The sequence below is a fragment of the Mchenga conophoros genome, linkage group LG3, assembly GCF_057382185.1.
Source record: "Mchenga conophoros isolate Kocher_MC1m ecotype Shallow Benthic linkage group LG3, M_conophoros_male_GT1.1, whole genome shotgun sequence".
Classification (NCBI taxonomy): domain Eukaryota; kingdom Metazoa; phylum Chordata; class Actinopteri; order Cichliformes; family Cichlidae; genus Mchenga; species Mchenga conophoros.
Genome location: NC_140528.1, coordinates 79645196 through 79789374, shown reverse-complemented (window position 1 = coordinate 79789374; position 144179 = coordinate 79645196). Strand labels below are relative to the sequence as shown.

General features: G+C 40.9%; 4 protein-coding genes and 1 long non-coding RNA gene across 7 annotated transcripts; all 5 read right to left on the bottom strand.

The window, feature by feature from the left end:
• Positions 1-35983: 35983 nt before the first annotated feature.
• Positions 35984-37165, bottom strand: LOC146580673 (uncharacterized). The gene is made up of 3 exons (XR_014891297.1): positions 36987-37165; positions 36603-36714; positions 35984-36295 (listed from the first exon to the last, which is right to left on the bottom strand). It is a non-coding gene; the product is annotated as an uncharacterized LOC146580673 (long non-coding RNA).
• A 30407-nt stretch (positions 37166-67572) lies between these two features.
• LOC146580672 (eotaxin-like) lies at positions 67573-68916 on the bottom strand. The gene is made up of 3 exons (XM_085267440.1): positions 68758-68916; positions 68567-68678; positions 67573-67907 (listed from the first exon to the last, which is right to left on the bottom strand). The coding sequence occupies exons 1-3, from the start codon at positions 68825-68827 to the stop codon at positions 67814-67816; spliced, it is 276 nt and encodes a 91-aa protein (XP_085123566.1). The 5' UTR covers positions 68828-68916; the 3' UTR covers positions 67573-67813.
• Positions 68917-75199: 6283 nt separating this feature from the next.
• Positions 75200-76176, bottom strand: LOC146580671 (C-C motif chemokine 3-like). The gene is made up of 3 exons (XM_085269660.1): positions 76015-76176; positions 75820-75931; positions 75200-75511 (listed from the first exon to the last, which is right to left on the bottom strand). The coding sequence occupies exons 1-3, from the start codon at positions 76082-76084 to the stop codon at positions 75418-75420; spliced, it is 276 nt and encodes a 91-aa protein (XP_085125786.1). The 5' UTR covers positions 76085-76176; the 3' UTR covers positions 75200-75417.
• Positions 76177-77769: 1593 nt separating this feature from the next.
• Positions 77770-128905, bottom strand: tbc1d14 (TBC1 domain family, member 14). Of its 3 annotated transcripts, none has more exons than XM_085267439.1 (14): positions 128826-128905; positions 121262-122024; positions 110359-110482; positions 95960-96084; positions 94199-94281; positions 93911-94028; positions 92767-92873; positions 91289-91369; positions 91111-91199; positions 90803-90874; positions 85951-86079; positions 85377-85486; positions 81750-82008; positions 77770-81646 (listed from the first exon to the last, which is right to left on the bottom strand). In XM_085267439.1, the coding sequence occupies exons 2-14, from the start codon at positions 122020-122022 to the stop codon at positions 81578-81580; spliced, it is 2127 nt and encodes a 708-aa protein (XP_085123565.1). In that variant the 5' UTR covers positions 122023-122024; positions 128826-128905; the 3' UTR covers positions 77770-81577. The 3 variants fall into 3 exon arrangements, with proteins under 3 accessions (XP_085123565.1, XP_085123564.1, XP_085123563.1); XM_085267438.1 differs by lacking the exon at positions 128826-128905 and adding an exon at positions 126964-127063; XM_085267437.1 differs by lacking the exon at positions 128826-128905 and adding an exon at positions 126484-127020.
• Positions 128906-131181: 2276 nt separating this feature from the next.
• kiaa0232 (KIAA0232 ortholog) lies at positions 131182-143174 on the bottom strand. The gene is made up of 8 exons (XM_085267436.1): positions 142816-143174; positions 140459-141025; positions 140073-140213; positions 136655-136724; positions 136473-136557; positions 132993-136344; positions 132750-132858; positions 131182-132322 (listed from the first exon to the last, which is right to left on the bottom strand). The coding sequence occupies exons 2-8, from the start codon at positions 140693-140695 to the stop codon at positions 132306-132308; spliced, it is 4011 nt and encodes a 1336-aa protein (XP_085123562.1). The 5' UTR covers positions 140696-141025; positions 142816-143174; the 3' UTR covers positions 131182-132305.
• Between the last annotated feature and the right edge of the window lie 1005 nt (positions 143175-144179).

The following is a 144179-nucleotide window of genomic DNA, read 5'->3' as shown; positions in this document are numbered from 1 at the left end:
CGTAGGTTTACGGTACACATCAACTTTTAAATGTCCCAGATTACTGATGAAAATCTCACAATCTGAGAAGACTAACCTGTCATGTGTTGGTCCACTGAATTAATGTGATCATTGAATTGTGATATGTGGAATCGTTTCTCCCACTGAAAATGCTACACCCAGATGAACAGAATCAACCTTTTAGGAGTGTGGATAAAAGTTTGTTAGGTTGCCAGCTGTGCCACGTTTTGATCTAGTTGCCAAACCTGGAAACCTACAATCCATCAGCCCAAGTGTTTCCTGTATAATCTGTTTATACAGAATACATATTACAGAAAGACAGTATTTTAGAATAGAATAGAATAGAATTCAACTTTATTGTCATTGCACATGCACAGGTACAGGGCAACAAAATGCAGTTTGCATCCATCCAGAAGTGCTTTAGTGATATAGATATATTACAATATATATTAGCAATAATATAGATATGTGAGTATATTACAGAAATGGGTCTATTATGGTATGTTATAATGTACACGGTATGAAGTATGTTGTGAATATTCTATAACTATAAGTATGTACAGGCTGTAGTGAGTACAAGCTATGTACAGGCTATGAACAGGATATGAACAGGATATGAACAGGATATAAATATGAAAAACTATACAGAATATGAAATAAATAACTTTACAGAATCTGAGATATACAGCTATACAGAAATGGGAACTATGCAAGTTGTAGGATTAAAGATTATCGAATGTACAGAATGATTATTTACACAGAGCTATACAGTAGTGCAGTTAAGATAAGTGAGGGTGTAGATAGTTTCTACAGAGGCTATATAAAGTGCTAGTGGTTGTGAGTGGTGGTTCAGTCCATGTTATTATTGTGTGTTTGAGGGTACAGTTGTCCGTTGTGGGTGTGTGTATGTTCAGTCCATGAGTTTAACGCGGGTCAGATGTCAGGAGGCAGAGTTCAGGAGTCTGACAGCTGTGGGGAAGAAGCTGTTCCGGTACCTGGTGGTCTTAGTCCGGAGGCTCCTGTGGCGCCTCCCAGAGGGCAGGAGGGTGAAGAGTCCATGTGATGGGTGACTGGGGTCTTTGATGATTTTCCCAGCCCTTTTCAGACACCGCTTCCTGTAGATGTCTTTTATGGCAGGAAGTGGTGCTCCGGCGATGCGCTGGGCAGTTTTCACGACCCTCTGCAACCCCTTCCGGTCCGAGGCAGAGCAGTTCCCGTACCAGACTGTTATACAGTTGGTCAGGATGCTCTCGATGGTGCAACGATAGAAGTTCACCAGGATGTCTGAGGACAGGTGGTTCTTCCTCAGAGTCCTCAAGAAGAAGAGGCGCTGGTGAGCCTTCTTGACCAGCTTGGAGCAGTTGGTCGTCCAGGTGAGATCCTCGGAGATGTGGACTCCCAGGAACTTGAAGCTGCTCACACGCTCCACAGCCGTCCCCTTAATGTGGATGGGTGGATGTGGGTCAGCATTCCTCCTGTAGTCCACGATGAGCTCCTTGGTCTTCTCAATGTTAAGCAGCAGGTTGTTTCTGTCGCACCACTCAGCCAGACGATCCACCTCCTCCCTGTAGGCGGCCTCATCGTTGTCACTGATGAGGCCAATCACCGTGGTGTCATCTGCAAACTTAATGATGGTGTTGGAACCATCAGCAGGTCTGCAGTCGTGGGTGAAGAGGGGGTAGAGGAAAGGGCTCATCACACAGCCTTGTGGTACACCGGTGTTCATCGTGATTGTAGATGAGCAGCGGTTATCCAGCCGGACATGTTGGGGGCGGTTGGTCAGGAAGTCCAGTAACCATTTGCAGATGAGGGAACTGATGCCCAGGTCTGTCAGTTTCCTGATGAGTTGTGAGGGGTGGATTGTATTGAATGCTGAACTGAAGTCTATAAACAGCATTCTGGCGTAGGTGTTGTTGTTGTCCAGGTGTGAGAGGACAGAGTGCAGTGCGATGGAGACTGCATCCTCTGTGCTCCTGTTCTGGCGGTATGCGAATTGGTGGGGGTCCAGGGTGGGGGGGAGACAGGATTTGAAGTGTGCTAGGACCAGCTGCTCTAAGCACTTAGTGATGATGGGGGTGAGTGCTACTGGGCGGTAATCATTGAGGCAAGATGGGTTGGAGTTTTTGGGTATCGGGACGATGGAGGTGGATTTGAAGCAGGCATTTTCTGTTCATCAGAACATTTTGTCTCATCAAAATATTATTTGTCAGAAAAATGAAATAAATCCAATGAGTGAAATGGTCTAAAAATTATTTTAGACCATTTTAAATTCATCCATTTGCTTCAGCTTATCCTTTTCAGGGTTGCGGGGGGCACTGGAGCCTATCCCAGCTATCTTAGGGCAAGAGGCAGGGTACACCCTGGACAGGTTGCCAGTCTGTCGCAGGGCTACCACACAGAGACAAACAACCATCCGTACTTACATTCACTCATTCACACTTATGGGCAATTTAGATTTTTCAATTGACCTATCCCCTCTAACTGCATGTCTTTGGACGGTGGGAGGAAGCCGGAGTACCCGGAGAGAACCCACACAAACATGGGGAGAACATGCAAACTCCACACAGAAAGATCCTGGCTTGATAGTAGAATTGAACTCAGGACCTTCTTGCAGTGAGGTAACCGTGCTACCCCATTTTAAATCACACTAAAATACTATTAGTGTATTTGAGTGCACTGCTGATGAGGGGTCGTTAATCATGTGTCATGTCATAACATGAGCCAAGGTGTGAAAAAAAGTGTGGGTCATTATCACCAGAGGTTGTGGGTGAAACCACTGTGGGATCTTGCCTAACCCTATCAAGTGACCAATTGATACCATCTGATGCAAGGTGTAAATGGGGGTTCAGGTGACTGGGAAAGGATCTCAAGACTGCATTGTAGGTGGGAGTGGCTTACGACACCAACTGTCTTTCACGTCTGAAACATCTGCAAGAAATTTAAAGAAGTCCAGCTGCTTTTATTTCCAAGCTCCTTTCCATGACCTGGATGACTGAGAAGCTACACGGACATCTAACAAATGGTGTCACTCCGATGTAAAGTTGATATTATCATAGCTAAGTGTCTTTCAAACAGACTACAGTTTTTCACACCAGCAACATTTTGTACCAAAAGTCAGAAGAGGCTCACAAATAATTTTAAATAATTTGTAGAGGAGCATTTTATTGTCCCATCACTGTTCAGTCTCAGCACCCAGACATGTCTGAACCATTCCTCCCTACTAATCATTTACACACTATATATATATATATATATATATATATATATATATATATATATATATATATATATATATATATATATATATATATGCATACATACATATATATGGACACACACATACATCTCAAATCTGAACAATGAATAACCTCTGGTACACACTTCTGATCATAAATTCACTGACTGAGCAGGAGCTTTATTTAAAATAATGCAGGATTTTTACATTTTATATTTCAGAACAAACTTTATAGATGAGCAGGAGAGTAATAGTTTAAGGATGGTTATGCTTCCTGGAGAGTAATGCTTCCTGAATTATAATATCATTGCGGACCAAGGGCGAAGAGGGATCAATACAGATTTCACGAGACTTTTTGATAACGAAACTGAAAGAAAGAAAAAGGATTATCATTACTAAAATGTATTGTTTTATTTATTTTACAAAATAAAAACAGCTGCAAAATAAAGATGTGCATGAGACAAAATTTAGATGACAGGTGAGAGCAAATACTAAGACCAGATAAAAGCTTATATGTTAAAACTCTCATTGTCCCTGAATTCTACTTTATTTCCTAAGCAATGGTCATCCTTAGAATGATTTATGACACTTGCATGTGTAATAAATATGTATTGAAATGTAAGTAAACTTGCTGTAAAGGAACTTACATGACTGCAGTCATTGGACACCGTTGATCCGTAATGTAATATGAGCTGATATCAACCTGCCTAATTCTTATATGAGAGAAGCTGCGGCAACATCCTGGACAATAAACAATAAGAAATGTATTAGACTGTTTTAAAAAGTACGACAGAAAAGAAATCTCTATAAACCAATAGTAACAGTAAGAATAAGGAACATTTTTGTATGTTACACAGGGCTCTAGAGTGCGACCAATTTGGTCCAATTTGGTCCTAATTTCTCAACGGTGCAACTAAAAAGAATTCTAGGTCGCACCGGTGCGGCTCTATGGAAGCCTGTTTCTGCCACACAAAAAAAAGTAGCCATCGAAATTTCGACTTATTAACCCGAAATTTTGAGTAAATTAACTCGAAAGTTTGACTTACTAACTCATAATTTTGAGAAAAGTAACTTAAAAATTTGAGTTGCATTGTCAGTCAGTAATCTACGTGAATGATGTCATTTCCTTGTTACCCGGAAACTGAAGTCCTTGGCTACAAATGCTACAGCTAAGCTACCAGTATTAGAGCCAGTCATGAATGTACAAATAGCTGAGTATTTTCTCCGTGGCTTCACAAAGGATGAAATCCTTGTGTTATTACCTGAATCACATGGCGTTACAATCAGCAAACGTACTCTAGAAAGCGCCAATTTGTTGCGCAAGAAAATGACCTCATTCACGTACATTACTAATTGGCAGAGCTAACTCGAAATTTTGAGAAAGATAACTAAAAATTTTGAGAAAAGTAACTCAAAATTTTGAGAAAAGTAACTCAAAAATTTGAGGAAGATAACTCGAAATTTCGAGTTTTTGATTTTTTTTTTAATGGTGGAAACAGGCTTCCATAGAGACCAGCTGTTCAGTGCAGAAAACCCCAAAACAAAACAAACAGAGATAGGTGGGAACTCTCTGACTGGCCGTAGTCCAGTCCAGATATTCCTGTAGTCCTTAGTCTAGAGCCCTGCTACAAATTTTTTAAAGTGTAAAATGTAATTGTATATAAAAAATATGTCCTAATTTGCACACCTTTCATTTCAGAAATCTGAACACTGAATAAAACCAGCTCCAAAATTCTATATCAATAAATATATATTCATTTGCTTAAAATGTCAACTAGGCTGTCATATGTGAACCTAAATGTGAAACAAAGAAGTTTGTTCATTTTGTTGATCACTTCCAGGCAAGGTGTAGTAGAGGTGATGTCGTCTCTGAATGTTTGTTAAATTTGTGACCAACGCTAAAGTAATGAAAATAGTACTGATGTGAGGATTCTGAGCAATTTACAATGAATCAATTTTGTGAAAGGATTCACAAAATTTTCATCCATGTTTTTGGATACAAAAAGGGAAAGCAGAAGCATACTAACTCACCATAACCAGAAACATATAATATTTGGTAGGTTAGGTTAAGTAGGTTAAAGATATCTTTGGCTAGCGTTGTAGTTCCCTTAATAAATTATGACTGCAAACTGCATTTTCATTTCTTCTTCTATGTAGGATAAAATACTTTTTAAAGCCATCTTAAAAATTCTACCTTAATAAGTGTGTACTTATGATTATAGAGGCTCAGTAGACAAGCCATTATAATACACTGAACAAAAATATAAACGCAACACCTTTGTTACTGCTCCCATTCCCCATGGGATGGACGTAGAGACCTAAAATTCATTCCAGATACACAATATAACCATCCCTCCCAAACAGTGGTCACAAATCAGTCCAAATGTGTGGTAGTGGGCACATCTGCTATATTGAGATAATCCATCCCACCTCACAGGTGTGCCACATCAGGATGCTGATCTGACATCATGAGTAGTGCACAGGTGTACCTCAGACTGCCCACAACAAAAGGCCACCCTGGAATGTGCAGTTTTGTCTCACAGCAAAATGCCACAGATGCCACAAGCAATGAGGGAGCGTGCAATTGGCATGCTGACAGCAGGAATGTCAACCAGATCTGTCGCCCGTGCATTGAATGTTCATTTCTCAACCATAAGCCGTCTCCACAGGCGTTTCAGAGAATATGGCAGCACATCCAACCGGCCTCACAACCGCAGACCTCGTGTAACCACACCAGCCCAGGACCTCCACATCCAGCAGGTTCACCTCCAAGATCGTCTGAGACCAGCCACCCAGACAGCTGCTGGAACAATTGGTTTGCACAACCAAACAATTTCTGCACAAACTGTCAGAAACCGTCTCAGGGACGCTCAACTGCATGCCCGTCGTCCTCATCGGGGTCTTGACCTGACTCCAGCTCGTCGCCGTAACAGACTTGTGTGGGCAAATGCTCACATTCGATGGCGTCTGGCACGTTGGAGAGGTGTGCGCTTCATGGATGAATCATGGTTCACATTGTTCAGGGCAGATGGCAGCTGAGAATGTCCCAGTTCTTGCATGGCCAGCATACTCACCGGACATGTCACCCATTGAGCATGTTTGGGATGTGCTTGACCGGCGTATATGACAGCGTGTACCAGTTCCCATGAATATCCAACAACCTCGCACAGCCATTGAAGTGGAGTGGACCAACATTCCACAGGCCACAACTGACAATCTGATAGACTCCATGCGACGATGTGTTGCACTGCATGAGGCAAATGGTGGTCACACCAGATACTGACCGGTTCTGGGACCCCAGACCCCCAATAGCGCAAAAACCTGCACATTCCAGGGTGGCCTTTTGTTGTGGGCAGTCTGAGGTACACCTGTGCACTACTCATGATGTCAGATCAGCATCCTGATGTGGCACACCTGTGAGCTGGGATGGATTATCTCAATATAGCAGATGTGCCCACTACCACACATTTGGACTGATTTGTGACCACTGTTTGGGAGGGATGGTTATATTGTGTATCTGGAATGAATTTTAGGTCTCTACGTCCATCCCATGGGGAATGGGAGCAAAAACAAAAGTGTTGCGTTTATATTTTTGTTCAGTGTATAAACATATAAATGAGTATTTTATATCATTTCCCTCCAGCAGAATGTGTGAAGGTTCAAAATAACTCAGGACTTCTGCTAAACTTTGCCTAAATATTTTGTGGTACAAGTTTGAACATATACAATGACTGATTAGTGCTGGTGCAAAAAATTTGGCAAGTTGTTCATCCACATTTTCAGAAACAAATAATGAAAGTAACATCACACTAACTCACGTAAACCGGAAGCATAATTTGCTTGGAAAGGAGAGTTCGGTTGTTGTTTCACTCTACGCTGAGGAGCTGCAGAGCTGCTGGGAGAAACTGTCTCTGAGGGTGTGGTGACTCCTGGGACCTTCAGCTCCACTACAGGAGAAGTAGTTGCTTTTGTCCCATCAAGGTCTCCTAAGGGTTGAAATACAGGACAAAACTATTTAGCTGTATACAAAGAAAATAATGCAAAAACAACTTTCTATACAGGAAAATCTGAAACTGTTGATTTAATGAGATAATTACGTAACTACATAATTTAAGAAGTGGGTATGCAAATTATTAATTCACAAAGATTCAGTGGCACCATTTTCTATAGAACTCAATAGTCAGTAGTTATTGGTTTGGTACATGTTAAACTCCTTGTTATGTAGAGTCTTGATTCTATTTTGAGCAGAGATGAAAGCAGAAAGGAAGCTTACTTTTTAAGCTTGTGTTGGTGGAGTTGGTTTTATTATCAGGGATGTAGACTGCTGGTACACTTGATATCCAGTTTATGTCAGGTGGAGGCTGAATACAAAACTCTCTCAGCAGGATTTCCTCATCAGAGATGCTCGTGCTTCTTCTCTGCACAAACACTGCAAATGACATCACATCAAAACAATGGATCTACACTGAGTGATTATATTTGAAACATGAGCTATTATTGGAGGCATAATTTTACACGAACATTTTCTATTTAAAACACCAAAAGCAAAGCTCTTACCTGGGACAAGATGTGGAGGTAAAAAGAAAGCAATCCACATGATGTTCATTAGAGCTACGATAACATGAGTCCACTGCATGTTTCTGTGTGCTGCACATGCACCTGGCACTGTGAGCACAGCAACAGATGGTGTGCAATAAAGACATGCTGAAGGATGCACAGCAGCCCTCAGATATTTTAAAATAACTTCATCTCTCTCTGCGGGTGTTTGTGGGTTTCTGATTGAGCAATTTCTCATTTAACCACAAAGAACCAACAGCACATGATGTTCAGAGTGTCTGGTCCCCAAAGCACAAAATGTACCATCAGTGCAATTAACCCGAGTGACATTTGGACATCTTGAACATCACAGTGAGTTCACTGTTCTTAAGCTGCCCGAACACTCATTTGATCTATTGATACTGTTTAATCCATGCTTCCCCCTCCACAATGCGATGCCCTTTATCACAGGTGATAATTTTTTTTTCACTCATTGTGTCTTATACAGTACGCGAAAAATGGCGAATGTGGTTCAAGAGTTGGGAGTTTGCCTTGTAATTGGAAGGTTGCCGGTTTGAGCCCCGGCTTGGACAGTCTCGTTGTGTCCTTGGGCAGCCTCGCCTCTCAGTGCGCCCCAGGGTGGCTGTGGCTGCAATGTAGCTTGCCATCACCAGTATGTGAATGTGTGTGTAGATGACTGGATGTGTAAAGCGCTTTGGGGTCTTTAGGGACTAGTAAAGCACTATACAAATACAGGCCATTTACCATTTATATGAAAAAAGTGTGATGATCCTCTGCTCTCCATTACATTATTTAAATACAGTTCTTACAATATCATGTAAGAACACGTGATGATCACTCTCATTGAATCTACACAATACTAGATTTAAATACATTAAATAGAAACAAAGAATAGTGCTGCGGAAACGACACACTCTTCACTAATCGGGATAATTTCAGAGTTTTCTTCAAAGTTTTCTTCTTTATCAATGAGTGATACACGTTTTTATTAAACATTTGAACATAATACAAGACAAACTCTCGTACAGGATATAACGTCGGAGAGCTACACGTTTTGAAATAAGGAGCAGGCGCATCTATACACGCAGACATACCAAGACATTTTTGACAGTTTCATGCTCCCAATTTTGTGGAAACAGTTTGGAGATGACCCCTTCCTGTTCCAACATGACTGTGCAGCAGCGCACAAAGAAGGGTCTAGAAAGACATGTATGAGCGAGTTTGGTATAGAAGAACTTGACCAGTCTAAAATTGGGGTTGATAAAAATCCAAATGAACTCCTTTTGTGTAGTACATTCATATGTAAATTTTTTAAGTACTAACCCCTGACAGTTTGCAAGCAGATCAAGCAGAATATTTTGAGGTTGTTTATGATTATTTATTTAATCTTTTCTAAATTTATTTAAAGGATTTAAAGTGATTAAGAAACATTCATAGAGTTCTTTATCTACACAAACACTGTAGAGTACAAGAGGTTCAAGGTGGTATTTATCTTACTTAATGTTACATTAGGAGTTGCTGTAGCTCAAGAGGGAGAGCAGGTCACTTTGGTCAACAGCTACAGAAATACATTTTACTTTGGCTTTGAATATGGGATGACTTGATCCACTTTCAAGGAAATAAACATTCCATACAATTTTTTCCTGTCATTACAGAACCTCAGTGACAATTTGCAGTATAAAATTTGTAGAGGGTAATTTTGAAATTTCAAGTTTGACCTGATGATGGCAGTGTTTTTTCACTTCTACCTGTGTAGATCAGCGTGCTTGTATTCAAAAGGTTTCCCCATGTAATGATCTGCTAGAGGATGTAGAGAGCCATAGCCCTGTCTCCCAGGGCATGAAGCAGGCATGTAGGAGATCCAGGCTCCAGACATCCAGAGGCCCCAGAGTGCGAGAGCCCAAGGAGGACCACCGGAGGGGCATCCGTGCCACCGTCCTGGGAAGAGCTGAGGAGAGCCCCAGATGAGGGGTCACCCAGCAGCCACGGAGCAGAAGCCAGAGGGGGTTGCAGTGGCGTGCCTGCCGGCTCTGCCGGCAGCCAGTTGTGCCAGAGTGAACCGAGCCGCAGGCCCAGAGGCCGGAGGCCCGAGGGCCCCCTTTGCCCCGGAAGAGGCCTGACCGGGCAACAGGCACCAGGCCCTGCCAAGTAGTCACCAGGAGTGAGCTGGTACATACCTGAGCGCCCAGCCCCGGACACCAAGAACCACGAACCCACCGACCCCTGAGGGCATCAGTTACCGGCAGGGAGTGTGGTGAGGGGAGATAGGCCTTTGTCTGCACTTGTATGGTTTCTCTCCTGTGTGGACTCGTTTGTGTGTTTTAAGGTCACCTGCAGTGGTGAAGGATGACCCACACTGATCACAGAGATGCTTTTTGACCCCACTGTGAAAGAGTTCATGTCATTTTAAGTCACCTGAAATGGGGAAGCTTCTCCCACATTCTTTGCCGTATTTCAGTTTGTCGCCAGTGTGTTTACGTTGATGTATTTTTAGCCCGGCTTGCTGACTGAAAGTCTAAAATACTTAGTCATTTGTTTAATTGTAATTTAGCATTATATAACTCACATATAAAACTATCAATTGTAATTTTAAATGGTTTAAAAGCATGTAGAAGAGCATATTTAGGCAAGTACATTTCTCCTTTTGTTATCAAGAAGCACAGACAAAAAGGAAAAAAAAACTGAATCATTGGTCATTGGTCCCCACCAATGCCAAAACGAAATCTACGCCCACTGTCTCTTCCATTGCCGTTTCACTCCAAACGTAACAAATGTCCAACTCAGACAGTGTTCTCAATTTGCATTCACACACAGTGAAGTTGCAGCTTGTTGGAAACGCATCTCCATCCATCCAGTCATGATGATGGTGTTTTCTCCTTGCTGATGCCTTTTGCACATACTGCTGTTGCTGCTGGACCCCTCGCTGCTCAGGATACTGCTGTTGTCTCTTGACCTGCCACGTTGTTGCTTTTGGATCTGCATTTCGCGACAGTCAAGTGGAGGGTGCGTCTGTCCTCTCAGTAAGTGAGTGAGACAGTAGACAGTGGTGAGGAGGGCTGTGCGAAAGCAAAAACACATAAATATGCCTGACACCCGTAAACGAAGCAGCATCTGGCTGCAGTTTAAAGACTTTTTTTTCTGTCTTGGTCTTGGTCTTGGTCTCGTCTCGACTTCGTCTCATCTTGGTCTTGGTCTCGGTCTCGGTCTTGGTCTCGTCTCGACTTCATCTCGACTTGGTCTTGGTCTCGATACCCTCTGGTCTTGGTCTTGGTTTAGGCGGTCTTGACTGCAAGTCTAGTTGCACCAGTGGTGCCATGAGCAGTATCTATCTGCTGCTCATCAGCTGCTATGCCGTGGTTATTGTCACAATGTGGTGTATTTGGAACACTCAATCCTAAGTGGATATGATCCAGGATTGGATGTTTTGTATAAAATGTGAAAGGAACAATTGTTCCTTTCCCCTTTGCTGTGTACTCTGCTGATGCTGTTTTCAAAACCTACCACACTCATGTACAGTATCAGTGTCACACTGAGATATTTCAAAGATAATAATAATACATTTTATTTGAAAGCGCCTTTCAAAACACTCAATGTCACTGGAATAAAACAAGGTCACAAGGTCATTAGAATAAAAAGCAAGATAAAAGCAAGCAGTTCACACAATGGTAAAAGCATAAGACATAAACTAATAAAAGAGCAGAGTGGGAGGTTATGCTATTTTGAACAAGTGAGTTTTGAGTTGGGACTTAAAGAGAGAGAAGGAAGAGATGTTTCTTAAATCAGGAGGTCGGGAATTCCAGAGTCGTGGAGCAGAGCAGCTGAAAGCCCTGCTCCCCATGGTGGCAAGACGGGGGGAGGGGACGGAGAGTGAAAGGGAAGAAGTAGATCTGAGACAACGAGATGGGGCGGTGATCTTAACCAGATCAGAGAGATAAGGAGGGGAGAGATGATGAATAGCCTTAAATGTATGCAAGAGTATTTTGAAATTGATGCGATATTTGAAGTGAAGCTGCTGCAGGACAGGAGTGATGTGGTGGATAGAAGGGGTCCTGGTGATGATACAAGCAGCAGAGTTCTGGACGCGTTGGAGCTTGTGGATGGATTTTTGAGTATAAAAATAACCTGAATAAATACAAATAAAGGGAAAGAGCTGTCCAAACCTCTGTCTCTGACCATCTGTGTTAACACTTGAAATCGGAATCATGTAAATGTAACAAACATGTTAAAACATAAGAAATCAGGAAGGGGCAAAAAAAGCATTTTGCTAAAAAAAGATTTAGAGCAGAAGTTTTTTGCACTGCATTTTGAAATGAAGATATATTGCATTTATTTACAATTAAAAACACACAGAGCAGAAAGTGTGTTACTGTTTTACATCCACAGACACACAAGAAAAGAAGCAGGCAACATGAGGTCAAGTTATGGCAATTTTATTTTTGTATGTCAGTACATGCATTCAGAATAGAGTTTTTAAAAAACAAACAAACGTCCCAAGTAAAGTTTGGGGGGATTTTTGTGAAAGAAAGGTTGAGAGAGGGGGAAGGAGGAAGATGCTGCTGGGTCAGTTCTTTCTCAGCAGTCTGCTCCAGAATCCCCTCCTGTCCTCGGCTTGCTTTTCTTTTGCCTTCAGCTCTTTTAAGGTTTTGTTGAGCTGCTCCTCGGCATCTTTAAATGTTTCTTTCAGCTGCTGTTTGGCCAGTTTCCCTTTGTGTTTGAGGAGCTCTTTAGCTTCCTTTTTGTGCTTTTGTATTTCTTTAAGTTCATCTTTGCAGCCTTTCTTGGTCACCGTCGTTTCTTTCTTGAATACCTTCAACTCAATTTTCCCTTCTGCAAGTTCCTCTTGCACTTTCATCAGTTCCTCCTTCATGTTTTGAGTGTAACTCTTTGTATCTTCCATTTCTTTCTTTGCTTCCTGTATTTTAATTTTCTCTTCCTCCAACACTTTTTGAGCTTCCAACAATTCTTTCTTCATATTTTCAATCTCATTTTCTGTCTCGTGTTTACATTTTTTCTCCTCTTCAAGTTGTTGCTTCACATGCAGTAATTCCTTCCTTAGTGTTTCAGCTTCAGCCATTACATTTGCAGCGTCTTGTGTTGCCAACTGCATTTTGCTTTTTTCCTCTTCAAAAGCTTCCTGCACCTCCTGTAATTCCTGCATCACATTTCCTGCCTCCTTCTTTGCAGTTTGATATTTATTTTTGGCTTCTTGTGCTGTGCTTTTCTCTTCCTCCAATGCTTTTTGAGCTTGCAACAGTTCTTTCTTCATGTTTTCATTCTCGTTTTCTGCCTGTTGTTTTCTCATCTTCTCTCCTTTAAGTTTGAGACCCACATCCAGTAATTCCTGCAATACTACTTCAGTTTCAAACTTTGAATTTTTAGCTTCTCCTCTTGATTTTTCTGCCTCTTCTTTTAATTTGACATTTTCAGCCTGTATCATTTGAAATTTAAAATGAATCAGCTGTACTGTATTGTGAGATGAAGCACTCGCCGATCCTCTTCTCGATCTCCCTTGATTCATTTTGGCCTTTTAAACAAAGGAACCAACGTTTTGTAGAGGAGTGAAGTGAAGTTTTCGATGTTTCTTCGTCAACTGTCGTTTGTCCTGCACAGAGATGCTGCTGTAGATGTGTCTCTAGCTGTGTCTGGATACAATGAAACATGCTGGAACTAAGTGCTTGTGTTGCACAGTTCTACTAAACATTCCATTTCATGCATGCTCCGCCCACATGGTCAGGAATGTCAGGTGCTGCATCTCCAAATGCTGCTCCCGTTGCCTAGCAATAACAGCTGTTTACTTTTTGGGGTCTGGTTCATTGTTTAATAAAGAAAACATGTCCAAGTATTGGGTGCCGAGGCTCAGCGCATATTCTAGCCTGCTGTGTGGGTGGGCAGCTAGAAATCACTGGTGGGCAACATGAGTGAGGAGAAAACTGGAGCAGCCAAGCAGGGAGCTGCAGGTTGCTGGTTTGAGTCTCTGTTCAGATGCTGGTGTCTCCTCTCTCTGAGATGTCTGCAAACAGTCCCAGATAAAACAATAAGGATAATAAACAAACACGTGACTAAAATAACAATTATGACTCTGATGTGTTTCATGTGTAGCAGGATGGCCTCTATACAGCAGTCGCTGCAAGCATCCACATCGCCACACTTACTATTCTTTAAGCAGGCGTGCTGGGCTCCTCCTAAGGAAAGTTTGAAACTTCATTTCCTTCATGCTGGTGAACTTTTTACCAAATATTTTCATCAAAGCTTCTCCATCACTGACAGGGATTGTTTGGATCTTCACACTCATCTCCACCAACCCTAAAAAATGAGTCTCACTTTGCTCATATAATGCCAGGAGTGTCTCCATATTCCACAAAAGTCTATGCAAACATGTAACAGTATCCCATATTCATAGAAATATTATTGATATTATAACAAAAGCTGTCACCAACACAATTGTCCCAAGTGCTTTTTTTTATTAGTTATTGCAAATGCTTGACTGCAGTTCTTGCTAGATGACAAAACCACTTATTAGGTTTAGAAGGAAATGACTTTTTCTACATGAGGTAAAGTTGGAGAGCTGTTTCCCCAAACTAAATGAAATCATCATTTGAAAAACTACAATCTGTATTTACTCTGAACATCTGTGTTAACATTTGAAATTGGAAACATGTAAGTGTAACAAACATGTTAAAACATAAGAAATCAGGAAGGGGCATGTATAGGAATTTCTTTTACTTATGCATTAATCACATTATTTTATTGTATGATACCTTGGTGCCACTGGATTTTAACATGTCTCACACTCATACAGTAAGACAAATGCTGGGGGTCTAGTAAGGAAGTTGGGGGAAGCAGACAACTCCACAGGAAGAGTCTTTTGTGTCTTTGAGGACTCTGGTAGGAAGCAAGGGAGTGTGAACCTTAAGGTGTGAAACAGCTGTGTACTGCCTTTTGTTCCTGGAGAAGGTATTTAACTGAGAGCCATGCTAGGCTCAGGGAGACTCTGCTGACCGTCTGTCCCGCGGTCATGCAGGGACTTCATCAAGCTTGCTTGTCTGTTCTTTGTGTGTTTGGATTAAAGAATGTTAGCTACCGCTCACCGCTCGTCTGCAGGCTTTATTTAAATGGAAAACTTCCACAACAGGCAAAAAAAAAAGCTTTTTGCTAAAAAAAAAAAAAAGATTTAAAGCAGAAGTTTTTTGCACTGCATTTTAAAATGAAAACATATTGCATTTATTTGCAATTAAAAACACACAGAGCAGAAAGTGTGTTACTGTTTTACATCCACAGACACACAAGAAAAGAAGCAGGCAACATGAGGTCAAGTTATGGCAATTTTATTTTTGTATGTCAGTACATGCATTCAGAATAGAGTTTTTAAAAAACAAACAAACGTCCCAAGTAAAGTTTGGGGGGATTTTTGTGAAAGAAAGGTTGAGAGAGGGGGAAGGAGGAAGATGCTGCTGGGTCAGTTCTTTCTCAGCAGTCTGCTCCAGAATCCCCTCCTGTCCTCGGCTTGCTTTTCTTTTGCCTTCAGCTCTTTTAAGGTTTTGTTGAGCTGCTCCTCGGCATCTTTAAATGTTTCTTTCAGCTGCTGTTTGGCCAGTTTCCCTTTGTGTTTGAGGAGCTCTTTAGCTTCCTTTTTGTGCTTTTGTATTTCTTTAAGTTCATCTTTGCAGCCTTTCTTGGTCACCGTCATTTCTTTCTTGAATACCTTCAACTCAATTTTCCCTTCTGCAAGTTCCTCTTGCACTTTCATCAGTTCCTCCTTCATGTTTTGAGTGTAACTCTTTGTATCTTCCATTTCTTTCTTTGCTTCCTGTATTTTAATTTTCTCTTCCTCCAACACTTTTTGAGCTTCCAACAATTCTTTCTTCATATTTTCAATCTCATTTTCTGTCTCGTGTTTACATTTTTTCTCCTCTTCAAGTTGTTGCTTCACATGCAGTAATTCCTTCCTTAGTGTTTCAGCTTCAGCCATTACATTTGCAGCGTCTTGTGTTGCCAACTGCATTTTGCTTTTTTCCTCTTCAAAAGCTTCCTGCACCTCCTGTAATTCCTGCATCACATTTCCTGCCTCCTTCTTTGCAGTTTGATATTTATTTTTGGCTTCTTGTGCTGTGCTTTTCTCTTCCTCCAATGCTTTTTGAGCTTGCAACAGTTCTTTCTTCATGTTTTCATTCTCGTTTTCTGCCTGTTGTTTTCTTATCTTCTCTCCTTTAAGTTTGAGACCCACATCCAGTAATTCCTGCAATACTACTTCAGTTTCAAACTTTGAATTTTTAGCTTCTCCTCTTGATTTTTCTGCCTCTTCTTTTAATTTGACATTTTCAGCCTGTATCATTTGAAATTTAAAATGAATCAGCTGTACTGTATTGTGAGGTGAAGCACTCGCCGATCCTCTTCTCGATCTCCCTTGATTCATTTTGGCCTTTTAAACAAAGGAACCAACGTTTTGTAGAGGAGTGAAGTGAAGTTTTCGATGTTTCTTCGTCAACTGTCGTTTGTCCTGCACAGAGATGCTGCTGTAGATGTGTCTCTAGCTGTGTCTGGATACAATGAAACATGTTGGAACTAAGTGCTTGTGTTGCACAGTTCTACTAAACATTCCATTTCATGCATGCTCCGCCCACATGGTCAGGAATGTCAGGTGCTGCATCTCCAAATGCTGCTCCCGTTGCCTAGCAATAACAGCTGTTTACTTTTTGGGGTCTGGTTCATTGTTTAATAAAGAAAACATGTCCAAGTATTGGGTGCTGAGGCTCAGCGCATATTCTAGCCTGCTGTGTGGGTGGGCAGCTAGAAATCACTGGTGGGCAACATGAGTGAGGAGAAAACTGGAGCAGCCAAGCAGGGAGCTGCAGGTTGCTGGTTTGAGTCTCTGTTCAGATGCTGGTGTCTCCTCTCTCTGAGATGTCTGCAAACAGTCCCAGATAAAACAATAAGGATAATAAACAAACACGTGACTAAAATAACAATTATGACTCTGATGTGTTTCATGTGTAGCAGGATGGCCTCTATACAGCAGTCGCTGCAAGCATCCACATCGCCACACTTACTATTCTTTAAGCAGGCGTGCTGGGCTCCTCCTAAGGAAAGTTTGAAACTTCATTTCCTTCATGCTGGTGAACTTTTTACCAAATATTTTCATCAAAGCTTCTCCATCACTGACAGGGATTGTTTGGATCTTCACACTCATCTCCACCAACCCTAAAAAATGAGTCTCACTTTGCTCATATAATGCCAGGAGTGTCTCCATATTCCACAAAAGTCTATGCAAACATGTAACAGTATCCCATATTCATAGAAATATTATTGATATTATAACAAAAGCTGTCACCAACACAATTGTCCCAAGTGCTTTTTTTTATTAGTTATTGCAAATGCTTGACTGCAGTTCTTGCTAGATGACAAAACCACTTATTAGGTTTAGAAGGAAATGACTTTTTCTACATGAGGTAAAGTTGGAGAGCTGTTTCCCCAAACTAAATGAAATCATCATTTGAAAAACTACAATCTGTATTTACTCTGAACATCTGTGTTAACATTTGAAATTGGAAACATGTAAGTGTAACAAACATGTTAAAACATAAGAAATCCGGAAGGGGCATGTATAGGAATTTCTTTTACTTGTGCATTAATCACATTATTTTATTGTATGATACCTTGGTGCCACTGGATTTTAACATGTCTCACACTCATACAGTAAGACAAATGCTGGGGGTCTAGTAAGGAAGTTGGGGGAAGCAGACAACTCCACAGGAAGAGTCTTTTGTGTCTTTGAGGACTCTGGTAGGAAGCAAGGGAGTGTGAACCTTAAGGTGTGAAACAGCTGTGTACTGCCTTTTGTTCCTGGAGAAGGTATTTAACTGAGAGCCATGCTAGGCTCAGGGAGACTCTGCTGACCGTCTGTCCCGCGGTCATGCAGGGACTTCATCAAGCTTGCTTGTCTGTTCTTTGTGTGTTTGGATTAAAGAATGTTAGCTACCGCTCACCGCTCGTCTGCAGGCTTTATTTAAATGGAAAACTTCCACAACAGGCAAAAAAAAAGCTTTTTGCTAAAAAAAAAAAAAAGATTTAGAGCAGAAGTTTTTTGCACTGCATTTTAAAATGAAAACATATTGCATTTATTTGCAATTAAAAACACACAGAGCAGAAAGTGTGTTACTGTTTTACATCCACAGACACACAAGAAAAGAAGCAGGCAACATGAGGTCAAGTTATGGCAATTTTATTTTTGTATGTCAGTACATGCATTCAGAATAGAGTTTTTAAAAAACAAACAAACGTCCCAAGTAAAGTTTGGGGGGATTTTTGTGAAAGAAAGGTTGAGAGAGGGGGAAGGAGGAAGATGCTGCTGGGTCAGTTCTTTCTCAGCAGTCTGCTCCAGAATCCCCTCCTGTCCTCGGCTTGCTTTTCTTTTGCCTTCAGCTCTTTTAAGGTTTTGTTGAGCTGCTCCTCGGCATCTTTAAATGTTTCTTTCAGCTGCTGTTTGGCCAGTTTCCCTTTGTGTTTGAGGAGCTCTTTAGCTTCCTTTTTGTGCTTTCGTATTTCTTTAAGTGCGTCTTTGCAGTCTTTCTTGGTCACCGCAGAGCCGGTCATCAACATGAACTATAGTTTGGTGTCTTAGACCACTTCTGACTTGCAGCATGTTGTACAGAACAAAGAGGAAGGTGAAATTAGAGCTAGAGAAAGATATTTGGTGGGTGAACATCTCGTCTGGCTACTATACTGAAGCTTACTACCATCTATATAGCAGCAGCTTCACATTTTTGATATATGCCTCCCATTAAAACTAGCCAAAGAAAAATATGTGCTCTTGAGGTGTGGTTTTAAATCCTACTCTCCCCAAAAATGTAATCAACAATTGTACCTATAACCAGCTCTTATATGGTGTAATTAAAATTTTACATTGCCTGTAGCTTGGCTAACCCAGGTGATAAGGATTAGTTCGAGTCTGAGCAACTTCGTATGATTTTCTCAAGTTTCACTACCAACCAGTTCTTGGAGACAAGTTGGCATCTTCCATGCAATTTCCATGAAATTCTTGTGAGGGGTCAGATTTGAAGCTACGCTGTTTTTATAGTCAGATGTCCTTTAGTTAGCAATGAATCTGCCCTTGAGTCTGGCACCTTTGTGTCACTTGGTAATGATTTTTATAACCTGCTTGCTTTTGACTTTTATGGTTTTAACTTTGGAAACCTGTTTTAGAATACAGGATTGCATATGGCACAAATGTTTATGAAAGACCTCACCTATAAAAGACTTAAGCACTTGAGTTGATGTCAACTGGATTGAATCTTGAACCCGGTATCATCCACAGATGAAAAATGGGTCTAAACTTGCCAACAGGCATTTGTAACATCTAAAAGGACTTTTGATGTTTTTTAGATGGGACTTTGTTATGGTTAGCTTTCTGGTAGGCAGATGTGCTCTAAGATACTAGACTATAAAATGTACCTCCACTTTCCAAGTGACTTTGGTTGTCTTTGGTAAATACCTGTCATCAGAATGCACCACTGTCACTTTTGTATTCTAAGTAAAGGTGTGGGTTCAAATCCCCCCCTTGACAAAGCTTTTGTCTTTAGATTTCATTCAGCACATCTTCCTGTGAAGAACCCTGAGGGTCTTAATCAGCAGTTAGAACTTGTCCGTCCTATTATCCACAGACCTCACATTATATATGCAAAGAGCATACAATTGAAAGTCTTGAAACTTGTGCTCTGAAGTGGGTAAAGACTAGTCTTCAGCAACTTCATCACATGTATATGAGGTTACTGTTCATTGAGCTCTGATGGTGAGGACTTCTTCAGTATAGTAGCCAGACGAGATGTTCACCCACCAAATATCTTTCTCTAGCTGTAATTTCACCTTCCTCTTTGCTCTGTACAACATGCTGCAAGTCAGAAGTGGTCTAAGACACCAAACTGCTTCAGTGCAAATAACTATAGTTCATGTTGATGAACTATCTCTCACTGAGACACTTATAGACTTGTTCTTCACATTTGGTTGCATGTACAGTGACATTGTCTTTTGTTTTCTGCTAATCAGAAGTGGTATTAGAACCTAGACTGAAGCTTGGCTACCCAAGTGGCTTTGGTTCACTTTGATGTGCTGTTTTTAACAAAGTGTTATCCTCATCCACTTTTTCGTTCAACATTTTATAAGTATAGGTTCAAATCCCACACCTGACAAATAGCTTTTCTTACATGTTGTACACTTGCATTCATGCATTCATTCATATGTCCAATAGACTGTTTAGCACAGGTTTAGCTGTGATGTCTCTTTAAATTAAAGTACAAAACACAAGTATATTCAGAAATAGATCACTTGCAAGCAGCTTTCTAAGCAAATTTAAGGTTCATATGGAGTTGTAGGAGCTTTGCTTTCTGTTTGTCTGGATAGCTAAGTGGTTTAAGGCATGAAAAATCTGTTTTTTCCTGACCAAAGTGACATCTAGCATCCAAATAGAGACACTGGTTCAACCCCAACCCCTGCCAAAGATTTTATCCAAGCTGTTTGATGAAACTTTACCTTCTGCTCAACACAAAACATAATCAGTTACTTTTGATTTCAATTACTTTTAAATTGATGGGCTCAAGAGTTCATTGCAACTTTAAATCTGGAGACAAAAGCTTGCCAGGCATGTTTTGATGTGTTCAACTCCCAGGCATGGGAGTTGAACACAGAATTTTATTAAAAGTCTGTAGGACCCTTTTAACAGGAAGGACTAAAGCCTTGGTTTGGGCTTCTTAGCATACTCACGCATACTGCCAATCTGAAAACGATGTTATCTATCTGGACCTTACAGTCACATAGAAAGCAATGACTCCTTGACGTTGCTAACTGTGGACGAGTTATATAAGCTCTTGCCGGTCTGCATTATATATTCCTTATCTTTTGCATATTTCAGACAAGGGTGTTTTCCGCCTATATCATTTAGTTAGTTATTGTTAAGTAAGTCCTTGATGTCAGGAGGTTAAGACTTCCACATGGTGGATGACTGAGAAACCTTACACCTATAAAGGTGTAAGATACTGGACTCAAGAACGGACCTTTGTTTTCCAAGTGACTTCGGTTGACTTTGATAAATGTCATCCATCAATTTTAGCTAGCGGCACTTACATGTTTGGGTGGAGGTTCAAATCCTCTGGACAACGTTTCTTTATTGAGATTTCATGTCTAGAGTTCCACACAAGAAAAAAAGAATCGCAACCAAATAATTTCATTTCAAGTGTTTATTGCCATGTGCATTTAGTAAGATTAGTAAGTATTTGCAGACAAGCTGGTCTCCATGCAATCTGCTTAGAATCAATTAAAAGATTTTCAGTGCAGCAGTCACTCATTCAAAGGCAGTCCACAGATGAAAAAAAGGTGTAAACTTTTTCATCTAAACATCTAAAGTGTATTTGTGGCTTCTGATCTGTTAGTCAAAGGTTGTCAAAGATACTGGACTGGAAAATGGACCTTTCCTTCCCAAGTGACTTTGGCGAACTTTGAAAAACGCTTTCCGTCAAATCTAGCCACTGGAACTTATGCTTTTCAAATACAGGTTTCAAATCTTACTCTGGACAAAGCTGTAGTCTTTAGATTTCATTCAAACTGCTTGATTAAAGTTTGTTTTAAACTCATGACATGAACTTTGCGCTGAAATCATACTTCTTATAAAGATTTACACACACTACATGTAAATCTTTAGACTGCCTAGAACATAGACTAGGCAGCCTACTGTCTAGAATTAGGGAAGTGAACTAATTCAACGCTTTACATTATTGTAGGAATATTTGTGCTTTGTCATTGTGTGTTGTGAGAAGAATGGCACCTGGCTTGTTCAGTTGGAAGACTATGGACCTCATGGATGTGTGTTCAAGCTCCTTGGTGAGTGAAGGTTTTGTCATTTAACAGAAAGATTTAGTGCAGGGGTCTCCAAGTTCAGTCCTCGACAGCTCCTGTCCTGCAGCAAACACAGAATGGTTGAATTACCTCTTCATTATGCCATCACATTTGGCAAAGGCCTGGTTACAATCAGATGTGCTGGAACAATGATGCATCTAAAAGCAGCAGGATATTGGCCCTCCAGGATTGGAGTGGAGACCCCTGATTTAGTGGAAAAGAAAACTGGCTTTCAATTGCGATAAGGACTCTTACACACTTAACACAAATAGTACTAGATCAGTGACATGAGTGGGTAATAAGAGCATCTTAGAGAAGCAGAGCTTCTGAGAAGATGACCATGCAGTATTTTAGAGGAATCCAGTGAAACTGCGGAAAGACTGGAATCATTTGTTCTATGGAAGAGATTCTGGCAATGACATGAGCCTCTGCATTGTAAACCAGATGAAGTAAATGGATATGTTGTTCATAAGTCAGAGGTGGACTACGGTACTTCATTACACAATGGACCCCAGCTTTCCAAGTGGCTTTGGTCAGCTTTGGTAAATGCACCAGAACTGCCAACGGTCACTTATGTGTTTTAAAGAAAGGTGTGGGTTCAAATCCCATTTTTGACAAAGATTTTGTCTTTAGATTTCATTAAAGTTTCCTGATGAAAGTTTGAAACTCATAACATGAAGTGCAGTTTGAAATCCTACATTTTATGATTTCATCTTGCATGTGCTACCGTCTTGCCTGATGACCAACATTTAAAGAACTTAATCAAAAACTTTTTTAAATGACAGTGAGAGACTTTTATGTGGAGGACTTTTAGACTGTCAGAATGGAAGGAGGCACTCCTTCCTGACCAAAGCAACTTCTGCTCTGCTAATGGTCTTCAAATTTTAGTCAAGTTCTGTAAATTTATTTTGTAAGACATATGAGGTCTATGTCCACATGAACAGAATCAACTTTTGGGGATTTAAAACATGCTTATTTCTTTACTTTGAATGTTTGACTTGGATTTTATCTTGACTTAGATATCGTCCACAAATTACAAATACAGCTAAACTTGTGAACAGGCATTACTTTGTGATTAATGTTCTACTAGTCAGAGGTGGTCTAAGATACTGGACTCAAGTATGGATTTGCACTTCCCAAGTGACTTTGGCTGGCTTTGGTAAATCACTCCGCAAACAACTGCTGACGTCACTTATGCTTTTTAAATAGAGTAGTGAGTTCAAATCCCATTCCTGACAACCATTTTTTATTTTGATTTAGTTCACGTTGCTTAATGAAAATTTGTTTGAAATTCATGACATGAAGTTTGGGTTTAATGATAAAGGTTTGAGCTTTTACACGCTGCTGTCTTACAGCTCTAGATTGGTCAGCAGTAAGGGAAGTAAAATAATTGGATGCTTAGAGTCTTGGAATCTTTCTGTTTTCTGGTTGTTTCCAGCGTCTACCCCGACTCTCATCCTATGGTAGCTAGAATATGCTCCAGTCCCCATGAATCAGAATTGGATAAATGAAAGAGGATGGTTGGATGAATGAATGGATGGATGGATGGATGGATGGATGGATGAATGGATGGATTCTGTATCTTCTGGACTAAAGATGAGACAGACCATCTCAACTGTTGTAAGCGTTCAGTTCAAAAGGTTGCATGTCTGATGGTATGGGAGTTCATCAGTGCTCATGGAATTGTCAGCTTGCGCATTTGGAAAGGGACCATCAATGCATTACGAACATTGCATCCTATACTCCAAACAGACGGGGTGCTGTGGGGTAGTAGTCAAAGCAGGGAAGCCTAGACCTCTTTACTTTACTGATAAACATAAAACAGTACAATCAAATATACAGCACAAGTCTAATTAAAAGGTAGTCTAAATTAAGGAGTCTTAAGATGACGTTTAAGAGAATAAATACAATCCAGGCAACGTAGAGATGGAGGGAGAGAATTCCACAACCTGGGGGCCACTGCTCTAAAAGATCTAATACCTCTCTCTCACCAGTCACCTCACCCATCTTTTTTGGAGAAACCTCAAGGAGTTCCCACATCGGTCGATAGATGTAACCTCTCCAGTATGTCCTGGGTCTACCCCAGGCCTTCTCCTGATTGGACATGCCCGGCCGAAACCCCTTAACATTATGCCTCAAGTGGCTCCTTTCAAAGTGTAAGAGGGAGGATAAGAAGGACAGACGCAACAACATTGTCATCCCCTGTGTAGCCGGTGTATCAGAAAAACTCAGGAGAGTTTTCTCCAAGCATGACATCCCGGTGCATTTCAGACCCAGCAACACGCTCAGACAATAACTGGTTCACCCGAAAGACAAAACGCCAAAACACAGACTTAACAATGTGGTGTATGCTGTATAGTGCAGCGAGGAATGCCCAGACCTCTACATTGGAGAGACCAAACAGCCACTTCACAAGCGCATGGCACAACACAGAAGAGCCACCTCCACAGGACAAGACTCAGCAGTCCATCTGCATCTTAAGGATAAAGGTCACTCTTTCGAGGATGCCAATGTTCACATTTTGGACAGAGAGGACAGATGGTTTGAAAGAGGAGTAAAAGAAGCAATATTTAGAAGCAAGGGCTTCTAAATATTAGGTGGTGTGCTGTTACATTTATCAAGATCAATACTTTTTTTTAAAGGTACATAGGGTGTCATTGGTGTGAAAGAGGGAGGGTGGATGTGGTTTCAAAAATTGCTGAAAATGCCTCTGACAGAACTTTCCATTCGGTTACATTGACAGGAAATGAAGCTGCGGTTTAGCCCAGAGATGCAGCTCAAAGCATGACACTGTTAACAAAACCAACTTCTACAACCCCCTCGCCCAAAAGTTTAAAAAAATATATGTCACAAAATATTATGACCACAAAAAAAACGCTAAAACAATCATTGAGCAGTCCATATGACTCCATGAGTTTTGCTTTAATTCTTCTTGGTACAACTTTCAGCAGCAGTTGTTGGGACTATTTCCATCTGAGTAAAGAGGATTAAGATCAAACTGTTTAGAAAGTATAACAATAAAAAAAATATTGATGACCACCAGAGCTAGTCCTACTTGTAGATAATCAAATGGTATAAATTTCTAAATTCACCACGCCTTGTTCTCAAATTATTGCATTCCCAAGACTTACAATTCAATTCAATTTTATTTATATAGCGCCAAATCACAACAAAAGTCGCCTCAAGCTGCTTTATATTGTACAGTAGATACAGAGAAAAACCCAACAATCATATGACCCCCTATGAGCAAGCACTTTGGCGACAGTGGGAAGGAAAAACTCCCTTATAACAGGAAGAAACCTCCCGCAGAACCAGGCTCAGGGAGGGGCGGGGCCATCTGCTGCGACCGGTTGGGGTGAGAGAAGGAAGACAGGATAAAGACATGCTGTGGAAGAGAGACAGAGATTAATAACAGATATGATTCAATGCAGAGAGGTCTATTGATCATATTTAAGACTGAAGCATTAATTAATGGCAGGACTTCTTTGAGCAGTTTTGTAGGAATGGGGTCTAAAAGACACGTTGATGGTTTGGAGGAAGTAATTATTGAAGTTAACTCAGAAAGATCAATTGGAGAAAAAGAGTCTAACGTAACATCAATGGTACTAAGAGTAGCTGTAGATAATATTACATCTGTGGGATGATTATTGGTAATGTTTTCTCTAATGATAAAATTGTTATTTGTGAAGAAGTTCATGAAGTCATTACTAGTTAACGTTAAAGGGATGGTTGGATCAACAGTACTCTGACTTTATGTCAGCCGGGCTACAGTGCTGAAGAGAAACCTGGGGTTGTTCTTATTTTACAGAAAACCTGACCTCTGACCTTGAGATCACCTTGACTTGAGAAGGTCACAGGACTCAGACTTATACACTATTTTAAGTAGCTGCACCTGTGGTATCAATTTCAGAATCCTACACAAGTTATCTGATTCACAAACTTGGGTGTTGATGCTGCCCGCCCGACTGGCAGCGTAGCCCCAAAATGATGAGGAAGATAAGGAACATTTCTTTGAATTAAAATTTTTCTAAAGTGTTATACTTTATAGGGAAATTGGTGAATTTAACATGGAAAAAGGTCTTTATTTGCATAGTTTTCAGTTTAGAAATCTGAACTTTGAGGCACCAGACAAAGAGCGATTCAGAAGACCCCTATGAGCAGAACACCAAGGGAACAGTTCACCCTGCCCGGGATAGGGTCACTGGGGCCCTGCCCTGGAGCCAGGCCTGGGGAGGGTGCCCGCGGGAGAGTGTCTGGTGGCCAGACCTTAGTCCATGGTGCCCGTCCGGTCACAGCCCAAAAAGTGACATGGGCCCATCATCCTGTAGACCAACCAACTCCACGGCTTGGGCTCTGGAACCAGTCCCCTGGAGAGGGCTTGTACTCTGTCTCAGTCTAGTTGTCCCTGGTGAGAGGCGGGCTGGAGTGGGTATCCTAGTTTCCCCTCAGCTTGCTGCCTGTACGTGGTGAAGAGAGAGCTGAGTGTAAAAGCAAAGCTTTTAATTTACCGGTCGATCTACGTCCCTACCCTCACCTATGGGTCTGAGATGTGGGTAGGGACTAAATCCTTGGCTCCTAGGTGAGGTGTACCGGGCACGTCCCACCAGGAGGAGGCCCCAGGAGAGACCAAGACCACTGGAGGGATTATATCTCTTGGCTGGCCTGGGAACGCCTTGGTGTTCCCCTGGGCAAGCTGGAGGAGATGGCAGTAAATGGTTCTTAACAGTGCTTTTCTACTCTTCTGAGCACTCAAAGCGCTTTACACAACTTGTGCATTCACCCATTCACACAAACACATTTCCTTAGTGCTTTCTAACTAACATTCACACAATTCAATTCATCCATCCATCCATCCATCTTCATCCGCTTTGTCCGGGGCCGGGTCGCGGGGGCAGCAGCCTAAGCAAAGAGGCCCAGACCTCCCTCTCCCCAGCCACCTCCTCCAGCTTATCCGGGGGAATACCAAGGCGTTCCCAGGCCAGCCGAGAGATATAATCTCTCCAGCGTGTCCTGGGTCTGCCCCGGGGCCTCCTGCCTGGAACACCTCACCCAGGAGGCGCCCAGGGGGCATCCTTGTCAGATGCCCGAACCACCTCAGCTGGCTCCTTTCGATGTGGAGCAGCAGCTGCTCTACTCTGAGCCCCTCCCGGATGGCCGAACTTCTCACCCTATCTCTAAGGGAGAGGCCAGCCACCCTTCGGAGGAAGCTCATTTCTGCCGCTTGTATCCGCGATCTCGTTCTTTCGGTCACTACCCACAGCTCGTGGCCATAGGTGAGGGTAGGGACGTAGATCGACCGGTAAATTGAGAGCTTCGCTTTTACACTCAGCTCCCTCTTCACCATGACGGACCGGTGCAGCGTCCGCATTACTGCAGCTGCAGCCCCAATCCGTCTGTCGATCTCCGGCTCCCTTCTCCCATCACTCGCGAACAAGACCCCGAGATACTTGAACTCCTCCACTTGTGGCAGGAACTCATCCCCGACCCGGAGTGGGCACTCCACCCTTTTCCGGCTGAGAACCATGGCCTCAGATTTGGAGGTGCTGATCCTCATTCCCGCTGCTTCACACTCGGCTGCGAACCGTTCCAGTGCGAGCTGGAGGCCTTCACCCGATGAAGCCAACAGAACCACATCATCTGCAAAAATCAGAGATGAGATTCTGAGGCCACCAAAGCGAAAGCCCTCCGCCACTTGGCTGCGCCTAGAAATCCTGTCCATAAAAATTATGAACAGAACCAGAGACAAAGGGCAGCCCTGGCGAAGCCCATCACCCACCGGGAACGAGTCCGACTTATTGCCGGCAATGCGAACCAAGCTCTTGCAACGGTTGTATAGGGATCGAATGGCCCGTAGCAATGGGCCAGACACCCCATATTCCCGCAACACCTCCCACAGGACACCCCGAGGGACACGGTCGAATGCCTTCTCCAAGTCCACAAAACACATGTAGACTGGTTGGGCAAACTCCCATGCGCTCAAGTATCCTGGAGAGGATAAAGAGCTGGTCCAGTGTTCCGCGACCAGGACGAAAACCGCATTGTTCCTCCTGTATCCGAGGTTCGACTAACGGACGAACTCTCCTTTCCAGCACCCTGGCATAGACTTTCCCAGGGAGGCTGAGGAGTGTGATCCCCCTGTAGTTGGAACACACCCTCCGGTCCCCTTTCTTAAAGATGGGGACCACCACCCCGGTCTGCCAGTCCACAGGTACTGCCCCTGATCTCCACGCAACATTGCAGAGGCGTGTCAACCAGGACAGCCCTACAACGTCCAGAGCCTTCAGGAACTCGGGGCGGACCTCATCAACACCAGGGGCTCTGCCACCAAGGAGTTGTTTAACTGCCTCAGTGACCTCGCCCCCGGAAATTGGCGGGTCATTCCCCTCATCCCCAGACTCTGCTTCCTCCTCGGAAGACGTGTCAGTGGGATTAAGGAGGTCCTCGAAGTATTCCTTCCACCGCCTGACAATTTTCTCAGTCGACGTCAGCAGCGCTCCGCCAGCACTATACACAGTGCAGGTAGAGCACCGCTTTCCCCTCCTGAGACGTCTGACGGTTTGCCAGAATCTCTTCAATTCAATTCAAATTTATTTATATAGCGCCAAATCACAACAAAAGTTACCTCAAGGTGCTTTATATTGTACAGTATATCCTATAATAATAGATACAGATAATAGATATCTATGTTTTTAGATATAAATAGTGAAACCAGCATTACCAGAAGGATATCTCATATGTTGATCTCCTCAGTAAGGAGTGTTTGGTTGTTGTGTCACTGTAACATCACGAGCTGCAGAGCTGCTGCGAGAAACTGAATGGCTTGAATGACCTTATGTCCATAAGTTTACAACCCAACTATATCTTCTGTGGGTATTTAAATATTAAGGGGGGAAAATAAGAATTAATTTCTTTCAGGTTCCAATGTAAAATAAGTAATCTATATAATATATCAGGCATTACCCCCTTTTGCTTCTGTTTTGGTTAAAAAAAAATGCTGAAATAGGAAAGAAATGATCAGACTATCAGAAAAGAAGGAGCATGTGCCTCTGTCTACTATCATCTGGCCAAACCATGGTCACACTGCCACCTGCTGGGACAAAGATGTTATGACAGCTACAGGATTGTTAAGAAAATAGATAGGCCTATTTAGTTGAAATTACAGTTTTTTCTGATTGCTTAAGCACATTTTTTGTAACTATTGGCTAATTTTGCAAAACTCTTCACACAAATAAGAAAACCTGTCACCCAATAATCAAAACATTGTAGTTCTCTTGCAAAAGCAAACACAGCTAGATTAACTCTTCACACCTTCGTAAAAATGGTGTTTCCGTATCGAACAGTACACACAAGCCATCATCTACTAAGCACACAATGCGCCAACTGCACACTGATGGTATGAATACAAAACACATCTGGCTTTTGCTTTCTCTGTGCACAAGGTAGGCTATGTCAGTTTGAACTCATACTTCTGTCATAGATCCATAAGCATAGAGGGATCCAAACTTCAAGTACTGGTGTTTATTCAAACACATCAAAACAAACACAAGTGTTTATTTCCAAGTATAGGATTATTTGCAATCGCCATAATGACTATATGGGTTACTTGGTCTGCAGTGAACATGCTTCCTCTGCCCCCAGCATCTGGTCATCTAGCAATTCTGTAAAGTAACAATTTCAGTATTTTTACATCAATGGTGTTGGTGTGTTTCTCATTGGCATATGGCAGTGCTACAAATCTTTGTGCGAAGTGACTGTACTAACCGATTCTCATTTCAAGATGTCCTTATGGTACTTGCTACAGTGTAGCGGCTCGAGTTAGGCTGGACCCGTTGGCCAGCTACCCTCAGGGTCATTCCACGGTTGATTACATGGTCCACTATTGTAGCTCTGATGTCATCAGCAATTCTGTTTCTTACTCTTCCTACCCTTCCTCTCCCCCCTCCTCATCTTCCTCTCCCCCCTCCTCGTCTTCCTCTTGCTCCTTGTCGTCCTCTTCATCCTACATCCTACTTCTTCACCTCCACGTCCTCTTCCTCGGCCTCCTCTACTTCTCACTCTTTCTGCTCCCACCATTGTACTCCGCACACACAGCTTACCTGTATTATAGTGCTTAGGCTGATTGCAAAGTGAACTAATTATCTAAAAAAGTTTTCACATGTGAAAGTGTGCCAGACAGTTGGCAAATTAGTGTTAATGATAGCCATACATGTGTATACTTTTGCTAGGAGTGTGTTGGAAATTTGGTAATTGAGTGTTGTGCAGTGAATTGTGCCTACAGTTTTGCAAAGTGTGTGTTACAAAATTGCAAACTGAGTGCAAAGCAGTTTTTGTGCTTTTAGTTTTGCAAACTCAGTGAGTGGTTTTGCTATAAGTCTGAATAGTTTTAGAGGTTGTGCTACAGGAATCACAGTTAGGGTTTAAGCATTCAGAAAAAACTGTAATTATTTTAGGGCATTTTCAAATGAAAGTATTTCAATATGTAGTAAAATGATGTATAAATTATTTTTTTAAAGTATAAATTATTTCACACAAACTTGATCACATATAAATATAAATGAAAGTCAAATCTCCAAAAAAAAGATAATGTTCTCGCAATGGTCAACACACAGTACTGTGAAAAAGCCTTAAGCCAGCCTAAACGTCTTTATTCCCTTATTTCCTAGGACTCAAAGTTTTAGTCTAGCCTTTGACCTTTGTGAGGAGTTGTGCTTTCTGAGTGCTCTTGTTATTTTTAAAGTGTTATTGACAGTTACGTGCCTGTGTTGGTGGGTTATCTGTTTCTTAATGTGTGTATGCAAATTCACCTGTGCAGGGGCTCGGCTGTGATTGGTGGATCTAAGGAACGGCCTGATGTAACTGGTTCCTGCTGTGGACATGCGGGAGGTGTGGCAGACTTCCTGTGTATTTACCTCAGGTCCAGACGGAGCAGCCGTAGCAATAGCTATTTGGTTAAAAGGTCGGGCATGTGTGTGAAGTGTGGGGCAAGTAGGGGTGAGCTGCCGATTATTTTGGGAAGCCTTCTTTTCTCCTGTGTTTTTAGACCAGGGAGGTCAGACTGTGTTATTTCTTTCTTTTCCGTAAACAGGTCAGAGGGGAACCGAAGCCTAGGTTGAGTTTTGTTTGTTGTGTTGGCCTTAGCTCACTCCGAAATTATACACTCCCACTACCGTGAGTGCCATTGTTGTCAATAAACTGTTGTTAAAAGGCTCTTCAACTGGTGGGGGAGATTGTCACATCTTGCAGGAGCTTTCCTCTCCTCAGGAGCTCCCTCTGCAGGAGGGGGAGATACAGGAGAGGTGGAGGAAGATCTCAGCCTGGGTGTTTATTGTCTTATGTAGTCTGGAAGATGAGTGGATGGTGGGGTGGGTGCAGTTTTCTCTGTGGTGGGGTTGGGTGGACTGTCCCGGGCTCCGTGGGGCCGGGCGGCGCTGCTGCACTGGGCCCGGTCTGGATGGGCCCCCTTTCCCTGGCGGGTCGCGGAGTATGGAGGTGCCTACTGGGGTCAGCGGGGGAGCTGGCCCCAGGGAGGGGTCACTTGCCCCTCCCTTCCTTCCCTCCCCATCTCCAGCTGCCTCCCTCTTCCCGCTCCACCACAACCACCCACACATGCTGGGCCTTGGAGTAGGGGTATGTCACCAGGGTGCAGAGGAGGCTACCCCCCGTCTGTCCCCTTCTGGCTGCCTCTGCCTCAATTTTATCCCACAACTTAGACATTCACATTACTCACACTCTCATTACACATACATATAGGATCTTGGGGGTGGGCACGATACACGGAGTCCAAAGTACCATCAGGGTGTACACCCCACCCCTGGCATCGTTGCCCACCTCTCAATTTTAAATACACGTAGACATTGAGGGCTAGCAGGAGGGACTATGCGCTTACCTGCTGCTCTCTGGCAGGTAGCTCCATGCCCTCCTGGGTTTTAAATGCACCTTAGAACACACATGCATCAACATTACAATGAGCGGGTGGAGGGAGGTTTGGAGTCTTCTCTCACCCCCATTCTCTGCGACCTGCTGGAGCAGGGGGGCTAGGACTAGGAGGAGGAGTTGGCCGTCCGACTGCGGTCTGGAGTGTGGAGCCTTCCTGCTGCTGCGGAGTCGGGGCGGTCTGCCTCCCCCCACCGCAGGGAAAAGGGAAACACCACCTGGGTCTGGGTGCAGTTCCCCCCTCCAGGGGCGAGGGCACCTAGACCCGGTTTGTAGAGTACGCTTGGGGAGTGTGATCGTGTGTACAGCGTCTCTTTATGTCTGTCTCCACGTTGGTTGAGTGTGGAGTAAGTGCATATGAGAGCATGAGGGTGGGAATGGATGTTTGTATCTGTGTGTGCCTGTATGTCTGTGTCTATATGTCAGGTTGGGTGTCAGGCGCCACCTCTCTGGGGACATCTCAGGCCCTCCAAGGTTTGGAGGCCTATCTCCACCCACCACCACTTCCCCTGCCAGTGGCGGACTCCCTCAGACATCGGTGCGTTGGTGGTTCTTTGTGTCCGGGGATGGGCGTCCAGGTACACACCGGCTCACTCCTTGGCGGCCGCTTATCGGGGCCTGGAGCCTGGGGCTCGCTCGGGCCACTTCGGAGGTGGGGTGCCCCCGGCCTCTCGGCCTGGGGCTCGGTCACTCAGGCGCAGCTGGCTGCCGGCGGAGCTCACGGGCGCGTCACTGCAACCCCCCCTGGCTTCTGCTCCGCGGCTGCTGAGTGACCCCTCATCTGGGACTCTCCTCAGCTCTTTCCGGGACAGTGGCGCAGCTGCCCCTCTGTTGGTCTTCCTTGGTCTCTTGTGTTCTGGGGGCCTCTGGATGTCTGGAGTTTTGATCTCCTCCACACCTGCTTCACGCCCTGGAGGACGGGGCTGTGGCCCCCCCACACCCTCTAGCAGATTATTACATGAAGGAACCTTTTAAAAAAACAAAAAACAAGCGCGTCCATGCTCACAGGTGTACACACGGGTGATCACACCCACAAACTACACCCTTTTTGGCTCCTACCTCAAAGCACACTGTGTTCTGTTGATCTTATGTGCTGCACAATAATGTTTAACATTTAGTATTTACTGTCATATTCCCATATATCATTGTGATGTTGTTTATTCTATTACTCTTGTTCTCTTCTGCTTGCTTTCTTTTTTCTTTCTCAGCAGGTGATCCAGGTGATTGATATATGCATTTTTTTTCTCTGCCCGTTCTGTTGGTTTTTGTCTTTTGCCCTTCTCCCCCGTCCCTCTTCTCAGCTGTTTCTCTTTCCCTCTTTCTTTCTCCCCTTCTTTCCCCTAGTCAAGTCTGTCCCGTATTCAGTAAGTGAAAATAAAATAAACAATAAAAGGTGAATCAAATGGACCATTACGGCAAGGCTGGGATGGTCAGTTTGGTAAAGTAAATCCGTTGGGCATCTTTCTTTGCCTTTAGACAACAATTCTGATGGCAAAAGAGCCAAACGGGACAGGCCAAAAAGAAAAAAAAAAAAAAAAAAAGTCCGATGCTGTGGCTGTGTCTGTTTGGGCGTGGGAAGTCACGGGACACCCCGCTCTTGTTACGGTCATTTCGAGCCGGGTCGTAACATTGACCTACAGATCTCCAGGCTTTCTGAAGGTCTTTCAGAATGTACCTTTGGCTGCTTTTTCACTTACTTCAGTCCAGTCCTTGTGCCTGAGCATTTTCTTGTTTGTTAAATCACCTAACACCTAACTCTGTATCATTTAAGCATTAGAAATGTGCTTAACTCAAAGGATGAAAATTCCAGATTACATAAGAAGTGGGTCAGATCATTTCGTATGTCAGTGTGGAGGATGTCAGGAGAGAGGTGCAGCGTCTACAGACATCCGTGAAACACAGTGGAGCCTCCATTATGGTCTGAGGCTTAATTTCAGCCAGTGCTGTTGGAATCTTGTCTTGTTGGAATACATTTACCTAACAAGCAAAATATTACTGGTTCAATTCCTTAAGGCAGGGGTAGGCAACCTTTCTGATGATGAGTGCCATCTAAAATTTCCTCAGAAGTCAGTGTGCCATATGATCACATTAGCAATACATTTATTTATGTTCTATATTAACAGTTACACACTATATAAAACTCCCTTATAGAATTATATTTGTTCGCAGATTTTGTCACCTAGCAGCGAATAGTTATCAGCTATTGTGAAACAAAAAAAGACACTTTAAACATAAAAACTCCATAACAGCAAATGAACTGTACAACAGAAAATGGAAATGCTGTTTATGGTCTCCTCACAACAATGATAAGAAAAATAAACTGGGCCAATATGGCATGTTTGTTAATACAGGGATACACATGTTAATCTGATCTCTGGTCTCCCACTCAGAGACACAGGTCTCCGAGTGTCCAGCATTCAGACGGCTACCTGAGGACATTCATGTGACAGTAAATCTGCTCACACAGATATGTAGAGCCAAATACTGTCAATTAGGCCTCTACAATGTTCTGACTTGTTGGTATATGTATGATTTCTGTACATTTTACGTCAGATAAAAACTTTGGTTGTGAGATTCAGATAATTATTTAATAAAAGCTAGATATTTTAAATGAGAATAAGAAAGAAAAGTATTTCTTTGTGCCCCCCTTTCCCTTTTAGCCCTACATGGCCCCTAAGACTGCATTCTTCCATTTGCGCAACATCTCTAAACTTAGAAATATCCTGTCTCAGAGTGACGCTGAAAAACTAGTTCATGCATTTATTACTTCCAGGCTGGACTACTGCAATTCATTATTATCAGGATGTCCAAAAAACTCACTGAAAAGCCTTCAGCTAATCCAAAATGCTGCAGCAAGAGTCCTGACAGGGACTAGAAAGAGAGAGCATATTTCTCCTGTTTTGGCTTCCCTTCATTGGCTTCCTGTTAAATCCAGAATTGAATTCAAAATCCTGCTCCTCACATACATGGTCTTAAATAATCAGGCCCCATCTTATCTTAATGACCTTGTAGTACCATATCACCCTATTAGAGTACTTCGCTCTCGCTCTGCAGGCCTACTTGTTGTTCCTAGAGTATTTAAAAGTAGAATGGGAGGGAGAGCCTTCAGTTTTCAGGCCCCTCTTCTGTGGAACCAGCTTCCAGTTTGGATTCAGGAGACAGACACTATCTCTACTTTGAAGATTAGGCTTAAAACTTTCCTTTTTGCCAAAGCATATAGTTAGGGCTGGACCAGGTGACCCTGAATCCTCCCTTAGTTATGCTGCAATAGACGTAGGCTGCTGGGGGATTCCCATGATGCATTGAGTTTTTCCTTTCCAGTCACCTTTCTCACTCACTATGTGTTAACAGACCTCTCTGCATTGAATCATACCTGTTATTAATCTCTGTCTCTCTTCCACAGCATGTCTTTATCTTGTCTTCCTTCTCTCACCCCAACCGGTCGCAGCAGATGGCCACCCCTCCCTGAGCCTGGTTCTGCCGGAGGTTTCTTCCTGTTAAAAGGGAGTTTTTCCTTCCCACTGTCGCCAAAGTGCTTGCTCATAGGGGGTCATATTATTGTTGGGTTTTTCTCTGTATCTATGAAGCACCTTGAGGCGACTTTTGTTGTGATTTGGCGCTATATAAATAAAATTGAATTGAATTGAACTGAATTAAAGGTCAGTAGCATCTTTTACCTTCCAAAAAACATCTATTGTACAAGAGTTATAGGTCTAACACTGAGTGCTGGGCCATTTCCTCTAATATAACTTCTCTAATATCTCTGACAAACTACATAAAGACTCAAAACAGAACTCACAGAAGGAAGTAGTTGTTCTTTGTTTGGGTGTTTTTGTTGTTGTTTTTTACTTAAAGTGAGAGTTACTTGATATGTTGTCAGTAGCAAGTTCATCAACAGGCAAGCATTCAATAAAGCTCAACAAGTTCAGAGACCAGCAGACAGAGTAGCATTAACTAAGGTGTCTTCTAGCCAGTAGCTCAGGAAGTCTGTCCCAGCTGACAGTGGGCAACAGTAGAGGTGAAGTTTGGACAGGAAACCAGTTAATCATTAGCAATTTGTAAAAGCAGTGGTAGTTAAGAAGAAAAAGACAGACAGATCTCGGCCAGAAAATTATTATTATTAAAGAGTCAATTATTTATTTTTAATTCCAAATGAAATTCCAATGATAGCTCAACCATAAGACTCTTAGTTGGTGCATCGAGGGAAAGCCAAACATTTACATACAGTTACAAATCAGTTGCATATATACTTTCAGAATCGACCAAATTATGTGTTATTTATTTTAAAAGTGTTATTTCACACAGTATGTAAGGAAGACTTGGCAACTCGTAAAGCTTAGAAGAAATGAAGAAGAGACAAGAAAAAGTTTCACACGCTTGTATTTTTGTGGTGTTTATTTTGGAGGATAACACATAACACAAAGCAAAGAGACATTACACAATCAAAGGACTTTTCAGTGGATTGCTTCAGGCTAATAACTAGCTTTGGATCAGTTGAGACAGAGTTGCACTAATTACAAAAGTCATAAAGGTACATTGGATATGATATTATCTGATAAAGCAGAACAAAATGAAATGATGAGCAGGCAGCTGGTTTAAAAAGTGCTCTCGTCCAGCGTTTTCATGATGCTATCGACCCAGGAGAGAGACGGATCCATACAGATTGAACGAGCCTTTTTGGTAACAAAGCTGAAACAAAGAGAAATGCTGCTGTTATTATCTGTTCTTTTTTCTTTTTTAATAAAAAAGTACAAATAACAAAATTTTCCAAAGTGTTCTATTTTCAAATGGAAAGTGGGAAGTTTAGCATGAAAAAATGTCCTTATTTACATAACTTTCAGTTCAGAAATGTAACTTTGCATCATGTGCATAATTTTAATTTTTAATTGTACAAATATGCTGTTACAATGGTCATACTGCGCATTTTTCTTTACAGTAATTTCAGCCATTGTGTTAAAAATTATGACAAGAAATAAACCCAGATTTCTTCACTTACATGGCACCAGGCTTTTGGCATCGGTGATCAGTCAGGTAATACGACTCCACAAGGTCTGCTCTAATTCTTCCTGGGTAAAACTTGAAGCAGCATCTGTCTCGGCCATTTCCAGCTGAGTAAAGAGCATTAAGATCAGACAGTAAAAAAACATACTGACGGTCACGAGTGCTACCCCTCATCTTCCTAGTAAATACACACATGGTTTACATTTCAAAATCCACCTCGCCTTGTTCTCAAGTTTTTGCATTCCCAACACTTTTAGGAAAACTTCTGACTTTGAGTTCAAGGTCACCGGGATTTAGACTTGCCTGATATTTTTAGTATCAGTTTGAAAATCCTTCACAAGTTATCACATTCACAAACTTGGCTGCTGTTGCTGCCTACCTGTCTGGCAGGGTAGCACCAAAATGATGAGGAAGATTAGGAACATTTCTTTGTATTAAAATTTTTCAAAAGTGTAAGGTTCTTTTTGTTTGGAAGGAAAAATAAGCACAGACAGAGGTGTCCAAAAAGTGATTTATTACACACACACAGCTTGTACAGTGTGGGAAGCCGGTCTTCGCCTTTCTGCTCTTTACAGAAAGCTTTATAGCCGTTATGACGTCAGAACAATTCCCAGAACTCCTCTGCTCAGAACAACAACCCTTTCCCAGGCTTGACACCAGATGTTTCCCATCATCGGTATTTGGAACATAAACAATTGTGTACACAAGTGTGCAGTTTTGTGAGATTGTAGGTCCAGGCCAACAAAGGTTCAAGTGTCCTTATCTGACTTACTGTGGACCGCCTGGAGCTACAGCCATGCTGGTGCTCTTGCATAATAGAATATTCTATCTGGAATGTGTTTTATTCTGCGTGCTCTGGAATAAATGATAAATGATACATGATAATTTTGATGATCAACTGATACTAAGTGATGCAGACTAATGAAATAATGATGAAATAATGACAGTGTATGTAAATGATAACACAGTGACAGTAAAATAACATTCCTGAACCTGACAAAAGTGCTATATTTTAAAGGGAAGTTGGGGAAATTAACATGGAAATATGTCTTTATTTACATAATTTTAAGTTCAGAAATCTGAACTTTGAATAAAGCCAGCTTCAAAATTCTATCTCAATAAATATGTACTTTATTTTTTCAAACAACTGCCTTCTAGTGTGTGCAACATATGATGAAAGCAAAGTATCCAAACACGTAAAAACTGATCAGAATATGAAAACAAACAAGTTTTTTCATTTATTGATCACTTCCAGATCAGACAGAGGTGCAGTGGTGATGCAACCTGACCTTTTATTTTGTTTAGAACCGGCACTAAAGTAATGAAAATATTAATGATGTGAGGATTCTGAGCAATGTGCAATAATTGATTAGTGCTGGTACAAAAGAATTCACAAACTATTCATCCATATCGTGAAATCAGCACCCTTACTAGATCTCTTATGTCGAAAACTTTGGTAAGGAAAGTTCAGTTGCCGTTTCACTCTATCACAAGGATGTGCAGAGCGTCTGTGAGAAACCTTCTCTGACGGTGTGTTGACTCTTGGGAGCTTCACTACAGGAGAAGTAGTTGCCGTTGTCTCATCCAGGTCTTCTAAGGGTTGAAATACAGGACAAAACTATTTAGCTGTATACAAAGAAAATAATGCAAAAAAAAAAAAAACCACCCCAAAAAACAACTTTCTTGTTTTTAACAATTCACAAAGATTCAGGTAGCTTTGGCTAGTGTTTTAATGATAATAAATCATTTTAAAAACTGCATTTTATATTCACATTCTTCGTTTATGATGGGGAAAATACTTGTTAAAGCCAACTTAAAAATTCTACCACAATAAATATGTACTTATTTATATAAAAACTCAGTAGACAAACCTTCATAATATAACACATAAATGGGTATTTTATATAATTTCCCTCCAGCAGAATGTGTGAAGGTGCCACTTCAACACAGGCCTTCTGCTGGACTAACTCACTGTTACCAGGAAGATATTCTGCTTGGTTAGGAGCATTCAGTTGTTGTGTACCTCTAACATCAGGAGCTGCAGAGCTGCTGTGAGAAACTGTCTCTGAGGGTGTGGTGATTCCTGGGACCTTCAGCTCCACTACAGGAGAAGTAGTTGCCATTGTCTCATCCAGGTCTTCTAAGGGTTGAAATACAAGACAGCAGTGTTTAATTGGGTGGACTTTCAAACATATACTAAAATGTCTAAAAACACTATAGGCCCTCCAACACATGGTATATTCCAGGAAAGGTGACACCATTTTCTATAGAACTAAATAGTCAGTAGTTAGTGGTTTGGTACATGTTGATCTCCAGAGTCTTGAATGCTCTGGAGTCTAGAGCACTCTTCTGTAGTCTTAATTCTGGTTTGAGCGGGGATGAAAGCAGAAAGGAAGCTTACTTTTTAAGCTTGTGTTGGTGGAGTTGGTTTTATTATCAGGGATGTAGACTGCTGGTACACTTGATATCCAGTTTATGTCAGGTGGAGGCTGAATACAAAACCCTCTCAGCAGGATTTCCTCATCAGAGATGCTCGTGCTTCTTCTCTTCTCTGCACAAACACTGGAGATGAAAAGACATCACCTCAAAACGATCATTATATTTGAAATATGATATATTATAGGAGGAATAATTTTACATGAACATTTTCTATTTAAAACACCAAAAGCAAAGCTCTTACCTGGAACAAGATGCGGAGGTAAAAAGAAAGCAATCCACATGATGTTCATTAGAGCTACGATAACATGAGTCCACTGCATGTTTCTGTGTGCTGCTATAGTGCACCTGCACATGCACCTGGCACTGTGAGCACAGTAACAGATGGTGTGCAATAAAGACATGCTGAAGGATGCACAGCAGCCCTAAGATATTTTAAAATAACTTCATCTCTCTCTGCGGGTGTTTGTGGGTTTCTGATTGAGCAATTTCTCATTTAACCACAAAGAACCAACAGCACATGATCATCAGAGTGTCTGGTCTCCAGAGCACAAAATGTACCATCAGTGCTAGTGCTATTAACCAGCACTTGTACACAAATACACTCAATTCTTGAACATCACAGTGAGTTCACTGTTCTCAAGCTGCCTGAACATTCATTTGATCTATTGATATTGTTCATATGCGTGCTTCCCCATCCACAATGCGATGCCTTTTATCATCAGAATCAGAATCAGAATCAGAAAGGGTTTTATTGTCAAATGTTGAGCGGGTTTACAACATTAGGAAATTGCTGCGGTGCTTCAGTGCAAACATACGGTTATAAATTACGCTTAAATAGACATGAAAATAAAAATAAGATAAGAATTAAAAGTGCTACGTAGATAGATAGATATATACATGATATATACATGAGTGCAGGTGGTGATCAGTGCCAAACATGGAATGATGCAGTGAACACAGCGTAGGGTCATGTGTTAGTGGTGGGAACAGTCATACGGTTATTGTTCATGTGTTCAACAGCAGAGGGGAAGAAACTGTTCTTATGGCAAGAGGTTCTGGTGCGAATGGACCGGAGCCTCCTGCCTGAGGGGAGCAGGTCAAACAGACTGTGTCCAGGGTGAGAAGGGTCAGCTGAGATCCGAGCTGCACGCCCCAGTGTCCTGGAGGTGTACAGGTCCTGCAAAGATGGGAGTCTGCAGCCAATCACCTTCTCAGCAGAGCGCACAACACGCTGCAGTCTCTGTTTGTCCCTGATAGTGGCTCCAGCGTACCACACGGTGATGGAGGAGGTGAGGATGGACTCGATGATTGCCGTGTAGAATTGCATCATCCGTGTTGGCAGGTTGAATTTCTTCAGCTGCCTCAGGAAGTACATCCTCTGCTGGGCTTTCTTAATGACGGAGGTGATGGTGGGCTCCCACTTCAGGTCCTGGGTGATGGTGGTACCCAGGAAGCGGAATGAGTCCACAGAGGTGATGGGGGTGTCAGTCAGGATGATGGGGGGTAGTGGAGCTCTGTGCTTCCTGAAGTCCACAATAATCTCCACTGTCTTCTGGGCATTCAGCACCAGGTTGTTGTGGCTGCACCAGGACACCAGACGTTCAACCTCCCTCCTGTAGGCAGACTCATCCCCGTCCGAGATGAGTCCAATAACGGTGGTGTCATCTGCAAACTTGATTAGTTTGACAGACTGGTGATCTTAGATCATAGGTGATAATTTTCTTCACTTATTGAATGTGATATGAAAAAAGTGTGATGATCCTCTGCTCTCTCATTGCTTTGAAATACAGTTTCCTACAAAATCATGTAAGGACACGCGATGATCATTTAACTGACAAAATAATAGATATATATACAGTGGCTTGCAAAAGTATTCGGCCCCCTTGAACTTTTCCACATTTTGTCACATTACAGCCACAAACATGAATCAATTTTATTGACTGGCAGCTGTACTTGCAGCAAAAGGTGGTTCTACAAAGTATTGACTCAGGGGGCTGAATAATTACGCACACCCCACTTGTCAGTTATTTATTTGTAAAAAAAAAATGTTTGGAATCATGTATGATTTTCGTTCCACTTCTCACGTGTGCACCACTTTGTGTTGGTCTTTCACGTGGAATTCCAATAAAATTGATTCATGTTTGTGGCTGTAATGTGACAAAATGTGGAAAAGTTCAAGGGGGCCGAATACTTTTGCAAGCCACTGTATACAGCCCCATGAGAATGTAATGAAATTGAAAACAATATAAAGCCTGGATGTTGCTCATTAATACCCTCGAAAGTTCCCCAGTATGACAAACTTTAGCCTTTGTTTTGGTTGGAGTTCCAGTAAATACGCTGCTAACGCTTCTAGAAAGCCTTCCTGGAAGGTTTGAGTCTGGCCTCTGACTGCTATCGTCAGGCCAAACCACGGTCGCACTGCCATCTCTTGGTACAAAGATGTTACGACAGCTACAGTCCCGTTTAGAAACCAGATCTCCAGCTGATCTCCAATTTTTTAACCACTAACCACTGATAGTTTGTAAGCAGATGGCATATGGCAGGACCTTTGAAGATTTATGATTATTATTTATTTAGTATTTTCTAAACGTATTAAAAAGCACTTAAAGTGATTAAGAAACATTCATAGAGTTCCTTATCTATCACACGAACACTGTATAGTACAAGAGTGTATATCTTATCTATCATTAAATGAGGCGTTGTTGTAGCTCAGAGGGGAGAGCAGGTCATCTACTGTTTAAAAAAAAACAGAAGACCTGTTTCAGTCTGCATGCCCAAACTCCACATTTCTCTCCGATGTGTTAATTAGAATGTGAATATTAGCTAGAACACACTTTGGCAATGAATGAGTGTGAATGAGGTAAATTGTGTAAAGTGCTAAACCAGAGTAGAAAAGTAGAAAAATTCTTTTACAGCACTTTGGTCAACAGCTGTTATTTTTACATGTGCTATAGAAATACATTTGACAATATTTGATGACCTGCTCTACTTTCAAGGAAATAAAGAATCCATAATGTATATAAAAAAGTATTAATATCCATTTTCTTAACAACATATTCAGCCATGGTGGGAGTGGACCATAACCCAGCAAGAACAAGGATAGCTGCAGTGGACAGTTGCCATCACAAAGCTTCAATAACAATTTGCAGAGTAAAATTTGTAGAGTAATTATGAAATTTCAAGTTTGGCCTGATGATGGCAGTGTTTTTTCACTTCCACACTCCCAAAAGCCAGTCACTGTTACACAGAAGTGTGTGTTAGTCTTATTGTCGTTTGAATAACACATTTAGCACAGAACAGCTCTTTAGCTGTTGTACAAGTGTAGTGTCACGGTCATGGTCACACCACATGTGCTAATCATTAAAACCTTTGTATTACCCACAATTGTTTGTGGATCAACTTCAGACTTCACAACAACAAAATAGTTTGCCTTGTGGGAAATGTGTAACTAGGATGACTAAGCACTGACCTTGACCATCATTGTTAGAACCCAAGGTAAAAGTTGATCTTGGAAAAATATAAAAATATATCAAGAAACCATGTTGTTGTGCTTTCTGAGTGCACTTGTTAATTTTAAAGTGGTCCTGAGCTTCAGTTCTCCAGGCTTTTTTTTTTAAGTTTTCCTTTCACCACTTTGTCATTTATTTCAGTCCAGTCATTGTACCTTCCATTTTCAGAAAAATGTTTTCATGTTTGTTAAGTCACCTGATGCCCACTGATTCCCAAGGAGCTTTTTGTCAAATCTTAGCATTTCTTTATATGGTGAATAGTGTGTGTCCCCCCCCCCCCCAAAACAATAAAGAAACTGGACGGCAAGCATAAAAAAACAGTCTACAGAAGATAAACAGAATCTGAAAGTGTTAAGAAATAGAAAAAATCCAGTAAAAACTTGGCAAAGAAGGTCTGAGTGCTGCATCTGCACCCTCGATTCATCTAGCTGTGAGTGGCTCACTCACATGCTGGGCCATCTGACCTCAGGAAATCCCATGATAGGGTGGGGCTAGGTATCATGATAAGCTCAACTGAAACCTTGGCTGATTGTAAGCTACACCCGTTTTCACACCTTGGCTCGTGTGATTAGGTAGAGGATCATTAGGGGGCATTATGTTTATATGTTTCATATGTTGTTTGTTTAATTTAAGACAAAAAAAATTAAATGAATGAGAGGTAAAACTTGAGGGGGTAGGGACAAATAAGTAAATACTTCAGCCTACTCCTTTTCAAACAAATAATGGAATGATATTTTGTAATGATTGTGAAGGCACATGTTTGAAATGTTTGAAATAAAAATGAACTGAACTGAACTGAATTAGGGGGTTGATTTTCCCTCTCCGGGGGACACTCCCACAGGGCTTAAATCTGGGACTGTCCACCATTTGACCCTAGAACTGAAGAAGCTTCTCGGATGAGAGGCGGAAACATCTTCAAGGAAACTTACAGAAGTCCAGATGCTTTTCTTTCCAAGCTCCTTAGACTACGATGACCTGGATGACTGAGAACCTTTACAGAGAGATATAGGTCAAAGGTCAGGCACTGGTATAAAAGCAGGCTGATGTCAGCATGTTGTAATAAAAAGCATTTAAAAATCTCAAAATGTTTGTGTAGCTCTTGTCCTTCGAGGGCAGTTGTGCATTCTGAGTGCTCTTGTTATTTTTAAAGTGGTCTTGAGCTTCAGTTCTCCAGGCTTTCTCAAGACATGAACCACTTTTGTGTACAAATAACAGACAACTTAGCAAAGAACCTATTTTAAATTGTATCTTTGTTATTAGAAGCCTGTCACAAAACAAACGTTTGTTCTTATTATTTTAATTACTTGTTTTAATTACTTTAATTACTTAATTTTAACTACAACAAATGCAAAGGGCAACAACACAATTTGACAGGAAAAAAAATCTGCATTTTATGCCCACTGATTCCCGAGGAGCTACTAGTCAAAGCTTAGCATTTCTTGATATGGTGAGTAGTGTGTTCTGAAAAAAAAGAATGAAAATGGACAAGAACAAAACAAAAATCGAAAAGCATAAAAAAAACTTGATACAGAAGATCTGAGTGCTGCATCTGCACCTTCGATTCATCTACTGCATCATCAGAAATGATCTGAGTGAAGCCATCAAGAAGCCATTCTTAAGAAAAGGAAAGTAGGAGAAAAGCTGAGGTATGACAAATTACACAAGAGCTAGAGTATCAGTATTAAAAGGCCTCATGGAGTTATGAATGCAAATTGGAAATGTTTTATTTAAATTAAGTCAGTATGTACAGAGTCAGGTCAGGAGAGAGGTACAATAATGTGCTTTTACAGACATCTGTGAAACATGGTGGGGCTTCTGTCCTGGTTTGAGGCTTTGTTTCATTTCACAGGAGTACGCTTTGACAATAAACTGGACTGGGTTAAAAACACTACTGCACTCTACAGGAGTGCAGTAGTGAATGAATAAAGAATCAGCTGAGAGTAACTCCATCTATACATTACCATGTGGAAAGTGTTTAATTGGCAAGTGGCTTCAATTTTCACAATGATCCCAGACACACTGCCAATGCAGTGTAAGTGCACCTGGATACAAAATTACACAATAAAACACCATAAGGCATGAAATGGCCTCCTCAGAGTTCAGACCCGGTAATATAGATCAAGCAAGTCAGTTTAGGCTCAGTGTAAATCAGGAAAAACTGTTTATATTTAGATACTGGATGCTACTGTCATGGTCCTCCAGTCCTCTCTGGTGTTGTGTTTTCGTTGTTCCTCCTTCCTCTTCACTCCTTCTCGCCAGTGCGGCTCATGGTCCCCGCCTTGATCCTCCGCTCCTGGTCGCAATTACTCACCTGCCTTTCATCACTTGTGATTGGTCCTGGCACTTTTGGAGGAACATCCTTCAATTGGTTCAGGAGTATGAAAGGAATCAAGCAAACTAGTGGATTAGAGTAACCATCTCCATTTCAACCAAAGATGCAGACAAAGCAGACTTGTTCCCAAGAGTTTGCACTAGTGATGGCCAAATGAAGCTTTCCGAAGCACTGAAGCTTGTATTGAAAAACGGTTCATTACTCGAAGCTTTTCAACACAGTCCTCTCCGGTGACATCTGGTGGTGAAAATTTTGAAGAGCAGCTTGAATCTGCAAAATAAAACGGACTGCTCAATTATCACTGCTCACTCAAGAGTGGAGTTCTCTCTGATATTGGGCCACCGTTCCGTTGCTTTGAACATGTAATTGGTTTTGTTTTCTCGATTGGGGGGCTGAAAAAAATGTAATGCGTATCTGCGTAATACATTTTGATCAATAAACTTTCCCTATTTAAACATGCACTATGGTGGCCTTTCTTTGCTCATAACTCCTTGATGTTGGTAAATACAATAAGTGAGCAATATATATAATATACATATGAGAATGCACAGCACATTATGGAGTATGCCCCTGCTGTGAAGTCCTGCCTCCATCTACTTGTCGTTTAATCACTGGACAGCTGGACAGGTTCATACAAAATATTAGATTAGGCCAATTGTCCTATACATATTTTTGACCTAGGGGTGGGATTGATTGTGAACTGGAAAGGGAAAATGCTTAGGAAGCTGAGTAGGGCTGCATCGTCACTGATTTGTAGAATCATTTTGATTCGATACAGGATCCGATTCAATTTGATTGGAATCTGGAAAGTTTTGCCTCAGTCAGAAATATTACAAGTCTGATCATTTAACAGTATATATCCATAATTTCGTATCTATTAAAAGAAAGCTGACACATGTGAGACTTAATTAGAGATGTAAACAGAGAGTTATGAAACCTGCAGCTGCAGAAGCCAGCGAAAAAAAAGAGGCAAACACAGCGCGGACCCGCCGACACATCAAAATCTGACTCTGACGCGTCGGGTCCGCGCTCTGTGTTCACGTTTGTATGCAGAATCCGTAAACCTGCTCCCAGTTACTGTTTTAGCTGCATGGTGTTTGACGACATGTTGTGAGGTTTAACCTGAGATGCTGGCGTTTCAGGCATAATAACGTTAATTTACAAATCGACACGGGATTTTAATGAATCAATATCACTTTATTCAATTTAGCATGGATTGTAATCAGAAAGGCGATAATCAAAACCCACCCCTAATCAAGAACTTGCAAAGTAAAAACATGATCAATGTAAGGTAGCCCTTTTGTTATTTACAGTTAACAAGAGGATTAGTGTTACTGTGCGCTGGCTGAGTCTGTTTCTTTTCTTAGAAATAGTTTCTCCTGCCCTGAAGAAAATCCACTTGCATGGAACAGAAGAGGCTGTGGAGTGCAGGAACTACACTGCAAGTTGGTAGATATGCAGGTATTCCTGGGTCCTGCAGACTATCACCTAAAAACAATAAACAAAATGATTTTCTAAACTGTGTAGCAATGTCATGTACGTATAGTGTCAAATACATTTTTGTAGTCTTCATCAGCTTTAATTCACATGGAAGTGTTCCTAAAGTCATATGCTGTAATGATATTTACATTATGAAAACATGATTTTGGACATTTCAAGTTTTTCACTTCGGCAGATAAAATGAATTGAGCAAAATCAACTCAAAATATTCCCACACGCCAGAACGTCCTCTCTTCCTCGCTGGCTCCATATCTGTCAGTGGAATGATCACCTCGTCGCTATCTGTCACCATCAACACACTCCACGAATCCCGTGGATGATTCACTTCCTTATATCTGTTTGAATCAGGTACCGAAGCAGTTACGTGCGTAATGAAGCTTCGGACGTCACTGGTCACGTGACTTTTGCCAAACGAAGCAAGCCTCGACACAGTGCTTCTGAACCAGTGTGTTGTTTTTTTCGACACAGCTCCGGAGCGTCAGCTTCAAGCGGGCCATCACTACTATAGACTTTATCAAAGTAGATGTCTTTCTGAAAGTGCTGTAACTAAGTTTAAGAATATAATCCACCCACTGTTATCATCTTCAATGCCCTGTATCAACATAGAGCAGAGCAGCTATCTGATTGCTACCCCCAATTTCACCTCCTCACTACATACGACTCTGGATACTGTAGCTCCTGTGAAAACTAAGGTCTCTAATCAGAAGTACCTGACTCTGTGGTATAATTCTCAAACACGTAGCCTAAAGCAGATGACTCGTAAGCTGGAGAGGAAATGGCGTGTCACAAATTTAGAGGATCATCATTTAGCCTGGAGAAATAGTTTGCTGCTTTATAAGAAAGCCCTCCGCAAAGCCAGAACATCTTACTATTCGTCACTGATTGAGGAAATAAGAATAACTCCCGGTTTCTCTTCAGCACTGTAGCCAGGCTGACAAAAAGTCAGAGCTCTTTTGAGCAGAGGTGTGGACTCGAGTCACATGACTTGGACTCGAGTCAGACTCGAGTCATTAATTTTATGACTTTAGACTTGACTTGAAAAAATGTTCTAAGACTTGTGACTTGACTTGGACTTTTACACCAATGACTTGGGACTTGAATTGGACTTGAACCGGTTTACTTGAAAAGACTTGATATTTTACCCCAAATATAAAATTTAACATGCATATTATATAGAGATTGAAAATGTGACGTCATTCACGGGTAGAACCGCAAAGGATTCTGGGAACTCGTGGCAAGCGGTACTAGCGCACGCAGGCTTTCAATTAAAATCAGTTATACAGCGATAAAAAGAAACACAAAAATGTCAAGAAGCCGTTGTATTATTAACTGCAATAGCCGGTCGCATGACAGCCACGGGAAGCCGACGGGTAAAGAGATCGGTTGTTATCGGATTACGTCGTTGAAGAGAAATTGTTCGAGCCATGTTTCCGAAGTAACAAAGAGGCTACGGATGGCCTGGATTGCAGCCACTTTCAAAGATCAAATATAACGTCCCAGAACACTCCAGCTCACAGGTTAATCTGCTCCAAGCATTTACACGAAGGTCAGTGTTTTTTAGTACTTAATACGTCATTTTCATAACATAATTGGTGATATAGGTTACAAGCAAGTCTGGCGCTGAACAGAAATTGTCGCGCTATGCTCCTTTGTTTATTGTGCATAAATAGTGAATTGTCCTGACACAATATTGCGTTTCGCTTCTGTTATTATGGTACATTGACAAAAACATATGCTTTTATTCACAGGATAAAACAGGTTTTTTGTATCACTAATTGCCCAGTACGATTACAGCATACAATATTGTTGTCACTGCTACATTTCTGTGATGCTACCAGAAATTATTTCCACTACTAATTAATTACCGTTGAGCTCAAAGGTCCTATTAATAAACGGTTAAGGAATGTGTATTTATGACGACGATTTGTGAGACTGGTAAACTTATGATACGTACGATGGTCTTTCGTTCGACACGGTGCATTTCAAGGTCCTGCACCCATCTGTCGGTAAACTGTACCTGGGCTTGTTGCTGTGACCGGAAGTTACTAAACTTCATGAGTGTATGCACTCACTCCAAGAACCGTATGATTATAAATATGCATATAAATATGCTAAGATGAGATCATGACTTCATCTAACTAGCAAATGTTGTCCAGGCTATGTTGGTGATACAGTTTTTTTTAAATGTGTATGATATTTTTGTCATGCGATTTTAAAGCCGGTCCTACAACCGCATCCAAGAATAACATGCAGCTTATCTCAGAACTGTCGGTGAAAATTATTCTTGGAGCTAGGTTTAATTGAGCTGCATTTTAAAGAGGTGCAATTTCACAATTTGTGTATATTTTGTAAGTTCACTATTTTGTCATGTGTTGAGAAAAACACAGATTTTAAAATTACATGGTCTAATATTTACATTTAGCATAACTGCAACATGCTTTTTTTCGTTTTTTTTTTAAAGACTCGAAAGGACTTGAAATTCAAAGTTTCAGACTTGTGACTTGACTCGGACTTTTACACCAGTGACTTGAGACTCGACTCTGACTTGCCTGACATTACTTGAGACTTGACTTGAGACTTGAGGATAAAGACTTGAGACTTACTTGAGACTTGCAAAACAATGACTTGGTCCCACCTCTGCTTTTGAGCCAACCATCCCTTTAACGTTAACTAGTAATGACTTCATGAACTTCTTCACAAATAAAATTTTTATCATTAGAGAAAAAATTACCAATAATCATCCCACAGATGTAATATCTACAGCTACTCTTAGTACCATTGATGTTATATTAGACTCTTTTTCTCCAATTGATCTTTCTGAGTTAACTTCAATAATTACTTCCTCCAAACCATCAACGTGTCTTTTAGACCCTGTTAGGTATTTTAGTACCATGGGAGCATTTACTGGATATTGTTTTATAGTGACATTATACAGGAAAACTCTGTCATTCAATAAGGCCCCTTTGTTTTAGTTATTTTTCTCTTTGACCCAAGAATTGATGTGTGAGAATCACAGGCTGGTACAAGGTTGAAATACCACAGAGATCACTCCCTCAGCTACATTAGTTTCTAAATCTCTTAGGAGACGCCTGTTGAAGGCCAGATGGTTTGTTTCAGAATTCACTAATGAAAGAACTCTTTATTTCGTGCCTTGAAAATATGTCGCTGAGATAATCACCATTGTAGCTGAACTGATAAACTATACAAAGGGTGCTTCTTCACCCAAGGGCAGGAAGACGCTCCCTTATCTTGGTCTGTACTGGTTTAAACTGATAATCTGCTGTCTCATGAATTTTACCCTCTATATAAACTGTTGTACTTGTGAATAAAGTTGAGTCAATTTGGGAAGACAACCTGAAGCAGTCTCTGTTTTCTTGTTCTCCCAAGCTGCTCCCGAGCTCGTACTAACACGCTGAATGGCATGCTTGAATATTACTTGAGAATATATTTGACTGTGTTACAGACTAAGGGACATTCTCTGCTGATAGGTGAAGGTACATTCTCTGCTGATAGACGTCCACGCCTCGGAGGAAGCCGATCTGAATAATCAAGATGGCGCCAGTATGTTCGGCTCGCTGTCACTCCACCTGTTTTCTGGTTTTCTGTTTGCTGTTCATTGCCTTAACTGTGGAAATTAACTCGCTCCGGACTTATGACCGAAAAACTCTTTTTATCATCCGAGACTCGGCAGTGACAGCACCTTTGTCCTTTGTTTTTGATGGGCAAACAAGCAGTGCGCCTCCACCGCTCGATGGCATTCCGCCTTACCTACGTCGCACCTGGTTCCTCCCTCCCAAGCTACACCGGAGAAAACGCTGGAGAAGACGAGGGAAGCGAAGTGGTCTCCTGGCTCGTACAAAGGCATTCCTGTCACTTTCTTGCCTGGCTGATCCTCTCCTTGTACAAATGGGTTTCTGCTACTCTGCCACTGTGAGAGGCTCACTCCAACCCAGAGGACCCTGGGTGCGCACTGTCTCTCCAACTCCGCCTGGTGCTGCTCCTCTTTCACCGGTGGGCCCGCTTCTCGGCCCGCGCTTCCTTCAGTCGTCTGGTTCACTCCTCACCATGCCAGCGGTGGCGTCCTCCTCAGGTGAGCGACTCTCTTCCACCTCCGGCCCGCGCCTGATGCCTGCTCCTCTCCTGCGTGACTCTCAAAGTACGTCGCTGGTTGCTTCTGTTCCGGGTGTTGGGTCATCGGCTCCTCTCCAGCCACGGATCCGCAGACTTGGTATCGTTATTTCAAACCTCCGCCCACTCAGCCGCACATCAACCCCGATGACAGCTACTGATCTCACCTTATCTATGGCTTTGATCAACACTCGATCTCTCTCCAATAAGACGTTTCTACTCAAGGATTTTTTCTCTTCTCCTGAACTGGATTTTATGTTCCTGACTGAGACCTGGCTACATGCCGGTGAGACTGTGGCTTTCTCTGAGCTTCTTCCTCCAGGCTGTTGTTTTTTCAACTCTCCCAGGTCTTCTGGTAAAGGTGGAGGCCTTGCCTGTGTTTTTAAATCAGTTTATGACTGTCATCAGATTTCATCTTTCTCCTTTTCCAGCTTTGAACTGCAGCTTTTTTAATTGAACTCATCTACTCCATTACTGTGTGCAGTAGTGTACCGTCCTCCCAAATTCAACAAGGACTTTATCAGTGAGTTTGGGGAATTCTTATCAGGACTTTCAGTAGATTTTGATCATTTTCTTATTGTTGGCGATCTGAACATCCATGTGTGTTGTCCATCTAAACCTCTGGTTAGAGACTTTGTATCACTGCTGGACTCTTTTAACCTGACTCAGTGTGTGTCTGGCTCCACACATGAGAAAGGTCACACACTGGACCTCGTCATGTCTCACGGCCTGAGTATCCACGTCTCTGAAATCTGTGAGAGTGCGTGTATCTCTGATCACCTTCCTGTTCTGTTTTCTGCCACTGCAGATTGTTCTGTTGCTGCAGTTAAAGCTCCTTCACGCCGCCACCGGATCATCAATACCCATGTACCATCCCAGTTCTCTGCTGCTTTCAACAACTCTGAGCTCTCCACGGTGGACTGGATTGACTCCCTGTGTGCAGAAGATTTAACTGCTCTTTTTAACTCAACATGCACTTCTATTCTGGACTCCATCGCTCCCCTAAAATCACTCCGTCCCAAAGCTCACGCTGAACCCTGGATTACAGACTCTGTTCATGCTCTCAGGCGCTCCTGCAGGTGTGCTGAGAGAAAGTGGAAAAAGGACAAGCTGCAAATCTCCTTCAATATCCTGAGAGACTCTCTTTTAACTTATCAGAAAGCTGCTAAAGAGGCTAAGTCCTCCTACATATCTAACCTGGTCAGCAGTAATGTCCATAAACCTCAGACTCTGTTTCGTGTTTTAAACTCCATTGTTAATCCTCATACGTCCACCTGCCTCACACCTTCTGCCACCCTCTGCAATGACTTTTTATATTTCTTTGTTAATAAGATTTCCTCCCTGCAGTCTGTCATTCCACCTCCACTTTTCAACCCCCGTGTTTCTCCCTCGTGCCACTCTGCCTTTAACCAGTTTGAGCTAATCTCTCTTTCCCAGCTGCATGAAACGGTCTGCAAGGTCAAGTCTACCAACTGTTCCACTGACGCTATTCCCTCTCGTCTTCTGAAGCAGGTCCTGGACTCAGTTGGACCTGTCCTTCTGGTCCTGATCAATGCCTGTCTCAGCTCTGGTTGTTTCCCAACACTTTTTAAGCATGCAGTTGTTCAACCTCTTCTCAAAAAGCCTAATCTGGATCCATCTATACTCTCCAATTATAGGCCCATTTCCAATCTGCCCTTTCTGTCCAAAGTACTGGAACGAGTTGTCCTCAGGCAGCTCCAGTCGTTTTTAGACAACAACAGTCTCTATGAGAAGTTTCAGTCTGGTTTTAGAGCTCGTCACAGCACTGAAACCGCCTTACTGAGAGTTTTTAATGATTTGCTTTTAACTGTAGACTCTGGTTGTGCTGCAGTCCTAGTAACCTTAGACCTGACAGCAGCCTTCGACACTGTTGATCACAACATACTGTTATCCCGCCTAGAACACTGTGTCGGTCTGAATAGAATAGAATAGAATAGAAAGGTACTGTTTTAAAGTTTTTCCAGTCCTATCTGGATAACAGGAGTTTTTCTGTTCACCTCGGTGACCTGTCATCTCCCAGAGCTCCTTTAACTTGTGGTGTACCTCAGGGGTCCATTCTAGGCCCCCTGCTGTTTATTCTGTATTTGCTCCCTCTGGGCGATGTGCTGCGCAAACATAATGTGTCCTTCCACACCTTTGCTGATGACATTCAGATCTACCTCCCTCTGAGGTTAGACTGTAAGGACTCTCTGCAGCCGTTATTCTCCTGTTTGTCTGACATTAAGACTTGGATGGCTCTTAACTTTCTACATCTAAATGAAAGTAAAACTGAAGTCATTGTGTTTGGGCTTCCTAAAGACCCCAACCTTTCCTTTGATTTTATGGGACCCCTAACTTCCAAATGTACTTCCTCCATTAAGAGCCTCGGTGTTACTTTTGACAGTGCTTTTAAATTTGATAAACAAATCAGCTCCGTAGTCAAGGGATCTTTTTATCATCTACGGATTTTAGCTAAAGTCAAGTCCTACCTGTCCAGGAACGATCTAGAAAGGGTGGTCCATGCTTTTATTACTTCACGGCTGGACTACTGTAACTCCCTTTATGCTGGTTTAGATCGTTCCTGCCTGCATCGCCTTCAACTAGTGCAGAACGCTGCTGCTCGCATGCTGACCGGCTCCAAAAAGAGAGACCACATCACTCCGGTCCTCTGCTCTCTCCACTGGCTCACAGTTGCTTTTAGGATTGATTTTAAAATTTTACTGTTGGTTTTTAAGGTTCTGAACGGTACTGCACCTCCTTACCTGGCAGAGCTTCTTAGCATTTACCGCCCCAGGAGATCTTTGAGGTCAGCAGACCTGATGCTTTTAGATGTTCCCAGGTACAGACTAAAGACTAGGGGAGAGAGGGCTTTTGCTGTGGCTGCACCCAGACTGTGGAACAGTTTACCTCCTCACATCAGATTCTCCACAAGCCTTGGAACTTTTAAAATTGCTCTTAAAACTCACCTCTTCTCATTGGCTTTTAGCAAGGTTTAACTTATTGTTTTAATTTATTGTTTTATCAGTGAGGTGTTTTATGTACTTGTGTTTTATTGTATTTTATATTTGTATTTTATTGTACAGCACTTTGGTCAGCCTCGGTTGTTTTTAAATGTGCTTTATAAATAAACTTGACTTGACTTGACTTGATCCACGGATTAGGCCCTGGAAGCCGTTTCCTTCAGACCCCATTCCTACGAAACTGCTCAAAGAAGTCCTGCCATTAATTAATTCTTCAATCTTAAATATGATCAACCTATCTCTAATAATCGGCTATGTACCACAGGCCATCAAGCTGGCTGTAGTTAAACCTTTACTCAAAAAGCATCTCTAGACCCAGCAGTCTTAGCTAATTATAGGCCAATCTCCAACGTTCCTTTCATATCAAACATCCTTGAAAGAGTAGCTGTCAAACAGCTAACAGATCATCTGCAGAGGAATGGTTTATTTGAAGAGTTTCAGTCAGGTTTCAGAGCTCATCACAGCACAGAAAAAGCTTTAGTGAAGGTTACAAATGATCTTCTTATGGCCTCTGACAGTGGACTCATCTCTGTGCTTGTCCTGCTAGACCTTAGTGCAGCATTCGATACTGTCGACCATAATATCCTATTAGAGTGATTAGAACATGCTGTAGGTATTACAGGTACTGCACTGCAGTGGTTTGTATCATACCTATCTAATAGACTCCAATTTGTTCATGTAAATGGAGAGTCCTCTTCACACACTGAGGTTAATTATGGAGTTCCACAGGTTCAGTGCTAGGACCAATTCTGTTTACACTATACATGCACCCCCTAGGCAGCATCATTAAAAGATATAGCATACAATTTCACTGCCATGCAGATGACACCCAGCTCCATGAAGCCAGATAACACACACCAATTAGTTAAACTGCAGGAATGTCTTAAAGACATAAAGACCTGGATGGCCGCTAACTTTCTGCTTCTTAATTCAGATAAAACTGAGGTTATTGTACTCGGCCCTGAAAAGCCTAGAAATATGGTATCTAACCAGATTCTTACTCTGGATGGCATTACCTTGGCCTCCAGTAACGCGGTGAGGAACCTTGGAGTCATTTTTGACCAGGATGTCCTTCAACGCACGTATTAAACAAATATGTAAGACTGCGTTCTTCCATTTGCGCAACATCTCTAAAGTTAGAAATATCCTGTCTCAGAGTGACGCTGAAAAACTAGTTCACGCATTTATTACTTCCAGGCTGGACTACTGTAATTCATTATTATCAGGATGTCCAAAAAACTCGCTGAAAAGCCTTCAGCTAATCCAAAATGCTGCAGCAAGAGTCCTGACAGGGACTAGAAAGAGAGAGCATATTTCTCCTGTTTTGGCTTCCCTTCAAACCCAGAATTGAATTCAAAATCCTGCTCCTCACATACGAGGTCTTGAATAATCAGGCCCCATCTTATCTTAATGACCTTGTAGTACCATATCACCCCATTAGAGCACTTAGAGCACTGATCCTGAATCCTCCCGTAGTTATGCTGCGATAGACGTAGGCTGCCGGGGATTCCCACGATGCATTGAGTTTTTCCTTTCCAGTCACCTTTCTCACTCACTATGTATTAATACAGCGGTCCCCAACCCCCGGGCCTCGGTACCGGTCCATGAGTCGTTTGGTACCGGGCCACGAGAGTTGAGAGTTGAGGCTCAGGTGTGAAATGTATGGTTTTCAGGATTTTTATCGTTTTTTTAGCGTTATTTTGTTATCGTTTTTATCGTTAACTCGGTTTTCCTGGGTCTTTTCACGTGTGTTATGAATAAATCTTCTTTTTTACGGTACCGGTACTAGGCCAGTCCGTAAAAATATTGTCGGGCATGAACCGGTCCGTGGCGCTTAGGGACCGCTGTGTTAATAGACCTCTCTGCATTGAATCATATCTGTTATTAACCTCTGGCTCTCTTCCACAGCATGTCTTTTATCCTGTCTTCCTTCTCTCACCCCAACCGGTCGCAGCAGATGGCCCCGCCCCTCCCTGAGCCTGATTCTGCTGGAGGTTTCTTCCTGTTAAAAGGGAGTTTTTCCTTCCCACTGTCACCAAAGTGCTTGCTCATAGGGGGTCATATGATTGTTGGGTTTTTCTCTGTATCTATGAAGCCCCTTGAGGCGACTTTTGTTGTGATTTGGCGTTATATAAATAAAATTGAATTGAATTGAATTACGGACTAAACCTGGGACATTTGTGGCCCCAGTGCATGTGCCCTATCTGCCTTGTTGGTGTCCTTGATTTTTAAAAGTAAAATGTCTTATTATGCTATAAATAAAGCCAGAGAGTGAAATCTGTGCTACACACAGTGGGACACTGCCATAGACTGGTGACCTGTACAGGGTGTACCTTGCTCAGTCTGTGACAGCTGCTCCAGCCCTTCATGACCCTGAATCAGATACACCATTAAAAAGGGGGTGGATGGATTGACAGGGGATCAGAGGTATGGTGGACTGTAAATAAATAATTAAATAGAAAAAAATTAACTGTAAAAATAAATCTGTTAGGGTGCCTGGGTTCGTTGACCCAAAATTTTGAGTTTTACATTATTATTGAACTTTGATTTTGCCATTATTTATCATTTCTAGTCTTTTGGTTTCTTAGAGTTCTGTCTTCTGGTTTCTGTCTCTGTGTTACATAGTTGTTCTGTCTCCCCCTGTCTGCTGTATCCCCTCGTCAAGTCCGCGTTGTCTGTGTTATGTTTCCTGTTTTACTTTGAAAGTCCATGTCTCATGTTAATGTATCTGGATTTGCTTCCCTTGTCTCGCTACCCTTATTTGTCCCAGCTGTGTTTCTCTGTTGTCTCCCATTCCCTGATGGCTCTCTCTGGGTATGTAAGCCCTGAGTTTTCTTTGGTCTTTGTCGCGATCTCCCTCATCCTATGCTGTGTGTTCTGTTTGGCTGCCTGTGTAAGTTTCTTTTGGTATTCTTGCTTTTGTTATATTTGTGTTTAGCGTTAAAGCTGTTTTAAGTTCATACTTTTACCTCCAAGTGTCTGCACATTGGGTCCACAGTTCCTGCCTGCACACAGCACATGACAAAATCATTGTGTAAAAACAAAACAAAATGCTGTCTTCTTTATTGACCATTTACCGTCAAACACATTTCAACTATAAGCTTTCATCAGTGCAAACCAAAGCCACATCCCCAGATATAGAACCATGGGAGGTTTAAACACTAATTAGTGTGAATGCTTGAAAAGTTAAATCAGAAGAGCAGGCTGTCTTTACACTGTCACCACGTCCATATAATAAACTCCACAGGCATGAAAAATGAGAATTCAGTAGACATGACATATGTGAGTGAAGTTGCCCCCCCACCTTCTTCAAATCCAACAAAAGTGGTATCAAACGTTTGTGCTGGTTTGTGCTGCAAAAATTGTCGTTTGTGCTGCTATCATTTTAAAGATATTAATCAAAATTTCTAGAGGTCATCAGAGGTCAACCAGCCCCCTCACATTAATTAAATCAAACAAAATGGGTGTCAATCAACTGTGCTACGTTTGTGCTGGTTTGTTCTGCAAAAATTGTCGTTTGTGCTGCTATCATTTTAAAGATATTCAAGAAAATTTTTAGAGGTCATCAGAGGTCAACCAGCCCCCCCACATTAATGGAATCAAACAAAACTGGTGTCAATCAACTGTGCTGTGTTTGTGCTGGTTTGTGCTGCTAAAATTGTCGTTTGTGCTGCCTCTGTTTTAAAGATATTAATGAAAATGCAAACGTCAAAAGGTCAACCAGCCCCCCCACATCACCCAAATCAAACAAAAGTTGATGTCACAGGTTTGTGCTGCAAAAAATTTTGTTTGTGGTGCTATTATTTTTAAAGATATTAATAAAATTCCACCCATCCATTTGCTTATCCTTTTAAGGGTCGCAGGGGGTGCTGGAATCTATCCCAGCTGTCATAGGGCAAGAGGCAGGGTACATCCTGGACAGGTTGCCAGTCTGTCACAGGGCCAACACACAGGGACAGACAACCATTCGCACTCACATTCACACCTATGGGCAATTCGGATTAACCAATTAACCTCTCACCACAAGCTGCATGTCTTTGGAGAGAGCCCGGAGAGAACCCACGCAAACATGGCGAGAGAACCTGCAAACTCCACACAGAAAGACCCTGGCGTGATGGTGGAATTGAACTCAGGACCTTCTTGCTGTGCGGCAACAGTGCTAACCACCGTGCTGCCGTAATAATAACATTAAATAACATTTATGAAGAAATTAAAAGGGGCATGCCAGTAGGTGCGTATCAGTTTATAATTGGATAAGGTGTTTTGAGCCATTAAGCATGTGAGTGAAGTTGGCCCCCCCACCTTCTTCAAATCCAACAAAAGTGGTATCAAACGTTTGTGCTGGTTTGTGCTGCAAAAATTTACATTTGTGCTGCTATCATTTTAAAGAAATCCATACAAATTTCTGGAGGTCATCAGAGGTCAACCAGCCCCCCCACATTAATGGAATCAAACAAAACTGGTGTCAATCAACTGTGCTACGTTTGTGCTGGTTTGTGATGCCTCTGTTTTAAAGATATTAATGAAAATGTAAAGGTCAAAAGGTCAACCAGCCCCCCCACATTAATGGAATCAAACAAAACTGGTGTCAATCAACTGTGCTACGTTTGTGCTGGTTTGTGCTGCCTCTGTTTTAAAGATATTAATGAAAATGTAAAGGTCAAAAGGTCAACCAGCCCCCCCCACATTAATGGGATTGAACAAAATTGATGTCAAACGTTTGTGCTGGTTTGTGCTGCTAAAATTGTTGTTTGTGCTGCCTCTGTTTTAAAGATATTAATGAAAATGTAAAGGTCAAAAGGTCAACCAGCCCCCCCCCCCCACATTAATGGGATCGAACAAAATTGATGTCAAACGTTTGTGCTGGTTTGTGCTGCTAAAATTGTTGTTTGTGCCACTATCATTTTAAAGATATTCAAGAAAATTTGTAGAGGTCATCAGAGGTCAACCAGCCCCCCCCCACATTAATGGAATCAAACAAAACTGGTGTCAATCAACTGTGCTACGTTTGTGCTGGTTTGTGCTGCCTCTGTTTTAAAGATATTGATGAAAATGTAAAGGTCAAAAGGTCAACCAGCCCCCCCCCCCCCCACATTAATGGGATCGAACAAAATTGATGTCAAACGTTTGTGCTGGTTTGTGCTGCTAAAATTGTTGTTTGTGCCACTATCATTTTAAAGATATTCAAGAAAATTTGTAGAGGTCATCAGAGGTCAACCAGCCCCCCCCACATTAATGGAATCAAACAAAACTGGTGTCAATCAACTGTGCTACGTTTGTGCTGGTTTGTGCTGCCTCTGTTTTAAAGATATTAATGAAAATGTAAAGGTCAAAAGGTCAACCAGCCCCCCCCACATTAATGGAATCAAACACAACTGGTGTCAATCAACTGTGCTACGTTTGTGCTGGTTTGTGCTGCCTCTGTTTTAAAGATATTAATGAAAATGTAAAGGTCAAAAGGTCAACCAGCCCCCCCCCCACATTAATGGAATCAAAACTGGTGTCAATCAACTGTGCTACGTTTGTGCTGGTTTGTGCTGCCTCTGTTTTAAGATATTAATGAAAATGTAAAGGTCAAAAGGTCAACCAGCCCCCCCCACATTAATGGGATCGAACAAAATTGATGTCAAACGTTTGTGCTGGTTTGTGCTGCTAAAATTGTTGTTTGTGCTGCCTCTGTTTTAAAGATATTAATGAAAATGTAAAGGTCAAAAGGTCAACCAGCCCCCCCCACATTAATGGGATCGAACAAAATTGATGTCAAACGTTTGTGCTGGTTTGTGCTGCTAAAATTGTTGTTTGTGCTGCCTCTGTTTTAAAGATATTAATGAAAATGTAAAGGTCAAAAGGTCAACCAGCCCCCCCCCCCCCCCACATTAATGGGATCGAACAAAATTGATGTCAAACGTTTGTGCTGGTTTGTGCTGCTAAAATTGTTGTTTGTGCCACTATCATTTTAAAGATATTCAAGAAAATTTGTAGAGGTCATCAGAGGTCAACCAGCCCCCCCCCCACATTAATGGAATCAAACAAAACTGGTGTCAATCAACTGTGCTACGTTTGTGCTGGTTTGTGCTGCCTCTGTTTTAAAGATATTGATGAAAATGTAAAGGTCAAAAGGTCAACCAGCCCCCCCCCCCCCACATTAATGGGATCGAACAAAATTGATGTCAAACGTTTGTGCTGGTTTGTGCTGCTAAAATTGTTGTTTGTGCCACTATCATTTTAAAGATATTCAAGAAAATTTGTAGAGGTCATCAGAGGTCAACCAGCCCCCCCCACATTAATGGAATCAAACAAAACTGGTGTCAATCAACTGTGCTACGTTTGTGCTGGTTTGTGCTGCCTCTGTTTTAAAGATATTAATGAAAATGTAAAGGTCAAAAGGTCAACCAGCCCCCCCCACATTAATGGAATCAAACACAACTGGTGTCAATCAACTGTGCTACGTTTGTGCTGGTTTGTGCTGCCTCTGTTTTAAAGATATTAATGAAAATGTAAAGGTCAAAAGGTCAACCAGCCCCCCCCCCCACATTAATGGAATCAAAACTGGTGTCAATCAACTGTGCTACGTTTGTGCTGGTTTGTGCTGCTAAAATTGTTGTTTGTGCTGCTATCATTTTAAAGATATTCAAGAAAATTTGTAGAGGTCATCAGAGGTCAACCAGCCCCCCCACATTAATGGAATCAAACAAAACTGGTGTCAATCAACTGTGCTACGTTTGTGCTGGTTTGTGCTGCCTCTGTTTTAAAGATATTAATGAAAATGTAAAGGTCAAAAGGTCAACCAGCCCCCCCACATTAATGGAATCAAACAAAACTGGTGTCAATCAACTGTGCTACGTTTGTGCTGGTTTGTGCTGCCTCTGTTTTAAAGATATTAATGAAAATGTAAAGGTCAAAAGGTCAACCAGCCCCCCCACAGTAATGGAATCGAATAAAAGCCTTCAGTTTTCAGGCCCCTCTTCTGTGGAACCAGCTTCCAGTTTGGATTCAGGAGACGGACACTATCTCTACTTTCAAGATTAGGCTTCAAACTTTCCTTTTTGCTAAAGCATATAATTAGGGCTGGACCAGGTGACCCTGAATCCTCTCTTCGTTATGCTTCAATAGATGTAGGCTGCCGGGGGATTCCCATGATGCATTGAGTTTTTCCTTTCCAGTCACCTTTCTCACTCACTATGTGTTAACAGACCTCTCTGCATTGAATTATATCTGTTATTAACCTCTGGCTCTCTTCCACAGCATGTCTTTTATCCTGTCTTCCTTCTCTCACCCCAACCGGTCGCAGCAGATGGCCGCCCCTCCCTGAGCCTGGTTCTGCTGGAGGTTTCTTCCTGTTAAAAGGGAGTTTTTCCTTCCCACTGTCGCCAAAATGCTTGCTCATAGGGGGTCATATGATTGTTGGGTTTTTCTCTGTATCTATGAAGCGCCTTGAGGCGACTTATGTTGTGATTTGGCGCTATATAAATAAAATTGAATTGAATGTTTCATTAGAGTGGATGTGGCACACTTAATCAAAATGATTTGCCAGTGGGACTGTTTGAGGAAAAAAGCCTCATCGGGTGAGGGATTTCTATGTGCGATCAATGGCACAACTTGTCAAGTCCCAATCCTTGGAAGAAGCAGAGGTCCTAATACGCAGCATTGCTATTGTGGCATTAAGTGAGACAGAAGGCTGTGACAGTTTTGGAAACCTCATTATGTCAGAAGTGTCCAAATCAAATCTGAAAAGAAAAATTGCAGATGAGACTATGTCTGTTTCTGATGACAAGGAAGAAGACATTAGATTGGATCCATGCACAGAAATAAACACCGACTTAAGGCAGTGGGTGGCAGATATTTGTGAGGGGAGCAGGTGCCATGCTGAAGATCATGGTGATCGAGACAATATGCACTATCTACCTGAGCTCGTCCCACACCTAATTAGATTGGGAGGATACCTACCACTCTGGACTGGAGAAATGGTTCCCCTATTTCAGAGCAAAAAACTCACTGCAACTTTAGCTAATGTTGAAGCAGAGTTCAAGAACATTAAACATGGTCTGTTCAAGCATGAAAATCTCCCTATAAGGATAGATAAATTCATTGCACGTCATCTTGGTTTTATTGAAGGGAACATGCGGATCTCTTCTGCAAAACAAATACGAAAAGAAGCAGAGGTTGCCAGACAGGATGGTACAGTGAAGCGTCAGTATCCACACAAAGCCTTTGTGGAGCAGGAAGTGGATGATAACCCCTCTCAGGAGCCCAAAATTGACACAGACATAGACATACAGGAAGGGCACGAAGTACTGCAGTGCGTTTCACGTTGATATCAGGCGCCTCCTAAAAAGGGAAAAGAAAAGTTCATTTAAGGCAAAGTTTTCAGGTGTCATTCTTTGGGGAGAATACATGTTTATGAAACTGCATGACATCAGACTCTACCAAATTTTGGAGACTTTTCTTTTAAGATACAACCTTTCTGTCTCTTGTGACAGAGAGTCTGTTTCTTAATCATTTGACAAAAACCCTACACAGTATTTTAAAATAGTGTTCTCCAGATCAGAGCTGTAATCTATATAGAACATGGGGTTCAAAGCAAGGAAAAATTATGTGTTTATCAGTGAAACCTTTAATTTGTGTTAATTTTATCATTATCAATAAATGAAATCTTCACCTTAAGGGACTTAATGAATGGTTTCTTCTAAAAATTAGAAATGATTGAGTCATTTCACATCATATGAAAATATTAATTTTTAATACAAATTTGGCCCTACAAAAATGGAAACTCAGTAACAAAGATAATGGAGATTCTCTAAACACGAGCAAATATCACAGTAAAATTGTTGATTGTGATTTACACATTGGATGTATCCTCAGTGATTTGGTACAATTATACAACATTTTATAAAAACTGAACAACTGATGAAACTAATTATAGGCCAATCTCCAACCTTCCTTTCATATCAAAAATCCTTGAAAGAGGATTTTTGTTAGCTGTTTGATCTGTTTGATCTGTTAGTCAAACAGCTAACAGATCATCTGCAGAGGAATGGTTTATTTGAAGAGTTTCAGTCAGGTTTCAGAGCTCATCACGGCACAGAAACAGCTTTAGTGAAAGTTACAAATGATCTTCTTATGGCCTCTGACAGTGGACTCATCTCTGTGCTTGTCCTGCTAGACCTTAGTGCAGCATTCGATACTGTCGACCATAATATCCTATTAGAGCGATTAGAACATGCTGTAGGTATTACAGGTACTGCACTGCAGTGGTTTGTATCATATCTATCTAATAGACTCCAGTTTGTTCATGTAAATGGAGAGTCCTCGTCACACATTGAGGTTAATTATGGAGTTCCACAGGGTTCAGTGCTAGGACCAATTCTGTTTACATTATACATGCTTCCCTTAGGCAGCATCATTAGAAGACATAGCATACATTTTCACTGCTATGCAGATGACACCCAGCTCTATCTGTCCATGAAGCCAGATAACACACACCAATTAGTTAAACTGCAGGAATGTCTTAAAGACATAAAGACCTGGATGGCTGCTAACTTTCTGCTTCTTAATTCAGATAAAACTGAGGTTATTGTACTCGGCCCTGAAAAGCTTAGAAATATGGTATCTAACCAGATTCTTACTCTGGATGGCATTACCTTGGCCTCCAGTAACGCGGTGAGGAACCTTGGAGTCATTTTTGACCAGGACATGTCCTTCAACGCACGTATTAAACAAATATGTAAGACTGCGTTCTTCCATTTGCGCAATATCTCTAAAATTAGAAATATCCTGTCTCAGAGTGACGCTGAAAAACTAGTTCACGCATTTATTACTTCCAGGCTGGACTACTGTAATTCATTATTATCAGGATGTCCAAAAAACTCCCTGAAAAGCCTTCAGCTAATCCAAAATGCTGCAGCAAGAGTACTGACAGGGACTAGAAAGAGAGAGCATATTTCTCCTGTTTTGGCTTCCCTTCATTGGCTTCCTGTTAAATCCAGAATTGAATTCAAACTCCTGCTCCTCACATACAAGGTCTTAAATAATCAGGCCCCATCTTATCTTAATGACCTTGTAGTACCATATCACCCTATTAGAGCACTTCGCTCTCGCTCTGCAGGCCTACTTGTTGTTCCTAGAGTATTTAAAAGTAGAATGGGAGGGAGAGCCTTTAGCTTTCAGGCCCCTCTTCTGTGGAACCAGCTTCCAGTTTGGATTCAGGAGACGGACACTATCTCTACTTTCAAGATTAGGCTTCAAACTTTCCTTTTTGCTAAAGCATATAGTTAGGGCTGGACCAGGTGACCCTGAATCCTCCCTTAGTTATGCTGCAATAGACATAGGCTGCCGGGGGATTCCCATGATGCATTGAGTTTTTGCTTTCCAGTCACCTTTCTCGCTCACTATGTATTAACAGACCTCTCTGCATTGAATCATATCTGTTGTTAACCTCTGTCTCTCTTCCACAGCATGTCTTTTATCCTGTCTTCCTTCTCTCACCCCAACCGGTCGCAGCAGATGGCCGCCCCTCCCTGAGCCTGGTTCTGCCGGAGGTTTCTTCCTGTTAAAAGGGAGTTTTTCCTTCCCACTGTTGCCAAAGTGCTTGCTCATAGGGGGTCATGTGATTGTTGGGTTTTTCTCTGTATCTATGAAGCGCCTTGAGGCGACTTATGTTGTGATTTGGCGCTATATAAATAAAGTTGAATTGAATTGAATTGAATTGAAAAAGTTGAATTGAATTGAATTGAATGAAACAACTTACTTATGTGACCACATATGAAGTGTTATAACTTACCACAAAAGGTGAACTGTGCCACTGACCCTTGGTAGATCTGCACATGATAAAAAAAAAAGCATTATAAATACTAACACAGCTATTAATAATTAAACTAGTGGGGTACATTTAAGATGTTAATGTCACAAAATAAAATAGACTGGTAGAAAGAAGTACAAGGAAATGGTAATGGGGGGAGCCATGAAAATATATCTTTTCAACATGATTCAGTGTGACAAAGCAAGGGCATGATTTTTTTAAAAAAAAACAAAAAATAAACAGGTTGTCACGGTCCTGGGTCAGTGACCCAGTGTTTTGAGTTTCTTGTGCCTCTGAGTTTTTTGTATTATGTTCTTAGTTCTCTTTGTTGTCCCAGCGTATTCTTTAGTGTAGTGTCTTAGTTTGGTTTTCTTGTATTCTGTTTAGTTCTGAGTATTTGGTAGCTGCCCTCTGTGTTTCTTAGTTGCTCTGTCTCCCCTAGTCTAGTTTGCATCTGTGCTAATTCCTGTTTTACTTTGAAGGTCTGTGTCTCATGTGAGTGTATCCTACTTTGCTCCCTTGTCTCGTCAGTTCTGATTTCTCCCAGCTGTGCTCTCCTTCTGTGTCTCATTCCCCTCGTTACTTCCCATTGTATTTAAACCCTGTGTTTCTCTGAGGCAGTGCTGCGTCGTCCCTTAAGCTGTGTGTTTCTTCGTGTGCCTCTCTGCAAGGTGTGAGTTTATATTTTCCCAGTTTAATTTTGTATGCTCGTTTTCTGTGACTAGCAATTAAAGCTGTGATTTTGAGTTCATCCCCTGAGTCTGAGTCCTGCATTTTGGGTATCTATAGACTAGTGATGGCCAAATGAAGCTTTCCGAAGCACTGAAGCTTGTATTGAAAAACGGTTCATTACTCGAAGCTTTTCAACACAGTCCTCTCCGGTGACATCTGGTGGTGAAAATTTTGAAGAGCAGCTTGAATCTGCAAAATAAAACGGACTGCTCAATTATCACTGCTCACTCAAGAGTGGAGTTCTCTCTGATATTGGGCCACCGTTCCGTTGCTTTGAACATGTAATTGGTTTTGTTTTCTCGATTGGGGGGCTGAAAAAAATGTAATGCGTATTTGCATAATACATTTTGATCAATAAACTTTCCCTATTTAAACATGCACTATGGTGGCCTTTCTTTGCTCATAACTCCTTGATGTTGGTAAATACAATAAGTGAGCAATATATATAATATACATATGAGAATGCACAGCACATTATGGAGTATGCCCCTGCTGTGAAGTCCTGCCTCCATCTACTTGTCGTTTAATCACTGGACAGCTGGACAGGTTCATACAAAATATTAGATTAGGCCAATTGTCCTATACATATTTTTGACCTAGGGGTGGGATTGATTGTGAACTGGAAAGGGAAAATGCTTAGGAAGCTGAGTAGGGCTGCATCGTCACTGATTTGTAGAATCATTTTGATTCGATACAGGATCCGATTCAATTTGATTGGAATCTGGAAAGTTTTGCCTCAGTCAGAAATATTACAAGTCTGATCATTTAACAGTATATATCCATAATTTCGTATCTATTAAAAGAAAGCTGACACATGTGAGACTTAATTAGAGATGTAGACAGAGAGTTATGAAACCTGCAGCTGCAGAAGCCAGCGGGGAAAAAAAGAGGCAAACACAGCGCGGACCCGCCGACACATCAAAATCTGACTCTGACGCGTCGGGTCCGCGCTCTGTGTTCACGTTTGTATGCAGAATCCGTAAACCTGCTCCCAGTTACTGTTTTAGCTGCATGGTGTTTGACGACATGTTTGTGAGGTTTAACCTGAGATGCTGGCGTTTCAGGCATAATAACGTTAATTAACAAATCGACACGGGATTTTAATGAATCAATATCACTTTATTCAATTTAGCATGGATTGTAATCAGAAAGGCGATAATCAAAACCCACCCCTAATCAAGAACTTGCAAAGTAAAAACATGATCAATGTAAGGTAGCCCTTTTGTTATTTACAGTTAACAAGAGGATTAGTGTTACTGTGCGCTGGCTGAGTCTGTTTCTTTTCTTAGAAATAGTTTCTCCTGCCCTGAAGAAAATCCACTTGCATGGAACAGAAGAGGCTGTGGAGTGCAGGAACTACACTGCAAGTTGGTAGATATGCAGGTATTCCTGGGTCCTGCAGACTATCACCTAAAAACAATAAACAAAATGATTTTCTAAACTGTGTAGCAATGTCATGTACGTATAGTGTCAAATACATTTTTGTAGTCTTCATCAGCTTTAATTCACATGGAAGTGTTCCTAAAGTCATATGCTGTAATGATATTTACATTATGAAAACATGATTTTGGACATTTCAAGTTTTTCACTTCGGCAGATAAAATGAATTGAGCAAAATCAACTCAAAATATTCCCACACGCCAGAACGTCCTCTCTTCCTCGCTGGCTCCATATCTGTCAGTGGAATGATCACCTCGTCGCTATCTGTCACCATCAACACACTCCACGAATCCCGTGGATGATTCACTTCCTTATATCTGTTCGAATCAGGTACCGAAGCAGTTACGTGCGTAATGAAGCTTCGGACGTCACTGGTCACGTGACTTTTGCCAAACGAAGCAAGCCTCGACACAGTGCTTCTGAACCAGTGTGTTGTTTTTTTCGACACACGCTCCGGAGCGTCAGCTTCAAGCGGACCATCACTAGTTTGCACTATGGAAAGCACAAACTCAACTTCTAAATGAAAGAATGAGACAGGTCAGTTTTACTATAGATGCACTCTGGAACAAGATTAGTCAGACTGCAGGTACTCAAAGCACCTTGCACGCTCCTGCCACTACGTAAGCCAACGGCGAGGTGACGTTTTTCACTGCATTTTTGCATTTACCTCAGTTAGTGTAGCCCCGGTGCTCTTTTTGAATCTGTTCATGTTTTTCTAACGAACCTTTCCTAACCTTTCTCTGTACAGATCTTCCTGGACCCCTTCTTGTTTCTGGTGGACCCTGTTAGATGAACATGAGTGGATTCCAGTGTTGAGTGGGTTTGAGTGAGTCACAGACTGTGTGAAGAGGAGTGTGGACATGTTACCCTTACCCCGGATCCCCCACCCCCACAGGCCCCGATCCTTCATCACTGTATATATTACTGCTAAATATTCCATCAGAACATTTGATAAAATGTGTTATTTATTTAGAAAACCTTATTTTAAACTGTATCAAAGGAAAATTAGACTTGACAAGTCTTAAAGCTTCAAAGAAACGAAGAAGAGACAAAAAGTTTCAGACTCTGTCGTATTTGTGAGGTGTTTATTTTGGAGCATAATATATATAGCACAAAGCATCCACGAGACATTACACAATCAAAGGGCGTGACTGTTCAGTGGATTATTTCAGGCTTATAATCGCTTGAAAGATAAACTTTGGACCACATGTAAAAGAACTGTCATTATAAAAACTCAAGTTTGCATGCGTTTTATATGATATTATCTGACAAAGCAGAGCAATGTGTAAGGATGAGCAGGCAGCTGGTTCAGAAAGAGCTCTGGTCCAGTCTTTTCATGATGCGTTGGGTCCAGGAGGCAGACGCATCCACACACACTGAACGAGACTTTTTGGTAATGAAGCTGAAACAAAGAGGTGGAAATTCAGAAATCTGAATTTTAAATAAGCTTCAAAATTCTCTCAGTAAATATGTTGTAAAAATAACAATAATAATAATAATAATAATAATAAAGTATACTTTATTTATCCCAGTAGGGAAATTACTCTCTGCATTTAACCCATTCACTCTAGTGAAGCAGTGGGCAGCCACCAATCAGGCATCCGGGGAGCAGTGTGAAGAGACGTTACCTTGCTCAGGGGTACCTCAGGGTAGCCGTTCAGTGGTTTCGAATGCCCGAATATGTACTTTTTTTTTTTTTTTTAAATGACCAGTAGACAAAATGTCATAATATAAACACTTAAATGTGTATTTCAAACAATTTACAAGCAAAATAGCCAAACATCCACGTAAAATTGATCAAATTATGAAAACAAGTTTGTGCATTTTTCTTGAACATTTACAGGATAAAATTAAAAGACAATAGTAGGAGAACAAATACAAGTTCAAATAAAAAGTATCAAACTCATACTATGTCCTGAGCATCATGTGTAAAATGACAATTTTTAATTGTCCAGAAACTCTGCAGTTACAATGATCATACTGCATAATTTTCATTACAGTATTTTCAGTATTTGTGTTAAACATTATGAAAATAAAATAAACCCAGTTTTCTTCACTTACATGATGGCAGACTTTGGGCATCGGTGATCAGTCAGTCGATACGACTTGATGAGGTTTGCTTGAATTCTTCCCGGGTACAACTTGAAACAGCAGGTGTCGGGACCATTTGCATCTGAGGAAAAAGACATTTCATTAGACTTACTCAAAAAATAAAACTTCTCTTTTAATGATGACACTTAAGGTAATCTTACTGTTGCAGTTAACTGCAGGCAACAAAGCAGCTCCAAGGATGCACAGCAAAAGGAACTGAGCGGTTTTCATTATGATTCCTCAGGAGTTGATGATGATGACGATAAAGACAACAGCTGCTCTTCAGATGCAAGCAAGGGCTTCTAAATATTAGGTGGTGTGCTGTTACATTTATCAAGATCAATACTTTTTTTTAAAGGTAGATAGGGTGTCATTGGTGTGAAAGAGGGAGGGTGGATGTGGTTTCAAAAATTGCTGAAAATGCCTCTGACAGAACTTTCCATTCGGTTACATTGACAGGAAATGAAGCTGCGGTTTAGCCCAGCGATGCAGCTCAAAGCATGACACTGTTAACAAAACCAACTTCTACATCCCCCTCGCCCAAAAGTTTTAAAAAAATATATGTCACAAAATATTATGACCACAAAAAAAACGCTAAAACAATCGTTGAGCAGTCCATATGACTCCATGAGTTTTGCTTTAATTCTTCTTGGTACAACTTTCAGCAGCAGTTGTTGGGACTATTTCCATCTGAGTAAAGAGGATTAAGATCAAACTTTTTAGAAAGTATAACAATAAAAAAAATATTGATGACCACCAGAGCTAGTCCTACTTGTAGATAATCAAATGGTATAAATTTCTAAATTCACCGCGCCTTGTTCTCAAATTATCGCATTCCTAAGACTTACAATTCAATTCAATTTTATTTATATAGCGCCAAATCACAACAAAAGTCGCCTCAAGGTGCTTTATATTGTACAGTAGATACAGAGAAAAACCCAACAATCATATGACCCTCTATGAGCAAGCACTTTAGCGACAGTGGGAAGGAAAAACTCCCTTTTAACAGGAAGAAACCTCCAGCAGAACCAGGCTCAGGGAGGGGCGGGGCCATCTGCTGCGACCGGTTGGGGTGAGAGAAGGAAGACAGGATAAAAGACATGCTGTGGAAGAGAGCCAGAGATTAATAACAGATATGATTCAATGCAGAGAGGTCTGTTAATACATAGTGAGTGAGAAAGGTGACTGGAAAGGAAAAACTCAATGCATCATGGGAATCCCCCAGCATGTCTTTAAGACATTCCTGCAGTTTAGCTAATTGGTGTGTGTTATCTGGCTTCATGGACAGATAGAGCTGGGTGTCATCTGCATAGCAGTGAAAATGTATGTTATGTCTTCTAATGATGCTGCCTAAGGGAAGCATGTATAGTGTAAACAGAATTGGTCCTAGCACTGAACCCTGTGGAACTCCATAATTAACCTCAGTGTGTGAAGAGGACTCTCCATTTACATGAACAAATTGGAGTCTATTAGATAGATATGATACAAACCACTGCAGTACAAACCACCTGTAATACCTACAGCATGCTCTAATCGCTCTAATAGGATATTAGGGTCGACAGTATCGAACGCTGCACTGAGGTCTAGCAGGACAAGCACAGAGATGAGTCCACTGTCAGAGGCCATAAGAAGATCATTTGTAACCTTCACTAAAGCTGTTTCTGTGCTGTGATGAGCTCTGAAACCTGACTGAAACTCCTCAAATAAACCATTCCTCTGCAGATGATCTGTTAGCTGTTTGACAACTACTCTTTCAAGGATTTTTGATATGAAAGGAAGGTTGGAGATTGGCCTATAATTAGCTAAGACTGCTGGGTCTAGAGATGCTTTTTGAGTAAAGGTTTAACTACAGCCAGCTTGAAGGCCTGTGGTACATAGCCAATTATTAGAGATAGGTTGATCATATTTAAGACTGAAGCATTAATTAATGGCAGGACTTCTTTGAGCAGTTTTGTAGGGATGGGGTCTAAAAGACACGTTGATGGTTTGGAGGAAGTAATTATTGAAGTTAACTCAGAAAGATCAATTGGAGAAAAAGAGTCTAACTTAACATCAATGGTACTAACAGTAGCTGTAGATAATATTACATCTGTGGGATGATTATTGGTAATTTTTTCTCTAATGATAAAAATTTTATTTGTGAAGACCTGACCTCTGACCTTGAGATCACCTTGACTTGAGAAGGTCACAGGACTCAGACTTATACATTATTTTAAGTAGCTGCACCTGTGGTATCAATTTCAGAATCCTACACAAGTTATCTGATTCACAAACTTGGGTGTTGATGCTGCCCGCCCGTCAGTCAGCGTAGCCCCAAAATGATGAGGAAGATAAGGAACATTTCTTTGAATTAAAATGTTTTCTAATTTATAGGGAAATTGGTGAAATTAACATGGAGAAAGGTCTTTATTTGCATAATTTTCAGCTTAGAAATCTGAACTTTGAGGCACCAGACAAAGAGCAATTCAGAAGACCCCTATGAGCAGAACACCAAGGGAACAGTTCACCCTGCCCGGGATAGGGTCACTGGGGCCCTGCCCTGGAGCCAGGCCTGGGGAGGGTGCCCGCGGGAGAGCGTCTGGTGGCCAGGTCTTAGTCCATTGGGCCCGTCCGGTCACAGCCCGAAAAAGTGACACGGGCCCATCATCCTGTAGACCAACCAACCCCACAGCTTGGGCTCTGGAACCAGTCCCCTGGAGAGGGCTTGGACTCTGTCTCAGTCTAGTTGTCCCTGGTGAGAGGCGGGCTGGAGTGGGTATCCTAGTTTCCCCTCAGGTTGCTGCCTGTACGTGGTGAAGAGAGAGCTGAGTATAAAAGCAAAGCTTTCAATTTACCGGTCGATCTACGTCCCTACCCTCACCTATGGGTATGAGATGTGGGTAGGGACTAAATCCTTGGCTCCTAGGTGAGGTGTACCGGGCACGTCCCGCCAGGAGGAGGCCCCGGGAGAGACCAAGACCACTGGAGGGATTATATCTCTTGGCTGGCCTGGGAACGCCTTGGTGTTCCCCTGGGCAAGCTGGAGGAGATGGCAGTAAATGGTTCTTAACAGTGCTTTTCTACTCTTCTGAGCACTCAAAGCGCTTTACACAACTTGTGCATTCACCCATTCACACCCATTCGCACAAACACATTTCCTTAGTGCTTTCTAACTAACATTCACACAATTCAATTCAATTTTATTTATATAGCGCCAAATCACAACAAAAGTTACCTCAAGGTGCTTTATGTTGTGCAGTATATCCTATAATAATAGATACAGATGATAGATATCTATGTTTTTAGATATAAATAGTGAAACCAGCATTTACCAGAAGGATATCTCATATGTTGATCTCCTCAGTAAGGAGTGTTTGGTTGTTGTGTCACTGTAACATCACGAGCTGCAGAGCTGCTGCAAGAAACTGAATGGCTTGAATGACCTTATGTCCATAAGTTTACAACCGAACTATATCTTCTGTGGGTATTTAAATATTTAAGGAGAAAATAAGAATTAATTTCTTTCAGGTTCCAATGTAAAATAAGTAATCTATATAATATATCAGGCATTACCCCTTTTTGCTTCTGTTTTGGTTTTTAAAAAAATGCTGAAATAGGAGAGAAATGATCAGACTATCAGAAAAGAAGGAGCATGTGCCTCTGTCTGCTATCATCTGGCCAAACCATGGTCACACTGCCACCTGCTGGGACAAAGATGTTACGACAGCTACAGGATTGTTTAGAAACTAGATAGGCCTATTTAGTTGAAATGAATTATTTTAGGGCATTTTCAAATGAAAGTATTTCAATATGTAGTAAAATGATGTATAAATTATTTTTTTAAAAGTATAAATTATTTCACACAAACTTGATCACATATAAATATAAATGAAAGTCAAATCTCCAAAAACCGGTGAACCCCAAATCAACTGTGTAGTATATTCATTTCATAATTTTTCAGCACTAACCCATAATATTTTAGAAGGACATGGTTTCTTTATATATATTCTAATCTTAAGCACTTAAAGTGTTCATGACATATTCATTCAATGCTTCAAACATGGGGGCTAGGTGGTGTGTACTGTCTTACCCACGGGCACTTTATCATGCAGAATGGAGGAACCTGGGACTGATCCACTGATTTTCTGAATATTGGATACGTGCCCCTCTTTCAGAGCCATAAACATTACAGGGTGTATAACCCACTCAATAAATAATTAAATAATAATAATGTTAATTTTCTTAGCAACATATTCAGTCATGGTTGTAGGTGCACCCAGGAGAGCACGCCATGTCATCACAGAGCCTCGGTTTATTTTAACATAAATGTGGCAATTTCAAGTTTGACCTGATGATGGCAGTGGTTTTTCACACCTACACTGCCAAAAGCCAGTTAGTTAGAAGTGTGTGTGTGTGTGTGTGTGTGTGTGTGTGTGTGTGTGCGTGTGTGTGCGTGTGTGTGTGTGTGTGCCTTATTTTCACACTTACTGTCAAATTTGGTAGAGAACGACTCTGTCTACCTGATCATAGGCTCTGAAAATGGATTTGTATAAAAACTCTCAGTCATTCCATTATTTTTCTCAGCTCCACTAAAACAAGATGAAAGTCTGCACTATAATCACATCTTGACAAAAAGGAACGAGGATGAAAAGATAATGTTCTTGCAATGGTCAACACACAGTACTGTGTAAATGCCTTAAGCCAGCCTAAAAGTCTTTATTCCCTTATTTCCTAGGACTCAAAGTTTTAGTCTAACCTTTGACCTTTGTGAGGAGTTGTGCTTTCTGAGTGCTCTTGTTATTTTTAAAGTGCTATTGACCTACAGATCTCCAGGCTTTCTGAAGGTCTTTCAGAATTTACCATTGGCTGCTTTTTCACTTACTTCAGTCCAGTCCTTGTGCCTGAGCATTTTCTTGTTTGTTAAATCACCTAACACCTAACTCTGTATCGTTTAAGCATTAAAAATGTGCTTAACTCAAAGGATGAATCCTCACTGTGGAGGACAAAAGAAGTGTAGTGGTTTATACATTTACCAAACGAGCAAAATATTGCTGGTTCAACCCCTTAAGGAGTCACGAATCCCTTTATGGCCATGTCAGGACGATCTGGTGCAAAAGCTTGCCAAGTCTAATATGCAGAGTTACCTGTTGTGGTAACCCCTTGTGAATAAGGGAGTAGTTGAATTTAGCTCCCACTATGCAATACCTAGGAAGTGTTTAATCGGCAAGTACTTCAATTTTGAGCAGAGCAATGATCCCAGACACACTGCCAATGCAGCGAACATACACCTGGATAAAAATGTAGTCATGCATCGGCCTCCCCAGAGAGCAGATCCAAGTCTGGGATCATTCGGAGATAATCTTGACACGGAAACAAAAGGTAGCCAATATCCAAAGAAGGGCTTCAGAATGTCCTTTAAGAATTCTTGAGAATCGTTTCCAAATAATACTTAAATATATTACCAAAGAAATTGCCTAAGAGGGTTCAGGTTGTTGAAGAACAATGATGATCATCTTAAATATTGACTTTAAAGGTGAATAAAAGTGTACAAACTAGAATTTTATTTAAATGTATGTTTGCACATTTTCATCATTGCACTTTTTTTTCTCATTTTTGTGGCAAAGTATACAGAAACAAAGGTTGGCTCAAGACTTTTGGACGTTATTGTAAATCCAATTAATGGCTGCAAGAGAAATTAGGAACAGGAAAAGGAAAGAGTTGTATGGATGTATTTTGACCTCTGATGAATGTTCTAATCTTCAGCCATAACATAACTTAGCAATTTGCAACACCAAGCACAAGACTGTGCCCAATTACTCTGCTGGTTAATTTGTGTTAAAAAACAAACAAACCTAAAAACCTTTTTCTTTTAGATACTGGATGCTACATTGTTTTCTGTATGTCCATGGAAATATTTATACTGATATAAAAGAAAAAGAAATCTATTGTACAAGAGTTATAGGTCTAACACTGAGTGCTGGGCCATTTCCTTTAATATAACTTCTCTAATATCTCTGACAAACTACATAAGGACTCAAAACAGAACTCACAGAAGGAAGTAGTTGTTCTTTGTTTGGGTGTTTTTGTTGTTGTTCTTTACTTAAAGTGAGAGTTACTTGATATGTTGTCAGTAGCGAGTTCATCAACAGGCAAGCATTCAATAAAGCTCAACAAGTTCAGAGACCAGCAGACAGAGTAGCATTAACTAAGGTGTCCTCTAGCCAGTAGCTCAGGAAGTCTGTCCCAGCTGACAGTGGGCAACAGCAGAGGTGAAGTCTGGACAGGAAACCAGTTAATCATTAGCAATTTGTAAAAGCAGTGGTAGTTAAGAAGAAAAAGACAGAACTGGGCCAGAAAATTATTATTATTAAAGAGTCAAATATTTATTTTTAATTCCAAATGAAATTCCAATGATAGCTCAACCATAAGATTCTTAGTTGGTGCATCGAGGGAAAGCCAAACATTTACATACAGTTACAAATCAGTTGCATATATACTTTCAGAATCGACCAAATTATGTGTTATTTATTTTAAAAGTGTTATTTCACACAGTATGTAAGGAAGACTTGGCAACTCGTAAAGCTTAGAAGAAATGAAGAAGAGACAAGAAAAAGTTTCACACGCTTGTATTTTTGTGGTGTTTATTTTGGAGGATAACACATAACACAAAGCAAAGAGACATTACACAATCAAAGGACTTTTCAGTGGATTGCTTCAGGCTAATAACTAGCTTTGGATCAGTTGAGACAGAGTTGCACTAATTACAAAAATCATAAAGCCACATTGGATATGATATTTGCAGATAAAGCAGAACAAAATGAAATGATGAGCAGGCAGCTGGTTTAAAAAGTGCTCTCGTCCAGCGTTTTCATGATGCTATCGACCCAGGAGAGAGACGGATCCATACAGACTGAACGACCTTTTTTGGTAACGAAGCTGAAACAAAGAGGCGGAAATGCTGCTGTTATTGTGTGTTGTTGTTTTTTTAAACAAAAAAGCAAAAATAACTAATAGCTACAAAGAAACACGGCTACAGGATAATGTTAGGAGACAAAACTAAAAGAACAAATATGAGTTCAAATAAAAAGTAAACGTAGAAGATGTCCTGTGTGAAATGAAAAAAAAAAAAGAAAATGTCCAAAAACTGTCCAGTTACAATGGTCATACTGGATATTTTTCATTACAGTAATTTCAGTTATTGTGTTAAACATGAAAACAAAATAAACCCAGATTTCTTCACTTACATGGCGGCAGGCTTTGGGCATCGGTGATCAGTCATGTAATACGACTCCACAAGGCTTGGTTTAATTCTTCTTGGGTAAAACTTGAAGCAGCAGTTGTCGGGGCCATTTCCAGCTGAGGAAAAAGCATTAGAACATGTTTCATTAGACTTACTCAAAAAACCTCTCTAATAATGATGACATTAAAGGTAATCTTACTAGTGCAGTTAACTGCAGACAACAAAGCAGCTCCAAGGATGCACAGCAAAAGGATGTGAGTGGTCTTCATTATGATTCCTCAGGAGTTGATGATGATGATGAAGAAGATTAAGACAACAGGTGTTCTTCAGACGCAAGCAAGGGCTTCTAAATAATAGGTGGTGTGCAGTTACATTTATCAAGATCAATATTTTGAAAAAAAAAGGTGCATATGGTGTCATTGGTGTGAAAGAGGGAGGGTGGTTGTGGTTTCAAAAGGTGCTGAAAATGCCTCTGACAGAACTTTCCACTCGGCTACATTGAGAGGAAATGAAGCTGTGGTTTAGCCCAGAGCTGCAGCTCAAAGCATGACACTGTTAACAAAACCAACTTCTACAGCCCCCCCAAAAGTTTTAAAAAATATATGTCACAAAATATAATGACCACAAAAACACTAGAAAAACAATGCCCCCGAACATCACTGTTGGCTATTTCTAATGTAATGAGATTGTGCTGGCCAGAGTAACATTTCAAAATCAACAAATCTATTTGAACAATGTGTGTTATCATTTTTTTCGTGCTACATGTGCTGTACCACAACAGTCCTTGCGATTGCTATGGTTGCGGGTTGCTGCAGTCATCTGTTGTTTTCATGAAAGACACAACTTAACCAACTTAACTGTTAAACTAACTTAACTGTCTTAACAACTGAGCACTATTAAAACTTGAAAGTGTGACACAAACCAGAATGTTAACATTCACACTATATGTTGTGCTTCAGCAATGCAGCCAGTACTTTTCAAAAGATGCGTTTTTTACTTTGCAAAGCGATCGAGGGAAATACACATTTATTCCTGAGTATTCTCCGGCTTTAACAAGCACTTAAACAGTGATTGGCATCAGCCTCAACTAACCACCAGCCAACTGGTTGGGAAATATTCATTTTTTTTTGTGTTGCCAAAAGGTGATCAATCTCTAGACCTGTTCATACGATTTGTCAAATCATTTAAACGTCACGTGGTCAGCGTGTGGTCATATGACCCTATCATGGTCATAGTGTTTATAGGAAAATGGCCGCAGATCTGATCTTAACAAGAACCTTTTTGATTCACGCATTTTTGTTTTTGTTTTGGTTGTTGTTTTGTTTTTGTTTTATATATATCAGCTGTAAAACAAATCAGTGATTGTTTGTAGCAGCTGCACATGTTACTTAGAAATAGTCATGAAATATTCACATAGAAACAAAGATAGCTAACAAAACAATGCCATGGGGTTTAAATTATATACTTATGTTGGAGAATTAAGCTGAATAAGTAGATACAGATTTTAGATGAAGACAAAACTTCACTCTCTGCTCATATGAGGATCAGATCTGTGATTAAAGGCTTTTGTGGACTCCAGGAGATTTTTACATTTAAAACTGGGCCACTGTTGTCTGACGTAGGTCTGCTTCAGAGAACCCCATTTGATATTTATGTAATATGTTCACTAATCAGTGGTTTATCACCACTCATCGAGAATCAAAGCAAAAGTGCGGATCACTCAATACTAACATATAGATTTTATCTCAGGTAAAAGTGTGGCAACCTTTTCACAAGAAAGTGTAAATACACCACAACGCATTGCTGCAGCAATGACTGTTGCACTAACCACATAAGCCATCGTGTTCTCACTCCGGTTAGGCTCAAAGGCACTCTGGGAAATTCACTTCCACCTGTTGATCTATACAAGGCAGGAGGAGAGTTGTAATCCAGTAAGAAACAAACTAGCTCCTGGTTGAATATGTACATCTTTTTATTATAATAAAACCATCATTTATATACATTTCAAGTGAGAAACAGTTGCGCGGTGACCTTCTGCTGTCTCCATGTATATCTATCAGTCCTCTACAGTACACAGGTCTCTTGGAAAAAAAGGAATACAAGTCAGACAATGCAAAACGACTGAGAACACCCAGCAAATCAACATGATTATCAAGCAATGGTACATCATCTAAAATATCTTTCAACCCAATTTAGTTTGAATCTTTTTGACCACAAAGGATCAAACGGTAGTGTTGACAGGTAGAGCTGATACCCAGGCCAGCTTTAAATGTAACAATTAATTGGTAACTAACAGGTCTAATTGTGAAGATACCACTTAACCACACAAACAAGACATACACATACAGACACACACTACAGTTTGCAAACCGCTACCTAAAAAAGGTGGAGAAATCAACAACCCGTTTTTAACCACGAGACTATCAGAGGCACAACTCAAAGGCTTGCACGTATGGCTTGCAAAAAGCTTTAACTGCAGTCCTGCAGTGTTTCACCACAGTGGGGGAGGGGGTGCATTTAGAAGAATGATCAGACATAGTATTGCACGGTGCTGAGTCAAAAACACAGCAGGCGCCCTTTCAGCGGCCATGTGGCTGAGACGATGATGAATTACAAAACGAAAGGAGTCTTCCTGTTTTTAAAGCCCAGACTGAACGTTCTACTTCAGCTAATGTCCAGGGATTTAAGAAAGCACAGCCTCAGCTGAGGGTTAAGAGATTGAGTTCACTAATATAACAGGAAAGACCGACTGGAACTCCATCACACACAAATTCAGCAGCACAACACAGCACGTGAAGCAGTTTCACAAGGAACGACGAGACATTTCCTCATACATCGGCCTTTCATTCCTCTGATGACGCTTGTGCACAATGGGCTTTCAAAGTCATCACTGTCACAAAACAAAGATCAGATCAGGAAATGCAGTGTGTTGACTTTGCACAGTGTATCCAATCAACGTAGCATTGGCTCCGCCCACTACTGGTGAGGATGGAGTGACACAATAACCACAGTGTGAATGCAGTGTCAAGGCCTCAACTTAGTGACAACCTCAACTTTAAGCAGCCACAATACCCTGACAAACGCAGCAGTTAGCAGATCTAGGCCAGATCTCTCTCCACTATGCCACTGTGACACAAAAGACAACACAATCTGTGTCATCTCATGATGAAAAACTAAAAGTAGAGATTTGCAGGCTGTGTAACGCTCAATATCCAACAATCCGCTTCCTTCTTCCAACTTTGTGTAGGGCTCTAACTAAATATTGCTTCTATTATCAAATAATCAGATCTGCTACCCTAATAAAAACTCTATAAAACAACCAATTTAAAGCCCCCACAAAACAAAAAAGCAGCAAATCTTTAAACCAAAGTAAGAAATCTCTGTTATACTGCACTTTGCTCCAGAGTGGAGGATTTAAAACTGTGAGGGGCACCACAACATGACGGGTAAGATGGTTACAGTGATGCTGCAGGCTAGTAATCTGACCAACAGTCAATAACTACAGCTGCAACAGTGACGTTTACACACAGCTAATGCAAGTAATTAAAGGCCGTCTATGCAGGATTTTAAACTTTAGGAATCTCTCTGATCAACCACTTACGACCCACCGTATGTTGCGGTGTAGCTATTTAAACTTTATGCCCAAACCATTCATCCTTAATTTGTCACATAAATTACCTGGAACCAAACCTGGGTTGTCCCGCTCTTTCACGAAAAGCCAAATTTGTACCTCGAGATGGTGCAGCGAGTCCACCAAGCACGTCACTAAGAATGTACAATGACAGCCGGGTGGAAAAGCCCAGCCACTTGATTAAAAAAAGTGAAGGTTTTGGTTAAATTTCACAGATGGCAATTGAAAAAAATACTTTTAAGCCAAGGACGACAGACCCACGATGCAAACAGCAACAACAAAACTCCTGCATAGCGAGCCTTGAAAGTAAAAACCATCAACAGCTGACTGCACACTCCTCAGAGTCTCCACATCTTAATGCTTCAAAGTTAATTTCATTGGCCAGTGTGGTTAGTACTTTTAGATTGCTCCCTGGAAATCCTGCTTTGACCACACGCGCCGTGCACAGACCTCAAACCTGTGCATAGAGCAAAGATTAATTCAGCTTCAAACTGACCCAAATTTCTGTGGTTTGGATGGTTGGCGAAGCATGAGACTGTCAAAATGGAAGTTGTACTATATTCTGCTCTGATCTTGTACCGCTCAGAGCACACTGAATACACAAGTGTCTTCCGCCAAAACAAACACAATCATCAGCTTTTTAGCTTTAAATAGATCCTATCACAGATGTTTGTGGACACGTAGAAACAGCCTTCTAGCTCTACAGTTTTTTTAAATAAACTGGACTAGTACCTCACTAAGCCTGAGAACTCAGGGTCAAGACTCTGAAGCGCTCTGCTGCCAGGAATGACTAAAAACATGCAATCAGGGCAACTGCCGGTGGGGACAGTGTACCAGGATGGATGCAAAGTCAAATAACTACAGTGGAAAGTTCTGAACCGTTCAGAGTATTTGAACTTTGTCGTTATCAGTGAAGTGATTGCTATTGTCCAAAAAGATGGTTTTTCCATCTTTCATATTCACGCAAATTATGCAGCCAAATGCGTGCAAAGCCCCTCAAGTTACAGCCTGCAATCTAGAATGTGTTTAAAAAGAGATTAAAAGTGCTCCAAATGTGCAGACAGAAGCTCAACGACAACCCTTCATTTGTCTGGACCAAATCCATCCTTTTCTTAAATATACTAAATAAATGAACAAAAGACTTCACACTCACACCAACACATCTGAAATCATAACAAAAACAAGCTAATTAATTAATGCAAATTAATGTACCACAAATATATTAAATACAGGGGAAATCCACATCTAACACTTTACCTCATTTATTCCAGTCTCGCTGACACAGGCAGCTTCTGACCTCTTCTAATGAACTAAAACTGTAACGCGGTGCTCTCAAACACACCACATTTTCTTATGTGCATTTGTGTCATACCTTCATGGATTATAACCTACAAAACTCCCCCTGTTCAGAAGAGTTGTCTTCATGGAACAGCTAAGGTGACAATTTGGCCCTGATTACAAGCCAATGAAAAGCAAACTCAGAACAAAAGGAAATAAAAACATGGAGGACACAAAGGAATGTGAGAAAAATTAAAGTGAGTGGAAAAAAGGTGCCGCTACGCAGAAGGAGACGCACAGAGACAGCTAGGAACCCCCTCACATATTTATGTCGTTTACAGATTTGACTACGGAGATGAACATTGCTGTAGACACATTTAAGCTTCATTTGCCGAATCAAACAGAAAGGATCTGAGAGCTGGCAGCAGTGAAGGAGTTGATGTAGTATCTGGTATCTCTGTGGTTTCCTTCAGTCTCTGGGGAACTGAGTCAGTCGGGTAGGTTCATATATGTGGGAGTGTGTGTTACATTCTTCAGCCTTTCCCAGCTACAAGTTTCCAGTTTGCTGCTGGGCCTCTGAGCAGAGGAGGGGTGCTGGAAGTTAAATAAGGCCTCATATTCCTTTTTCACACCCCTGCTCAGTCACTGAGACCCCCTCCAGTGTTCTGGTTCCAGTCGGAGGAGTGGCATGCCTCTGGAGAAGAGCTTTATCACTGCAGCTTCAACTGGACGTGTCCCCAACCTGACAGAAGATCTCTCTCAGGTCCATCAGCTTGGGCAAGAGTGTAGGCTTTTCCAAAGGCTGGAGGGGGTCTGATTGAGTACTTTAGCTTGAGCTGGTTATGTTCTGATCTCAGCTCAACGCTTCAGCACCGGGCAACCTCGCTCCCGATCTCTTCTGCTCCGTCAGCGCCTGCAAGACCTGAGGGGAGGAAGCAGGAGTGAAAAAAAGGTTTTCAAAACAAAGATGCAGTGATGGGGGTAAACAATGTTTTCAGACACAGTATCTAGAAAAAAAATCCCACCTGTGCCCACTTCCTGTTGCGGCTGGTCATGTGAATAGCAGCAATGTGCTGGAAGAGCTGGTCGGCAGGGATGAGGTCAGGCAGGCGGGTGAGGAACTGAGCCATGTGGATGAAGTCCATGCTGGTCAGGACATCCTGGTAGAGGCGAAGCAATCCCAGAGCCGTGCGGAACAGGAACTCTTCACCATCTCTGCAGAACACATCCCACACTCGACACGCCAGGTCCAACGGCAGCGACTTGCTATACAGAGTGAAGATCCTGAAGGGACAAATAGATGGGAAGGAAAAGTTATTATCAGCTAGCACTATATAAAACAAAGTCACTAATAGCAACAGAAATTTGAAATGACCTTTGTTAACATATTAAAGAAACACATGTACTGAGTTACAGTTTCTTTGCTGAAATCTGACTTCATGTACCAACTTCTAAGATCTACCCTCACATCCTGATAGATAAACAAAGGAAAGATACAGTATAGAGTAAAAACTACTCATCCGTCTCCCTTCAAACGCATATGAACTTCTTAAGTGACATCCCATTTTTATTCCATAAGGTTTAATTTGATGTCTAAACCTTAGCAGCTTTAACAGATTCAACTCTTCTTTTACATAAAGTTTAGGAAAGCATTTATTTTTGTCCATTCTTGCAGAGGTGCACTGGGACATCCCCAAACTGTTCCCACAAAGTTGGGAGCATGAAATTATCCAAAATGTCTTGGTATCCTGAAACATGAAGAGTTCCTTTCACTGGAACAAAGGGGGCAGGCCCAACTTGTGTAAAACAACCCCACACCAAACTTTACACTTGACATATAGTGCAGTAACACAAGTACCGTTCTCCTGGGAACCACCAAACCCAGACTCATCATTTGGATTGCCAGACAGAACGTGATTGGTCACTCCAGAGAACACACTGCTCCAGTGGCAGTGTGCTTTACACTAGAGATGGCACGATACCACTTTTTTATGTCCGATACCGATATCATAAATTTGGATATCTGCCGATACAGATATGAATCCGATATAGTGTTTTTTAATCAACAAAACTGTTTTTTAAAATATCTTGCTGCATTTTGCAAGTCTGCAAGTTCATACTCAAGTTTAAAACAACAACTACACTAAAGCTATTCTGTTATACCTGTATGCAAAAAAAAAAGTTTCATAGTTCAGCAATACTGATTAATCTAATAAACTTAAACCTACACCATCCTCCCTATTCTGGTATTTTAAAGAGTACTTAGCGTAAATATTAAGCAACCTAACTAATAGGGTTCCAACTCCCAGCAACAACAAAAATAAATAAATAAAAAATAGGGAACCACCCCTCACGCTCCACCTCATGATGCTTAATCAACGTAATCAACCTTAATTTGATGCAGTGTGAAAAAAAAAATGCACAGAAATCAATTATTTTTCAAGAAATATTAAATAGATTCAACATCTTTCTTCAACAAAATTGCAGACTGCACAGATGGTACCTTCCCAAAGGAAAAAGTACTATAGCTTACTAGGGTATATATATTAGACTTAATAGTTACTATATACAGTAATTGACTTCTATTCATTTTACTTTGGGTGTCAGATAATTATTTATTAAAAGCTCGAAATTTTAAATGAGAATAAGAAAGAAAAGTATGTCTTTGTGCCCCCTTTTCCCTGTTAACGCCCTATCGGCCCCCCTGGCTAAACTTTGCTAGATCCGCCCCTGCACAGTTACCAGCCGTCAGCTACGTAGAAAAAGATCCTCGAGTAGAAAGTAATATTAAATAAATTCTAACAACAGCTGATCAAGCTTAAACGTGCTGCTGTTGTTCAGCCGCTGGTTTCCTCTTTCTGGTGCAAAGTGGGCCAAAAGCAAACTAGAGACACGGACTCGCGACAGAAAAGCCGATCAGCTGATCGTTAAGCAGTTTCATGATTGAAGTAGCAGCAGGAGAGGCAGTCGCTCCATATATCGTTTGGTAAGCTTAACGCAGGAATGCTTTACAAACATTCAGAGATGGACTTACACACTTGCTTTACTTCTCTCGGGGATAACTTTGTCGGAGATGAAATGCCGGGTTGCTAGCGAAGCTCCACATGCTATCCAGACCACCGACAGGTCCCGCATGCCACAGCCGCTCTATCACGTGATGCATACTGCTCCACTGCTAACGTTCTGAGGTGAGTTACGGCGTGTTGCAAGTTTTGTGAGGTGCTTTTGTGATATTTAATGGATCGGATTACATTTTTTATTTTTCTCCGATATCCGATCCAGTAATTTAGGTCAGTATCGGACCGATACCGATACGTAATATCGGATCGGTCCATCTCTACTTTACACCACTGCATCCCACGCTTTGCACTGTGCCTGGTGATGTAAGGATTCAGCTGCTGAGCCATGGAAACCCAGTCCATGAAGCTGAAGTTGTTCACGTTTGTACCGCAGCATCCACTGTGATTTTACAAGGCCTACCACTTCTGTCAGTTCCCAGTTGCTTTGTTATAATTCCACTAACAGCTGACTGGAATATGTAGTCAAGGTCAAGGTCAGATTTATTTATATAGCACATTTCCAACAGCCGATGCTGCACAAAGTGCTTAACAATAACAATAAAATTAAAAACTACAGTGTAATACAATAATAACAATAGAAACAATAAAATAGAAGAATTGAAACAATACTAACTAATTCAGATAAATCCAAAATGCTTGGGTCATAATGTGTTAAAAGCCAGAGCGTAAAAGTGTGTCTTTAGTAAAGATTTAAATTGCTCAAGAGTTTGAGCAGATCTAATATTAAAGGGGAGACTATTCCAAAGTCTGGGACCTGCCACAGAGAAGGATCTATCACCACGAGATTTGAGGTTAGTCCGTGGAATGGACAACAATAGTTTTGAACTAGATCTCGTGGGTTTTCCTGGAGCATAGGCAGAGAGGAGCTCTGACAAGTAGTGAGGAAATGTCTGGACTGGTAGCACAGGTGCATCCTAGCTTGAATTCACTGAGTTCCTGAGAGCGACCCATCCTTTCACAAATATTTGCAGAATTACTCCGCATGCAAATAAAAAAACAAAAACACTTTTTAAAAGAAAAAAGGCTCCTTTCTACGTTGTTACAAGCTTCAAGAGATTTAGAAGCGAGCTGACTACCACCTGCTCTTAATAAAACTAAAAGGCTGTTTTAGGTGTAATTACAAACAAACAAAAAACACAATAATTCACAATATTAAAGTCAGAAGTCTGTGAATAAAAATAAATGATTGATATTATTGCCCTAGTTATGTGGCATATATGTGGTTAAAGTGAAGATACAAACACAAATTTCTACCTCAAATGGGCAGTGACCACTCATACAACCCCTTTCCTGTTTTCTCAGAAACACACCTGACACTGAAAGTATGACAAACTGAATGTGAGGCAAGTGTCATGTTTCGAGATGAAGGCATGTAGCGTGTTTTCAGCAAGACGGGGTACAAAGTGCACTGTGCATGTGGGTGGAGGACGAATCGGTAGAGCTTTGCTGCATCAGTGAAATGACACACTGCCAAGTAATTCATGTTCATCAATAGATGCAAGTTCACTGTTAAAACAAAACAGGAGATATAAAATAAAATGAGGCAATAGCACAATACAGGGAAGCACTCACCAGTCAATTAAATAAATATCAGGTGTCAAGTTGTTTTTCTTGAAATGTGCAAATAGCTTTGGTAGATTTTCTTCAAAGAACACTTCAAATGCTGCAAAGTACGTCAACATCTGCGGAGAGGAGAGGAGGTGGTCTTAGAGAGAAGTAAACCCAAACCACACTTACAGTTTGCTCAGTGAGTCAGACACAAATGACAGACACTTTGGTTTAAATGGAGACAAGTGTGTAAACACAGTAGAGATGATGATGGGACAGTAACATTACCAAGTTTATAAATGTGGTTAGAAATAACAGCACTAGCACTGCTATATTCAGTAAAACAGGTAATGGAATTTACTGACGTATTAGGTATTACTGATAAATGTTTTAAGTCAAACAGATTTTTTTTTTTAAACCGTTAAGTTCTCAACTTTACAGCTGAACAAAGAGCTTGGCGGAAAAAGGTGATTTGCAGTCAACACATATGTATACATATATGTTTATTTTAAAAAAGCTCAGAGTCATGTGTATTTATAGGTACTGCGTGTGAAATAAGTGGGCGCGCACGTGTTTGCCATGCTCTTTGTTTACTTACAAGGCTGTGGTCAACCCTGAAAAAGGCCATCTGACAGGGCTTGTTGAGCAGGTTGGCAAAAGCTATGAAGGCATCGGCTGTGTCCAGGTTCAGGATGAGCACAGCAGCGATGAAGGACATTCCCTGCACCTTAAAAACACACAAACACAGAGTCAGTACAAGCGAATACTTACAGCAACCCTAAAACCGGTGACGGTGCGAGCTTGTACGTGTCAAATGTTGTAATATTTAGACAGAAACACTGGCAGGAAGTCATTAACGGGTAACCTTGCATTTGAGTCAGACACTATTAATCGGTGCAGGCGCTTTGACAGTGATGTGCAAGTATTACAAGTAGTGTGGACAATAAATCTGGGAAGAGAGATGATAATGCTGATGGAGAAATGGAAAGAACTAAACCTGCGTACAGCTTACACAGACTGAGAGTGTGTGTATGTGTAGCTGCTCATGGGTTGGGGTCAAATGCAGGAAGTCACAGTCATTTCTACCTGTCTATAGACAAAAGCATGGGGCTGCGGGTAGGAGCAGCAAGGCAAACCACAGCAGCACTGCTCATTAGTGCAAATGCAGCAATTTTGCTGTAAGAGCACACAGTGATGATACTGAGAGAAACAATAAAACAGAGAGCACAGTTGGTCAGGTCCATTACAACTGACAACATAAACAAAATGTAGCGGGTGACTTTTTAAAAATACTGCTTTGCGATCGTTGCTTCTTTATCCCAAATATTCGCTGGGTTCACACTTTGTAAATGTGCAGATTGTTTGCTAATGCTCCTGCGCACGTCTTGTAAATTCAATGTTTGGAGGTTTGGATGATTTAATGAATAAAGAATCAATCTGAATACATCCCCCTATGGATTTTTGGTTTGTTTGATATTTTAACAGGCCAACACTGTGAATGAACAAAAACATACATTTTATTAAATAATAGTTTAAAAAATAAATAAAACTTTAGCCAAAAAATTCAGTTTGATTTCTAGGAATCAAGTAAACCATGAAAGTATCACAAGGGAGGATCAGGGCATCGTGAGAAACTAGAGTCGGAAATCCAGGGCGTCACTGAGGCTCAATACAAAGTCTCCTTGAAAGGAAGAAAAGAGCGAATGGAAGGAAAATATTTGAGGTCTTCTAACTTTAAAATGGAACCTACATGCTGCAGAAACCCCCTGACCAATCTCCTGGGCACGGTATTTTAGGGTTAGTGAACGTCACACAGAACTGATCTTTTGACTGGTTGCTGGTGATGAGGCACAAAAAATCCCCCCAAAAACACAAAAGACAAAACAGCGCAAACAAATGTGAATCTGTTGCTTAGAGAATTCTAGAAATTACTCTGAGCACATCACCTGTTAAACACACTAATGCCAATCATAAATGTAATATTTAATACTATCAGAAATGAAAAATGATTTGCTTTTAATATTAATGCTCAGTCCTGAGGGTCCTTCTAAATTTCCAAGTAATTTTTGCTTGCTTAGAAAATTCTGTAAATTTTCACGTGTGGTCTTGTTCATAAGTAATTCAGCAGAGGTTAATCACGGGCTCCCTTTTCTACAGTTGGCTAGCCCCACATTCTGTAAATAGCAGAGGTGGGACCAAGTCATTGTTTTGCAAGTCTCAAGTAAGTCTCAAGTCTTTATCCTCAAGTCTCAAGTCATGTCAGGCAAGTCAGAGTCGAGTCTCAAGTCACTGGTGTAAAAGTCCGAGTCAAGTCACAAGTCTGAAACTTTGAATTTCAAGTCCTTTCGAGTCTTTAAAAAAAAAAAACAACGAAAAAATAATGTTGCAGTTATGCTAAATGTAAATATTAGACCATGTAATTTTAAAATCTGTGTTTTTCTCAACACATGACAAAATAGTGAACTTAGAAAATATACACAAATTGTGAAATTGCACCTCTTTAAAATGCAGCTCAATTAAACCTAGCTCCAAGAATAATTTTCACCGACAGTTCTGAGATAAGCTGCATGTTATTCTTGGATGCGGTTGTAGGACCAGCTTTAAAATCGCATGACAAAAATATCATACACATTAAAAAAAAACTGTATCACCAACATAGCCTGGACAACATTTGCTAGTTAGATGAAGTCAGCTATCTCATCGTAGCATATTTATATGCATATTTATAATCATACGGTTCTTGGAGTGAGTGCACACACTCATGAAGTTTAGTAACTTCCGGTCACTGCAACAAGCCCAGGTACAGTTTACCGACAGATGGGTGCAGGACCTTGAAATGCACCGTGTAGAACGAAAGACCATCGTACGTATCATAAGTTTACCAGTCTCACAAATCGTCTTCATAAATACACATTCATTAACCGTTTATTAATAGGACCTTTGAGCTCAACGGTAATTAATTAGTAGTGGAAATAATTTCTGGTAGCATCACAGAAATGTAGCAGTGACAACAATATTGTATGCTGTAATCGTACTGGGCAATTAGAGATACAAAAAACCTGTTTTATCCTGTGAATAAAAGCATATGTTTTTGTCAATGTACCATAATAACAGAAGCAAAACGCAATATTGTGTCAGGACAATTCACTATTTATGCACAATAAACAAAGGAGCATAGCGCGACAATTTCTGTTCAGCGCCAGACTTGCTTGTAACCTATATCACCAATTATGTTATGAAAATGACGTATTAACTACTAAAAAACACTGACCTTCGTGTAAATGCTTGGAGCAGACTAACCTGTGAGCTGGAGTGTTCTGGGACGTTATATTTGATCTTTGAATGGCTGCAATCCAGGCCGTCTTTGTTACTTCGGAAACATGGCTTGAACAATTTCTCTTCAACGACGTAACCCGATAACAACCGATCTCTTTACCCGTCGGCTTCCCGTGGCTGTCATGCGACCGGCTATTGCAGTTAATAATACAACAGCTTCTTGACATTTTTGTGTTTCTTTTTATTGCTGTATAACTGATTTTAATTGAAAGCCTGCGTGCGCTAGTACCGCTTGCCACGAGTTCCCAGAATCCTTTGCGGTTCTACCCGTGAATGACGTCACATTTTCAATCTCTATATAATATGCATGTTAAATTTTATATTTGGGGTAAAATATCAAGTCTTTTCAAGTAAACCGGTTCAAGTCCAATTCAAGTCCCAAGTCATTGGTGTAAAAGTCCAAGTCAAGTCACAAGTCTTAGAACATTTTTTCAAGTCAAGTCTAAAGTCATAAAATTAATGACTCGAGTCTGACTCGAGTCCAAGTCATGTGACTCGAGTCCACACCTCTGGTAAATAGCATCCTACATTTTACTCATCATAGCTTGCAAAAAGGAACATAAGTGAGTCAAGCAGAAATAGGAAACTTAAAAAGAAATGCATACATATGGATGTATCCCAACTGAAACCCAAAAAAGATCGCAAACAGAAAACCAGATCAAATGAGACTTAACTACATTTGTCCTTCGTATGATTGATACCAAACACGCAGAGTTATCCTTTTAGATCAGCTCTCAGCATCAGTAACAAATGTATCTACTGGAAATCTGAAGCACCTTTATTTACACTAAAAACAAACCTATGGCATAATGTAATAAATCTGAAAATGCATCATTTTCCTCATACAGAGCTTTAGTTGGGTGGAAACGCTCACACAGATTGCTAACAGGACCATCCTCTATATGAATCTGATGATTTCATTAAAATAAAAGCCTGTGTATGTTAATACGTGTCATGTTTTATAATGTTAGACCACATCTATTAATACATTCTATTGAGGGGAGTGACTATTCATGTGGTACTACTACCACACCAAAGCTTATATAACTGTAATTCATGTGCAATATATTCCTTACTTACAATCAATTAGCAGCTTTTGGGAGGTTTTTGAGAAAAAATACTGGAGAATATGATGGAGCTAAAGAAGGTTGTGCACAACTGTTTTATAATTGATATGAAAAAGACAAAATGCATGAAATCAAGCCAATGAGTATGAAGTGCTTTAATATCAGGACACCTAGTGAAATATCAGTGCTTGAAAGAAATACTTAGCGCCAAGAGTAAGAAGATAAAGATGGCACAGCAGGTAAAGCATTTATTTACTTAATGAGAAGGAATCGGGCCTAAATATTCTATTATTTCTGGCAGGATTTTGTTTTTCAGACTGGTGAAATATTTGAGAACCGTACTCACAGACAGTCATCCCATCTGTCTGTCTTCTTATTCATTTGGTGACTTTGAGGTAAATTACCGTGCTTTCCCCTTTTTGCTGCACTTACATTGAGCCCAGGTATCGAACTGTATCACACACCGGCATAGAAAATGTTGCCGACTTCATATTCAGTACCCACTCAGCTCCTCGCGTGTGGCAGCAACCTCCCACTTGGTGCAAATTGAATCGTCTTATTTTAAGCTAATATTAGGCTACTGTAGGTGTTGTGTGGGAGATCAAAGTCTGTTTAACCTTCATAATACACAATGAGCTGCAAGGTGCAATATCTCAAAGTTCACTTAAAATTTCCAAGAACAGTCACTTTAGTTTCAAGAAGACAAAGTTGTGGAGCGACTCCAAGGGAACAAGACTTATATTTGTGGTGTAAAAATGACCCGTTTTATCTACTACCTGAACAAATGTATTAAACAGAAATTGTTTTATTTGTTCGTTTGTTAAATAAGAGCATATAGATGAATAAACTCTTTATGGTCTCTAAAAATCAATCTAAATTTCAGCGCCAGTAGATGTAAGAATCTCATGACTAAACAATATTTTCTATACTTGAGATATTCATGTGGCACTTTGTGTTTTTGTCCTAAACATGAAGCTGTAACATGCCCCAGTCACAGGTGTGAGTATCACAACATGATGTAATATTGGTTAAGCATGTGTGACTTACATAGCCAACATCAGGCCTGTAACAAGTGTATGCTCCCAGAATGCTGTGCAGCACGTCGTGATAGGGCCCACCCTGATGACGTACAAAGAAAAACAAAACAATGGAACAATGAGTCCAAAAACGCACAACGTACACACACCTTTTTACATTTACAAGCTTTCAAAACCTGTTTCAATCATACAAATATTTTTTTACAAAAATAAGCAAGACGTTCCTTTCATGTCTTGCTCAGTTTAGTCACGTTTTCCTTCGGTGCATCCCATTACCCACATCGTGCTGAAACGTTATTCTAATTCTCTCTCACTGACCTTCTGGAAGATGCACAGTTGTGGGAAAGTTCTTGAGATGTCCAGCTTGATGAGCTCGAGACTTGACTCTCTGTCTGAGGAACCAACATCTGCAAGACATTTCAGCACATTAAAAAAAACAAACTGGAAAAATATGAGTATTATTATAAAATTAAAGAAGTTTCTTTAGAAACTCCACCTTCACTTTCAGTCTCGGTGAAGAGTGTCGCTGTGCTCTTCCACTTCTCCTTGGCCCGGGACAGACAGATGTTATACAACTCTGCACAGACACACAAACAGCAGCACAGTGAAGTTAATGTGAGAGATTGGAGGGACGCACAAGTTTGAAGACTGAAATGTGAACGTGATAAATGGACAGAAAGCACTCGCATCAGCAAACAGTGAAGGTGACTGAAGAAAACATGTCCCCCAATTACAGAAGACTGCACTGCTGTGCAGCCTTTCCTTTGAACTGCTGCTGCCCTCTGGTGCTCAGATGCTAGATTTAATATTGAGCGTTCAGAGAGGAGACGTGGAGATTTACACTAGTGCTCGAGTCAAATCTGAACTACAACAAGCTGCTTGTAGGATGAAGAGGTTAAGCTGATGATCGGTTAGCCTGTGGTATGCAGCTCGTTAAAGACAGATTGAAGCATTAGTTGATGCTAGGACTTTAAGCAGCCTGTCGGGTGATTGGTCTAATAGAGACGTTGATGGTTTGGAGGAACCGATTAGTGAAGTTAACTCGGAGTTTTAAAACAGCTGATATTTATTTAAAGCTGCTGTAAATAATTGCACGTTATGACAAGTGAACAATTTCTCTAATCATTAAAGACAGATTATTACTCTGCTATATTACTCATCTGCAAGCCAGTCAAAGACATTAGTAGTAGCATTAGCATCAATAATAAAAATGCTTCTGTGAAAGTGAGGGAGTGCTGTCACTGAGCTGCCCATGCAGCTACTTTAAAGGGACTGAAAACTCCACGAGTGTGTGTGTGACTGCAGTGTGTGTTTTGGTGTGTAGGATAGTGTAGCTCCAGTTAAAACGATGAATAGCACAAAGTGGAGCAGACCAGCTCAGCAGTCAGAGAGAGTGCTTATCTGCAAGCAGCCTTGAGGGTGCTGAGGAGCACACACACACACACATTTGAGCATGCATGCACACAAACACACAGTCTAAGGAATGCCAATTTCAGTTTGTACTCCATTCTCAAGAGGAAGATGAGGGTAGTGTGTGTGTGTGTGTGTGTGTGTGTGTGTGTCGTCTGTGCAGGATCAGCGAAGTCATTGAAATGCTGCACATTCTCTCGTGTACTGGGGGAATTATTGGACCGTGCTCCTTAATGGACACGCTCTTCCTTCCTCTTCTATCCATCTCACTGCCACACATTCAACTACAAACACTGAGACAAATTGGTGCACCCATCTGCGTGTGTGTGTGTGTGCTTTTATTACTTATTTTGTGGGGATGTGTGTTTTTGCAATCACCCAATGAGAAGAACACCAACTTTTGAGCATCAAAACGCTCGCATTAAAGAAACTGTTACATTTTAAGTTGCAGACATAATTCAGGGCTAGGTTAAGTTAACCCAGCTGGCAGTTTTTAGGTTAAGGTTTGGCCTGCTAACAGATCTTTTAACTTGAGAAAACACACACACACTCATTCCCACGTACCGTGTGTTATGTTGAGATCGTTGCCCACAGCCAGGCTCCACACTTTCCCTCTGACACTGGGGGGGATGCCCTGCCACCAGAGGTCCCTCACTCGTCGAGATGTACACCTGTAGCAGTGGGGGATTAGAGGGGAAAAAAATGTTAAGCACATCAGAGTCTATGATAAAAATGTTTTATAGAGTGGGCCATAGGTTAACAATAACCTAATTGGCAAACCACTGATTCGAAAGCAAGAAAAACACTTTCCTTCAGTCTAACACCATCTATACTGTCTTCTGTTTGTATTGTTGTAGTAATAAAGATACAATAGACTAAAGGAACGATCTGGCAGCAGTACTGTAGCGATGTTTGGTAGTGTGAAGTGAATTAGTCACATATTAATCAAGGAGTACACCTGCAGGAGGAGCCTGGTACTTTTATGAAGATTACCTGAGATGACCACACTGGTTTGAACGTGTTTTTCCAGCTTAACCGCCACAACAAGTTATGTCTTGTTATATTCTTATGTCTACATACTGCATTTCCGCCCTGCAGTGCTGGCCAACAGCAGCAGTGTACTAAATGCTCCCAAGAAGGATCAAATATTGAAGATTCAGTAAACTTTTAAGCAGGCAAAGAAGTAAAACTGTCTATGTGGTAATAAAGGAATAGCGAGTTGAATTTGTTGGTCATTATTTTCTCTGACTTGTACTTCTGTGTTTTTTATTAAAAATTCAAGTCCAAAGTCAACAACACTATTGCGTGTTCTTCCAACATGTACACTCCTATAGTCAGGCTCTTTTCAGGGTCAAATTCAAGTATTTTCAAGCACCTGTACAAACCCTGAATACTGTACATGTTGACCAAGGAATACTGCACATTGAGCATGTTGCACATTTTGCAAGTTCTGCATTAAACTGAGAATAAAACGGCAGTAAAGCTCCATGTAATCCCGCAGTGTAACATGCAGCGAGGACCAACATCAGGCTTAACCTTCGTAGCCACCTAAACACAAATGCTAAACACTGATACGGCATTTTTGTTGTTGTGACTCTAGCTGTTGGGATGGAAGCTAACTGCACAACTGAATATACCGAAGCAAAGCAATGAGCTTTGTTATTGTTAAATATGTTATAATTCAAACCAGAGTCTTTTTTGTACTCACACTGTACTCCAATTAGGCAGGATGTCTTGGTTCCAGGTCTGAGCTGCTGTGCCAATGCTCTCTTCAAGCTTGCATCGATCCTCCAGCTGCTTCTTCCTCCTCTGAGCTTCTTTTAACTCTGCAGAAGTCATTAAACATAAAATTACATGGGAAAGAGAGGAGCGGACAACAGACTGGACAGAAATAAGAGTCTGAACTATTGTGTAGTGTGCCAGGCTGGAGGACAAAAAAAAAAGAAAGCAACATTGATGCTGAAGCTGCAGCCTCAGTTCACTCCACTGAACTCACCCCTCTTCTTAACCTGGGCCACCATCTCTTCATACTGCTGCCTGTGTTTCTGTGCCTCCTCAGCTGGCTTGGCAGGCAGGTTACTGCACATGCAAATGCAAACACACACACACACACACACACACGGTTAGCAACTATGTGCTCTTGCATTACTCATGCTGAGCAATCTTGGAGTGTATAAAAAGAACATCAGGACAGGAAGCTGCATGTGTTTATGGAGTGAACACAGCTGCTTATATTCCAGTAAATTCAACTTACTGCCTCTTTAACATGCTACAAACATTAGATAACCCTTTTTTCTTTTTTTTCATCTTTTCCAGTCTTTCTAAATCACTTGGCTGATGTCGTGCTAGTTGCTGGTTAAAATCAATAAGCATTTAAATTTTCTCAACACCTTTGCCTCTATATATCAGCCCCTGGCAACAAAGTTTATTCTTGGAATAAGGACTCGGAATAGGCTCAGGGAAAGAACATAAAGGAGGAACATAAACATCTAACTGATAAAGAAAACACTCCACAGCACGTACTACAACGGACCTTGAGAAAAGAAAACACAATGAACTAAAGGAACATTTACAATCATTACAGTGCAGATTGTTTTCCTTTCCACTATCTTGCTTTGAGTCTTCTGCATGGCAAAAAAAAACGTATCAAAACTGTGTATATGGTTAACAATGTGCAACACAACTTTCATTATTTGGACGGCTTTCATGAAGTTCAAGCAGATCAATTCACTGTTACTCATATAACACAAAATCACAACAACAGTCGCGTCAACGTGCTCTATAATGTATGATAGAGGATACAATCATACAGAAAAGCCCCCAACTTGGCGATAGTGGGGAAGAAAAACTCCCTTTTAACAGGAAGAAACCTCCAGCAGAACCAGGCTCAGGGAGAGACGAATAGCACAGCCGAAACTGATTAAGCAGCTCTGCTACTTAAGTGACATGATCCTATACTCCGATTAAAAAGTGTTCCTTTAATTTTTTTTTCAACAGTGTATAAAATGCTATATACATATGTGCCAAAGTCATCAGACTATATTTGTTATACTCTTATCAACTGTGACAATAAACATAAATACAAACGGCATTAAATTCAAACGTATTCAATTATTAAATTGCAATGTGAAAAACAACATTCGTAACAATGCTAAAATAAATCCATCTTTGTTAACAGCAAAATAAATGTTAAAATATATATGCTATGTTTAGTCACATTTGTTATAAAACACATCATTTGCACTTTTCTTGCAGGTTCAGAGCTTGTGTGCAGACACATGAGAGGCTGCATGCCACAAAGGGAGCAGCAGCTGAATGCAGTTCTGCCATTCATGGTGTCAAAATAAACTTCCTGGTGTTCACAGAGGAAATGTGTCTGAATACGTTTTCATACACTTAGCTCATGGCTAAGCAGCAGTACTCAAAGATGTTGCTCGGCATGTCTGTCTGCCTGAATGCAAAAACATTACAACATACTAAAGAAAAGAAAAAAAAATTACAAAAGGGAGGGTAATGAAACCAAGCTCAGCGAGGGCCATTAAACTTTCAGCAGCACGTCTCTTTTACCATCTGCGATACAAGCGGGGAAACAGTGAGAGCTGAAACAATGCAGAACAGAGCCTAACGACCTGGCAGGGGAAGGAGAACTGATAAGAAATGAGAGGAAGAAGGAGATTGGCTTTTATGTCTGATAAGCAAACTCAGCTGACAGTGAGAGGGAAAGAAAAATGTGACTGCGCCGTTTGTGTTTACATACGCAGGTCTGTCTTCTAGTATCAGCGCAGTGGTGGAGAGAGGCTCAAAATCCAGGTTTTTCCTCACACTCTGCCTCGGAGATGTTGGGTTGCCAGATCCAGCTCTGCCACTCTTTGTTTCATATTCCTGACATCAACAAAAAAATAGAAAATTTAGACATAGAAACATGAAAGTAACAGTGTAACTGTGTCACAGGGAAACCAACTTGCTTTTGAGGTCAGTTTCATTTGGTCTATATTTAGTTTCACACATTAAGATCTGCAGCATTTAAACTGAAGTGAAGAACAGAACAAGGTAGAGCACTAACAAAGGTCACAGGAGGCCTCAGTTCATGCTGTAGCTTGATGCAGACCGGTTAATAATGGAGGGAAAAAAGTTGATAAAAGAAGAGATGACTACTATTCTGTATTTGTATGACGTTAACTTGACATGGCCTCTGAACATTTGCCAGCTGCTGTTTAACGAGTCTGTTGCTTCTGCTTCACTACTGGGAATGTGATACAGGACTTTTAGGAAGAGAGCACCATGTGACAGGCAGTCATTACAGCTAAGACCACACTACACACAAGACCAACCGTCAGCTGACTCACAGGGGGTGTGTGTGTGTGTGTGTGTGTGTGTGTGTGTGTGTGTGTGTGTGTGTGTGTGTGGCATTCAGAGAAGGCCTGTCATAGATCTTATGGTGTGCTGCTAATCAATTAGGAAGCTATAAATGGGGTGAGTGCAATATGAGTGCAGAAACACCCCAAGTGTGACCAAAATGGCCTCCAGTGTGTAGTGTTGGTTAATAATGCAGGCTGAGATCTGCAAGCAATCAACAACACTATACCACCAATGGGACACACACACACACACACACACACACACACACACACACACACACACACACACGGAAAATCTATTCCCTCAACAGGACTGTGTGTGCACAAGTGCATTCATGACTTTTGTAATGCAGCCAGTGTCATTAATTTCTTTGTGTTTGTGTCTGTTGCACCTGCTCTCAATTGGTGTTGGGGGTGGGGTGAGTAAATAAAGGTAATTGGACCTAATTTTTCCTTGAGGTGGGGGGGTGGGGCACCAATATGCTTGTCATACTCTGCACCACGCTTTGGTGTCAGGCAGTCTCACACCTTTCTGTTTTTTGGGAGGTGTCCGCCCCCTCCCCTCCTCCCCTCACACAGGTGATGCAGCAGCCAGCGCCATCACAGCCAGGTGGAAGACATGGCATGTAGGATCACACCAATTTTTAGCTACAATTTTAATGATATGGGAGATGCTGCAACAGACTAAAGCTGAGACTTTCTACTACTACTACTCCTCCTACACCACCACTGAGTCAGTCACTTTGTGTGAACGGTGACACCTGTTGTTTAGTTGTTTAGGGGGATAATGCAGCAGCATTACAAAAGCAGTGTACAAAAAATTCACTATGTAATACTAAATGCGATGTTCACCTAATATTTACAAAAACCTTTAAGAAAAAAGGGTGAAATTAGTGTGCACTTCCTGTGTTAAATGTTTCTCAGTTTTGAGGCACATGATTGAAGTAACTACCTGTGAAGTGTAGGGTACCTAAATGGACTAAATGGTAAATGGCCTGTATTTGTATAGCGCTTTACTAAGGACCCCAAAATGCTTTACACTACATTCAGTCATCCACCCATTCACACATTCACACACTGGTGATGGCAGCTACATTGTAGCCGCAGCCACCCTGGGGCGCACTGACAGAGGTGAGGCTGCCGGACACTGGCGCCACCGAGCCCTCTGACCACCACCAGTAGGCAACGGGTGAAGTGTCTTGCCCAAGGACACAACGGCCGAGACTGTCCGAGCCGGGGCTCGAACCGGCAACCTTCTGATTACAAGACGAACTGGCAACTCTTGAGCCACAATTGCCCTAACATGAACTTAAAAATAAAAAATAAAAGCACTGCAAGACTGTTTAAATCCACCAATATCCTATATCTAGAAAAAAGCTAGCTTAACATAAAGGTCAAGTGTAAACTAGTAAGTTATCAAGTGTAATAAAGCTGAAATAGATCAGATATGCTTGTCTTTTAAGATTCAGGTGAGTGAATGACCTGATATTGGATCAGGAGCCAGTGCTGGATGGAGTGCAGACGAAAGTAGTAAAGTACACAACAAAGCAGTCACAGAAATTGTGTTTTTCCCCAGTCACAAAGAAAGAAGTACTGTTAAGGGGGGGGAGGGAAGTGGTAACAAACACATGAGGAAAGATACTTATGTGAAAATAAATGGAAGAGAAATAGCAAACCAATAAAACACAACACTAGTTTTAGAGTTTAAGGTATCATGTGAAGGTGATTGAAACAGAAACATGCACATGATGGAGGGAGATAAGATGAGCTAAGCTTGTAGTGTGGAAGAGGAAAATTCTGCTACTGTAAGTGACTGAGGAAAGTTAGAGAGGAGAGTACTACACAGAAGGTTATTTAGCAGTGCCATTTGTGTGTACTTCTGTCTGCTTTGCCTGTAGTTGCTGTCCATATCCTCTTTCATCTGCTTTGCATCTGTCTGTCTTTCACTTACTCTGTGCTTGACTGTTCTTTAACTGCACCATACTGAAGATCACTGATCTCCCGAACTGGCTAATTTAGCTTCAATCTTCTGGTTCATTGTTTTGGTTTCTTGACTCACAGATTTATATTCAGTCATATTAATCCACCCACCTTTGATTCCAGCAGCTATTTAAAGTATTTAGCTGTCAGTCAGATATTTCTCCTAGGAGTCTTCCCAAACATGCTTCCAATGAAATCCTGAGGTTGTTCACTGAACTTAGAATAGTAAAGTCTCTGTTAACCAGGTTTTTCTGGTCAACCATAGTGGTTTAATTGCTTAATAAAGAAATAACAGTCATGTGCTGCTGCATGGCTTATTAAACATGATGTGTACTCAAGCAGCTGCAGGTCAAAGAAAAAGGTTAGAGATGTGCTGCCTGAAAATCAATGGATACTGCAGAGAGGGGGAAGAAGAGCAGATTTTGAAGAGGAGTAGGCATCTGTTCAACCTGGCATCTGTTCAGCAGCAGGGCAGGTACACGCACCAACGTGAAACTAAAGAAGAAAGGATGTGTGAGTGGCAGTGCTGAGGTGCTGATGAGAAGGTGTTGGTGCAGTATTAAAGTGCCCGAGGTAGAAAAATATGTAAAGTTAATGAGGTGATTTAAAAAAAAGAAAGAAAGAAAAAAAAAAAGATGAGACATGGCTCCAATCCTGGATTCTCTTCATGGCTCCCTGTTAAATCCAAGGGAGTTTTTATATCCTGCTATCACCATGCGCTTTCTCAAAGGAAATGATGTGAATGTTGGGATTTTCTCCCTATTATTGTAAACTTACTGCAAAATTATTCTTTACCTTACAATAAAAAGTACCTTGGGGTGAATGTTGTGTGTTGGCACTATATAAATAAAATTTATTTGAACTTAAAGCTGAAGTGAATTGAAGTGATCATCTGGGAGGTGAGGCCGAAGAGCTATTGTGCCATTGTGACAATGAAACAAAATCCAGTAAAACGGTAACCCAACTATTCCAAGTCTTGATGCTATATTTAGTTTCACACATTAAGATCTGCAGCATTTAAACTGAAGTGAAGAACAGAACAAGGTAGAGCACTAACAAAGGTCACAGGAGGCCTCAGTTCATGCTGTAGCTTGATGCAGACCGGTTAATAATGGAGGGAAAAAAGTTGATAAAAGAAGAGATGACTACTATTCTGTATTTGTATGACGTTAACTTGACATGGCCTCTGAACATTTGCCAGCTGCTGTTTAACGAGTCTGTTGCTTCTGCTTCACTACTGGGAATGTGATACAGGACTTTTAGGAAGAGAGCACCATGTGACAGGCAGTCATTACAGCTAAGACCACACTACACACAAGAACAACCGTCAGCTGACTCACAGGGGGTGTGTGTGTGTGTGTGTGTGTGTGTGTGTGTGTGTGTGTGTGTGTGTGTGTGTGTGTGTGTGTGTGTGTGTGTGTGTGTGTGGGGCATTCAGAGAAGGCCTGTCATAGATCTTATGGTGTGCTGCTAATCAATTAGGAAGCTATAAATGGGGTGAGTGCAATATGAGTGCAGAAACACCCCAAGTGTGACCAAAATGGCCTCCAGTGTGTAGTGTTGGTTAATAATGCAGGCTGAGATCTGCAAGCAATCAACAACACTATACCACCAATGGGACACACACACACACACACACACACACACACTCGGAAAATCTATTCCCTCAACAGGACTGTGTGCGCACAAGTGCATTCATGACTTTTGTAATGCAGCCAGTGTCATTAATTTCTTTGTGTTTGTCTGTTGCACCTGCTCTCAATTGGTGTTGGGGGTGGGGTGAGTAAATAAAGGTAATTGGACCTAATTTTTCCTTGAGGTGGGGGGGTGGGGCACCAATATGCTTGTCATACTCTGCACCACGCTTTGGTGTCAGGCAGTCTCACACCTTTCTGTTTTTTGGGAGGTGTCCGCCCCCTCCCCTCCTCCCCTCACACAGGTGATGCAGCAGCCAGCGCCATCACAGCCAGGTAGAAGACATGGCATGTAGGATCACACCAATTTTTAGCTACAATTTTAATGATATGGGAGATGCTGCAACAGACTAAAGCTGAGACTTTCTACTACTACTACTACTCCTACACCACCACTGAGTCAGTCACTTTGTGTGAACGGTGACACCTGTTGTTTAGTTGTTTAGGGGGATAATGCAGCAGCATTACAAAAGCAGTGTACAAAAAATTCACTATGTAATACTAAATGCGATGTTCACCTAATATTTACAAAAACCTTTAAGAAAAAAGGGTGAAATTAGTGTGCACTTCCTGTGTTAAATGTTTCTCAGTTTTGAGGCACATGATTGAAGTAACTACCTGTGAAGTGTAGGGTACCTAAATGGACTAAATGGTAAATGGCCTGTATTTGTATAGCGCTTTACTAAGGACCCCAAAATGCTTTACACTACATTCAGTCATCCACCCATTCACACATTCACACACTGGTGATGGCAGCTACATTGTAGCCACAGCCACCCTGGGGCGCACTGACAGAGGTGAGGCTGCCGGACACTGGCGCCACCGAGCCCTCTGACCACCACCAGTAGGCAACGGGTGAAGTGTCTTGCCCAAGGACACAACGGCCGAGACTGTCCGAGCCGGGGCTCGAACCGGCAACCTTCTGATTACAAGACGAACTGGCAACTCTTGAGCCACAATTGCCCTAACATGAACTTAAAAATAAAAAATAAAAGCACTGCAAGACTGTTTAAATCCACCAATATCCTATATCTAGAAAAAAGCTAGCTTAACATAAAGGTCAAGTGTAATAAAGCTGAAATAGATCAGATATGCTTGTCTTTTAAGATTCAGGTGAGTGAATGACCTGATATTGGATCAGGAGCCAGTGCTGGATGGAGTGCAGACGAAAGTAGTAAAGTACACAACAAAGCAGTCACAGAAATTGTGTTTTTCCCCAGTCACAAAGAAAGAAGTACTGTTAAGGGGGGGGGGGGGGGGGGGGAGTGGTAACAAACACATGAGGAAAGATACTTATGTGAAAATAAATGGAAGAGAAATAACAAACCAATAAAACACAACACTAGTTTTAGAGTTTAAGGTATCATGTGAAGGTGATTGAAACAGAAACATGCACATGATGGAGGGAGATAAGATGAGCTAAGCTTGTAGTGTGGAAGAGGAAAATTCTGCTACTGTAAGTGACTGAGGAAAGTTAGAGAGGAGAGTACTACACAGAAGGTTATTTAGCAGTGCCATTTGTGTGTACTTCTGTCTGCTTTGCCTGTAGTTGCTGTCCATATCCTCTTTCATCTGCTTTGCATCTGTCTGTCTTTCACTTACTCTGTGCTTGACTGTTCTTTAACTGCACCATACTGAAGATCACTGATCTCCCGAACTGGCTAATTTATCTTCAATCTTCTGGTTCATTGTTTTGGTTTCTTGACTCACAGATTTATATTCAGTCATATTAATCCACCCACCTTTGATTCCAGCAGCTATTTAAAGTATTTAGCTGTCAGTCAGATATTTCTCCTAGAAGTCTTCCCAAACATGCTTCCAATGAAATCCTGAGGTTGTTCACTGAACTTAGAATAGTAAAGTCTCTGTTAACCAGGTTTTTCTGGTCAACCATAGTGGTTTAATTGCTTAATAAAGAAATAACAGTCATGTGCTGCTGCATGGCTTATTAAACATGATGTGTACTCAAGCAGCTGCAGGTCAAAGAAAAAGGTTAGAGATGTGCTGCCTGAAAATCAATGGATACTGCAGAGAGGGGGAGGAAGAGCAGATTTTGAAGAGGAGTAGGCATCTTTTGCACTGTCCACTTCCTGCTGTGACAAAACAAATTTCCCACGTGTGGGACTAATAAAGGTTATCTTATCTTATCTTATCTTATCTTATCTTATCTTATCTGTTCAACCTGGCATCTGTTCAGCAGCAGGGCAGGTACACGCACCAACGTGAAACTAAAGAAGAAAGGATGTGTGAGTGGCAGTGCTGAGGTGCTGATGAGAAGGTGTTGGTGCAGTATTAAAGTGCCCGAGGTAGAAAAATATGTAAAGTTAATGAGGTGATTTAAAAAAAAGAAAAAAAAAAGAAAAAAAAAAAAAAAAAAAAAGATGAGACATGGCTCCAATCCTGGATTCTCTTCATGGCTCCCTGTTAAATCCAAGGGAGTTTTTATATCCTGCTATCACCATGCGCTTTCTCAAAGGAAATGATGTGAATGTTGGGATTTTCTCCCTATTATTGTAAACTTACTGCAAAATTATTCTTTACCTTACAATAAAAAGTACCTTGGGGTGAATGTTGTGTGTTGGCACTATATAAATAAAATTTATTTGAACTTAAAGCTGAAGTGAATTGAAGTGATCATCTGGGAGGTGAGGCCGAAGAGCTATTGTGCCATTGTGACAATGAAACAAAATCCAGTAAAACGGTAACCCAACTATTCCAAGTCTTGATGCATCCTCAACCATCAAGATAAGGAAATCCTAGAAAGTTTATTCTGTTCATCTGGGAGAAATATTTCACTCATCCAAGCGATGTTCAGATAATTACAATCAACTTTTTGTGGCACACTACTCCACATTCCTCTGTTACCTCACAGGTAGTGCTACAAGTTAATCAACACTTAAGCTGACGAAGCATGAGCAGAAAGGATGAAACATTGCTTTACCAACTCTTCCTCCTGTGGTTCTGTCACTATTATAAATGCAACACATTTGTTTTCTTGTTTTGCAACACAAAAAGCTTCTGCTTTACAAAAACAAAAAACTACACCCTGATGTTTATTGCCCTTGTTTTGGATACTGAAAGCTTGATGCATACAGCTTGATTTCAAACTGCTCATATGCAAAGGTGATCAAAGATCTCTTCCCCAGTTTCCCTCTGCTTACCACTGATCAAATAACAGAGCTTTATCGGACTGTGCCACGCCTCCTGATGTTTCATACTGTTTCATGTGGAAAGATATAGTAAAATCCAATTCATTTGTCATCCTGGTACAGGAACAAAGCTGTAAATAACACTTGTAAAACGTGCTATATTTCTTAGAGACTCAGCGCTGGGAATAAAGGCAATCTGTCATCTGTTATACCCGTTAGCTGCAATAGCAATTGGATCCCATGATAACCTACAGCCAAGGCAACCTGCTTTGTCACTATGGCTTTCAGTAAAGTTCTCCAATTTCCTGGTAGTGATGTAAGAGCTCTCTGGGTGCCTGGCTGGCACAGTCTTTCCGATTTAAAGCTATAGACGTGAGGAAGCTGCTCTGTGATGATGACCTCAGGATATTTTCTTTAATGATTCGCATTTGGTCAGTCAGTAATATGTGTTCAAAGTCAAATGAAATTCTGCTTGAGAAGAGGTTAATTTCACTCCTGGTTGTAAAACCGTCCTCCTACAGTGTCAAAGAGCATAGCCTCTGCATCAAATCCTCAGAAAAACACCACAGGGCTTTCTAATAATGCAAGCTGGGAGCTGAGAGGAGACCTCAGTCTGCTTATCCTTGTCGCCAAACTCAGCTTTTCACCAAATGCTGCTTAAGGCATCAACAAGCATACAACAGAGTAAAATACTAATTGATTCTCTATCATTTGTTATGTAGGAAGGTAGGGGTGTGTGTCAATTTACAGGTTATCTAATCAGAAAGGTAGTAAATTCTGCTGAAGGTCTCTTCCTGGTAAAATGCTTTCCTAATGTTGCCTTTTCACAGAGGATTTCACAGCTATTGGGGTTGTCTCTCCAATAGTGTATGTCTGAAGGTTCTCACTCATCCAGGTCATCATAATCTAAGGAGGTTGGAAATAAAGGAGTCTGGACTTCTGCAAGTTTCCTGGAAGACGTTTCACCCCTCATCTGAGAAGCTTCTTCAGTTCTAAGAGCAACCGTGGGGCTACCGTGGTTCAGGGGGTTGCCGGTTCGATCCCCAGCTCTCTCTGTCCTGGTCGTTGTTTCCTTGGGCAAGACACTTTGGCCAACACCAGTAGGTGGTAGGTTAGAGGGGCTGATGGCACAATATGGCAGCCTCACTTCTGTCAGTCTGCCCCAGGGCAGCTGTGGCTACAACTGCCTGCACCAGTGTGTGAGATTGAATGAATAGAATTGTAAAGTGCTTTGGGTGGCTCTTCTATGTTGTGCCATGCACTTATGAAGTGGCTGTTTGGTCTTGGGGACACCCCCATAGGGCTTAAAATCTGGGACTCTCCACCAATTACTCTTAGAACTGATGAAGTTTCTCAGATGATAGGTGAACGTCTTCAAGGAAACTTAAAGTCCAGATGCTTTTCTTTCCAAGCTCCTTAGACTGTACGTTCTGTACTTAACACTTAAAAGGTACTTTTTGACAATGTTTGCTATGGACTCCTATTATGTTGTGACCAACGTCTGGTATATGAGAACACCATAATGTAAATAGTAGACACACAAGCAACATGAAATTCTGCCTGTTACGTTTGGTTGCGTAACAAAAACAAACTTGACCTAACAAAAAAACAAAAATAAACATTTTACTCCTTTTTCATCTTCTGTCAGTAGAAGTTTGTCAATAGGATGATTCTGCGTGAGTACCAGATTGAGTTTTTATTAACCTACAGATTAAAAGGTTTGTGGTGGTGAAAAAAAAAAAAAAATCAAGGTTAAATCAGGAACAATCAAGAACCACAATGTCACTTTGTTTTTAATGCCAACCATCATTGTCATTATCCCATTTGCTTATTTATATCATCTATGACACGTGACCTTACTCATGTTGGAGTAATTAAATGTTTCTGAATTGCTTTCAAACAAGGATTCCAACTGCATGTAGTGTCTTTGGCACAGGACAGCTGACACATTAATAACAGTTCTCACAGGGGAGCTGAGGAGGAGTCTGTAATGATCTGGCAGAAAGTGAACAATATCTAGACAAAAACATAGAACTGAATACTGGCATCAAACACTCCAATGAGACGTCTTAGATGAGCTGTTTCTTTTTAACTGCATCAGTGGTGACAGCAGGAGGAAATCCCTTGGATGTCCCTACAATTAAAAAAGACAATGCTACTTCCACACTGCTACACATACTTTGGTAATACTTGGTAAAGGGCTACAGGTCAGGTTCCATGCAGTGGCGATGCTCTGTCCCCTAGCTGGCCAACCAACCATCAACACATCCAAAAACCAGACATTATCTTTTTAGAGACATTCCAGCAATCATCACCCTGCTCCCCAACACAAAGCACAAAGCTACGGCTATTATGGAATAGCCTGAAAGAGGCTATTACAGGATACCCGAGATGTCCTTTTCCTGTGCTGCTTCTCTTTCAACCTCTGACTACCAGTGTCCTCTGATTCTGCCAGACAAGGCGAGAGACAGTGGGTCATCACACTCACAATGCAGCTGCTCACTCACCATGAACGCTGCGGTTCTGTACAGACAGCCAGTCCTCCGGTGGGGGTTCGTCTTGAAAACCCTAGCCTAGCATCATTGCTGCTCCACAGGGCTCACTCCTGGCAACAGGAAACCCAGGAGGTGAAAAAGAAGGGCTGCTGACAGAGCAACACACCCCGCATTACAAGATGATACAGCACCATGATACCCTGTTTCCTCCCCCCACTCTCTCAGTGTCCCTCACTTGGAGCGGTGACGCTACACTGATCCACTCTAGTCTGTCAGTGCCGCTGCTGTGTGTGTGTCAGCAAATCAGCACCACCGTGTCGCTGCGCTCGAAGGAGCTCTGCACTCTGCTGTGCTCTGGCAGGCGCTCTAATCAAACCCCGAGTAATAGATTAGTTCACAGCCACTCTGGCCTCCACTCTCTTAATCCAGTCAGGACAGAATGAGCAGCTGCGACTTAAGAACTGATAGATCTTTTAAAGACAGCATAACAACACATGAAGAGATCTAAAATTGAATGAAAGCTGTGATTCCATTTCTAAACATTCAGTTGCCTTTCAAAGACGCAAGTATCCAGAAAGCTTTTGTTGCTAAGGCTGAAACACAAAGTTCAACTAATGAAGGCTTCAGGTGCTGTGGCAACATTGTATCTGTACTCTGGACAGATGGAGGGATGGAAAACTTGAGGGGGGGGGGGGGGGGGGGGTCTGAAAATGTTATTCTATTCATTTCTATGTTGAAACTGGTTAGATCCATTAGCAGCATCTAACCAGTTGTTAGAGGAAGCTAACATATCAGAGGAAACCAAAGGCTAGGCAGTTAAGAGGATTATAGGCTGATACGACCAATTTTTTTCTTCTTTTTTTTTTTTTTTTTTTTTTTAAATAAAGTCAAATTATTGCAACCATGCTACTAAATTTAGACAACATATGTTTGGCTATCAGCTTCTATGTGAACATTTGTTGAGAATCTTTTATTTTTTATTTATTTATGGTGACAAAAGGTAACTTGATTCCAATTATTATATTGTTCACACACGTGAGCGAGGTGCTGGACACACGCGGGGGACTGGCTATAAATAACTGCATTATACAGTAAAAACAAATCACATTGAGACTAGATTAAATAAATAAGCAAGTAATCTAATCCTCTTTCCTTCATTGAATTTATCTTTGTCTCTTTTTATGCATTATTAATGTGAAATCAGACTCGAAGTCACAACAAGGCCTTTAAACACAGTGGAGCACAGTGATGTTTTACTCTCAGCAATGCAGAATTGGTGTGCATGACAGAATAATGATTCACAGCTTTGGGAAAAACTGTTAGTGGAAACAGCACAGTGAGTCTCATAATAGCTCAACAATAACAGAGTCAAATAGGAGTCCACACAGAGTCCAGTAACTCCTCCGTGAAACAGCAGCAGCACTGGCTTAACAAAGCCTTGAAATCCGAGCCTTGTTAACTGATTCCTCAGGTCCAATATAGAGTTACAGCCACAGACAGACTTGTGTGTGTACATGAGAACTTGTATATCAACATGCAATTTAAAGCCAACTTGTTAAAAGGTTACACATTAACAGAACCTTTAACTGGGCTTCCCATGCACAAAGATCACTGTAGAGTGCTTTTTCCTTTGTATCAGAAACGGGGCAAATGGAAACACAATAACAGGTTTCTGATGGCTCTAATTACATGTTAGCATCTGGTTCTTTAGTTTATTTTATCAGCACAGAGCGACCCTCTGCTTTTATTGAGCCTTGGGCACTTTTCTGTGGAAGTGGGAAAAAATAATAAGTATTCAGGCACCAGCTGGCTATCTGGCAGTGTTGTCAAAGACCTTGACATTTTGAATACTGCATAACAAACACGTTATGCTTGCTCTCCACTAAACCCAGTCACATAGAGAGAAACAGAAAAATAAGTATATATAATATTTTAGCAGGTTCTACTTGTATACATGCAACTGTTTCTTCTATTTTGGCCATTTTACATCAAAAGACAAAAAAATATTTTAGGCAGCCATAAAAAGAATTGATGATTCATTATAACCGAAAAGCTGGAGCTCAAAGCAAATGGGTGTCCATAAAGGAAGCAACTACCAGCAGCCACAGAAAGTCAATGAGATCGAGCAACTTCAAGAAAAGATGGAAAAAATAACCACTGACCATATGAAGTTAAAATATACAGATCGTTTTCATCTTTGAGGTGAGCAACTGCAGCTTGGAATGTCTGATAGCGACCAAACATCACTGTCTGTCAGGGATAATACGTGTAGCATACTTACATCCCCAAAGGAGTATATTATCAACTACTTCAGCTGTCTTCCTGAAGTCCACTGTATTGTAATAACATGCTCCTGCTATAGTGACCATGCAAATAAAATTCTCCTTGTCATGTAAAACCCAAACCATGACCGTGCATGCTCCCTGCTTTGAATAAACGAATAAATAGCTCAAGTCAAACATTTGCTGGGCCATCTACTATACTTCTAAGAGCTGCTGAAGCCAAACAGAGGGGCCACTTCAATTTCTGCAAGTGGTATTTTTTTAAATATAGCAGCTGAACCTGCATGTCATTTTTCAGCTCAGTACTCTTATTGTTCGAGAATACAGCAGATTGTATGCATGATCTGAGTATTTTGAACTTGCTTATGATGAGAGCCATTATGAACCAACTACTGACGAAGGCTTCTTTATCAGTCTTAAGTAGTTATGATGTTACTGTACTTTACCTCATGGTACAACATTAAGGCTCTGCTTAAAACTGAATCCAAGCTATCTGTCTGACCTTTGAACAACAGATGCACACTCTGCAGAAACACCAATTCAAAACTGCACTTTCTGAATTGAACTGATCACATTTTGGGTCAGAGCTGGACCCTGGATCATGGAGCCAATGCCTACTTGTATTAGCGTCAGTTACCTTATGAATATAATACCAATGGTTTGTGCATCAGACAGCTGGCTGTACAGTTTGACTGGGGCTGTGATGGCAGCACCTTCTGCAGTCACATAAACCGCTCCTGATGGTCTATGCCAAGGCCAGATCAACCCCATTCATAGCACACATGCGGAAGGCTGGTTTTCAAGGACAGTGACCGACTGGAGTAGGATGTTGATACCTTATCAGCTTTATCAAACTCCAGACTAAAAATGTAATTATACTTTTCATGGTTATTTTCCTGTTGGAGTCTTCATAATTTTATTTGATGGTTTCCATTTTTCTGCATAGTCACCACAAACAGAAGATCAGCTGCTCTGGGAAGAAAAATCCTTTGTTCTACTGAAGTACGCAAGGCCATGTTCTGTGTGTCAACCAAGCAAAGCACACACAGAGCTGAACAAATGGGCTACAAACAGACAAAACTCTCCTTGGTTTATAAACAGGACAGTGAAACTTCATGTAAAGGAGAAACAGTTCCTTTTCTGATTAGTTTTCTCTCAAACGAGCAGTGACCTCCACCTCACACTGGGGCGGTGCCCAGCTGAGCAACAGGAATGAAATTTGGCACATCGCAAGTCTGAGAGAACAGTTCTCATCTGGAAAAGAGTTAAAGGCACATACCAGGGAAGGCAGAGGTTCATCTGCAGTGGTGCAGACACTGTACTGGTGTGCTTTGAAAATAAGAGCTGAGTGTACAGCAGAGCTGTAAATTCATTGGTCGGTCTATGTTCTTACCCTCGCCTATGGCCACAGGCTGTAGGCAGGGACTGAAACAATAGGATAGCAGATGGCTGAAAACTACAATATACCTGCTGCAACAGTCGGTCACTTCGCTCAGCACGGCAACTGTGTTTCATAGACATTTGTTTTATACCTGCTGTTACAGGAGGCTGCCGCAGTATTCTCCTGAACTATAGATATGGCCACTTAGACAATACATCCACATAAGCGTTGATATAGGAGGAAAAGAAGCCAAAACTGGAAGCCAAGATGTTGTCAAAGGTTTTTTGCAAAGTTTTTTTCCACAAATTGTCAAGTTTTCTGCATCTGTGCATCTCTGATCATGTGCTACAATATCATTAAAATGGCAGTAAAAACCAATACAGATGTGTCTTCAACCCAGCTCTAGCAGCGCACCGTGCCAAGTTAAAAAAATTGAGAGGTGCATAAGCAGCCGACTGGCATCAAAACTGATGCGCAACACTACATCATGCCACATGAGATTAAGCCTAGCTAGTACATTGAAAGAAGCCTGGTTCAGGAATCTTTTCTAGAATGTCGTCAGGATGCCTCCTTGTTTTGGAGTTTTAGGCTTGTCCTACCAGGGAGGTGAAGAAATTAATTGGAGAATGGAAAGTATGGTGGGGAAATGGAGATCTGCACATCACTGCTTGGACTGCTGTTCGTCTGACGCAGACGCAACTACTGCCCACGTCTCCATCCTTTCTGGCAATTCAATAGGTATGCTCGTGCCACAAGCCACACACAAAATAAAGCCCCTTAAGTTCTGCTGAACCCCTGGTCTGACTACAGATTCTACCTTTTGTATTTTCTTAGGGTCTTTGAGGGGGCTTTCCCGAAGTGGGACTTTCCCAAACAGCTTCCACCCAGGATCCTTCTGCTCCACAGGCTGATTTTCCTTCACTCTCCTGGCAAACAGGCTCCTGAGAGAGGAGAATGACACAGAATTAGAATGGACGATAATTAGCTCATTATAACAGCAACAAAAAGGAAGGAAGGCGTTGACAACCTGCCTCCTGACTAAAGCAATCAGTGAGGTGAAACACTGTAGTGTGTGTGTCTCTACTACTGGAGGGGACAGCTGATGTAAAGCCACATATTGTATATTTGACTTAAAGAACAAGGGGTTATAGGTCGCAAGCCATTTAACCTCCTACCTTATATGAGCGATATTCAATTAAAATTTAAGGTCTAGTTAGAGAAAATTTCCTCAAACCAAGGTCCAAAATATCAAAGTTCCAAATGCATTATAATTTAATGCAATATATAATAAAGTAGCCCAATTTTTGAATCAGTAGTAGTTTGAAGTTATATAAGAATATTAAATCTACATTTATGGTAATTACATTTTAATGGAGAAAGACAGAATTCAACCAAAAATCCAGAAAGAAAATATTACATGAAAGTAATAAATAAATAGATTTGCATGTCTCTGAGTAAAATAAAAATTTGATTCCCCCACAGATTGACTATAATCATGGGACATAGCCAGTCAATTCCAGATACTACTGATCTTAACTTGTTGTGTATAAAGTACACCTTTTCACAGAATCAATTTGCTTTTATTCCAACCTATCCACGACCACAGGTAAGACCAAAGATCGATCAAAGAACGTGACAAGACTGCAGATCTGCACAACGCTGGGCTACACATGGATGAGTTACAAGAACATCAGCAAGAAGCTTGGTGAGAATATGACAACTGTCCGTGCAATTATTCAGAAGAAACTGTCACCCTTGAAGGAGTTCTTCCCTCACAGGGTGAGGATGATCACAAAAAAAGTGGATCAGCCTAGAGCTACACTTGTTAATGACGTAAAGGCAAATAAGACCACAGTCACCAAGAACACCACTTTTAACACACTACACATTGAAACCTTGCAGCGTTCCAAGTTCCCCCCTTGGTTATGCGGCCGATCTTACAAACTCAGAAGGAGAACATTTCCCCCACTGTACATCGACTATTGTAGACAAAGGAAAAGGCTGACCATACTAAAATAACAATAAGATAAACGTGAGAAATGTGGCACTAACGTAAAATAGAAATGGTGCATCAAAATCTAGTAATAGGTCTGGGTTCAGATCCAGATTGTAGTCTGCCTATTCACGACTTAGGCACAATATGGAAGAAAGCATTGGGAAATGGTTGAATTTGGGTGTTTTTTTGTCCCACTGCCACAGGTGTATAAAACTCAAGCACTTGTAAAAGAATGGGTCATCTAAAGAGCTTACTGAATTTGAGTATGGTAGTAAAAAAGATGCCACTGTTGCAACAAGTCAGAGTGAAATTTCGTATCGGCAAGTGGTATTATTGCAAAACTAAAGTGTTTAAAAACCACATCAACATCATGTAAAGTTACGGAGCAGGCTTGCCATGTGCTGAGACACACAGTGCCTAACTGCAGAGTTCCAAATTTCCCCTCATTATTGCCGCTTTGACTGAAGAATACTACCTTCATCCAATGAATTTTGTGAATTCCCATTTGAAATGAATTGTATCCAGTCTCCTCTGCACTGCATTGAAAGTGCAGTGGTTTCAACCCACCTGGGGTTTAAATACTACCTGCTAAACCGTTGAAAAGCTTTCTTTTGTTCCACAACATTCACTAAGCCGTTTAGCCAGCTATTCGGTTTTATTTTTTTATTCATTTATCACTGCGTTGATGTCACTGAGCTGTTAGAGGTGGCTTTAATTAAAAGCCCGAATAGAGGCAAGCTGTGAAAAGACATTTAAATTGGTCAAATAAAAAGCCTCTTCTGATCAAGCAGGGCAAGAACAGGCACAATAGAAGGCTGTAACATCAAAGAGCCCACACACTGCTGTTTGTCTAAGGCTGAATTTCATCAAGGGGTCTTCTATAATGATTTTCACACGTCAGCTAAATATGACATTTTCAAGCTTTGGCTCTCAGCAAGTTGTACAGACATGTGGAAAGAGCCGGGAAGGGTCAAATAGGTCTAAATGCACAAGTTGTCTCAGTTGAATCAGTGACCCCTGACCTCTTAAGTGCTGCACAGCTTGACCTGTGCCCCGTGGGTTGGTCTCGAGAGTAGTGATGACAGGAAACATGCTGCCAAACACAGGACAGACTCATTCAATGACTGTCACCACATGTGCTACGGGCTTCTGTTTTTGCTTTGGAAATTGCTTCATTCAAGATGTTCTGTGCTCAGTAAAACCTTACAGTTCCTGTCATCTGGACAACAAAATGACACTGGCTCTTATCTTGCTTAATAACAGTAGTTATAAAGTTATTATAAAGTGCAATTAATACTAATCAAGAAGAAGCTGCATCATATCAAAAACAAGCAATGCTTTGCTGCTAGTAATCACTTATGTTCAATTACTAAACAAATCTTGCAGCTGCTCTAAAATTAGTTTGTAATTTTCCTTTTTTATGATTTGGTAATATTTCAGTTTTCTAGTTACAGTAAAACAGCCCAAGTTGCAAATATGACCTATATTCCACAAGAAAAAAAAAAACAAAAAACTAACATGCACAGAGACCAAACTACTATAATAAAGCTCACCACCTCTGAGCAGCTAACTCAGCTGAACTTCCCTTGTTCTATGCAAGTCTGATCTCTTCAGGAGCTTTTAATTATCTTAAGAAGCCAATTAAAAAGCTCTATTTTAAATTCAGAAAAGAAATCCATGAGCTATGAGCCCTAAAATGCTGAGGCCTGAACAACTTATTCAGCAATATTAGCTGAGAATTAATAGGGAAGAAGTATTATTTATGTATAACCTGCAGGTTTTCCAGTATTCAGAAAGCAATGTGTTTTATGAGTTACAGAGCAGTCTGAGGAGCAAATATCAGGAAAAAAAACATTATTTCTTGTAGACCATTAATACTGTTAGGAATCAGAAGGTGACGCAAGACAGAAAGATGACAATACCATCACACTGCAACTCTGGACAACATTTCAAACAGCCAAGCTTTACAGCCAACCAGCTGTAATTGCTTATGAAACGTAACAAAAGATTAACAACAATTTTGCTAATGATTTACCATGGTGACATTTCAGTTTCCAGTGACAACCTGAAAACAAAATAACTTGATCTTAACAAGTAAATCCATTTATGTTCACAGTCAGGCATAAGCTGGGTGAGTCGCCATTCTATTTACCCTCTAATGCCAACGCCTCATTCCTGCCTCGTTGTAGCTGCACGTTTCACATCAACCCTGCATATTTTCCGCTCTGCTTGCTGATAACTACAGTACACAAAGATAAAAGTAATGGAATGTTACTCCCAAGGTGAAAAAAAGAAAGCCGTTAAAAGCCAACACTTTTAATATTTTACAAACTGTAAATGCACAGTGACATTTAAGCTGAACTTCTCTGCTATTTTCACAATTGCACAGACAAACCAGTGAACAAAACAAAAAAACCCCACCATTTTCCATACTATCGCCATTTTCTTAATATTTTGACAAAGAAGTGCTTGAACGCATAAGACATCGGTAAATTGTACAGCACCATTTCACACTCAAATATAGAGGAAATGGTCAATTTAAGGATGTAATATCTACTGACATCAAAGCCATCTAACTCCACCCACAGCAAACAGAGGAAGGAAACGTTAGCCTTCAGATTACAAAGAAACAAAAGATGGAGAGGATAACTGAGGAACGCATGGGGTGACGGAGGAAAGAGTCATTTAGCCACAAAGACCAGGGGAAAGACAAGGACTATTTAACAGATTTCTTTTGAAGCTTGGAGAACTCAAAACAATTCAAGGAAAACTGCTTCACAGACTTTGCACAGGCTGTACTGAATGCTACACTTAAGAATCCCATTATTATCATTGCTCACTCCCTGTCATAGATTTACTTTTAGAAAGACGAGTACTGGCAAACATGGCAAAGTTTCATATATTGAATCCAGCTTTACTACTTTTCTCTACTTTTGGTTCTGAATGATGTTAATCTGAACATGTCGTTAGAATCTGATCTCTCTGGTTATGAGAACCTACCTCCTGTTTAATTCTTCTGTCTTAAAATGAATAAGGATTATTTATAAGTGTTAATCATACAAAACTACTAAGAGTTCTAGAATTTAACACTTCTCTTTGGTGAGGAGGACAGACGAGCTGACCCATGCAACAGAGCTCTCCAACACCATTATAGGCAATCCATCCCTCCATCGCAATTCCAAAGACTTAGAGAAGTAATACCAAGAAGCAGGGTGTGGAACAATATCTTAAAACACTGCACAGCCGTGAAAAACACAAATTCACAGCTTAAAAAACCCAATTACACCCTGATGGCTTCCAAAGAAATTAACAACAATAACAATCTTGGCAAAATTGGACATTCTAGCAAATTCACCACAAAAATGAGAATGCTTAGAGAACCTGCTAAATGCAACAAACCCCAAGAACTGCATCTCAGACTCAACATTTAACATGCTGACATTTGTAAACGTTCAGAAAAAGACTTTTAAAGTATGGCTTGTTAGGAAGGGTTGTCAGCAGGAAGCCTATTCTCTGTAGAAAGAAAATGGCTGCATGACACAGGTTTTTAAAGTTGCATCTGAATAAAAAACAAAAAAAGAACAACTTTGGAACGATGTCCTTTGGAAATAAAGACAAATCCAAAGTAGAGATGTTTTACCATAATGCAGTGTTGTAGTTGAAAAACAAACAAACAACATGAGCACAAGCAGTGGCTTTGTAACAATTTATTCTAGTTAAATGTGAGGCCATCAGTGGATGAGCCCTGCGAAAGCTGATGAAGACCCAGAGGGAACATCACGAGTGTAGATTAGATGATTCACGAAAACACGGCTAAACTCAAACTTCTCAAACCACAATGTTTCAGTGACTTGTTTTTCAAGCAAATAAAGATGGCAAGTAGAAAAGTAGAGGAATTTCATAGTTTGTGAAAGTTATTGAACTGATTCCTGGTCCACGGTTATCAGTTTGGTAATGTGGATAGCAAACTGATAGCTTGCTATCCACACTAGCTTTGGCTGGCCTAAAATCAAAATGGAAAGCATCTCTTGATCCTTTGCAATTTACTTGAATACCAAATCTGAGTGTGGATGATGCAATCATGCCGCAGAGACTATACTCCCATTTTAACAGTAACAGCTGCACATTAAAGAACCTTTAAGAAATCTTGGTAAACATGCCCACCATCACAGGGCTTACTAGAATATATTATTGTCATCTCAACCTAAAAAATAAACCCACTAATAAATCTTAAAATGTGGTTCAAAGCTTGGGAAAACATTACTTGGTCAATAATCAACTTTTTGGCTCAACCAACTAATTATTTAAACAAGAATCTGTACATCTGTAACGCAAAAGCAATACTGAAAATATGCGATATGCCAGAAAAAGTAAACTGTCAGCAGGGAGTAGTGAACACGAGTAACCCCAGAAAGCCTCTATAAAAGAACGCAACACAGATCAAAGTGCAGAGGCCAACACGGTGCCACCTTTAAGAAGCAAACTTTGACTTCAACTCCTGGATTACTCAACACCTCGTGTGGATGCCATGTGTTTTGTTTTTGCTTGTTTTTGGCTTTCGTGTCTGCAGGAACATGGTTTGCATTCAGTCAGGGCCAAAGTTGCTTCAACGTGACATCTGAATTGGTGCGGCTACGGTCGAGTACTCAAACGGAACAGCTAGGAAGAACCAAAGAACTGACTGTCAGAAGTGCTTATTTATATATGGTCAGTGTGAGCTAAGACATAGCACTAGATTATTTTTTCCCCAAAGGATTTTAAGATTTTTAGCATTTCACAAATCTGGTTTTCAGCCTTGATGTCTGCAAATAAGGTGATAAAGTGTCTCAGCATGGTTACAGGCCTGAATTTACAATAAAGAGACATGACTCAAAAAAATTAACACAAGCCATCTCAAGTAGAAAAGCAGACTCAAGTCATAGAAAACATAAAATAACCAGGACAAAGAACTGCTCAAAGCTGCCAAGCAGGAAAAAAAAAAAAAAAAAAAAAAAATCCAACAGGAAACAGTAGCCATGACATGTCAATCAAGACAAACTTATGCCACCAAATACTGTTCATTGTCCTACCTGTCAGTGTACAGCATGAGCGATGGAGTTGCCATCCTGCTCTGTTAATGCAATTACACAACAGAGAAACAAGAGCCTGGAGTCTAAGCTTCAAAAGACGATAAGAGGAACAGAAAAATAGCAAAAACCCTGTGGTTAAACTCATAGATCAGCAAGTCCCACTGCATTTACGGCTTTTACTACAGAGTGTAAAAAAAGCCCTACACAGCCACTTTGTTCAGGCAGAGTGGAAAGGAGGGAGCTGCTCTCTCCTCTGTGTCCCCACCTCCTCAGTCACAAGGCTGACTTCTAAACAAATGGGATGTAAGGAACAGGAGGAATGAGTGTGAGAAGCAGGAATCTGAAGGGCAATCAGTAAATGAGTAACTTTTACTTGTGACGAATGAATAAAAACAGGGATGACGAGTTGAGTTTGAGGGAGTGCCAATTTAACACTTGATGTTACCTCATTAACTGATTAATTCAGTCAGTAAACATTTTGAGTGTGTTTGGAACTTGGATTCAATTTGAGGAAAACCAGAGCAGGCAGTGGATCATTTCATTCCCGTCATCCTACCCATCTAATAACTACAACCAAAACAAAATGTAAACTCATGGTTTTGACTCAAATGCATCTTTCCTGAAATATATATTGGGAAAGATGCATTCAGCAGAGAGGAATAGTACATTTCTTGCAAGTCAAACAGAATACGGAAATTCCAGGTTTGGCTTCAGTTCCTAAAAGAAATAAAGCGTCTGAAAATTAAAATAGAGTCTCTGCTTACGTTTAAGTAAAACCTCCAGGCACCGATGAAAAGAGGATTTAAACCAAGGTCATCTCAAATCATCACATTTTTGGCAGCTTTCATTTGCCAAGTGAACTCCTACACAAATACAGAAACAAGAAAAGGGCTACTTTCAGCTGCTCTATTACAACAGTGGGCAGTTCCACATGTTTGATTTGGCAGAGTCTTGCACCAGATGCCAAATATGAAATGATTCACACACTAAATCAATGAAATGTTACATTTCGGTAGCAGAGTAGATCTGGGTTAGAGGAAGAAAGAATGAGACCATGCGATCTGACACACGTGGCAATGGCACCAGCAGCCTCAAGCTGAAAGCGGTCTCAGTTGAGATTACACTTTTTCAAAACTCAATGCACACAACAATCTCTGCAGCATCTGTAGTGCTAAATGCAAGCTATCCATGACAACACACTTGATCTGAAATAAGAGCCTGGTCAAATACAAAAAGAAATCTTGGTAGACTAAAAGCGTTCCTCAGAACGTGTGCAAAAACCTGTAAGTCAAATGAAAGTAACTTTAGCATGTCTGTGCCAGCTTATAACAAGTTGAACCCGAGTATGATGATGAAACTTGTAGTGAGACATCAAAAACCTCATTAGCATTTTCTTCAGGCAATTAAGTAGTTTGATATGTTCTTGTTGGCTGGCGTTTTTTTAACTTAGTTACTTACTACGAGGACTACGGTCACCATCCTGCTGCCTTTTTTGTGCACTTAACCCTCTAACTTCATCTTAAATAGTCTTAGTAAACTGCTGTTCCCCTAAGGTGCTCTATCTGTAACATGCACAAGGAGGAGGAAGAGGAAGGAGCACCACACCTTTAGCTGCACACATTCAGAAATGGGAAGTAGCCCATTAGATGCAATGTCATGACAGTATCGTCTTCACAAACAGAGAAGCAGTGCACACTCTCTCAGGACAAGTTATGCTGTTAAGGACGTTCCCTGCCAGAAAACAGAAAATTCCTCAGGATCTGAGATACTGGGTAGGGATGCACATATCTGATAGTCGTATATAAGGGGACAGAGTGCTTTGAATCAGCACAAATATGCTCCACTGCAGGCCTCTAAAAATTCCAACTGCACATTTGGGTCACGCTGTGCATTTGTTGAATATTGAAGCAAACGGCCCCCTCACCCCCCTAAAGAAAGAAAAAAAGAAAACCCCAAAGATCCAAAAACACAGTATGAAGAGTACAAACAGGAGTCGCTAACATCAGCACAAACAACAGTGGTCAACAGACCAGTTGTATGTAACACATCTTTTTGACACTGGCCCCATCTGAAAGCAGCAACGTGCAACCACCACTGAAACTTCATAACTTCTACATGAAACAGCACAGAGGAAGCTGACGGCAAAGGGTCAGTCGTTTGAAGGCATTTCACAGTCTGTTTGCAGTAATTCATGTAATTAACAGCAAACTATAGTCAAGTGAGTTAACATGAGCCAGAAGCTCCAAAAACAGCACTTTCCTTGTTAGCTGCTCTCGCCCCTTTTCTCTTTATGTTCGTTTTAGCACTTGTGAAGCTTTTACTGCACCTACAGTAGAATATGGAGTTTCTTGTTAGACATACTCTGCATGTGTGGCTCTAAGAGCAATGCTTAGTGCTGAGAAACTACTGTGAACATAAATTAGAGCAGCAAATTCTCACTGAGCTTAAATTAAATCTGTTTTGTTCACCATGGTTTTGTTATTGTTTTACCAACAAATACAACTTCAGCACATACATGAATGAACTTTAGATTTATGTTATAAGGATGGGATCAGTAATAATTGGTCTAACTGGTCCATTTGTACTATTGAAACATGATGTGCTGGGAGCTGGTGTCAAAAGGTGTGAATAACAAGCAAACCAGGCTTTACCAGGGGTGTTCATATACTAGTCTGTATCTTAAACACAAGAGACAACATGTAAGTGGTAGCTAGGTCGCTGCTGTGCTTTAAAGCTGCTATCAGACTCATGCTTGGCCATGATTTGGATAAGCAGAGGTCAGGGTCATGATCTTTTATGTTCTGGGTGAGCTGCAATTTCCAAGAGTGGTGGAATGGGTCAGAGGGATATTTTGCTTAATGCACGTTTGTGAAGCAATCTTAAGCATACAAATTCTGCAAGTCAAAGAGGAAGTTGACAATCTAGTATTATCTCAGTAAGGCTGGCTACAATGCTGCTTTTTGTTTTTCTTCTATTTCTGCCCTATTATGGCCTCATAACATTTGTGATAGATCAATATTTCTGCCCACGTTTCATTATACTCCAGCATGGTGCAAAGATCTTGAAGAAAGTTTACAGCCCTTAATTTGTAGTTTACATCCAAAGAGACAGGCTTTTTAGATTTTTTTTTTTTTTTTTTAAGTGTTCTTGGACATCAGGCTGTCTGGAGGTCTTTTAAAGTTTTTCCTTTGGACAACTGCTGCTTTTTCATAAAACAAAAGGCAGCCAATATCCAAAGAAAAGCTCTACAAATGTCCCTCCTAAATCCTGCAACTCCTCTAAAAGATTCTAAATTACAAGTAGTGGTGTGTGGATCACACCATATATCGATCGTGGCTCAAGAGTTGGCAGTTCGTCTTGTAACCAGAAGGTTGCCGGTTCGAGCCCGGCTCGGACAGTCTCGGTTGTTGTGTCCTTGGGCAAGACACTTCACATACTGCCTACTGATGATGGCCAGAGGGGCCGATGGCGCGATGTGGCAGCCTCGCTTCTGTCAGTCTGCCCCAAGGCAGCTGTGGCTACAGCTGTAGCTGCCTCCACCAGTGTGTGAATGTGAGAGTGAATGAATAGTGGAATAGTGGAGGGCCCCGAAAAGCGCTATATAAATGCAATCCATTATTATTATGATATATACACAATTCCTCTGATACCAGATATGTATGTTCTAGAATCGATTCTCACATTAAAATATTGATATTTTAGTAATTTAGTAATAAATTTGTACTTTATCATTAACAAGAACACAGTGGAAAGTAGCCGTTATTGGGATCGTCTAAATGATTGGTAGGAACAACTCCTTCCTGTCGTAGTGAGATGCAAAATGCTGCAATATAAATGTGTCACGGCTTACGTGTTGACAATAAGGGCTGATTGCAAACGGAGTCATGTACCAGCTAAGATGAGGTTTGTGGCACATGTGGCAAGACCACAAACAAAAATAAATCATAGCACAGAATATGATGACTTGATGATGAGAGGGACAGGTGATGCTAGGGCGAGACAGAGTCCTTTGGTGCTACAGGCACCATCTTGGTACAGAGACAGAAAATGTGGGGATGTGTACCACTGCTGCCGATTTTTGAAAAGTGACTTATGTCTAGGCTTAGTTTTTGTTTTGATGTTTAAACAAGTTGAATTCCCCGCACCCTTAAAACTATGGAATCACATTTGTTCTTGTTTGTTGTTAATTTACATTAATAAATATGGTAATGAAATAAATACATGCCTGAATGAGTAATTAACTTTAGATGTTTACCCTGAGATTACCTCACATGAATTCAATTGACCTAGATTTGGTCAAGGTTGACAGTGGATTATACAGGTTAGGTATCATCAAAATATATTATCTATATGCAAAAAACAGCTACTGTAGGCTTTGAAAAAATAAAAATGCATCCAATAAAAACACAGCTCAAAAATATTTCATATATAAGACAAATAGATAATAACGTGAGTCTAAAAACTTTCTCAGTTGTATTATTATTTTAAATCATTTGTTTCAAATGATTGTTAATTGAATATTCCAAAATGTAGGTACTGACTTTACAGGTTTTTTTATTTCTTATATGATAATTGTTCATAATTAAACAAGAACAGATAGTCTGTGGGGGTGTGGTGGGGTGTTACAAATACAAAGTACAGAACCATGGACTTACCTTGCAAATAAACTTGCTAGTGGTCCCAATTTTCTCTGCCTCCCATCCTCTTCTTTCTGCATGACTTCTGCCGCCCATAAGTCTCTGGAGGTTCCCGCTGAAGACGACAACACCACTTCTGAAAAGTGGTTAGTGCTGCTGTCGGCTGTCTCCAAAGTGACAATCGCACTGGAGTCAGATGTAACTGTGAAATCCAGGATGTCTTCGTTGGAGACCGACAGTTCTGTGCTCATGCTTGACACGCTGCACACAGAGATGTCATCACTACGGTTTAATGCTCCGCCCCCAACACCAGCTCCCATGGTGGAGGATAATCTGAGGGTGGGGCTAAAGAGGCGGATGTTGTCATAGCCACTGCGGGGAAAGGTGGAGGATTTTCGTACAGTGGTGCCATCAGAGGGACCATTGTCCAGAGGTAATGTGGCGGGGGTGTCGTGACTTGATTCCAGCATAAGGCCTCCGTCGCTTTGCCTTTGGTGACTGTGAAGGAAGGGCTCCGGAGGATTGATCTCCAGAGTGGGGATACCAGAGTCCTGGGAAGTCAGGCTGTGGTTGTCTGGCTCCAGGTCTGGGTAACTTTTCTGTGGGCTGCTATAACAGACAGTAGTGGGCGAGCAGGATGGCTTGTAGATGGGCAGGACGGCGTTGCTGTGTGTGGCCGCTCTGGCCTCATGGCAGTGATTGCTGATGTGATCATTTAGGTGAGAGGCCGTCGTGTCTTTGACCACAGAGCCATTCTCCACTATGGTTCCTCCAGGCATAACTGTAGGAAACAGAAATTTCAGTTTAACAACATAAATATATTTATTCACCTCCTGATAACTAGTTTGAGACAATTTGCTGTAGTCTTTCATAAAAAGTACGTTAAAAAAAAAAGTGACAATTCCATTGTTACATTGTTGAAATAAAGAAGCACAGAGAGTGCAAACTCGGTCAACACGATTAAGATTTTTAACGCTATTAATGCATCTGGAGTGCAGAATGATTCAAAATTCCCGAAATGTTTCTGTCAACGCATTTTGGGCAGTTTGTCCAAGTAGAGTTACCTTCACACATGTGCAAATGTGCAGTTGATCTGGTAGTGACGGGCAGCTGAACCAAACAACTCAATATAGAAGATGATAAACGCACGTTTGAGTACGTTTGAATATTAAAAAAAAAAAAAAAAAAAAAAAAAAAAGACAGAACAGTCAACCGACATAGTATTATGCACATTGTGAAAGAATGAATTCTCTTTTCACCGAAGCACTTCCATCTTAAAATATCACATCGACGTGAAACATACATTAGTCGTGGATGCTGCTAGGACTAACGCGTCACCAAGCTTGCAACAAACCACTCACAGAGCATTGGCAGATTGCAACAAACTGCAGACCTATTAATATCTTTGGGAACATGCGCTTTACATAGCTTTGGTTCCTCGTTTCAAGGACTTGAAGCCTCCCCAAAAGTGACAGAGAGAGAGCGGATAAATGTTTACAGAGTTTTTTGTTAACATGAATGTTCAAGGTCTTGATGCATTCTCAATCATCCAGGAAAATAAATCTCCAAATTCTGTTCATCCAGATTCTATTCATCTGGACGTAGCGTTTTGTGGGAGAAAACGCTACGTCCTTCAGTGGGCTGGTTTCAGTCATTATGCAAATGTACTGTTTATAAGATTGGGGAAACCTGCAGTCAGCTGAGACTGAAGAAGTCACTTGGATGAGTGACGAAACGTTTCTCCCACAAAACGCTACGTCCAGATGAACAGAATCAACTTTTTGGAGATGAATGTTCAAGATAAATAAACATGTTAAGTACGCATATTTTCCCTTTTTTCTTGAATCTGTTTGCTCGTGCAAAATTAAATGTGATTAATATAGAATAAAAATAAATGGTATTTAATTGTGATTAATCAAAATTAATCCAGAGTAACCCTGTGATGAATCGGATTAAACATTACCTATTAATTTTCAATTCAATTCAATTTTATTTATATAGCACCAAATAACCTCTAGGTACTTGCACAGTAGATCGTACAATAACAAATACAGAAAACAAACAAACAAACAATCATATGACCCCCTATGAGCAAGCACTTTGGCGACAGTGGGAAGGAAAACTCCCTTTTAACAGGAAGAAACTTCGAGCAGAACCAGGCTCAAGGGGTGAGATAAGGAAAACAGGATAAAGACATTCCTATTAGTATGTAGGTTTTTTAAAAAGTTGTATTTCACTGGTGAGAACCAGTTTAAGCATACATTCTTTGTGTTTACTCTCCATTTACTTCATTATATTGCATAAATGTCAGTTACAAGCTTAAATATAAAGTTGAAAAAATGTAATTGCAACCAGGCTGTTGATCAAGTAATTGCAATTAATCGCGAATAATTACAGAAAATTGTGCAATTAATTAGTTATTTTTTTACTCTATTGACAGCACTAAGAATAATGTAATATGGAGTCAAATTGATAGAAAAGCAGTGCATTATAAAAGTGAGATCAGAGGTGAAATGTGACATGGCATTTGGATGCAAACTATAATGTGACATTTAGTATCCCCATATACCAGTTTCAAATGTTGCCAATATGAACAGAAGGCAGTAAAATTTTAAACAGTTAAAGATAAGACAGTTTATGAAAGTTTGACCTTATTTGACCTTGAAGAGGTCAGAGATCCAAATGTGATTGCAAAGGTGGGAAGCGGCCTTTCTCCAAACAGCTTGTGTGGAACATGGCTTTAACTTTCTGCAGTTAAATCACCGTCCTGCAGCATCTACATACCTATGCATGTGACAAATAATAAAGAACCTAGAACCTATTCGTGGAGGAATTTCTTAATTTCTCTTTCAGCTTGTTGAGGTTCTGGTTGCGCTCTGAATACAAGTTCATGCACATTTTTCCTTATATACAGACACCAACAGATTTTTGGTTTCCAAAGATTTGTCACAGCTAATCACCATCTTATCAAACGCATTGCACACAAATGCCAATTTAAACCCATTCAATGGCAAACTGATAGGAAACTCATCATCATATTTTCATTTTATTGGCGCCTTGATGCAATAAAATCCATTTAATAACAGCAACTGACTGCACTGTCTTCAAAGCAACTAGGAAAATAAATCTCAAGTTCACTGCACACAGTTGGAATACCTTTGGTTATGTCGTGGTCCCACACCAAAGTTTTCCCTAGTATGACTGCACCATAACTGAAATGTTTTAATTTGCATTTTGTTTAAAGAGGCTATATAGGGGTCATTTGACAGCTCAGTGTTGTTATTCGTGGGCTTTAGCCAAAATGATCCCACTTCTCTCCTTCACAAACAAAGTTTGAACAGTATGTGAGTGAAGCTTCTGTGCTTACAGAACCTTCAGCTCAAATAACCACATCTATGATATCGCCTCTCAATGACATCATCAAGGCCCAAGAGTAAGAAGAAAAAGAACAACCCAGAAGTGTCTAGATCAGTCTGAGCTTTTGGCCCACAGGACTTACTTGTACACGCGTATACTTGCACTTTGTCTATGTTTAATACGGGCATCCAACCTTTCAATAAACACCTGCTCAATCAAATAACCACAGCTTTATTAGAATTAATGGGCTAGGCAGAAAAACTGCAGAAAAGTTATTTTTGACTGTACATCCCATTGATATTGGTAGCTTTAATACAACAGGATTAAAGGTTTCCTCTAATTGACATTGGATACACGAGCATGTGAGCCTAACTAGGTGAAAACTAATCCTAAAGTAACCCGACTGTAACTGGAGTCTGCAGTGTAATGTGAACATGTTTTCTGCTGGGCTCCATCATGCTCCAACCCCAGCTTAGAAGCTAGTGTGTCTAAGCTCTAAGCTGCATTAGCAGTGACAGGAGAGAATTTCAGGAATCCTTTCATTAAACCAATTCTGATGCGGGGAGGGGGGGTGTTATCTCCTGCACTCTGGCAACAAGGGAAACTCTCATAAACTTCAGAGCACACATGGTGGGTTTAGTGTTCCTACTACATAACTCACAGTGGCCCGACTTCCTAAATTTAATCACACAGAAATAAACGACAGGCATGTTAAGACAGTAAACAGGTTACGATTAAACCAACCACGCCCTAATCAGTAAAAATAAATACCCTTTCAAAGTCAAAACCCTAAAAGAGTTGAGTGCTCTCCAACGCACTGACACACGAAGCCAGATTTTTACCCAAGCTCTAAACCCTGACCTGCAGGTAGTCATGTGAGCCAGGCAGACTTTGTCCCAAAACACAGCAACAGGTTGTGCCACTGTAGAAATCAAAATACAAGTAGAGGAGAGGTCACCAACAAATGTCAAAATTAATGATGATGACCCTACGGTCATTATTATTAATACTGCTATGTATTCTGAAAATATTAAAAGGTCTTAACAGCTAAGCACTGAAATGTAAAAGCTGTGAAGCATGCGGCCGCACCAGAGTTTTTTTTGTTCTTGTAAAAGTAATGAAACAGAAACAACAAGATTGCCTTCATTGTCTGCCCAACTTAGCCGCCTATTTGAATACACACACAGACACACACACACACACACACACACAAATCTGGTTCTTCAAGTCATGATATGATGACTCTATGGACACCATAAGGAAATGCAATATTACGCCACTATATCCCTGACTAACAGCAGAAATTGTGAAAAGTGGGCCAACACTTTCACAAGCAATGGAGCCAGTTTTCAGTTTACCTGCATTTGTTTAAAAGCACATCACGTGTTATGGCATAACCCAATTCCAAATATCTGTGTCAGGTATATGGAGGATTCCAGTTTTCGGGAGTGGTTACAAATATTTATTCCATGCCAATATCACTTTCTACAAAATTGAATGAAAGTTCAAGTTTTATTTATTCTGAAATGATGTGCAGAACTGAAGACTAGCCATAGCAATTTGCAAACTCACTCAGTGACGCTTGATATTTGAGATATGTGACGAAATAAAAAGTGCAAGTGCTGTTTAATGTATAATTAATCTATGCCGAATTCATGCCCGTATCTATAAAACACGAATTATTCAACTGGTCATAGTTAAACATCTGTGTAAATTCGCGATATTACATAGTTTTGATTTTTAAAAGTTTTTCTAATGCAGTTTGGTGTGACATACGTCACCAGGGAGGGCAGCACACTCAGTGTCAGGGTCACGGTGAACATGTCATGTTGTCTAACCGCGATAAATACACAGAACTGAGACCGTGCTCGACAGTGACGTACCACAGTGGTTCTCCCTCCGGTCCTGTGTGTCGTGGGCCGTGTTGGCCATGCTGCCGGTTAAAGCTACAGGTGGGTGACAGGTAGGCGCTGGCCGGAGTGGTCCATGATGATGCTGTGACTAGTGCTGCACCACCATCAACTCCCAGCCTCCTCAGCAAAGCTTCGGCCAAACGAACAGCACTGAAGTCAGCTCATTTGTTGTCGAATAAATTCCCCGGAATTCAGTCGGAATGCGGCCAGTGAACACACAAACGCCGTGTTGAACCGCACTTGCTCGCCAAGTGCACTTGCCGCTGACGCCAACTCACTAATTTCACGAGCGCTTCCTCAAATGGAACCAACACTTTTTAAAATGAGAGAGACATGTTGGTTTAGCCTTCCCGGCATCACAGCAGGACAGGAAGTGCTTCTCCGCTCTTTTGTGAATCATAGAAGCAAGCGCATTTCTCAAGTTTCTCCGGAATCGTTAAGATTTCATACCTGTGTCGATGCTTCTGCCGCCATTTTAAAACAAACTTGTACGGAGAGTGCGGTCTAATCGAGTAAAGAGTGCTCCCTGTCGATGGTTCACCTGTCTGGACCTGAAGGCATTATTAATCGACTTCGCAACCTGCGGGCTTATTATTTATATCACTGACCGTATGTTACTTCTACAATATAGACGGTTGTATGACGTAGAAGAGTAGTCCTCCCAAAATAAACAATTAAATAACATTTTTAAAGTCGGGTTAATGTTACAAACACATTTTATTAAATGTATGTTCATATTAAAACCATATTGAGCCAATATCAACAGAAGTATATTCAATAGCATCGTAAACTGAAATTTCACAAATTGCTATAATAACTGAGCACCTGCTTATCAAATTGTGAAAACTGTCATTAGAAGTGCTATAGGCCTGAAACTTTTAAGAAGATATACTCTGTATAAATAAAGTGGAATTCTACAGAAGCAGCTCTGGGAAAATGTATAATTGTTATGACACAAAATAATGTACAGAGTTATCTCCTATATGTCTACACCATTTTGGGTGGCATTCCTTTATAGGCCATATAAATAAAAAGTTGATGGTAGTATTTTTAATTGTACAAATCCTGTAGTGACAACAAACCTCTGTTTTAAATAAATATTTTAGTAGCAAAATAATATTTTCTTAATAAAATATTTTTTTCTGCTGATAGAAAACCCAGTCTTTGGTTACACCATGACATTTTCATATCCCAACTCTTCTGTAGCATCCGCACAACTTGACAAAAGACCTGTAAAACATGGTTGTGAATTCTGGATTGTATTGTAACATATCATCAACTACTTAAGTGTATATTTTCTTATAAACATTAATTCTCAAGCTATTCCCAATTCCCGTTACATATTTATAGGTCTAAATAAGGGATAGCTAGAATTAATATGAAGTAATATGACACTGTTGAATATCTGGAAGTCCTACTCGTCTTTTTGTTTTATAAGTTTACAACAGATTTTCTAATTACTAATAAAAGTTTTGTGCAAAGCAGCAATTATTCATCCAAACTCAAAAAATATCAAGGTTAAAATATTAAGTGTGTCCGTACTTTTGGATTGCAGTTTTATTAAGTGCAATTTCCAAAATTAATCTAAAGTGTAGGTGGCTGGCCTTTCACTTAGAGATAAGGTGAGTTCAGCCACCCGGGAGGAGCTACTCATCCGCCACATGAAGTGGTTCGGCATCTAATATGCCAGCATGTTTTCTGTACATAGTAAATTGTTAGCAAATGCATAATCATAATAAAGTAATATAGTGAACTTTAATTATTACTGCTACTATTATTAATGAAAGCTTTTATTTTGATTGTAGACATCAATATTATAAAAAGCTACACTTAAATGCTATGCTCAGGAATATCAACCTGTTTTCTGCATTGTTGTGGTGTAACCCCTCCCACCATGTCGCTAGCCTCCACCATTTTAACGAGAAGGCACAGATCAAGTCTGACAGAAGCAACACTCACACATGGGATAATCATTTATCTCGTTTGGTCATCTTATTAACACACATTGGGTTTGTTTGACAACCACAAACATCACATTCATTTTATTCTGTTACATTAGAAATATAAAATCTTAATGTGTATGTGTGGATAATCTCATAATGTTAAATATTTAGTCACAATTCTTCAGTGCAATGGATAAATTATTTAAGGCTGTTGCTGTTATATTAGCCTTTCAAAAACCAGCTAATAATGTGTTGGAAAACCACCTTTGGTACACAAAAGTATACAGGATCTTAAAAACATTGTCCGCAAGAATAAAAGCTGCAGTCTGACATGTGCTATAAATACTTAAGCAGTTGGCAGTGCCTCACCTGCTCTCTAGTGTCACCGTGAGGCTGACGAGCTAAAATGTAACGCTGCTCCTATTTCCTTTCAACACTCTAGATCAGGGGTGGGCAACTCCAGGCCTCGAGTCCAACACAGCTCCTTGATCCAACACAGCTGATTTAAGTGGCTAAATTAGCTCCTCAACATGTCCTGAAGTTCTCCAGAGGCCTGGTAACGAACGAATCGTTTTAATTCAGGTGTGTTGACCCAAGGTGAGATTCAAAACCTGCAGGACACCGGCCCTCGAGGCCTGGAATTGCCCACACCTGCTCTAGATAATGCAAAGACACAGGAACCTACAGACTGCATTTTGGTTTAATCCTTTATTATGTGTTAAGAAAATCCACAATGAAACAAAAATAATTTACTCAGGGTGAACATGAAATAAGAACACAGCTACGCAGGATACATAGGGTTCAGGAACATAGAGAAGAGGGAGGGCAAAGGAGCATCATCTACTTGGGAATGAACAGACGAGGAAAACTTGGGTTTTCTGTGCTGGATATGCTGTTCAGAACACAGCGCAGTTGAAAGTTTGCTTGTAAGAAGTCTCTCCGAACACATAAACCCTCTCTGAATGCGTTTACTCGTCACGTTTTGTTTCAAACACAGCCTATCAAAATGGAAGAGTTAAATACAGAACTCCCAAGTAAGTGTTTTTTGTGATTTCTTGCACACATTCACTGACAGTTTCACACACACACACAGTCATAGCATTCTTTCAATCACTTTAACCTCACTCGTAAGTTTATTTTTTTTACCCATAATAATCCAACTAAAAAAGATGGAGTGTGATGTTTGCATGCTGTATTTTTAGAGACATTCCATAAGTTTGTTTTTTCTGTCCCATGTGTTCCTCACTCAAAAGCGATCCACATGCAAAAGTAACTAAAGGACATTTCTCCATATTCTCTTCAATGTTTCCATGCGCCAAGGTATTGCATAGGACTTGGGGCTCGTGGGACTCCCTTCCACATTGCTTATGCAATTTACAATGGCTTAGTTCTTTTTTCCCCCTTCCTAAAACTACAGCTCTAAATTAATGACAGTCACCTCTGCTGTTTGGAAAGAACTCCTGTCAATAATTTGTTCAACATTTGAAGAAAATGTTTTACATTGATGCATCAATGCACTGCCACAGGTCTGAGTGTAGACTATGCAGTATGCTTATATTAAAAAATTCCTGAGTGTCTCAAAGAAAGGTGACAAGACCCTGAAGTTAAGTACCTTCCATTCAGCTACTTGGGGGGCCCTTTTTTAAAATCAAGCGGCATTGGACTAAAACTTTGGACCTTCAAATCTTAATTTTCTACAGAGCCATGTCAAAGCCATGCCCAAAATAAAAACACCTTTACCTGCGACAGTGCATTACTGTGTACACTGCTGACATGTACCCATGACAGAGGGATGATTTTGGTAATCTGTGCTTCAGTTTGGGGTATGATATGACAACAACAAAAAAAATAATAATTAAATATGAAAATAAAAAGAATATATACACACTGCTACTATCCTCAAACGAGAAGACAATAAAAGATCAGACAGAAAAACACCTTTTAGGAAACATGCTTATCTGCAAATATTTTGGGGTTTCAAAAGCAAAAGGTCACACAGGGAGGCACATGTGCCACGACAAATTGGTAGCCAATTGGATCAGGGTTTTAGTTCAAGCTAGGCCAAATTAATGAAGGTGAAGCTCACCATACACATATTTAAAAAAAAAAAAAAAAAAAAAAAAAATCAACAACCACTCATTCTGAACCAGTAGTTTCACAAGTTCTATGTCAACACACACACACACACACACACACACACTGACATTACTTAATATTTCATTTCAACATGATATAGTGAACACCAAAAGATAAAAATAAAATAAAAACAAAACCCATATGGAGAACAAAAAGCATTTGTACCTTAGTGTAGTTACGCCTTTTTTTAGATTGAACATTTGCCCCACCACTTACACTGCTATCAATCTGTTTAGCTGCAGCAGGGAGAACCAGTTTTGGCCTTTCCGAGGATGGATAGAAAATGAAGACATGCTACCTGCAAGTATTTCTCCTTCTGCTGTTACAGGAGAGTAAGACAACAGATAGGTTTCATTAAAATAAAAATCCAGCCAAATTAACTAGGAAGGGCAAGTTTTCTATTAATTTTCTTATAGGTTATCTGAGGGACAACAAATAAAATTTTTGTCATCTTTAAATCAAGAGTCATATAATAAAACTGCAACTTCAAAATATTTTGAACGTATTTATAGCACCAATAGTGTGTACCATTAAAATTACAAAAGAAACAGAGAGACCCCCCCCCCCCCCAAAAAAAAAAAAAACCACACACGCTCTCTCACACAACCTCCCACCCCAAATAAACAAATAAACAAACACAAAAAAAAAAAAAAAAAAAACCAACAACAACAACATATCTCATTCAATTGCAATGCAGGTCTCTGGAGAGAAAAACAAAACATTAAAAGAAAACAAAGACTGTAGTCATGTCTTATCATGATGGGTTATTACCCCAAATCAAACGTTGCCCCCCAGTGTCTTTTACAGCATTGCATTTTCAAGTAGATTATTAGTATTTTTTGCCAAACAAAAAACTCATTTGATTTCCTTATTTTTATTCATTTGTTTAATATTTTTGCGACTCACAAACCACACTATATCTACTGCTGGATTCTAAAAAGACTATCACCATTCCAAAAAAAAAAAAAAAAAAAAAAAACTCACATGGGGAACAGAGATTCAGAATGAAGCTGCACACATTCTCTACTTCACATTCAGAAAGTCATCCAAACAAACTAAACTTTTAAACTGAACTCTTAAAAGTCTTATGGTGTCATTCAAAGAAAAAAAAAAAAATGTTGTATCGTCTTTCTGAACACAATCTTGTAAGTAGAGGATGCGATAGCAGTCGTTTTCACACAACTACAAAGGAGGAGTGAGGCTGGACAAACATACCGAACAACCATTCAAAGACCACCAACTACCAGAGACCTAATTCAAAAAGCAAAAATGGTGGTAACAAAATGGACAACAATAGAACAAAAGATTGTCCCTCCTGATAACTGTGAGACTTGAAAAGGGACCAGTGTACAAAAGAATCAACCCAAACAAATTCAAAAAAAAAAAAAAAATGCCTAAATGCTTAAAAATGCACATCCGCACATGGCATCACTCAAACACAGAACATATTTTTTTTAATTTTCCTATTTTTGTTGATCCGATTGTTGATTACACAAGGTTTTTTTTCTCCTTTTTTTTTTTCTCCTTTTTTAAAGTTAGAAAATGAAAACCAACAGGGTTTATGCATTGTGGGATTTGGAGGGGCGTCTCAGAAAAAAAATGAGCCTAAATTAGGTTTTCCAGCTCTGAGATGACCCTGAATCATTGCTGGTAGAGAGGTCCAGTCACAAAAGGAGAGGAAGAAAGGTTTCCTCTCTGCAACAGGTAGAATATTCAAATGTTGCTGCTCCCTGGAGAAGGACAGAAAGAAAAATGGTCAGATTCTTAACTAGAACTAGACTAGACTAATGCTACAAGCAGAATGTCTCTAGATACCAGAGTAGCAAAATTGTAAAAGAAACAACTACAGTTTCGGTAAAGCAGACAATTATATGCTGAGAGAAAAACTTAATTCCAATAATCTCCCAAAAATAAAATCCCCTGTACAAGATCTTCAAAAAACTGGTCTCAAAGTCAAGTTCATTGAGATTCAAACTTGTCCACGTGGCCTCATTCTCAATTATACACAAACTTAGCAGCCCACGCAACCCACCCAACCAACGGGGTGATGACTATACCCCATCAGACTTTTACAGCTGAGAGGTAAAAAGTTGTTTCATGTGTTCTACACAATAATGGCATGAATAAGATAAGGATCTAATGTTTTCCAAGTTTTACCTGTGCACTGAGATCCAGGGAAGAGGGGGGAACAAGTTGTGTTCTGCCACCAGCACTCATCTTGCTGGTTCCCAGTTCCTTCCTGTTCACCTGTATTTAACAGAGAGAACTAAATAAAACAAATACACAGTTAGTTGTTTGTTTGTTTTTAAATCCGTATTCATCCAACAGATTGATTTCACAGCAAATGACAAAACACCGTGTAGAAATTGACAATCAGAAATCATTTGAATAAAGACTTACCTCTGCCACATCTCCAATAAAGTCGTAAGCAATCCCATACTTGGGAATGTGACCAGTTGGTGAACACGAGCAGAACCGCTTTTCTCCTGAAGATTCGTCTTTTTGAATCTTGGTGACTGAAGTGTCCGTCTGTCCACCTGCACTGGTAACAGCTGCTGCTGTTTTGCAGTCTAAGCAAATCTCTTGCTCAGCGATTGGCAGGAGGGTACTGGAGCCCTCCTGTGAATCCAGAGAGGTCTGAGCACTCTTCTCCATGCCAGACTTCTTTAATCTGGGTAAGAATTTACCAGATTCCAGTTCTGACTTTCCATAATAAGGGCCCTCGCACTCTGCGTCCTCCTCCAAAGGTTTCAGGTCTGCCTGAGGATCATCGAAGACGTCAACTGGTGCTAGGATGGGAAAACTTGTCTCCTCTTTGTCAGACTCAGCCTCAGAATCACTCGCTCCACCAGGGGACAACTCAGAGGCAGATATTGGTCGGAAATGGGTCCTGGGGGAAATACGAATGGCCCTGTACTGTGTCCGATTGATGCCATATATTCGAGGGTGAAAAGCTTCATTCTCAGAGTCTGAGCAAAGAATAGATTTTGGCTTGAACCCTGGACTGAATGACGCCATATCCTCAGGCTCAAAGGAACACTCAACATGAAGGACTTGAGAGAAGGGACTGTTCAAGTTGAAGGATGCAAATGGGTATTCTAAACCTTGATCCTCACTATGCAGGCCTCCATAAGATCCAAGCAAATCTTCATGGAAGATGAAAGAAAATCCCTTATTCAATCCATCGCCACCTCCTCTAATGGCCTGGTCACTCTGCCCAAAGGACACCAGTGGCCTCCACAGGGGCCTGTGCCCAGGTGCAAAGCAGCTGCTTGTGTTCATGAACACATCAGTGCCAGTGATGGTGAGCATATCTGAGCCTGAAGCAGATGCAGCTACAGCAGCGCACTGCAGCAAGTTATCTTGGGCATTACTTGGTGGCACAACAGCCCAATTCTTATCACCGCTTAGTGTCTTCAACTCTCCATATACCCCTCCTAGGATGAACGACGTGCTTTCCTTGTCAGAGTTCAAGTCCCAGGGCTTGGACGGAGTCATGTAATCCCCAGCACCATCTAACTTGGAGAGTTTGTTTTTGGCCAAGTCCTGCTCTTCTTTCTTGCCTTCCCACAGGTGGTATTCTGACCGCTGCACTGCTTTTTTCTGAGGTCCCTGAATTGGAGCTCCTTTCGCATGCACCTCCAGACAGCTGCAGCAGTAACCACCTGACTCCTCTGAGAAGAGGCCCTCACTGGATTTTTCTGCTCTTTGACGTGACGTTACAGATTTGCTGTTTCCAATTGCAGTCCAAATGTCTTTTATTATCCCTGAGGTGTAGTTATCACTCTGTTGGTTTGTGTTGTCCGAAAACATGCCGGTGCTATACTGTTTACTCTCGTCCTCTTCCAAAGCTATACCACAAATGGACTCCAATTTAGATTTTTTGGTGAAGGTCTGATTGGATGCTGTGCTAACACTGACCTCCTCACACTTACGGCCAGAGTCTTCTTGCAAAAAATCCAAGATTTCATCCTCGAGATATGTACTAGTCAGAGGAGGTATTATACAGTTAATCTCTTCACTGCCAATTTGAGCAACATCTTCTGCTGGAACGTTTCCTTGCTCATTATCAGAACGAGTCTCCTCCGAATGAGACCACGGACTGCACGTTCGCGTTGATAGGTTGGAACAGTGTTCAGTTTCGTCAAAGGCACTATTTTTGGTCCATATTAGCAAACGAGACTGTTTATTTGAATGTAGGTCGAGACAGCTACTAGAATCGGTGTTGTTTTCGTGACCAACGGTGAGTGAGTCGCATGGAAAAGGAAAAGTAGGACTGTCGTACTGCAGCTCGAAAAGAGAGAAGCAGGATTGTTCACTGGTGGCTTCAGGAACGGGGCACTCCTCCAGATGTCCTGACAGTTTGCTCAGTGTGAATGAAACACTATCGAGGAGAGGAGAGAGACGGATGGGAGAGTCTCCTATGAAGCTTTCTCCATCTATATCCTCTGAAGTAGATGGTGAATAACATCCCCAAACTTGCGCCATGTTTTCAAGATCCTCCATTAAATATCCAACAGATCCTGAAGCTTCCTGCATTGCACTTTTCCCTTGCTGCTCAAGGCCATCTAACACTAAACAACATTCTGCCTCAACGTCTCTTTGCTCTTTGCTTTTCTGTCGAATCATGCTTAAGATCCGACTCTCTTGTATTGAATCTGAGGCACTAGTATCCAATATGGATTGATAAATATCTACTTCATAGAAGTGAGTGAATTCAGACAGATGCTTGTCATCTAAATCTCTACTATCCTCTGGCTGAGGGCAGCTTGAGGTCCCAGTGAGTTCAGCAGCTTCATCGTCTGCTTCGCCAGGCCCTTCTACAAAGTGCCCATCCACAAATGAGCCTGCTGCTAGGTATGCTCTCTGGTACTCATTGGCGATGTAGATTCCCTGGATTCTCTCCGGCAGCCTCTCCATGTTGGTTGACAAGGAAAAGCCACCAGGAGAATCTACCTTGCTTCGATATTTTGTTTCCAGCTTGCTTTCTCTGCTGCTGAAAGGTATGAAATACTCTGTTATGGGCTCAGTGTACCAAAGTGGCTCCTCCATGTATTCTTTTCTGTTCCTGGCCTCAATTCCGGACTCTTTTGCTTCCACCCAGCCTGGATCTTTACGAATCTCTTTCAGCGGTCTCTTCCCCTTTTTGTAAGGCTGTGGTTGCTTGGCAGTGCCACCGGTGGTGCCACTACTGCTCCCTCCAGTGTTTCTTCGCTCTTCTTTATCAAGAACCTTCACCTGCAGCTTCACTTGCCCACTGTTGCGTGTTCTCCTGTTCTTTGCAGCCTCCCTGGACTTGTGCCTTATTCTAACTGCCTTGCTTCTTGATGACTTTGAGTCACCCTGGTTCCCACTTGAGCTTGAGCCTGCCTCACTAGAGCCAGAAGACCAAGATCTTGGTCGGTATTTGCCCTCAGATCTGTGTCTCATCTGTCTCTTAGAGTGGACAGTAGGTTTCTCCTCTGCTGTTGCACCACTGTGATATCTGTTTTCTTTCTCCTTCTTGCCTCGTCGTTGCTGGCCTCTCTCGCTGGTTACAGTAGTGATGGTACCACACGCCTCTAGGTTTCGCTCCTTTGCAGCCTCGCCTTCACTGTTGCAATCTTTGGGGGAAGAGGTGTCTGTGCTAGTTTGTGGGGCTGCAGAGGATGAGGAGCTTGAATACGTACAGGCCTTAGCCTTGTTCCACACTGTCATAATCTCCTGGAGACAAACAGATTTCTCTGACAAAGGAGGAAAGGCTTCATAATACCTGCAGATATAAGAGATGAGGAAATGGGAGTTACATGCAATTTAATTCAAATACAACTGCAAAAGGTCACCTTTATTTTTTAGTAAAACACACACTTTGGATGAAAATGCCCACATTATATAGCTTACATTTCCACCTGGTCCTTTGAAGAGGGGGACTCAACACGTTCTGGAGACTGAGAGCCATCAGATTTCCTTCTAATCTGTTTTTCCTCTGCACAAAACATTAAACACCAAAACATCACATTAGAACAATCACTTAATGTTTTTAAATGAAATGATTATAGATTTGATAACACAGGATATCAAACCTTTCTGTTTGTTTTGGATCTCCTTCAGTTTAGAGCAAAGCTCTTCAACAAGGCTTTCAATTCCAGAGTTCTGCACAGATGAAAAAGACAAAAAGATTAGAGATGCGTATTTTTATACTGTACTTAATAATTCCCACAACGACCCAATTTTGGACAGCAAATCTCAACAATGAAATTTATCAAGATATTGCAGTTTTCTTGCTTGTTTAGTAACAATATAAACTGTTTTATAAAAAAAATATTTGTCATACATGGTTCAAAACAAGAAGATTTTAATATTAAATAAAGTAACCAGAATTAATGCAAAAATTATAGCTTTTTAATTATTTCATTCAGATGGAAGAAAAAAATGCCATCCAACCCTGCCGGTCCTCCTTTTAAAATAGTAATTGCTCCCGTTTGTTAAACTATGAATCAACTGTGATTAACCACAATATTTTAGAAAGCCAAGTTCCGTAGCCAAATGAATCCTAATTAGTGCTGTTCCTGTTAAATTGAGAAATCACTTAAATAGAACCCATCTGACAAGGCAAAGTAGACCAAAACATCTCAACACACTCTACATCATGTCACAAGGCTTTGGGACTCCAGCAAACCACGGTGAGAGACATTATCCACAAACAGAGTAAACACAGCTGTCTGGATGCATGCTGTCCAGGATACTACAGCTATGAATGGGAAATATATATATATATATATATATATATATATATATATATAAAAATTGCTCCTGCTGAAGACTGAAGATGGACACACAAAGTCATTTCACTGCGTGATATAAAAACATGTTGTACAACCAGGCTACGAAAGAGGATGCTAGCAGCTGGAAATGCATGACCCAAATATAAACAAATGATTTGACCAAGTGTGGTTGAAGCACCCGCTAGTTCAAATTTGTAGGACAGGAAGAGCAAATGCTGAATGGAAATTACTAATGCAGCTGCATGGTAGCAACATAGGGGTGGTTGAAACATCTGACAAGGTTGATTTCCTTTCGTTATTGCTAAACAAAAATGTTAAGCAGTTATTTTAATACTTCTACTTAAAACTTACAGAAAAAAATAAAAATACTGGCAACTGCCAGTGCTACCCCTCAGCCTGCTAGCACACACATCTAGGTTTGCTGTTATTGAGTTCACAAGATTTTCAGAAAACATGACCTTGACCTCAAAGTCAGAGGTCACTGAGATTCAAAATCCCAGATTTTTAGTAGATTGAAAATCCAACATCCCCAACATTCTCAAGTTATCGCATTCACAAAGTTTTTAGAAAACTTGACTTATTACCTTAACCTTGAGGTCAATGTCACTGGGATTTGAATTGATCCTAAAAAAAAAAAATTTGACACCTACGGTATCAATTTCAAAATCCTATGTGTCTCATTCAAGTTATCACATTCATTTGGTTTTCAGAAAACTTGACCGAGGTTGAGGTCACTGAAAATCTCAGATTTTTTGGGTGTCCACACCAATCTCCCATCTACCCACCAGGTTGGGTGACAAGGATATCCCATTAGCCTTTAAGGCCAAGAGGTAAAAATGAGAAAATGATAATAAGTTACTAGAAAAAAAAAGGATGGGAAATGCTCTTCATTTACTTATAAATCCTGCTGCCTGCAAGCATCAATAAAATGTTGATCAGTAATTTTTCCCACGCATTTCAAAATATTTTTGGAATATTTGACACATTTTCTTGGAATATTATGATGTAATTTTGAGGCTCTAGAGTCCTCTCTTACATGGAACAAGGCATAACCTTCCCAAAAGTGGCTAGCCTAGAAAAATTACACTAAGACCCACTGCAGGCCTTACTTGCCTGAGTCATGGTCGGCATTCACGACAATAAAAAATAGACAGTGGGAAAAAAAATGGCACCCATTGAAAAGTTCCTTGGTGAAAACCATTGCCATCTAATTTGCCTGAATTAAAGCAAAGAGTGGGCCAAAAGCTGTCCACAGCAATGACTGCAGTTCTTGCTGTCAAGGGTACCAGAGGCAACATTTTTAATGCAACATGCAAGTGTGACAAAAAATGGGAGAAAACAAACAAACAAAAAAAGCACAATCCTGCCTTAGATAAGACTGCAGTGTTCCTAACACTACTACTCTTACCCAAATGAAAGAATGAAAAACACAAGATGGACATAACTTGAGCCAACTGAATTACAAAAGCTCAGGCATGCTCAGAAACAATTGTTCTATATTTAGCTTTGGTACAGAAATGCTTTCAAAATGATGGGAAAAAAACCCAAAAAAAACCCTCCACTAACGATAAATAATTGACTTACGCGTTTTTAACAATGTGCAGTTGCTACATATACTGTTACAATACACTGCTTCCTTCAACAGTTGAACAGAATGTGAAAAACAGTAACTGTAACAAAAACAACAACTTGTTTAAAATGCCAGCTTAAACCAAGGAGTCAGAGCAATGAGCGTGAAACAAATAAAAACAACCATTTCTCAACAGTTTCACATATTTGTTGTTCATTCTCCCAGACAACAAAATTTCTTCCCATACCACTTCATTAAAAGGAAACCAAAGTTTTCTCCTCCCTGTGTTTCCTCTTGCATCATTGTGCTAATGCTGGTCAGCTGACAACCCACAGACTCTGCTGCAATTCCGTGCACTGTGTACTAGTTAAAAAATAGAGTGCAGAGTCCAGTCCCCAGGGAGGAGCTCCACACTCCTCCCTCTTGCCTTGCAGATCCTTCCCCCTTTCTCCTTCCAGCTATTTACACTGTGTCATTCTCAGCTGAAGCACACACCCCTTACTACAGCTGACCATACATGAAAATGCCAGCAATTTTTTTTCTGCTGTTTTTCCCCTTCATAAAAATAGAAATGCAATCTAATTTATACTTGTGTAATACCTTAACCCCTTACACAAATTATGTTGATTTTGAAGGTCATTTAGAAGTCAGAATAGCACTATTTTATGTTCAATAGAAACTTAACTCCTGACAGTAATATACCCCTTCTAGTGCAGACTAATAGAAGGTGTGACCATCCAGCAAAAAAGGTGACTATGCATTTTCAATACAGATCTCCATTTTACACTGCTTTGGCTTCACATACTGACATAGCTTTATTCACAGTCTATCCACTGCGATTCAATCAATCAGGAGCTGCATGACTGCACCTTAACAAATGACAAGAATACTACAGTAACAGATTCCTTACATAATTAGCACCACCATGTCTCTTGTATTCAGACTGCTTTTCATTCACAAGTTTCCCAAAAAAAATGGAGTCAGTGACAGTCACCGACAGGTTTATCAGGTTCCAAAGCAACAGTGATTTGAGTTCATCACTTTAAACCACAGAAAATAAAATCATTAAAAATAAAGCCTAAGTTGTGTCATAATGAACAGCTGAACAACCGCAGAATTACAAGAGCCAAGTAGAAGAAAGCTTACTTCATCAGATGCAGAGCGGAGACATTGCACAGCGGCTTGCTTCTTCATTTCCTCAAGACTCAGATCGGTCCCTCCCTTCTTCTTGCTCTTGCCCCATTTCTTCCCCGTTCCCTTCTCCCATCCCAAGAAGATGTCATTTTCCTTTCGCACACAAACCAAGAAAAGTCAATCACAAAGCATTTTAAAATGTAAAGGCAAAGAGCAAAACTCAAAAGATTCCTCTTTTGAATCAGTGGTACAATTGCCAGTTGAAAGAAAATCCACACTGTGAACCTCTCCTGGCAAACTGACTTATTCCCCTGATGAGACATTTTTATTCCTACACCAGCAATGAAAATAATTGCTTTAGGGTAAAAGAAAATTTATTTAGATTTCTGAATTCTCACCTGGTCTTGTAGGTCATAATCATAACTGTCATGCAGGAGAAGACTGAGAACATAGCGGGTGTAAATCATGGCATCAATCCCGCACTTCTCAAGCTCCTGGCCTAGCCAGCTTTGCACTGGACCCAGCGAATGAAGCAGAGACATCTTTGAGGCAGGCAGGGGGCCCACAAGAGGGTAGGGGCAAGAGAGGTTCTCAGGAGGAGCAGGACCGTCTGAATCGGTGCTCACTGGACGCATGGGACCTCAGGTATTGGCCATTCTTGGGTAGAGCAACATTATGACAGGTATTTATTGTTGGGTGGTTGGTGGAGAAAGGTGCAGAGGCGATTAACCTATCTGAAAGAGGAGGCTGTCACTCCAGCAGTACAAACTACATGGGGAGACATGTAGAATGTTTTTTTGTTTTTGTTTTTTTTTTATTGCTTTGAGCAAAAAGGGGGGATGTTACTCATCAGGCATGGCTTAATGCTGCTGATAGATTTCAGCTTCTGAGCAAAACACAAGACGTGTTTGCATTTTAGTCAGAGGGGTCCATTTTGTGGCTACGTCTTACTTCACCGGCACAACCTGAAACAGAGTAAACAAGTTTCTCACATATATTTTCAATGTAGAATGCAAGAGAGCATAGCAGCGTGAATCAGGACCTTTTTTTTTAAAAAAATTAAAAAAAATACATGAAGACACAAGTTTGCTCCTTTCAGCTGAATATAAGATGCATTTTATGGAGGAAACAAAGGAGCATTTAATGTTATAATAGGTTCAATTGTAGCATGTGTGTCAGATAATCAAATCTTTAAATTTTTTTTTGTTTCTATAAAATCTTAACAAGTATGCCCAATCTCTTTCAGCAGAATAAAAAGGTTTGTTTTAAGCAATGTTGCATTTCCTCAAAATATAGCCGACTGTGACCCTTCACATAATTCTCAAATGCTCATGCTATTCAGGTCTGCATGCCATTTAAGTGACAGACAAAGTGAAACATGTTTGTAGTGCAGGGCATGAAGAAATCCTTCCTGTTTGACTACTTTTGTGTATCACGATCACAAAACATCCGCATTGTTTCATGACTAATATCGCCAATAAGTTCTGTATTAGCGACAAATCCAACAGCTGAGTGTAACTGCGGGCAGTGAGCAGGGGAAGGCTCGTATAGCAGCGGTGGATTAGGACACCGACGTGAAGAGCAAATGGAGGCTGCGGCGATTTGATTGGCTCCAGTGCTCGTCATTCAGCGGTGGTATATTATAAGTTACGACATAAAAAGGTCGAGATATGAAGCATTAGAGCTTGTCATCACGTGATTCCAGCGGCCGACACCTTTATGTATAAGAATGTTTATAGAAGTGCAGATGGACAGCAGCTGAAAGGTTAGCTAGCTCGAAAACTACTAAATATGGCTGACCAGTATCTCCAACCCAGCTGTTTCTTAAATGCACACCATCTCCGGCCGGCAGTTAGCTTTTCACTGCACGACACCAGACCAACTTTATCCAACAGTACTCAAATTATCCCACATGAGAAACAAATGCGTGCCGCTTTAGCGGGTTTATTGTGACTTAGCGCAAATATTAACTGACTTAACGTCACGCCGTTGAGCTACCGAGTGCGGCAAAGCAACTACAGGGAAATCTAGAAGAATATTTAGTATTAGTCAGAAATGTCATCACCATGCCAATATACCATTTAGTCTGGCATTAGCCAACAGCTGTGGCGTCAGCTAACGTTGCGCAGACTTATGCTATAAGAGTCATTTTGCAGTCAAACAGCAAGGTTAGCTTGACCACCGACCTTTAGCTAATAAGCCGTTAGCCAAGTTAGCTGCCGACGGCTTCTCATTTTTGGTCATAAGACGGATTTTAATATTAATGCGACTACTACCTAGCATACATAATTATAACGAAGTGTTTGTTTGATTTGGTTCGTTTCTTCTTTTTTTTAAATCTGAAGACTAACGCTACTGAAGTGGTGAGCAGGTAAACGGAGCTTGTTTCTATACGGTGACAGAGACCTGACAGTTCTCTATTAAATATATCAACACGCTAACATTTGAGCAACTTTCTGTAACACGGCACATGAAAATAGCAAGCACAGAGTCAAAACAAAACGGAGATGCGTTTTTATTAAAACCGAAACAACCATTACATAAGGTTAGCTACGCTTGTTGTTGTGACCGAGGGGGAGGAGGAGCGCCTGCCCGGTAGCCTACAGAGGACTTTCAGACGTTTCCCTTCAAAATTGTGCGTCATATCGTCGTATATAGGCAAAGCAGTAAGCTGCTTAAGCATGAAATACAGAGTAGGAACTAGGATATTTCAATGCGAAAAGAAAACTTCCATGTGAGTCGCTGGTTTACGTACCTGCCGTTGGCTGAAGTTAAGAGAAGCAGCGAGAGGGGAGCGGCTATTTCTCTCCCGCTGCTGTTCCGAGCTCGAGCTCTGGAATCTGTTCCAGTCGCATAGCTATCATGGACGCCGACAGAAATGGCGCTGTTTTCACGTTTGGTGCGTCTTCAACAGCGTCAAGGAAACTGGCGTCATTCGGGCTCAAACATCAGAGAAGGTCATACTGTGTCGAGACAGAATGCGCAGAGCCAAAATGTCCGCTGAGTAATGGCAGTTTCATTTAGAAACGGATCCCAAATGCACCGCCCTTTGCGTTCGTATCCAAGCAACAACGCAAACCGCTGCTGATCCTGCTCGTATGGTTTGAACCCTCCGCTGGGGTATTGCATCAGAAGGCCATCTAGTACTGTCAAAGGCGGGTCTGACGGGGTGTCCCCCACGCCCCCTGAAGGGTAGTTTCAGTTCCGGCGTCCCCCCACTAAAAATTGCTGTTTTAACAAAGGAAATGCCAACATTCACTGCGTGGGAATACAAACTTGAGTTGAAACAAGAAGAGAGAAAATCACTGTGTCCTATAGTAAAACGGATGATACAAGTTAAATGCAAATTTCATTCAATAATGATGCCTTCTTGTCTGAGTTCTAAGAAATTGTAGATATTATTCAACAAATTTCATGTACACATTTTGGTACAATTAAATAACATTGTTCACTGTGACATGCTGTCTCGTTGTCATTTGAATGCCAATAATGAAGTAGTGTACTCTTAATTTGACACTTTTTCATAATATGTTTTTAATAAAGCAGGTTAAGTCTAAACTGATGCAGAACTGATGCAGGTGATGACCACGCTCAGCATATTTATCTGTATGATTCACAAAAACAAGTACATATGTCAGACAGTTTTGACCTTTTGCTCTTATCAATATGAGACAGCTGGAGCTTTATCTCATACTGTCTACCATCACTGGTTTGAGTGCAGCTTTTGAGTGTCACTTTTACCACTATTACTATTTATAGCTCTGCCATTCAACAAGAAAAAGATTTAATATTTAGGATTTTGTAACAAGAACAACCAGCATCTCCAGATTACTGCAAATAGGAAAAATTATGGTTCAGTGGCAGTAGTGTGTGTCCACTGGCAGTTATGGATCGCCCATCTACGTGCAGAGAGCATTTGTTGAGAAATGGCGGCGGTGTCAAAAATATGTGATGCAGCCAGTCCCACATATTTTTCTATGTGTTGTTATTAATCCATCAGCCAACTGTGGAGAAATTATAACATATGAAGTAATAAAGTAAAACTGAGTGTTAAAAACAGCTACTGTCTGTAGTTTTCATGCTGTATTTTTTTCATCTTTGATGGGTTTTTTGTGCTTT

What these genes read in the sequence shown, in the direction of transcription:
- LOC146580671 (XM_085269660.1), bottom strand. Translation starts at nt 76,084, where the DNA reads ATGAAGACCACTCACATCCTTTTGCTGTGCATCCTTGGAGCTGCTTTG. An exon ending in GTCTGCAGTTAACTGCACTA is followed by an intron (nt 75,932 to 76,014) that starts GTAAGATTACCT and finishes CTTTTTCCTCAG; the next exon opens with CTGGAAATGGCCCCGACAAC. An exon ending in TGCCCAAAGCCTGCCGCCAT is followed by an intron (nt 75,512 to 75,819) that starts GTAAGTGAAGAA and finishes TCTTTGTTTCAG; the next exon opens with CTTCGTTACCAAAAAAGGTC.
- LOC146580672 (XM_085267440.1), bottom strand. Translation starts at nt 68,827, where the DNA reads ATGAAAACCGCTCAGTTCCTTTTGCTGTGCATCCTTGGAGCTGCTTTG. An exon ending in GCCTGCAGTTAACTGCAACA is followed by an intron (nt 68,679 to 68,757) that starts GTAAGATTACCT and finishes CTTTTTCCTCAG; the next exon opens with ATGCAAATGGTCCCGACACC. An exon ending in TGCCCAAAGTCTGCCATCAT is followed by an intron (nt 67,908 to 68,566) that starts GTAAGTGAAGAA and finishes TCTTTGTTTCAG; the next exon opens with CTTCATTACCAAAAAGTCTC.
- tbc1d14 (XM_085267437.1), bottom strand. Translation starts at nt 126,532, where the DNA reads ATGGCCAACACGGCCCACGACACACAGGACCGGAGGGAGAACCACTGT. An exon ending in ATACTAGAAGACAGACCTGC is followed by an intron (nt 94,282 to 95,959) that starts GTATGTAAACAC and finishes TTGCATGTGCAG; the next exon opens with TAACCTGCCTGCCAAGCCAG. An exon ending in TCAGGGTTGACCACAGCCTT is followed by an intron (nt 85,487 to 85,950) that starts GTAAGTAAACAA and finishes TCCTCTCCGCAG; the next exon opens with ATGTTGACGTACTTTGCAGC.
- kiaa0232 (XM_085267436.1), bottom strand. Translation starts at nt 140,695, where the DNA reads ATGCGTCCAGTGAGCACCGATTCAGACGGTCCTGCTCCTCCTGAGAAC. An exon ending in TCAAAGGACCAGGTGGAAAT is followed by an intron (nt 136,345 to 136,472) that starts GTAAGCTATATA and finishes TTATATCTGCAG; the next exon opens with GTATTATGAAGCCTTTCCTC. An exon ending in TTATTGGAGATGTGGCAGAG is followed by an intron (nt 132,859 to 132,992) that starts GTAAGTCTTTAT and finishes TGTTTTATTTAG; the next exon opens with TTCTCTCTGTTAAATACAGG.